The 144,179-nt window shown below is 36.5% G+C and overlaps 10 protein-coding genes and 1 long non-coding RNA gene across 12 annotated transcripts; 6 read left to right on the forward strand and 5 right to left on the reverse strand.

Moving 5' to 3' along the window:
- The first annotated feature begins 26,045 nt into the window (after positions 1–26,045).
- Positions 26,046–31,276, forward strand: LOC130728179 (subtilisin-like protease SBT4.14). The gene is made up of 11 exons (XM_057579545.1): positions 26,046–26,387; positions 26,523–26,614; positions 26,930–27,027; positions 27,119–27,262; positions 27,389–27,494; positions 27,956–28,469; positions 29,099–29,196; positions 29,278–29,502; positions 29,617–29,725; positions 30,111–30,324; positions 30,589–31,276. The coding sequence occupies exons 1-11, from the start codon at positions 26,250–26,252 to the stop codon at positions 31,119–31,121; spliced, it is 2,271 nt and encodes a 756-aa protein (XP_057435528.1). The 5' UTR covers positions 26,046–26,249; the 3' UTR covers positions 31,122–31,276.
- Positions 31,277–40,322: 9,046 nt separating this feature from the next.
- On the reverse strand, positions 40,323–40,859 carry LOC130713872 (uncharacterized). Its single transcript, XM_057563695.1, has 2 exons — positions 40,689–40,859; positions 40,323–40,592 (listed from the first exon to the last, which is right to left on the reverse strand). Exons 1-2 carry the CDS (start codon positions 40,857–40,859, stop codon positions 40,323–40,325), a joined length of 441 nt encoding a protein of 146 aa, XP_057419678.1.
- Positions 40,860–42,827: 1,968 nt separating this feature from the next.
- LOC130713882 (uncharacterized) lies at positions 42,828–46,892 on the reverse strand. Its single transcript, XM_057563704.1, has 5 exons — positions 45,683–46,892; positions 45,112–45,167; positions 45,007–45,042; positions 44,850–44,929; positions 42,828–43,077 (listed from the first exon to the last, which is right to left on the reverse strand). Exons 1-5 carry the CDS (start codon positions 45,801–45,803, stop codon positions 42,828–42,830), a joined length of 543 nt encoding a protein of 180 aa, XP_057419687.1. The 5' UTR covers positions 45,804–46,892.
- Positions 46,893–50,162: 3,270 nt separating this feature from the next.
- On the forward strand, positions 50,163–53,237 carry LOC130728180 (subtilisin-like protease SBT1.1). Of its 2 annotated transcripts, none has more exons than XM_057579546.1 (2): positions 50,163–50,263; positions 50,694–53,237. In XM_057579546.1, exons 1-2 carry the CDS (start codon positions 50,239–50,241, stop codon positions 53,039–53,041), a joined length of 2,373 nt encoding a protein of 790 aa, XP_057435529.1. In that variant the 5' UTR covers positions 50,163–50,238; the 3' UTR covers positions 53,042–53,237. The 2 variants fall into 2 exon arrangements, with proteins under 2 accessions (XP_057435529.1, XP_057435530.1); XM_057579547.1 differs by lacking the exon at positions 50,163–50,263 and adding an exon at positions 50,325–50,516.
- An 864-nt stretch (positions 53,238–54,101) lies between these two features.
- Positions 54,102–74,214, forward strand: LOC130728182 (phospholipase D gamma 1-like). Its single transcript, XM_057579548.1, has 10 exons — positions 54,102–56,284; positions 57,173–57,289; positions 62,425–62,619; positions 63,135–63,383; positions 63,488–63,556; positions 63,675–63,822; positions 66,049–66,197; positions 72,455–72,634; positions 72,832–73,029; positions 73,648–74,214. The coding sequence occupies exons 1-10, from the start codon at positions 54,455–54,457 to the stop codon at positions 73,939–73,941; spliced, it is 3,429 nt and encodes a 1,142-aa protein (XP_057435531.1). The 5' UTR covers positions 54,102–54,454; the 3' UTR covers positions 73,942–74,214.
- A 1,206-nt stretch (positions 74,215–75,420) lies between these two features.
- LOC130713890 (F-box/LRR-repeat protein At3g48880-like) lies at positions 75,421–78,433 on the reverse strand. The gene is made up of 3 exons (XM_057563716.1): positions 78,402–78,433; positions 76,512–76,883; positions 75,421–75,961 (listed from the first exon to the last, which is right to left on the reverse strand). Exons 1-3 carry the CDS (start codon positions 78,431–78,433, stop codon positions 75,421–75,423), a joined length of 945 nt encoding a protein of 314 aa, XP_057419699.1.
- A 16,814-nt stretch (positions 78,434–95,247) lies between these two features.
- Positions 95,248–97,059, reverse strand: LOC130732302 (uncharacterized). Its single transcript, XR_009017004.1, has 2 exons — positions 96,599–97,059; positions 95,248–95,937 (listed from the first exon to the last, which is right to left on the reverse strand). It is a non-coding gene; the product is annotated as an uncharacterized LOC130732302 (long non-coding RNA).
- A 147-nt stretch (positions 97,060–97,206) lies between these two features.
- Positions 97,207–99,612, reverse strand: LOC130713898 (uncharacterized). Its single transcript, XM_057563727.1, is given in 5 exon segments — positions 97,207–97,612; positions 97,614–98,221; positions 98,887–98,950; positions 98,952–99,412; positions 99,603–99,612. Coding segments are annotated over 5 exon segments (1,356 nt in total). The 3' UTR covers positions 97,207–97,399.
- A 28,613-nt stretch (positions 99,613–128,225) lies between these two features.
- Positions 128,226–129,500, forward strand: LOC130713909 (uncharacterized). Its single transcript, XM_057563740.1, has one exon. The coding sequence runs from the start codon at positions 128,226–128,228 to the stop codon at positions 129,498–129,500; it is 1,275 nt and encodes a 424-aa protein (XP_057419723.1).
- Positions 129,501–133,024: 3,524 nt separating this feature from the next.
- Positions 133,025–133,588, forward strand: LOC130713926 (uncharacterized). The gene has a single exon (XM_057563757.1). It carries the CDS (start codon positions 133,025–133,027, stop codon positions 133,586–133,588), a length of 564 nt encoding a protein of 187 aa, XP_057419740.1.
- A 2,588-nt stretch (positions 133,589–136,176) lies between these two features.
- On the forward strand, positions 136,177–137,099 carry LOC130713937 (F-box/LRR-repeat protein At3g48880-like). The gene is made up of 2 exons (XM_057563769.1): positions 136,177–136,544; positions 136,751–137,099. Exons 1-2 carry the CDS (start codon positions 136,177–136,179, stop codon positions 137,097–137,099), a joined length of 717 nt encoding a protein of 238 aa, XP_057419752.1.
- Positions 137,100–144,179: the final 7,080 nt, after the last annotated feature.

Below are 144,179 nucleotides of genomic sequence, written 5' to 3' on the forward strand. Positions count from 1 at the left end.
TGATGAACAAAAATAAACTAGCCGTTGACACATTAGGGCACGCTAATTGCTATGCATCAGAAAGACAAATCCCTAGACTTCCTCTTAATTTTTCAAAAGTGATAGCATCAAGGGGTTTTGTGAAAATATCAGCCAACTGCTTGTCAGTTGTCACATGCTCCAAGTTGACAGTTTTATCCTCCACCAAGTCTCTAATGAAATGATGTCTAATGTCAATATGCTTGGTCCTGCTATGCTGTATGGGATTCTTGGAAATATTGATTGCACTGAGATTGTCGCAGTACAATGTCATGACATCCTGCTCAACATCATACTCTTTCAACATTTGCTTCATCCACATGAGTTGAGTACAACTACTTCCGGCTGCAATATACTCCGCTTCAGCTGTAGACAATGAGACACAGTTCTGCTTCTTGCTAAATCATGAAATCAAATTATTCCCTAGGAAGAAACATCCACCAGATGTGCTCTTTCTATCATCTGCACTACCGGCCCAATCTGCATCACAGAAACCAACTAAAGAAGAATTTGTATCATGAGTATAGAGTATACCATAGTCACTCGTGCCATTGATGTACTTGATAATTCTCTTGACTTGTAGCAGATGACTAGCCTTAGGAGCTGCTTGAAATCTTGCACATACACCAACTGCAAAGGTGATATCTGGTCTGCTAGCAGTGAGATACAACAAGCTTCCAATCATGCTTCTATAGAGACTTTGATCAACATCTTCTCCTTGCTCATCTTTGGACATCTTGATGTGTGTAGCAGCAGGAGTTCTCTTGTGACCAGCCTTTTCAAGACCAAATTTCTTGACTAGGCCTTTAGCATACTTACTCTGAGATATGAACATAGAATCCTCCATTTGTTTGACTTGTAGTCCTAGAAAATAGTTCAATTCACCAACTAGGCTCATCTCAAATTCAGATTTCATTTGTCGGACGAAATGCTCCACCATTGAGTTTGACATTTCTCCAAAGACAATGTCATCCACATAAATCTGTGCTATCATGAGCTTACCTCTGTCATTCTTCACAAACAGAGTTTTATCAATTCCACCCTTGTTGTACCCATTGCTTACAAGAAATTCAGTTAACCTTTCATACCAAGCCCTAGGTGCTTGCTTCAAACCATACAAGGCCTTCCTCAACTTGTACACATGATCTGGATGATGCGGATCTGTAAATCCTTTAGGTTGTTCAACATAGACTTCTTCATTCAAATAACCATTCAGAAAAGCACTCTTCACATCCATCTGATAAAGTCTGAACTTCAAAAGACAAGCAACACCTAACAAGAGTCTTATAGATTCCAGTCTAGCTACTGGAGCAAAGGTCTCATCAAAATCAACTCCTTCTATCTGAGTATATCCTTGAGCAACAAGCCTTGCTTTATTCCTTGTGACTGTTCCAGCTTCATCTGATTTGTTCTTGAAGATCCACTTAGTGCCAATGATGTTTACTTCTTCAGGTCTAGGCACTAACTCCCACACTTCATTTCTTCTGAACTGCTCTAGCTCTTCTTGCATAGCATTTATCCAGTATTCATCAGTGAGAGCTTCATTAACATTCTTGGGTTCTATCTTAGAGATGAAACAACTGTGAGCAATTATACTTCTGGATCTGGTAGTCACCCCTTCTTGAAGATTACCAATAATGTTTTCTTGAGGATGATTCTTCTGAACCCTGATTGATGGAGCTTTGTTTGTTGTGATATCTTTGTCTTCCTTTTCATCAGCACTTGTTTCTGACTCATTGTCGAGGGCGGTTGCTGGAGCATTAGCTGGAACGTCAGCACCATCATCATCTTCATTCAGAACTGCTTCTTCCTTCTTGCTTGGTTCATCATCCACAGTCACATTCACAGATTCCATCATGGTCCTTGTGCGAGAGTTAAAAACTCTATAAGCTTTGCTGTTCATAGAATACCCCATGAAAATTCCTTCATCACTTCTAGGATCAAGCTTCCTCTTAGGATCACGATCTGCAAGAATATAACATTTACTTCCAAATATGTGAAAGTATTTTACAGACGGCTTTCTACCTTTCCATAGCTCATATTGTGTAGAGGATGTCCCTGCCCTGATGGTGACTCTATTATGTATGTAACAAGCAGTACTCATGGCTTCAGCCCAGAATTGGTGTGGAATCTTCTTAGCATGTAGCATTACTCTAGCTGATTCCTGGAGAGTTCTATTTTTCCTTTCAACAATTCCATTCTGCTGTGGAGTGATGGGGGCAGAAAATTCATGGCTAATACCTTCAGTTCCACAGAACTCCAAGAATTTTGAATTCTCAAACTCTCTTCCATGATCACTTCTGATTCTTACAATCACACAGTCCTTCTCATTCTGAAGTCTCAAACATAAATTCTTGCATATTTCAAAAGTCTCTGATTTTTCTCTCATAAATTCAACCCATGTATACCTTGAAAAATCATCTACACAGACAAACACATACCTTTTTCCTCCCAAGCTTTCAACCTGCATGGGACCCATGAGATCCATGTGAAGCAATTCCAGAACCTTCGTCGTGGTCTGATGCTGGAGCATCTTGTGTGGCACCTTGGTTTGCTTACCAATCTGACATTCTCCACATAGCTTTCCTTCTCCCAAGCTCAAATTGGGCAATCCCCTTATTGCTTCATCAGCAATGATCTTTTGCATGCTCCTGTAGTTGAGATGTCCTAGTCTTTGATGCCATACATTCACCTCATCTTCTTTAGTTAACAAACATCTGGAAACATGAGCTTTTTCTTCTGATGTCCACATGTAACAGTTGTCCTTTGATCTGACTCCTCTCATCACAACTCTCTCATCGTCAGTGGTCACAACACATTCTATCTTATTGAACTTCACATCATACCCTTGATCACACAGTTGACTTATGCTGATTAGGTTGGCAGTTAAGCCATTTACAAGTAACACATTGTTCAAGTTAGGAGATTCTGTGCTAACAAGCTTTCCTACTCCCTTGATCTTTCCTTTAGCTCCATCTCCAAAAGTGACATAGTTGGTGGAGTGACTTCTGATATCTTGCAAGAAGCTCTTGTTTCCTGTCATGTGCTTTGAGCAGCCACTATCAAAATACCAATCTTCCTTTGATGATGCTCTGAAGGATGTGTAAGCTACCTGACATCTGACTTCACCCTTGGGCTTCCATTCCTTCCTCTTCTGAACAGGTTTTTTATCGTGCATCTGAGGATAACCATATAACCTGTAACAGTAGGGCTTTATGTGACCATTCTTACCACAGTAGTGACACTTCCAAGGTACAATCTTCTCAAGCTTGAGCTGGGATTTCACATGTTGAGGTACATGTCTGGGCAATGAATCTGACAACTGATAATTTCTAGGCTTCTTGAATTCAGTTTGTTTCGTAGCAGACACAAATTTCTTTGAACCTTTCTGATTTTCTTTGTTTGCAGTTCTATAGTCAAAGCCAATTCCCTTCAAACTCCCTCCTTGCTTGCTAGTTTCCTTCTGAATTTCATCAAGCATATCAGAACCACTGTTCAACATTCTAACAGATTTGTGAGTAGCTTCAAGCTTTCTTGTCAGAGTTGCCACTTCCTCTTGAAGTCCTGCATTAATCAACACTAGATTAGCCTTTTCCATAACATCAGCATTATTAAACTTACTTTGCCATTCCTCCAGATCTTCCTTCAGCTTTGTGCTGAGCTCTTTCAGCCTTTCATTCTGAGAGACAAGTTGTTCTATCTCACTTTGCTTTTCTCTCACAAGTTTACATGCTTCTTCCCACTTGATGTGTAGTAGCTTGTAAGTCTCAGCCAGTTCCTCATCTGTAATGTCCTCATCACTTGTATCAGACTCATAGACAGTTCCAGAGAAAGCATTGACTTTGTTTGCAGATATCTCCTCCTCATCTTCAGTGTCTTCATCTGACCAAGTTACCATCATACCTTTCTTCTGCTTCTTTAGATAAGTGGCGCATTCAGATCTGATGTGACCATATCCTTCACATTCATGACACTGCACTCCTTTATTCTGACAAGATTTTTCGTCTTCTTTGGTCTTCCTCTGTGAATTAGTAAATTTGGGTTTGTTATCGAACTTCATGTCCTGGACATTAGGCCTGGTTCTTTTATCAATTTTTCTCAATGCTCTGTTGAATTTTCTTGCTAGCATGGCCAGAGCCTCAGTCAGATTTTCACCCTCACAATCTTCATCATCACCTTCATCAGTGTTTGACACAAAAGCAATACTCTTATTCTTCTTCTCAGATTTTCCACTCAGTTTCAACTCAAATGTCTGCAAAGAGCCAATAAGTTCATCAACCTTCATGTTCTCAATGTCTTGAGCCTCCTCAATTGCAGTGACTTTCATAGCAAACTTCTGAGGAAGAGATCTCAGGATCTTCCTTACAAGCTTCTCATCTGACATAGGTTCTCCCAAAGCAAATGAAGCATTAGACAAGTCACGGACACGCATGTGGAATTCTGAAATAGTCTCTTCTTCAGTCATCATCAGATTTTCAAATTGAGTAGTAAGCATCTGAAGCCTTGACATCCTCACTCGAGTAGTTCCTTCATGTGCAGTTTTCAGAATTTCCCAAGCATCCTTTGCCACAGTACACGTATTGATCAGCCTAAACATATTCTTGTCAACTCCATTAAAAATAGCATTCAGAGCCTTTGAATTTCCAAGTGCAGCTTCATCTTCAACACTGGTCCATTCTTCTTCAGGTTTTTCAACAACAGTAGTAGAGGTGCCTTCAACCTCAGCCTTAGTGGGGTGCTTCCAACCCTTGACAATAACTTTCCAAGTCTTGTTGTCAATCGATTTGAGAAAGGCTGTCATGCGAACCTTCCAGTAGTCATAGTTAGTACCATCCAGAATGGGTGGCCTATTGACTGATCCTCCCTCCTTGTTATCCATGAGAACTTGAATAAACTCCCTGGAGCTCACCCAACCAGAACAGGGTGCCTGCTCTGATGCCAATTGAAATTCAGGTTCCCTCTGATACGATTGTCCTACACGATGCTGGGACAAGAGGTTCGACAATCGCTTAACAATAAACAAAACTTAACAACAAAACAATAACACTCAGAAGTTGTTAACCCAGTTCAGTGAAAACTTTCACCTACGTCTGGAGGGTTTGCACCCAAAGAAAGGAAATCCACTATCTCAAGATTCAGGAATTACAGACACTCATGAACACCTCAGTTCATAGTTCACTTCCTAATCTACCCAGTGTATTTCTACTTAGAATCTCAACCTAAGTATGAGAGCCCCTCTCACTTTCTCTCAATCACTGCCACAGTGATTGGTAAACACAATGAACAATCAGAGTTTGAATGTAATCAAACAACACAGAACCCTTCTTTGCTTTATAGAATCAGTGAGCAAAGAGGATTCACAAATAACAAAGAACGAAGCACAATAACAAATCCTAAAACTCTTAATCTCTCTTTCAGCTTCGGTCAACTTCACGTTTTAGGTCTTCATCCTTTTATAGACTTCAGCAGCGGTAGCATGGGCTTTAGGGTTAGCACGGGCTGAAGAAACAGATTCCAATAACAGCAATTTGAAAACGCAATCTTGATAGATTCGGTTTCTTATTGCACAAGTAAAGATAGAAATCAATCTTTTAACAAAGATTGTTTCAACAAATAACAACCCAACAACTAAAACCCTTCTGAGATAGTTACTTGCTCCTCAAGTAACTCAAAACATATCTTCAACAAATCTTCAGAAGGCCCATAACAGAAACACAAGCTGAGGACTTATGTCCTAGCCTCACGAGGTCAGATGCCACGACATCTGCTTCGACAATCGGTTGTTTTGACAAAATGCAAGGCAACATGTTCCAACAATAACAGTCCATGCATTGATAATGTTCTGTTAGTAGATGGATTAAATCACAACTTATTGTCAATAAGCCAATTAGCTGACAAGGGTTATGATATTATCTTCAATCAAAAGTCCTGCAGGGCTGTAAGTCAGATCGATGGCTCTGTTCTGTTTAACAGTAAGAGGAGGAACAACACTTATAAGATCAGATTATTTGAGTTGGAAACTCAGAAAGTAAAGTGCCTTCTTTCTGTTAATGAGGAGCAATGGGTATGACATAGACGGTTAGGGCATGCCAGTATGAGAAAGATCTCTTAGCTGTGTAAGCTTGACCTTGTCAGGGGCTTACCCACTCTGAAGTTCTCTTCAGATGCTCTTTGTGAAGCATGCCAGAAAGGAAAATTTACAAAAGTCTCTTTCAAGGCTAAGAATGTTGTTTCCACCTCAAGGCCGTTGGAACTTCTGCATATCGACCTATTTGGACCAGTGAAAACTGAGTCTATAGGTGGCAAGAGATATGGGATGGTCATTGTTGACGACTATAGCCGCTGGACATGGGTAAAATTTATATCCCGCAAGGATGAGTCTCATTCTGTCTTCTCTACCTTTATTGTCCAAGTGCAAAACGAGAATGCTTGTAGGATTATGCGTGTCAGAAGTGATCATGGTGGAGTGTTTGAGAATGACAAGTTTGAGAGTCTGTTTGATTCCTATGGAATTGCATATGATTTCTCTTGTCCTAGAACCCCTCAACAAAATGGAGTTGTTGAGAGGAAGAACAGAACTCTTCAGGAGATGTCTAGAACCATGCTTCAAGAAATTGACATGGCAAAGCACTTTTGGGCAGAGGCAGTAAACACATCATGTTACATTCAGAACAGAATCTCTGTGAGACCAATTCTGAATAAGACTCCTTATGAATTGTGGAAGAAAGTAAAACCCAACATTTCTTATTTTCATCCTTTTGGTTGTGTTTGCTATGCTCTGAATACTAAGGATAGATTACATAAGTTTGATTCTAAATCTTCTAAATGTCTATTACTTGGTTATTCTAAACGATCTAAAGGTTTTAGAATTTATAATACTGATGCTAAAACTATTGAAGAATATATTCATGTTAGATTTGATGATAAGCTTGACTCTGATCAGTCAAAGCTAGTTGAAAAGTTTGTAGATATGAGTATCAATGTTTCTGACAAAGGCAAAGCTCCAGAGGAAGCTGAACCAGAGGAAGACTCTCCAGAGGAAGTTGGTCCCTCTGATCCACAGCCTCAGAAGAAGAGCAGAATTGTTGCCTCTCACCCTAAGGAGTTGATTCTGGGAAACAAAGATGAACCAGTCAGAACCAGATCAGCCTTCAGACCCTCTGAAGAGACTCTACTTAGTCTGAAGGGATTGGTTTCCTTAATTGAACCAAAATCAATTGATGAAGCTCTTCAAGACAAAGACTGGATTTTGGCAATGGAGGAAGAACTGAATCAATTCTCCAAGAATGATGTTTGGAACATTGTCAAGAAACCTCAAGGTGTTCACATCATTGGAACAAAATGGGTATTCAGAAACAAGCTGAATGAAAAAGGAGATGTAGTCAGAAACAAAGCAAGACTAGTTGCTCAAGGCTACAGTCAGCAAGAAGGAATAGATTATACTGAAACGTTTGCTCCAGTAGCAAGACTAGAAGCAATCAGACTGCTGATCTCTTTCTCAGTGAATCACAACATAATCCTTCATCAGATGGATGTCAAGAGTGTCTTTCTGAATGGATACATCTCAGAGGAAGTATATGTGCACCAACCTCCTGGTTTTGAAGATGAGAAGAACCCTGACCATGTTTTCAACTTGAAGAAATCTCTCTACGGTCTAAAGCAAGCTCCCAGAGCATGGTATGAGAGACTCAGATTTCTTCTGGAAAATGAGTTTGTAAGGGGTAAAGTGGATACAACTCTCTTTTGCAAAACTTACAAAGATGATATCTTAATTGTGCAAATTTATGTTGATGATATTATATTTGGATCTGCTAATTCATCTCTTTGCAAAGAATTTTCTGAGATGATGCAGGCTGAATTTGAAATGAGCATGATGGGAGAACTCAAGTACTTTCTGGGTATACAAGTTGATCAGACACCAGAAGCTACTTACATCCATCAGAGCAAGTACACAAAGGAACTTCTGAAGAAGTTCAATATGACAGAATCAATAATTGCTAAGACTCTTATGCATCCTACATGCATTCTGGAGAAAGAAGATGCAAGTGGGAAAGTATGTCAGAAGCTCTATCGTGGAATGATATGTTCATTTCTATACTTAACTGCATCTAGGCCAGATATTCTGTTTAGTGAACACTTATGTGCTCGATTCCAATCAGATCCTAGAGAAACTCACTTAACTGCTGTTAAGAGAATTCTCAGATATCTGAAAGGTACCACTAACCTTGGCTTGATGTATAAGAAAACATCATAGTATAAGCTTTCAGGTTATTGTGATGCTGATTATGCTGGAGATAGAACTGAAAGAAAGAGTACTTCTGGAAATTGTCAATTTCTGGGAAGTAACTTAGTCTCATGGGCAAGCAAGAGGCAATCTACTATAGCACTATCCACTGCAGAGGCAGAATATATCTCAATAGCTATTTGCAGCACTTAGATGCTCTGGATGAAACATCAGCTAGAGGATTATCAAATCCTTGAGAGCAACATTCCAATTTATTGTGATAACACTGCTGCAATCTCACTCAGTAAGAACCCAATCTTACACTCAAGGGCAAAATACATTGAGGTAAAGTATCACTTTATTAGAGATTATGTTCAAAAGGGCGTACTTCTTCTGAAGTTCATTGATACTGACCATCAATTCGGCAGATATCTTTACAAAGCCCTTAGCAGAGGATAGATTTAAATTTATACTGAAAAATCTGAATATGGACTTTTGTCCAGTATGAAGATGGATCAGAACCTCTGACTATGATGCTTCCTCATCAGAAGATGTCTAGTTTAGAAGGTAACTTAGTCAGAAGATAAGTACCCATTGGTGCTTACTCTAAGACGAGACAGTAAGCGTGTGTCAGTTTACTTTGATACATCGTTCCTTGTGCCCGTGCTGACAATCTGTTGTAATGAGTGTAGATGTGTTTTTTCTCCACCGTGTGATCTGTGTGTTAACTAACTATTGATAATGATGTTCCTAATTTTTAACCGTTGATTTTACTTCTGCTTTTACAATCAACAACGGTTACTTTCTAAAACCACTACGCACACACGTTTTCCATCATTCACGTCTTTTGCTTCTCTCTCTCCTATTTGCAAAACCCTCATCTTCTTCGATTCTCTCTCGCTCTCACTCATCTCTCTTCTACCCAAACCTCCTACCTTCAACTATGGCGAGATCTGAAAGGGCTGACTCCGAAGAAAGGGCTGATTCCGCTGACGGAAGAATGTTCCCCCAAATGGTGGTGGGTCTTCCAACGGGTCAAGTGGGCCCTATCCTCCGTTCTAGGTTTACAGATGCTGCTCAAGCACAAGTCCAAGATGTTGAGGATGTTGTTCCCCTATCTCAGAGAAGATGTGCAGTTACATGCGTTTTCCCTCCAGAAGATCTCCAAGTTCTTGCTGAATAGAGATTTGACCTCGACAACATTGTTGATAATGGGGTCGATCTTCGTCTTGAAGTTCAAGCTCAAGGTTGGGAAGGGTATTTCCAAAGACTCCATGGTCCAGTTTATGATAAACTCGTGAAGGAATTCTGGAAGCACGCTAACTACAATGAGCATCAAGTAGTGTCGTTTGTTCTGGGAAAGAGGATCATCATTTCTGAGAAGTCGTTTGTAAGGCTTCTGGGTGCAGAGACAAGCAATGGCTACAGATTCCAGTTGCAGGAATCAAAAGTCAAACCAAGTACCAAGGAGAAGGTCAACATGGCACTTTATTCTACATGGAAGCCAGTGAAAAATGACTGCAAGACCAAGGATCTTCATCCTGATCTGAGAATCTGGCTCAAGATTCTTCTAAACTGCATAAATCAAAGGCCGAAGGGAAGCTCTCCAGATTACATCAACTTCACCCAGAAGGTGTTGCTTTTCTTCATCAAGGAGCACCGCAAAGTCTTCCTGCCCTACTTTCTCTTCTCCTATCTGAAGGAGTGCATCAAGAAGTCAAGAACTACTGCTTCACCCAAGTCTGCAATCAAGTACATACCTTTTGGCAGATTGCTTTCTGATTTCTTCATAGAGAGCAAACTAATAAAGGCTCTGCAAAATTTAGGATGCACTGAAGACTTGACAACAATTGTTGGGGATGTCTTCACTCCAACATCCATGAAGAAAATGGGCTTGATAGAAACAAAGGTTGAAGTTAAAATTGCTGATGCAAGACCAAGAAGAAGAATCCATCTGAAGGACTACCCTCTCTGGTCCAAGGCTGATGATCCAGAGGCTATCAGGATCTATCTTGATGATTTGAAGCAGCAAGACCTTGAGATTGTTGTGGATGAATTCTTCAGAAATCTTCAAGATCCTCCAGACTTTGAGTCTCCCAGGAAGAGGAAGCAAGTTGAAGCCTCTGAGGAGAAGGATCCCTCTGATGGTGATGACGATGATGATGATGAACCACCGCCTCAGAAGAAGGGAAAGAAGGTCAGGATTGCAACTCAAGTCACTCATCTGCAACCAACTCAGGAGCTTGTTAGAACTGCACCTTCTACCAGAATCACAAGATCTGTAGTTAGAGCTTCAAGTAAGTTTGTTGTTCTTTTAGATGATGATTTAAATTTGCTTGATGCAATTTATGATGAAACCAACCCTGAACCTACACCAGTTGATCAACCAACCTCTCACCCTTCACCTCCTAGGGCCTCATTCTTCCAACCTTCCATTGAGGAAGAACCCCTCTGTAAAATGCTTCAAGCTGGCAAACCCTCTGCTTCAACCTCACCCATTATCCTTCCATACAATCCACAAACCTCTGAACCAATAGTTTCTGAGACACAAGCTCAAGAGATACCAAACCCTGAAAAATCCAACTCTGAGCCTCAACCCTCTGATCACTCAAATGAGGAACCCTCTGAAAGAGAAGTTCTCTCTCCTGCTCCCACTGTTTCTTTTCTTACCAATGTTCTTTTTTCTTCTCCTTTCGATAAATCTGAAGCTTCTCGCTAATTCTTTCAACTTGCCAGAGAAAGAGTTTCAGAAATTCTTGAACACTTTCTAACTGTTCTAAGTCCAAACCGCTACTCTGGACCCAGGCCAGAACCTCTGGTTGATCCGGATTTCCTAATCCAAGCGGTCCCTCTGGCTTCTATGCCTCATCCACCTCCTCCTCCTCGTTCTCCTCTTCCAGAGAATAATGCATCAGTCTCAAACCATTCCTCAGACAAATCACAAAACCCTGAGACTGAAACCCCTCATCAAAACCCTAAGACCAATACATCTGCACATCAGACTCTGTAGATTGGTTCTCCCTCGGAGGCTGCTAGTAGCAATCACTTTTCATCACCTGAACCAAACCTCTCTCTTGTTCCCTACACATACTCTGGACCAACCACCCTCCTTGATTGCATCAACTCATTTAATCATGAAGCATCTTTAAGGGTTCGCAATGTGCATGGTCGCACTGACCTCAGTGAGAATCCAGACATGGTTGTTGAGGAATGGGATCATTTGTGTTCTTGGATGGTTGACCAAGTTCCAGTGATGGTGGGGTTTCTAAATGCTGAAAAGAACCAGTGTGTTGAAGCTGCTAGTCACCGATTCAAAAGAAGAGAAGCTTTGAATGAACAGCTGATGAGAGCACAGCTCTATACTATTATTGAAGAAGCCAGAAAGAAGAAAGAACAAGAAGAATAAGCTGCAAGGATTGAAGCAGAACAACGTGAAGCTGCAAGGTAGCAAGCTCTGGAACAAGCAGCTAAATTACAAGCTGAAGCTAAGGCACTAAGAAATCAAGCACTTGGAATCATTCCATTTACTGATGTTGCCTCCACATCTGCTCAAGTTCCTCACTCTGATCAAGCTGAAACGTCTGCTCAACCTCAGTCAGATTCAAGAATTGATCTCATTGAACAAAGACTTGATTCTCATGAAGCTCTTCTTCAGAGTCTGAAAGAGATGTGCACAGAACTTTTGAGGCGGACACCTAAACCTTAGTATTTAGGAACTCTCTTTATTCTGTTTTTCTACTCTATTCCTATGTTTTTCGCGTTTAACTCTGGTTCTTCTATTCAATTATCGTTTTTCTTTTTATGCTTGCATAATTCTTGTTTATCATTACTCAAATTTTCACTCATACACATTAATCAACAAACAAGTTTTTTTTTTATTAATAAGATAATTCATACAATGCATTGATACATTAAGAAGGGAGGATTTTTCCTCAATTCTCTACATTGCCTACGCATCACTGCTTTCTCAAGCTCCAGACAATGCTGCCTATGCTCTAAGAGGACTAAGCTCTGGCGTAGCTCCTGCCTCTCAGGACCCTCTGCCACTATCTCCAGAGCCGCCTCTGTTGCTCTGATCTCCTCATAAAGCTCTAACTCCTTCTGGAAGAACACTTGCATTTCCTCCACGAATCTGAGGAAGCTTCTGAGGATGTTGTCCATTTCTAGACTCAAGCTCACGCCTAATAGCCGGTTTGTCAAACTATAGACGCTTGGTTCCTCTGGATGGCGTACATTGATGAAGAGATATTCATCAAAGGCATTCTTCCTCAATTGCTCGATGCATGCTATGAAGGATGCCATTGCAATATTGTGTTCAAGTGAAAACGAGATGTGAAGACTGATATGGTTTAACCGCTATTTATAAGCTAAGTTCAGTCTACAGAAGTTAATGTTGAAGTAATTGCTCGAGGATTGTTTATTGGTAACAGATGTTTACCTTTAACTCCTTGGCCGGTGGTAAACGTTCAACTCTTTCATTTAATCTTCTGCATATGCATTAATTAAAAACGTTTTTCTTTAATTTCTTATTATTTTCTCCATCTTTTTGCACTTAGACCTTTCCTAAGGGGGAGTACCATGTACTTCAAGCTAAGTTTTTCACACCCCGTGCTTTTTGCTTATGACAAAAAGGGGGAGTATAACCCAGTTTTTGATGTGTAAGCTGTGTTAGTGTGATTTCTTTTTCTTTTGGAGAATTTAAGAGTTCCACCTTTATGACCATAGATGTGTCACTGGGCAAATACAAGGAATACATTTTCACTTCCTCTGAAGTGATATTAGTTGACTCTGATACCTTTACTCTGCTCATGACTCTGAATACTTATGCGCTCGGATTATTTCATTTTATCCATGTCATACATTCTTACTCTGAATTCTTTTATTATTTAGCTCAGAATCTAGATATTACTAATATTTTCATTAAGTCCTAGATTCAGGGGGAGCTAAACTCAGAATCAAGATGTGACTTGGATTCAAAATGAGCAAAATAAACCATTCACCTCAAGATAAGTTTATCACTACTCTCTAAACTCTGAGTGAATTCAGTTTATTGTTTAAGAATTGTTTATCAAAATACTTGGTTTTGTCATCATCAAAAAGGAGGAGATTGTAAGATCAAGTTTTGATCTAGTAGTACAACTCTATGTTTTAATGATTACATGTTAACTATTATGTATGAACAATTATGGTACTCTAACGTTGTTTTCTGAGTGTTCTAATGACAGGCCATGACTCTGGTTTTATTTAACATAATTCTGAAGCACAATATCTAAAGAGTAACCTCTGCAACGCTGTCGCACGTATTATGTTCAATCTGAATAGTAGATCAAGCTTCAGAAGATCTGAAGATTATAAAGCTCTGATATGGATTCAGCTCACTAGAAGCTCTGAAGGATCTGAAGCTCTGAAGGATCAGAAGCTCTGAAGAATCAGAAGATCTGAAGATCCAAAAGCTCTGAAAGTCAGAAGCTGAGTAGTGAAGATTCTGAAGTCCAAGAGTAAGCTGGCTCTGAAGACCAAGTACTTCTCCTCTGAATCCAGAAGCAGAAGTTACAAAGGTCAGAGGATCCAAGCTTCCCTCTGACTCTGATCACCAAGCTTCACAAGTTCCAAGATGAAGCATCACTCTGATCAGAAGTCAACAATGATAAAGGTCATGTCGCTATCCAAAGTACAAAAGCAATTGTACCATTCCTCACGACCTTACCTAACTGATTCAGTCACAGCAGAACCTGGAAAACCCAGATCTGCCCTCCAACGGTAGCATTCCATGCAAACTTCCAAACATAATTCCTTGGATTATATAAAGAGGTTGAAGATGAAAGATGCGTTTTGGAAGAAACTTGTTCACACGCAAGCAATATTCAAATATTCTCTTAGCAATCTTTCTTCAAACCGAACTTAGTGTGTTTACTATCAGCTTTCTAAGAAGCATTTCTTTGTAAACCCAAACCTTCAAACAATTGTTTGATTTTCCTTTAGGAGATCAAGGTTGATCGGATCCTAGAGAAGACTAAGAGAGTGATTCTTAGTGATAGCTAAGTCAGTGTATTGTTAGTCACTTTGCAGGTAGCAAGTGCAGTTGTAACAAACTCTGATTAGTGGATTGCCTTCATTCTAAGAAGGAAGAAATCACCTTAACGGGTGGACTGGATTAGCTTGAGGGATTTATCAAATGAACCAGGATAAAATCATCTGTGTGCTTTCCTTAACTCTTATCTTAGCACTTTTATCTTTGGTGGTTGAAGAGATTTATTTAAATCTCAAGTGGGTCGAGTTTTTAGTTTCAAAAACGCTATTCAAACCCCCCCTTTCTATCGTTTTTCATACCTTCAGCTCTAACGACTATTATCTCTCTCATAGAAGATACTGAAGTATAAAAGAAAGACTTGAAGATTTCTGCAATCAATGACCAGCTCTCCATTGAAACTCATTCCAACGATTTAAGTCAAAAAGCAAGAAATCTACATAAGCCTAAGAGTCAAATCTTTTGACATTGTCTGTTTCGAGAAGAGAGAACCTTACCCTAGAGTTAAATCTTATCATCCTACTCTTTCTAGAATTAGAACATAAAGTATACCCTCAGAGTCAAATCTCATATCAAATACTTTATAGTTCCTAAGCTTGAAAGTCTCTACTACCATTCTTGTAAGAAGAGATCTATGTAGATGAAAATGATTTTGAAAAAGATTGTAGTAGAAATCATGTATAATACTTGTTAGGAGAAGTCCTAGATAATACTTGATAGGAGAAGTCCTTGATAATACTTGTAGGAGAAGTCCTGGAAAATACTTGTTAGGAGAAGTTTTGGATAATTCCTGTAGGAGAAGTCCTTGATACTTTCATAGTGAAATCTTTGTAAAGACAAGGACTTGACTTAACCCCATCATTTAGGGGTGAACTAGGATAAAAAGCCAATGTGTCTATCATTTACTATTTTCTCTTTTATCTGCTGCACTAAACAGTTGTGAAAAAGTTTTTAAAACCAATAATCTTTTGAAAAATCAAAGTTATAGAACAACACAATTCAAACCCCTATTTCTTGTGTTATTTCATTATATTTCCAACTATACGGTTAAGTAGGTATGTGCACTAATGAAACAAAATTGCCTTGATCATATGTCATCAATTCCATACAATTAGCAACAATAAGAGACTCAAACAAATCTAATTGTGCAACAACAATGGAGACTATCTCATGCTTTCAAGTGTTTAGGTATACTCCCTCACACCGGCTTAGGTTCAGAACTTCAATTAATTTCAAAGGATTACAAGGTTATGCCTATGAAACTCATGATAAAAGTGCACATATTCATGCCATGGAACCTAAGAGTGTAACTACAAAGAGTATCAAAGACACATGCTTTCTCCTTTAAAAACAACTCATGCAATCATTGACTTTTCATAAACCATGCTTAAGCAATTGGATCAACTTCAATTCAAAACCAAGGCAAACATGGAGACATCAACTCCAAATCTAAAACAAGTAACAGTCAGAAAGTACTAACATATTATCAAAATACTTTAAAATAACTAACTACTGAAATTATATGACATAAAACTAAAATCAAACAGTGCAATGATGAGCTCTCAGTTTCCATCTCTCATGAGTTCTTCAAATCTAGCTCCATAATGGTGGTTGGTGTCTCCCATGAGTTCTTAGGCCATGGAACTTGTGTAGTAAATTCATTAGAGGTTAGCCAGTCGTAGGCTAGCTCGAGAGAAGTAAGCACCTCGTGCATGCGTATACAATGCAACGATAGCTTCATACGCTGGTCGATGTTGCTGACCCTAGATCCCTTGTGTAGCATGAACATGTGACAAGCTTGTGTCCAACTGTTGGAGTAAAGCTCTATTGTCAGCACGATGTGCTTGAATTTCAACTATCGGTGTTTGCAATTGCTGGATATGGGTCACAAGAATCTCCACTTATGATGGAGGATACTCTTGGGGAGGTGGTGGTTGTTGATTTTGTGCCTCTTATTTCTTCTCCTATAGCTTTTTCAGTATCAATTTCAATTGCTTCTCCTTACAGTTTTGTGCAATATAAGTTGCATCGATTTTTATGATCAGTGCATCATGCCTAGGCGGGACATGATCCTTACGAAACCTACAAAAATAAGTGATAAACTATGGTAATATCGTGTGTGAGGATCCGTTTTGGAAACACTTAGCAATAAAATCCGAGACAACTACAACAATGTCTATTGTGAAGTTTTGGAAGATGGAAAAGAGAAATTTTCATTTATTTATTCGCAGGCCAAAGACATGGGATGTTGGCCAGATGTTGTGAAGGATGGGTACAGTCCAGACTTGAGAGGGCTGAGTCATATGAAATTTAAGATTTGGTCCGACTCTAGTTTGATCAAAGTGTTTCTTTTCTTCAACAAGGTCTTTAACAAACAACTGCCTTCTCATATCCAGTTCAGTATACCCATCTAAATCTGCCAGTCTTTCTCGGGCTACCAACCTGGTGAAACTTGTTCCTCTCATTCGAATATGTTGCTCTTGGTTCCCATGGTCGCTCAAGATATTTTTTGATTTTATCTCGGCCATAACATACTTGAACATTATTCACCCAAGTGATTCTCTATCCTGGAGCTTCCTTTAAATAGTAAGCATTAGCATAAAATAGTTTGACTATTTCAGAATTGAAGCTCATTTTCAGTTTGGCTAGTTTCTTCCACTTTTTGTCAACAATTGTGCACATGAAGTCCGAATGCTCACCTTCTTTCAATCAACTCGCCATTCAGGAAAGAACTTGGTCAACCTCTTGTATTTTTGTGCAGTGACAGTGGATTTGAAAGGAAGACTTGACTCAATGTCTTCTTGGGATTCGTTCATTTCTTGAGAAGGCAATTTGGAAAGAAATTATATGTTCCTTTGTTCTTTGAATTTTATTGCTAACCTTTTTAGCCAGAGAAGAAGAAGTTGCGATGGAGCTCGCGGTGGTTGGTCTCTTCGAAGTGATTCTAGGCACTGGGTCTTCTTCTCCTTGATGAGGAGAAGAGAATGGTGGTGTTGGTTAGTGCTTAAGTAATCAAAGATGATCGAAGAATGTTGTTACATGGAGGAGGGCTCGCTGGAAATTTGTAAAGCTTGACCGAAACTTCAAATCTTCACCATCTTCATGTTTTCCTCTCCTAGAACTTCATGAAAACATCTGAGATTGTCTCCTATACTTCCTAGAACTTCAATGGCATGAAAACCAAGTGAAAATACCAAAGGAAAGGGCAATCACGAGCTACTCATCCACATGACCTAGATGCAAAGGTTTATGGATGATGAGGGCTTATTCATATTGATGAATAGTAACATTGTCAATCAAGCATAGTGACTCGTCTCGTTGGTTGGTCGTGCGTTCAAATCAGCTTTAATTGTGTCTACAGAACTGAACAAAAGTGTCATCATGCTTTATTAATTCGACACAGTGCAAGAAAATGAGAGTGTATTTCATCCCTCAAAGTTCAAAGTCATGTGACATGAGTCGTCAAGGGTCTTAGTCCACTATCTCATCTCGGGTTACGATAACTCTGAGACAATATTTTCTATTGTCATGAGAGTTAATCAGATTATTTTTTCAGAACATTGGAGTTCCTATTTAGTCGTCATGACCAAGCCTTCGGTACTTGTTATTGTTATTGTTCCCCTCGGGGTCACAACCAACTTTACTGCTCGTGAATCAATGTCTATCACACAGACATATATATGTATCACACACATACATACTATATGAAGATGTATATAGATATTCTCTACTATACTAATACTGAGGTAACGAGAGTACAATAGGGAAGCTACCTGTTTGGTGAGAGTGCGAGATGTTACATGAAACATTGATCTTCTTAGGAGATTGGTGTTATGCTTTCTTGAAAAGGAAAAATGATGACATGTACATTGTAGTATGAACACATATCACAAACTATATTATGATGCATATTACACTAGTACACCTATTTAGTGATCATAATGGTATGTATTATTAGTTATGTGGTTATGGGAACATGCACGTTTAAATTGCTTACTTTTCTCTTATAGCTCTAACTAACGGTTCTTATTGATCAGGGCCGGCCCAAGGGTAAAATCACTCAAGCAAAGACTTTAGGCCTCCAAAAAAAAATTTTTACTAAGGAAAAAAGACCTAAAAAAATATTTTTTTGCTAAGTAAAAAAGGCCCCAAAAAACCAAGCATTAATACTAAATAAAAAAGGACTCAAAAAAATACATCACTTTAAATTTGGCTTTAGACCTCATTTAGTGTTGGACCGACCCTGTTATTTGATGACCCGAGGTTTAATCTATGTTTATCGAGTCCTTCTTGTTTCTTTCTTTCCCTTTTTGAGTCATTTATTGAGTTTTAAGTCAAATTGAGTCCCTTTTTAATTCATAATTGCATCTGCATTAGTTTAGTTGTTTTTTTTTAGTCTTTTTATTAGTTTTAGGAAGAGCTAATTCCTATGGTCAGTTTTGAGCTGAAGTCCTTTGAATACATGAGGGTTGATTGCATGTTGGGAGTTTTATTTGATGAATTGAATGGATGGTTGATGAATTATTGTGATTAAATGAGTGTTTCCATGAGTTATATTGGTGGAATGATGGTTTATTGAGATTCTTTGAAGGTTTCAGGTGTTTTTGATGGCTAATGATGTTGATTGAAGACCAAGTAATAAGCCATGATGATAGTTGAAGAAGGAGTTACAAAATTCGGAGAAGAATCTGATGATCCACGCTATGCCACGCACATGCGTGGCGTTTCGGTGCAAAGAAAGCAATGAGGAGCTGAAGGCCACACATGTGCGCCACCTTGGCCACACATATGTGTGGTGGGCTGACCAGGATGAAGATTTGGACAGATTGGCCACGCATGTGCGTGGAGGATGCCACGCACATGCGTAGCGAACCGCTGAGAAGTCTATATATTAGGTTTTTTGTCATTTCATTGGGCATCTTGTAACTTTTTGAACAAAACTTAGAGGTTTAGGTTCTTGGAGCTTGTGGGAGGCTTCTTGGTACTCTTGTTTCAGGTTTTTGTTCTTTTAATTTGCATTATGAATTCCTTAGCCATGCTTGCCTAGTTTACCTTTGTACCTTGGGGATTGTGGATCCTAGTTTAAGTTATGTTATGAACTTCTGAGTTTCTTATATGAATATAGTTTCCTTTCTATGTATCTTTTCTCTATTTCAATACTCTCTTGAATGCATGCAAGTGTTTGGCTTTCTTCTTGCACAACAGTAGTTGGTAAGGATTAAGGGACTTGGGATTAGATTGATTTGTTTGCTATCACTTAGGTATAAGGGTGAGAACTTATTGTGTTGGCCTGAACATACAAGTTTCATTCTTCAATTGAATTGACTAGGTACTAAGGCACTAGGTACTAAGGCATTAGGCTTAGCAACTGAAATTGAATGATTTACTTGATTAAGGTATTAACAAGTAAATGTAAAGGCTACATAACCATAGAAATGTTTCTTAGAGTTCATATATGAATTAGATTGTGAGTAACATAACTCAATTAGGTGAAACTTGACCCAGGGTACTGTTTTCTCATAAGTTTTAATAGATTTGTGTTTATGCTTTTGTTACAATTGCTTTCATCACAAAAAACTTTAAATTATATTTATTTTTCTTTTCGATTGCAAACATTAATCTCCAAGATCAAATCAACAAACAACTATCCCTGTGGTTCGACAATCTTTTGTATTACTTCGATCAATCCGTACACTTGCGGAATTGCTATCAAGTTTTTGGCGCCGTTACCGGGGATAGTTGAGTTTTGTTGATCGATTCTTGAGTTTTATTGTTTGGAGTTTTTATTACAATTGCTTCATTGAATCAGTGCTACTAACTTGTTTGTGAAAGTAATTTTTATAGGGTTCAATGGATGCTTTTGGTTTGAGTGGATTCCATGGATATGACCAACATCAATTCTATGACCAAGGATGGGAAAGACAACCTGATATCTTTTGGGAAGGTGATGACAATTTCAATCCATGGGATCTACCAAGTCATCAGTACTATGGAGAGTATGGACATGAATCTTTTGATCAAGAACAACCCCACAATATCAAGGGAGCGGAAAGAAGAGCTTGGAAGAAATGGTGGCTGATTTGGTACTTACCAATCAGAGTATCATGAATGAAACCAAGACCAGCTTAAGGAATCAAGAAGCTTCCATCAAGAATTTGGAGACTCTAGTGGGTCAATTAGCCCAAATCATAGTTGAAAGGCTTCTAGAAAACTTCTGGCCTCAAGCTTTGGAGGAGGGAGAGCAATCACTTACTATCCATGAAAGTGACATTGTGGAGAAAAGTGAGGAGCCACAGAGTGAAGAAGAATCCCCAAAAGGAGAATTCACCAATGTTCTTGAGACAAAAAGTGATAATACAATGGGTGACCAAATGAAAAATGTGATTGATTGTGATGATGTTCATGATTTATCCATAGAGGATTTTGTCTTTGGAGACAAAATGCATAAAGATGAGGAGGAAACTCCAAGTCTTAGCATCAATCTCAAGGACCTGTGGATCAATGGAAAGCATGACAATGAACAAACAAGATGATGGAATCTTCTCAACACACCATGGAAGCAAATCAGTGAGAATTTTCTTAAACCCTCTACTCTTAATTTGATTTATGTTGCCATGATATATGGAAATGCAGGTAATATAATGATACATTTGTGTCAAAATTTGCATGATCTAAAGGGTCTAATGCAATTTGCTATAAACCCCGGCTAGAACTCTGAGTCCGGGGTAGTCTATCAAAGACTTAAAAATTGAGCTTCTTGGGAGACAACCCAAGGCCAGGTTTGTTTTTATTTTTAATTCGAGTTTGCTTTAATTTTGTGTTCTTTTATAAAAATAAAAATAAATTGTTTTCTTTTTAGGTAGTTAGTACATCAAGTCTTTTCCATGTTTTTCTTTTTACCTTTGAGTTAGTATGAATATCCTTGGGTTTTTTGCTGCAATGCTGAACTTGGTTAAGTGGTTTCACCCTTGATTTAGCTGCTTCTTATTAAAAGTTGTTGATACCATCTCTGTTGCTATCTTGTGGTCTTTGTTGCATGCTACTGTGATTGGAAGTGAGGTCATCTTGAATATGTTTACTTGAGTTCACTTAAGGGTTTCACTTCAATACCCTATTGTTTTGTTGAGTGTTGAGAGTCTCAAGGTTTATTCCTAACATGCTTGCACACAGTTAGCTCTGTTTTGAAATGCATATTGGTTGTTGCTTAGTGCTTGAATTTTTGAAGAGACTTGGTAGGAAATTCTTTCTGGCCTCAGAGTTTTGTTGAAATTGCACTTTTTCCCCTAGTTGCCCAAGTTGAGCCTTATAATTGAATAATTTTTCTTGGTCCCCAAACTATGGTGAATTGTGTTGTTGGTGAGTGTCTTATGGTTTTGTTTGAGCAGGTAAAATTATAAAAGGACTTCCTTCCTAACGAAGAAAAGAAAAAAGAAAAAAGCTAGTTGAATTGTCAAAAGAAGGGCAAGTGCCTTGTCAATTGAAAAAAAAAAAAAAAAAATATGAAAAGAAGGAAGGAGTCCCAAAGTCTTAACATTCTGCTCAGGTTGTATTGAATAAAGAAGTCACTCACCCCAAAATGTCTTGAGAGCCCCTTGTGCTATCCTTTTTCTTGGTTTCCCTACCTTTACCCTAGCCAAAGTTACAACCATTTTCAGTCTCTCTCTGATTCTTGCTACTTTGCAACTAACTTTGATTTGATTGATTACCAGGTTGAAGTTTTGTGCTTGCATGTTAGAGTACCAAAATGGTGAGATGAGTGCTTAAATGGTGAGGAATTGTGATGGACTCTTGTATTTTAATTCTTGTTGATTTTTACTCTCCTTTCATCTTTAGCATGTTTACAACTAACCTTTCTCGGTTTTGAGATGTGTTTGTGCTGAAAAGCTTAAGCAGCTGAAGAAAGGGATGATTTATTCTGTGCTTGAGGACAAGCTACATTGAGTTTACGCTTGAGGACAAGCTGTCGTTGAGTATAGTGTTGTGATGACTCGATGTTTATTCTATGTTTATCGAGTCCTTCTTGTTTATTTCTTTTCCTTTTTGAGTCATTTATTGAGTTTTAAGTCAAGTTGAATCCCTTTTTAATTCATAATTGCATCTGCATTAGTTTAGTTGTTTTTTTTTAGTCTTTTTATTAGTTTTAGTTAGAGGTAATTCCTATTGTCAGTTTTGAGCTGAAGTCCTTTGAATACATGAGGGTTGATTGCATGCTGGGAGTTTTATTTGATGAATTGAATGGATGGTTGCTAAATTATTGTGATTAAATGAGTGTTTCCATGAGTTACATTGGTGGAATGATGGTTTGTTGAAATTCTTTGAAGGTTTCAGGTGTTTTTGATGGCTAATGATATTAATTGAAGACCAAGTAATGAGCCATAATGATAGTTGAAGAAGGAGTTACAAAATTCGAGAAAGAATCTGATGATCCACGCATGTGCGCCGGCTATGCCACGCACATGCGTGGCGTTCGGTGCAAAGAAAGCAATGAGGAGCTGAAGGTCACGCATGTGCGCCACCTTGGCCACGCACATGCGTGGTGGGCTGACCAGGATGAAGATTTGGATAGATTGTCCACGCATGTGCGTGGAGGATGCCACGCACATGCGTAGCGAACCGCTGAGAAGTCTATAAATTAGGTTTTTTGTCATTTCATTGGGCATCTTGTAACTTTTTGAACAAAACTTAGAGGTTTAGGTTCTTGGAGCTTGTGGGAGGCTTCTTGGTACTCTTGTTTCAGGTTTTTGTTCTTTTAATTTGCATTATGAATTCCTTAGCCATGGTTGCCTAGTTTACCTTTGTACCTTGGGGATTGTGGATCATAGTTTAAGTTATGTTATGAACTTCTGAGTTTCTTATATGAATACAGTTTCCTTTCTATGTATCTTTTCTCTATTTCAATACTCTCTTGAATGCATGCAAGTGTTTGGCTTTCTTCTTGCACAACGGTAGTTGGTAAAGATTAAGGGACTTGGGATTAGATTGATTTGTTTGCTATCACTTATGTATAAGGGTGGGAACTTATTGTGTTGGCCTGAACATACAAGTTTCATTCTTCAATTGAATTGACTAGGTACTAAGGCACTAGGCTTAGCAACTGAAATTGAATAATTTACTTGATTAAGGTATTAACAAGTAAAGGTAAAGGCTACATAACCATAGAAATGTTTCTAAGAGTTCATATATGAATTAGATTGTGAGTAACATAACTCAATTAGGTGAAACTTGACCCAGGGTACTGTTTTCTCATAAGTTTTAATAGATTTGTGTTTATGCTTTTGTTACAATTGCTTTCATCACAAAAAACTTTAAATTATATTTATTTTTTCTTTTCGATTCCAAACATTAATCTCCAAGATCAAATCAACAAACAACTATCCATGTGGTTCGACAATCTTTTGTATTACTTCGATCAATCCGTACACTTGCGGAATTGCTATCATTATTGATCGACATTGATCATGTTTCTTTTGTGGTTATGGTCAAGATACGAAAGTGGCCACAATTATTTGGCCAATGAATTTTTAGGGTTTGATTTTATTTTGTTTCATAATCATTGTTGCCTAAGTGGGAGAATGTTTGAGAATTAATTTTCTAGATTTGGATTTATGAAAATTGGTTGAATAATATGTATCATAATGTTTCTTGAAATTTGCAATCTTGTGATCAATGGTTATTGGTAATTACATGGTGGGGATACTTGAATAGTGTAGCCTATGGTTGAATGGAACATTGATGGGTAGGAACCATTTAGACTATTTCAGGGAAGGGTATGGTTTGAGAACATTGTGACTCCTCTTGTAAGGATATATGTAAACCATTGTAACCCTGCATAAAAAGGATGATCCCCTCTCAACTTATTCAATATATTTGTAACTCGAGTCACATGATACAAGATGATGCACTATTATCTTAAATGTCATCAAATTAGAGAAAAAAAAGGGGAGGAAAAATCTATCCTACAAACCCAAAACTCGAGTCACATGATACAAGATGATGTACTATTACGATTTGAGCTCTTGTTTTTTAATTCCTCACATTTAGGGTATTTTTTTTGTCGCGCTAAAAAATTATAACTAAAACACGTTTGTCGATTGAATAACTGGTACTATGCATACATAAACCATTTTCCTTAGATAAAAATGGGTTAGAAGATGCAAAGGGCTTATAACCTCTCCTTCCTCCACCAAATTACAATTTTTTGATTTTCAAAAGTCACAATAATACAGAGTACCAAGTCCTGCATCGTTACATGAGATAGTTCAAAAGGAGGAACTTCAAGTGCCAAGTCTCGGAGAACAAAACTCAAAAACCAAAACTTGTATTAGAGTCTTGAATACCGAAACTTCTAAAGTTAAAATAACCCGTGGGTAAACAATAAAATTAATCTTATTAGATGTCTAGTGTAAGTTAAAACTGACTTTTGTAACATCATATTTTTGAAAAGCCCTTTTGTATGTCTAACTACTCTAGAGAATTAAAAACCAAACACTTATTTTTGAAAAGCCCTTTTGTAGCTTTGTTTTTTAAAAAAAAAAACTACTCTTATATAAACTTATAAGGGCAATTCTTGATAAATTAAAAACCAAACACTTATCTAAATTTAGAAACCCCCGTGACTTGGAAGATAATCACAACTAAGAAAAGCTTGACGATTAAGTAAATAAACATGTTGCAGGTTGGTATAGGAGTAACTAACATTATACCCCATTTCAAATAATAAAACTAACATGATACCCAGGTTCTTAATTATCCCGCATATGTATTCTCTTCTCACATTACTAATGGATAATAAGAAGAATATGTTCAACTTCAAGGACAATACCACATTGTAATCCCATCCCAAGTAAAATAATTCATACCCACCCCAATTCCACGTGCACCTAGATAATTTTAGGAATATAATAGAGATAAGTGAGAGATATTATGAGTGATTTGATAGGAAAAATAAGAAAGAAATATGAAGAAAAATTTGGTGAAAATAATATGGAAGAAAATCTGGGTGTGAATATAGCGAAGTTGTAATCACAACATGTGTTTCATTTGGGTTAAACTTGAACTTTGAAGCTAAGCCCATTATTAATTAAACATAATAAATTACTATTGTACGGCTAAACGCTTGCATTGGAATTCAAGGAATAGAGGTTTCATAATGTCAAGGGCTCTTTGTTTTTAAGCAATATCTCTACTGTACTTGACAGTGACATGTATCTGTGATACTGTAACATTCAAACTTCTAAATTCTGCTTAGAAATTGTGTGCAAAAATCACTCACCTATTGAAGCACAATAAGGGGCAAGAAAATCATGATGCAATTTGGATAATTTTCCTATGTGCACATGTCATCCCTTAGCATATATCTACGCCAATAAAGTTTCCCAATATTAAACCCATCCTACAAAAACGCCTGCATGAAATTCACGAAGAAAATTCAAGTGTGAGTAATAAAGTCCCACGTTGACTTAGAATGAGTTAATTAAAAAGAACATATAAGTATGAAGACCCGCATACTCATTGGCTTAAGATTTTTTGTTAAGATGCGGCATTATATCACTATTCTGATGTTATCCCTTAAGCACATATTCATAGAGTTGTTTAACACTAACAGCTAATAAAACTGTCCAAGTTAAAGAAAAACAACATTACAAAATAACATGTGGGAAATTAATCTTCATGGACCACAAGTTATGAGCTTCTTGTATAATCATGACATCAAATGAGTTTTTAATGACAGAAGATTACAACAAACATAAAGAAAAATGAAAAGAAGTTAAATAAGTTTCACCTGAAGAAGCAATCCTAGGCTCTCTATGTGACACTGACTTCTGCCAAAGGAGAACTCAGAAATTCTTAATCTTCCTTACAAGTTTCCCTTACCAAAACCTTAATTACTTGTATGTTAGAAGCAAACAAGTTGTAGCAGGCTTTGTTTTGCCAAATTTTGAATAGTATATAAGCTTATTCTTAGAGTCTGCTTTTTCCATGTTAGTGTCTCAAAAGCTCAGAATGTCACTGCTAACTATGTTTCAACAGAGACTTAACAAATCCTTTTCTCTTCTTTGGCTTCATTTGTTTCTAATCTTGCTGACAAGTGCTTCAGTTAATGGAGTAGAGAAAAAGGCATTTGATTTCTTTCCCTTTTCCATTCCTTATTTGATATAGCCTCTATTTGTTTTCTTTCATATTTGAGCAAGCTTCTAACATTTCATCTTTTGTTTTCTATATGAACTTGGCCACCATTTGACTTGTCTCTAGAAATTTTACATTGCATTCTTGGGAGCTAATCCTGTGAGCACAGACAATGCAATTGAGACTCATTTGAATGTTCTATCTGCTGTGAAGGGAAGGTAACCCAACTAACTCAAACATTTTCTTATCTTTCTCTCTTCAAGCAGAAAAGAACATAAAAATGAACTACATATATAGCTATAGAACTCATCCAATCAAATTCTCACTTGTTTTTAAATCAAAACCATCCTCTCAAACCATGTGAAATAAATTTCTTCCTTTATCTCACAAAATTTGGTTTCTGATTGAGTGAAATGACATGAGGTGATCCATATAGCCAATCTTACTTAGTGAGATAAGACTTTTTGTTGTTGTTGTTGTCTCGTTTATTCTTTTGGACTAAGCCATTCGGACTTTGATTTGTGTTTACCTAGCCACCTTGAAGCCAAAGAATCTATTGTATATAGCTACACAAAGAGCTTCAATGCATTTGCTGCAAAACTGTCTGAGAAAGAAGCCAAGAAATTATCTTGTATGAATCAATTTACATAGCTCATTCATATTTGTTTAAAGGCCTTGTTTAAATAGCATATGTTATCATTTAACTCTATTTTTATGTGTAGCCATGGATGAAGTACTCTTGGTATTTCAAAATCAGTACCGAAAGCTACACACAACAAGATCATGGAACTTCGTTGGGTTACCTCAGACTGCTAAGAGAAGATTGAAGAAAGAGAGTAATGTAGTTGTTGCTCTTTTAGATACAGGTTCATCTTACCTTTATCCACATTTACATTTTCACTTTGCATATTGCTGTACTTAGTATGACATATTGTGTAAATGGTACTTCATAATTTAATTCGAAAATGTGTTTCTTCATATTGGTGAGGTAGGGATCACACCTGAGTCTAAAAGCTTCAAGGATGATGGATTTGGTCCTCCACCAGCAAAATGGAAAGGAACTTGTGGCCACTATGCAAATTTCTCAGGATGCAATAAGTAAACTCCCTTTCTTTGTTTACATTAGGCCACTCAGTGAGCTAGTTTGTAATCACATAAAGAACATTATCATTTTCAGACATTAAATTTGACATATATGAAGCAGTGATTTTAAACTATATCTAAACTAAACACATAAGTTAGTCTATTATAAACTCACTTGTCTATATCATAAAATTCACAAATTCATGCTGATACAAAATGAAATTGGCCAAAATATCCAAGTGGTACGTGCTAGCTTCCCTTTAAGTAATGTCCTGGTTTCAAGTCTCGTGGATGGATAAAGAACTCCACTAGGAGAGAAAGTACCACCATGATGTGGATGTTCCCGGCTCGAATAGTATTGTCTCGTGTAGATGATACCTGTATTAGACCAAAAATATAGATACTACTGATCTGCAGTTTTATTTTCACATGAGCTAAAACTTATGTTTTTCCTTTGCATGATGGAAAACTTAAAGCAAGATCATTGGAGCCAAATACTTCAAGGCTGATGGAGACATTTTTGAACCAGATATATTATCTCCAATTGATGTTGATGGCCATGGCACTCACACAGCATCAACGGCTGCAGGGACTCTGGTCCCCAATGCAAGTCTCTTTGGGCTGGCCAATGGCACGGCACGCGGCGCTGTGCCATCAGCTAGGTTGGCAATGTACAAGGTCTGCTGGTCACTCACTGGATGTGCAGACATGGACATACTTGCTGCATTTGAAGCTGCTATCCATGATGGTGTGGATGTCATATCCATTTCCATAGGTGGAGGCAATGCAGATTATGATCATGACTCTATTGCAATTGGTGCATTTCATGCCATGAAGAAAGGTATAATCACAGTTGCCTCAGCTGGAAATGATGGTCCAAGTATGGGAACTGTAACAAATACTGCACCATGGATTGTAACAGTAGCAGCTAGTGGCATTGACAGAACTTTCAGGAGCACTGCGCAGTTAGGCAGTGGAAAGAATGTTTCTGTAAGTTTCATTATTTTACCAGTCAGAAATTCTAAAAACCTTGAGCCCTTTTACCATAATTCCCAGAAAGCAATACTCTCCACTAATCAAAATTTCCTTTCCAGGCTTACATATACAAATTATTAGAATTTGAGTTAGATATAAGCATAACTATAACTCTGCCCCTAAAGTTAGCTCTCTACCATTTATAAGAACTTATTTCATGTGGGACCACTAGTCACTGGGGGACCTCAGATAGGCTTTGATACCCTCTTAGAATTCGTACTAGGCCTAACTGTACCCTTTATAAGGACTTATTTAGCTTTTCTTGTCAATGTAAGACCTTAACAAAACTATTAGTTAAACAGAACAATAACATTGGAATTTGAAACTATTGAAATTTCAATCTGGTGTAGGTTATGTCAATAACTTGTGGCATGCATCCAACATGTGGCATGATGGAATGATCAATTCAAGACAAGATTGATAAGGATTTTAAGAAATCCAAGACCAAATAGTTTTAGCAACATAAATTTGCAGCCAATTTGGAAAGTCATGTAGTTCTGTTAACCAATTGACATTCTGTTGCCTGTTGAGAATTTTCCATGATAAATTTATCATATGTGCATCCAACTATGGATGTTATGCAGGGGATAGGAGTGAACTGTTTCAATCCAAAACGAAAAGAGTACTCTCTTATCAATGGGATTGATGCAGCCAAGGACTCAAAGAGTAAGGATGATGCAGGGTAATGTTCCTTTTGTTTGTCATTAACAGCTTATATATTGTTCAACAATAAAAAATAAAAAAACTTTTTATGCATGCACAGTTTCTGCTATGAAGACTCCTTAGAGCCAAATAAGGTGAAGGGAAAGCTTGTTTACTGCAAATTAGGAAATTGGGGCACTGAAGGTGTTGTGAAAAAATTTGGGGGAATTGGTAGTATAATGGAAAGTGACCAATATCCTGATCTTGCTCAAATTTTCATGGCTCCTGCTACCATTCTGAATCATACCATAGGTGAAAGTGTTACCAATTATATAAAATCCACAAGGTTAAACATGCTCTTCTTTCTTCTTTGAATGATTTCTTTGTTCTTTGTCACAAAAGAAATCTTTTGGCCAGATTATCTCATACTTTGAATTTTACATGATTTTTTTTCTATAAGATCGCCCTCAGCAGTGATATACAAGACACATGAGGAAAAATGTCCTGCTCCATTTGTTGCTACATTCTCATCTAGAGGTCCAAATCCAGGATCTCATAATGTTCTCAAGGTACTAATAGTTTTCAACCATTTAAATTTTGTTTCTGTTTTTCCATTTGCTACTAAGTGTGTTTTTGGATCAGTGTTGTCACAAATAATTTTGGATAAAATAGATTATCCCAAAACTGAATATAGTTGAAGTGAGTTGAAAGTGAAGTGATTTAAGTTTGGATATATTTATAATTTTTTTTTATGGTAATGTTGTGAAATTCGGTTGTATAATCTTACAATTGCTTTCCAATATGACTCTTGATCATTTATATTGTAACCCAAAATTGAATTTACTCTATCGAAATTGATTCTGAGATCCCCAACGGGAAACCAAGCACACTAATTGTAACAACAAAGATGTTATCTAAGGAACTGAGAATGTTTTTATGATCTATATGATGCAGCCTGACATTGCAGCTCCTGGCATTGACATCTTGGCATCTTATACTCTTAGAAAGTCAATCACTGGTTCTGAAGGGGATACCCAATTTTCAGAATTTTCTCTATTGTCTGGGACTTCCATGGCATGTCCTCATGTTGCTGGAGTAGCAGCATATGTGAAATCATTTCATCCAAATTGGACTCCTGCTGCAATCAGATCTGCTATTATCACCACAGGTAAGATCAAAGCTTAATTAGTTTGGAAAATTTTCACTTTTGTTAGTAAATTTGTCTTCATCACATGAAAGGCACTTAAGACCAAAGTAAGGAAATTTTATATAAATTTTTGGTCCGGCCTTTATTGACATCTTGCGTACTTTAGTGTTACACACTTATTTATATCTTCTGTACTATATGGTACTGTGTAAAGTTTATTTTTTAGGCTTTACATTCATAAGTCACAACTTTGAGATGGCTGAATTGTTAGCAATCTTTGTCCAGCCAAACCTATGAGCAGAAGAATCAACAATGATGCTGAATTTGCCTTTGGTTCTGGTCAATTGAACCCAACAAGAGCTTTGAACCCTGGTCTGGTCTATGATATGGATGACTTTGCATACATCCAGTTCCTATGCAATGAGGGTTATAATGGTTCAAGTTTATCGGCATTAGTTGGTTCTCCTATAAATTGCTCCTCTTTGATTCCTGGGCTTGGCCATGATGCTATGAACTACCCCAGCATGCAACTTAGCTTGGAAAGCAACAAAGCCACAAAAATGGTAGTTTTCAGAAGAACAGTGACTAATGTGGGTCCTGCTCCAACTATCTACAATGCCACAATTAGATCACCTAAAGGAGTGGAAATCACAGTGAAGCCTAGTACCCTCGTTTTTTCAAAAACCATGAAGAAGAAGAGCTTCAAAGTAGTTGTGAATGTCAAATCTATTGCAAGTATGAAAATGCTATCAGGTTTACTTATATGGAGGAACCCACGTTACATTGTCAGGAGCCCTATAGTTATCTACAGACAATAAGGTTACAGTTTGTAGTAACCGAACCCATGCTTTCAGAATTTGGACTTGTAGCACTTGTTTTGCACAACGTTGACATTTTCATTATCCAATGATTACAGAACTCTCTCTGTATCCAGTGCCAAAATCAAATAAAATTGCTGATCTAATTTTATGGAGTTATTTCAACTTAGACGCAATCAAATTCTACAGATTAAATTTTCCTCAAATACTCACTTAGTGTTTGTTTGGACGAGGCAATCTTTAAATTTATCACATGCTAGGCAATTCAATTGAATAATTTTAAGATTCCCTTGTCTTGTTTGGATAAAATAATTGTATTCCTTCAATTGTAATTTTTTTTTGTTGTATTATGTAATTGAATTTCCTTCCTCAAATTTTAATAAAATAATGATAACTTTGATTACATAAAAATCTCTTTCAAACTTAGTTAATATTATTACAATATTCATAATATAATACTTGACTTGAGGGTGTGTTGGTACCAAGTTAGGCAGGTAAAATGGACGAGTCAGATTTAGGCTTTAAGGCCGATTTTAGAATTTAGGTTGGGGCTAGGGTTAATTTTCGGGTTTAAGGTGTGTCGGCGTTAAGTCAGGAGGGTCAATAAAAAGTTAGAGTAAACAACCGCAAGTTAATTCAAACATCAAAGCTATAAGATTCAAGATTTAAATCCTTTTTACTCAAAATATGTATCATTCTCAGTCTTACAAATAAAATTTTAATGTGTCAAATAAAAACTACTCCCATATAAGTTTACTAGTATATTTACCCTAACGCACGGGGGCATTCATTTTTATTTTCTATTGTGTTTTCTGATGGTTTTTTTTTATGATTTATTCGTATGAAAAGGAGAAAAAATAATAGGGTTAAGCGTCATATTGGTCCCTGTCTTTGTGTCGCCGTCTGAACCAGGTCCCTCCCAGAAAATTTATTGATCTGGGTCCTCATTTCTGAAATGTTTTTGGGGCAGATCCTCGTCGGAGGGCGGAGCTCCGACGAGTGCATGTGTGGCATGCTGACTAGCTTTAATGAAGTGATGTGGAATTAAAAAATAAATAAAAATTCAAAAATAAATTACACCTCAGGTTTTTAAACATAATTAACATAATCCTAATTAAACTCTAACTTGATTAACCAAAACTAATTTCCCCCCAAACTTAACCCAATTCACCTCACTTAACCCAAATTCCCAATTCCCAAATCAATCTGAAGATTCACACCAAAGAAACCCTAATTTTCCTTCTTCCTCTAACGTTCTTCATCGACTTCTCCGTCGCTGGCCGTGTTCGCCGGTTGTCTTCATCGGTCGTTCTTGCCACTCGTTGAAGCGTCTACTGCTGGTGCTTGTTTGAAGTAAGTTTCGTTATTCCTCTACTCTTCAATCTCTTTTTGTTTTGATCTTGTTCTGTCCTTGTTCTTCGATAGTGTTCTTCGATAGTTGTTTGGGGTTTTGGTTTTGGGTTTTGGTTTTGGTTTTGATTTTGGGTTGGATTTGAGTTTTGGGTTGGGGTTTCAGTTTGGGTTTTGGGTATCGTGGTTGCTATATTTGCAGGGTTATGTGGTTGATAAATTTGGGTTTCATGGTTTCTATATTAGCATGCTTCATTTTTTGTTTATGTGGTTGATAAATTTGGTATTTCGCAGGATGGTGTTTACTTTGATTGTGCGACATGGTGGTTGGTTTGGAAGTGCTCCTTACTGGCATTACTTTGGTGGTGGCAAAACTAAGTTCCATGATCTTGACGAGGCTAATTGGTCGTTCTCTAAGACTGTGGAAATTGTCAAAGGACTTGGCTACAAGGAGTTTGATTTACTGTGGTTTACTGCTGAGGATGTTGCCAGACATGTTTTCAGGAATTACAAAACAGATATGGATGTTGTGGAGTTGGCTAAGTATGCAGCTGGAAATGATTGGGGTGAAGTTTACATATTTGTGGACAATCTATCCTCAGACCCCCCCCCCCCCCCGTGCATGCACCAAAGTCCTTATCTGAAGACCCTCCCACTTTACATACTGCAGTAAAGGAAAAGAAGATAGATGCTATGAAGAAAGTTAAACTGGAGAAACTGAAGGTCTGAAAGTCACATCGGTTGCAAGCAATGGTGAGACAGGCAAAATCTCAGGGCCCTCCTGAAGTTGTAGTTTTATCTGATGATGACCAATTTGATAATGAAATTGAAATGCTGGAAAAAGAAGATGACTGGTTGGAAGCTGATCTCCCTGAAACTACTGAATATGTTCTCCCTAAGCCAACTATTCTCCTTGAATCTGTTGTGGTGCCTGAAGTTGTTACTCCTGATGTTGTGGTGCATGAAGTTGTTACTCCTGATGTTCTGGTGCATGAAGTTGTTACCCCTGATGTTGTGGTGCCTGAAATTGTTGTTCCTGAAGTAGTAGATGGGGTGAATGGTGAATTGGCTGCTGATGGTAACCAGGAAGACCAAAATGAGGACTCTGATGTTTCTGTAGAAGTTGATAGGCTCTATGACAGTGATGAAGAAAGGGATTTAGAAAATGGGGAGGTTACAAACCCAGGATTTGCTGAGGCTGAGACCCTACTGAATGAGCACATTGTCCAAATGCTTCAACAAACTGGTGGTAATGAGGATATTGGTGATGGGAGAAATGTTTCAGATTTAGATGGAGGCTATGTGAGTGAGGACCTTGAGAGTGTCCCCACTGATAGTGATCATGAAGACATTCCTAGGAGAAGGTTTGAAAGATTCAGAAAGGATGACATGGGCCCGGATTTCAAATTCAGACTGGGTATGGACTTCATATCACTTACACAATTTAAAGATGCCCTCATTGACTACTCTGTGAACAATAACAGAGAATTTAAATTCCTGAAGAATGACAGTAAGAGATGTAGGGTGGGATGCAGGAGTGATGGCTGTCCATTTCTGATGTTATGCAGCCAGGTTGGAAACAAACAGACTTATAGAATCAAAACATTGAAGGGAGAGCACACATGTGCTAGGGTTTTTGATAATAAGTCTGCGAGTGTTAGATGGGTGAAGAAACAATTGTTGAACAAAATTAGGACTGTAAACAAAATTAGCACAAATGAGATTGTTGATGACTTTAGGGTAAATCTTGGGACTGGAATTACTAGATACAGAGCTTGGAAAGGTAAGCAGTTGGCAACTGAGGAGGTTGATGGAGCTACTGAGATGCAATATACTTTGCTATGGAGATTCAGCAGTGAGTTGAGAAGAAGGGATGCAGGTAACACATGCAAGATGAACTTTGTAACACCAAGAGATAGCTTGCATCCTAGGTTTAGTAGATTTTATATGTGCTTGGAAGGGTGTAAGAGAGGGTTTCTAAGGGGATGTAGGCCATTCATTGGCTTGGATGGATGCCATCTGAAAACTAAACATGGAGGGATCCTTTTGTCAGCTGTTGCTCGTGATGCAAATGAGGAATACTTCCCTCTTGCATTTGTTGTGGTTGAATCTGAAAACAAGGACAGTTGGAGGTGGTTTATGGAGTTGTTGATGAGCGACATTGACCCTACAAGGTCAAGAAGATGGGTCTTTATCTCAGACCAACAAAAGGTAAATGTATATATTCTCATGTTCTTTCTCTTACAATTAAAACATAGCTTTAATGGTGATAATCTAATTGATTGTCTTGTGTTATGTCATCATGGCAGGGTTTGATGGAAGTCTTCAAAGAAGAGTTGCTGCAAGGTTCTGATCACAGGCTGTGTGTGAGGCATTTGTATGCAAATTTAAAGACCAAGTTTGGTGGTGGAGTTCTTTTAAGGGACTTAATGATGGCAGCAACAAAAGCTACATATGAAGAAGCATGGAGGGAGAAAATGCAGCTCATTAAGGAGAAGAATATGCTTTGCCTATGAATGGTTGACTGAGAAACCAACATCTTCCTGGTGCAGGCATGCATTTAGCATTTATCCAAAGTGTGATGTTATAATGAACAATCTCTCAGAGTCATTCAATGCAGCTATTATTTTGGCCAGAGACAAACCTATTCTCACCATGATGGAGTGGATTAGGACATATGTAATGGGGAGGTTTCCAAAACAAATGAAGAAGATGAACAAGTGGACTGGTCAGATTATGCCCAAGACACTCAAAAGAATTTCATTTGAGGTGGGAAAGAGCAAGAATTGGTTTCCTAAGCAAGTGGGAGAAATGAAGTTTGAAGTTCGCCATGCTTATACTTTGGAGAGACATGTTGTAAACTTGAGGGATAGGACATGCTGTTGCAGGTTCTGGGAGATCAATGGCTTTCCTTGTAGGCATGCAGTATGTGGAATTAACTTCAAGGGCTATGATCCAAAGAGCTATGTTGATGACTGTTACAAGAGAGGTGCTTTCACGGCTACTTATGAACATGAAATAACTGCCATACCTGGCCCTAACCAATGGGTTGTGACACCAAATGACCCTGAGTGCATTCTGCCACCACTGTTTAAAAGAGGTGCAGGGAGGCCCAAAAAATTGAGAAGGAGGGACCCATATGATGACCCTAATCCAAACAAATTGAAGAGAGGAGGTGCTTTTGTGAGGTGTAGCAGGTGCAACCAGTATGGACACAATAGGAAAGGCTACAAGAACCCAGTTGAAGAAGACATAAATGAAGCAGAGATTGATGCACAGTTTGATGCAGCACTGGATCAATATATGGAGGCTGATACACAACAGGTCACTACAGCAACTGCAACTCCATTTGATGAAGTCCTGGATTCTCAAGCTGTTGATGGAACAGAGCAACCAACATCTGGACAGAATAAAACAAAGGTATTAACACTAAACCCTATTACATATTGTTAGTTTAAAATGTTGTAGTTGCAGCTTTTAATATGTTGCATCTTGTTTATTGAAACAGAAAAAAGGGGTTAGGAAATGCAGTTTGTGCAAACAATATGGTCACTATAGGACAAGCTGTAAGAAATACCCCAAGGAAACCCAAAATGAAACTTCTCTTCCTGGTGTTGTGATAAGGGAACCAATTACTGCTAGTGTTCATGTCCCTCAGAATACTGGAAAACAGGTATTTCCTTCACCTATGAAAACCATGAAGTTTAAGACTGCAATTCCCAAATCTGTTATTTAATTTTCTCTTACATATCTTTCAGAAAGAAAAGGTACCTTAAATTCCCAGATCTGTTGATGATACCTGCATTAAAAGAAAATACATAGATGCACTGATTGATGAGAATGGAGGTGCAAGCACTTCATGTTCTGTTGTTGAAAATCCTCAAGTTGGCAGCTCAGATGCAGTTCATGTGGCAGATGCAGGACATAACATGGAGATAATAGAGGAGCAAGCTGGAGAGCATATCCCAACACAGTGTAGTGTTGTGCTTGACAACACCCTTGGAGGTTCAAGTTGACTAATCATTGGATGAAGGGATAGCTTTAATGGAGTGGGAATCTTTTTTTTTTCAAAAGCACCAAATGACAACATGGCCACTAGGGTCAATTTTTTTGTAATATTTAGGGAGTGGGGATTTGTGGATACAGTATTATGCCCACTTGCTTTTGTTATTATAAGTGCTTTTATGTTGTTTTGTATGCTGTCTTACTATGGTCCAGTATGTTGTCTTACTATGGTCCTGTAACTCCCCAATTTCTCAACTGAGGAGTCACATTAGTTACCTAACAAAATCTAAGGACTATTTCGTAATCCTAAGAAAACACAATATATATTTTTTTTTCCTTTTCGAAACAGCTGAACATAATTGAATACATAACATAGACTCTATTCAACAACCCGTTCCCGACATAATAATAATAGTGTCTTACATCATCATGAACATTTTTCCAAAATAAGTACGCTCACTTAGACAAGTGGCGAATATAAGGTTTAAACAACAAAGTTTTCAGAAGGAAAAAGAAACTCAGACATAGACCACCAAAAAGGGAGAAGCAACTGCTTCATCCACCTCTACTCGACCGCCCACGATCACGGTCTCCAACTCGAACAGCTAAGCTTCAGCGGAAGGCTCTCCATCGCCTAATAGCGTTAAGCGCCCAAACAACAAATAGCAAATAGAAAGGGTTAACTCCATGCAATTACCATGTATGAAAGAGAAAATCATGTCATTCAAATTTAATTACCTATCATGGTAAACAAACTAGCAACATAACTAAACTCGTATATCAACAACTTAACATATGACCTCAAATCAGATATCAAAAACCTCAACAATATAACATCAATTCAGATATCAACAACCTCAACAATATAATATCAATTCAGATATCGACAACCTCAACAATACAACATCAAAATCAGATATCAACAATATCAATCAAACCATAACGTCTCGCAAGACGGGACAACCAGGCGAACACAATCACCTGACAGCCACTTATACGTCACACAAGACGGGACAACCAGGCGAACACAATCACCTGACAACCACTTATACGTCACACAAGACGGGACAACCAGGCGAACACAATCACCTGACAGCCACTTATACGCCTCACAAGGCGGGACAACCAGGCGAACACAATCACCTGACAGCCACTTATACGCCTCACAAGGCGGGACAACCAGGTGAACACAATCACCTGACAGCCACTTATTGCGCCACACAAGGCGGGACAACCAGGTGAACACAATCACCTGATCGCCTCTTAGGCTTAGGCCCTAAATGCCAAGCCAATCAACAACACTACCCAAACCAATTATTAATTCGGAGTAACCACATGTTATTCCTATCATCAACGAACATAAATCAATTCCATTGCATACCAACTCAGTTCAATAACAGAAACCAGTAAACGGCCGAAGCCTCTCAGAAAACGGAGACACACGTCTCAATAAGTTCACTCGGCCGAAGCCTTCAGAAAACATTTGGCACAGGCCTCAGAAACAGTCAATATAAGCAAGCATACAACATTGCAAGCATAATAATCATAATCCAATGCCAATCAATATAAACATCTTCATCTCAAACACAGGCAGTGCGATAAAAGCATGCAAGACTCAAAGACACTCTAAAACCGAGTTACCCTTACGATAAAAGCAGGCAAGACTCAAAGACACGCTAAAACCGAGTTACCCTTACCTTCGTGAGTAGAAGTTGGGCATGGAAGTTGTGAACCTAGAACAAGGAAACACAATCATCAACACAAGCCCTATTAGAAGTAACACTATCTAATAACGCTAATCGAAACCGGAAAGAAAGCTTTTAAAGCTTCAAAGTTCACATTTGGGCACGAATTGACAACGGAACTTCGTTCGCTAAAACGAGCATAACTCGAGCTATAGAACTCGGAATGACACGAAACCAGCGCCAAAATTTCGACAATCGAAAGAGCTACGCAATGGCTCAGGTCATAGAGACTCAAAAATTATTTTTGGACACGGTACCCTAAGCAATATGTTTCGGCCACTATGTAAAATAGGGTTTCCGAACTTTTTCTTCGATCTAAATCAATTCCTAGGTATTCTTAGGCGATATCTAGGCCAGGGAAACTCTCAGAAAAATTATCGGGTCGAAAACTGTCGCAGGGGTATTTTGGTCAATATTTTTAGCTCGGAAACTCAAAATCAGAATTTCGAAAAAACAAATTAGATGGGGTCGATACCAACGGCGATTATGACGACTAATCTTACTAACGCTAAGCTCAGTCGAGGGTTTTTGATTCAAAAAGCGGAACCTTTGTCAGAAATGGGTATTTTCTACAGAAATGAATTTCGGCAGCATTTCGGCGACATTCGGCAAAATGTAATCCGCTAGAAGTACTCTTGGGTACGAAGAGAATATATTTAGACACTAAAATCAACCTATTTGGACAGTTTTACAAAAAGCTCAAAACTTGAGCACAAAAAGACATAACAAAAAGCGATGGAATTTAAAGATCAGAAGAAAGAAATAACATCAGTACCTCGAGGCCTACGCGTAGCAACGAACAGGCAAGAACCGGAAAAAACTCTTCCTCCTTTCTCCCTCAAGCTCACCCACAACCAACAAGAAAATGAAAAGAAAAAGAAAAGAAAGACAGAACGTGGTCTGCAGAAGGAGAAGAAAGAAAAGGAAGGTGTGATTTTTTTTGAGTTTTTGAAGTCCTATATATAGGAAATTGAAAACGCGAGAAAATGATTATTTCGTGATTCCGATTTTTCCTACTAATTCCAACGTATTTTAGACACGATATTCTTCCCGCTGAATCTTCTAATTCTTCAAAGAAATATCAGTATGATTTTTGGTTTTCGAGGCTTGTTTTTAATGTTTACCGGCTTAAAATGCACTTTATGCACTTTATGATTTTAACCTCGGATGCAGAAACTTCCTTCTAAAGAAAGATTTGGAACGTCGATTAGAGTGGGCATGCGCGTGTGGAATCTTCATTTGAAGCTCTGAATAGAAAAAGTCTTCATCGTCGGTTGATTCTAGGGTTTTGAAATACCAGGGTTTCGGTTTCGGCAAACTTCCGATGGTTGGAATCGGACGTTCGTAGATCCTAGAGTTTCGCCTCGAAACGATTGTGATATATGGAAAAAGAGAAGTTCTAACATTTCTCTGAATTTTTTTTGGAACTTTTCCCATAGTGTTCCAAGGGTGGAACTTTTTGGAAATTTTATTCCTATAGTGTTCCAAGGGTGGAACATAGTTTGATTTCCTAAGGTTCTTGTCCTAGGTTTTAAAACGGATAATAGTCGTGCTATAACTTAAATCGACTTCGATACAATCCTTTGACTTTTCCTGAACTTTCTCCTTCGTAAATTTATTTCATCCGATAAACTCTTGTTCAAGTCTTTCCTTCGCGATACATCAAGCCTAATCGTAAATGGAAATCTCTTCCACTTATTCTAAGCTTAAAAACTTGGGTCTTACAGGTCCAAACAACAAGTTGATGTTTAAGTCATCCTTATGTATTCATGTTGAAGTTATGTTGAAGTTTAACTTCATGGTTTAAGTTCATATTGATGTTTCAGTTCATGTTTAAGTCCTTATGCTATTTTTTCTTTCATGTTAAATGTGTATGGTAAAGGAAGCAGGAATGAGACATAAATGAGACACAACAACTATTCTTGCATTTCATTAACTTCAATTCATGCTACACCAACCCAAGATTCAAAGCAAAGCCACTACTTCAATTCAAGGCCAGAAATACAAACAACCTTCCAAACACTAACACAAACAAGTTGAACAATTCCCTAACACAAAACAACTACCCAAAACAGAATACAATTCAAACCCTTGAAAAATTTCAACCCTTAAAACTCTTGTAATACATAAACACTAGAACTGAGACTATCCAAGAAATCAGAGCAATCAAACGTGCAACATTCTTCTGAAATGTCTCACATTCAAGCTTCTTCTTCAACTTCTTCATCTTCTTCTTCAAATCAAGTTCAGGGACCATAGAGTTGGATGAATTGCCACTCTCAAAATTGGCAGAATCAGCCTCTACATGCCTGGGCTGTCTTTCTTCAACAGGATCATCAATCCAAAAAAAGAAATCACATGTGCCTGGTAACTGCAGCAACCAAGCTAGGTGTTAGGATAATGATTAAAAATTGAATTTCAATTTAAAAATCTCAAAAATCTGGGTTCATTCGAGTACCAAACTTACATGCCAATTTCTGCATCTCAGAAATCTCCTACCTGGGTTGATTCGAGTACCAGCAGTGTAAAGGATGAGAGGAAGGCCACATTCACATTTTGCCCTTGAACCTACAGACCGTGACCCTTGCCTAGAACGAGAGGACGAAGCAGTAGAACCATTCAAATCAGAACCATCCATGCTATGACCTGCAGTGAAGATGTCGAACCAAAACGAGAAGAAGAGCAACCAGATGAGGAAGAACGACCAGAGGAAGAAGAGGAACGATGAAGAACAGAGAGAGGATAGAAGGAGAAGAAGAACCCTAAATCTTCAGATTGATTTGGGAATTGGGAATTTGGGTTAAGTGAGGTGAATTGGGTTAAGTTTGGGGGGGGGGAATTAGTTTTGGTTAATCAAGTTAGGGTTTAATTAGGATTATGTTAATTATGTTTAAAAACCTGAGGTGTAATTTATTTTTGAATTTTTATTTATTTTTTAATTCCACATCACTTCATTAAAGCTAGTCAGCATGCCACACATGCACTCGCCGGAGCTCCGCCCTCCGGCGAGGATCTGCCCCAAAAACATTTCAGAAACGAGGACCCAGATCAATAAATTTTCCGGGGAGGGATTTGGTTAAGACGGCGACACAAAGACAGGGACCAATATGACGCTTAACCCAAAATAATATTACTTGCGATAATTATGTTTTTTTTGTCGAAGTGTTAATTTATGTTTTTAATTTTTTTTTTTTTGTCGTACTTTTTTTTATGAGTGTGTTTGTTTTTTTTGTTTGTGTTGTTTGTCCTTATTTATCTAATATAATTGATGCTTTGGATTATTCTTTTGATAACAATTTTATTGTACGTTACAGATAGAAGTAGTATTTTTTAGAAGTAGTATTTTTCTGCAAGATCTTATTTAATATTAAATCATAATAAAATAATTTAAAATAATTTTGAGGTTAGCAGTAGAAAGCTAGCATAGAATAACATTAATGAATGAAGTTTAAGGGGAGGTCTTTTTTTGCATCACATGTTTTTGATTTTTATTTTAGTATTTATTCTGTATATATTTTTTTTAGTGATATCATATTTAATATTTTTTTTTGGTACAATATCATATTTAATATTAAGTTTACCCTATGACATTCTATAACTCATATGAATTAAATAATAATAAATTCAATTAAAATAATTTTGAGGTTAATAATAGAAAACTATAGACTAATTAATATTAATGGAGGAAGTTCAAAGGGAAATGGATAGTGGAGGTTTTTTATTGAATGGTCTTTAACTTTTAAATTTTATTGTTAATATTAATTATTACTTGATAATGATTCAACAAATTTAAAGTAATAATGTGTGTCATGGAATTATCTAAGTTTTAATGGAAATTTTTTCCTATGAAATTTCATAATTCATATGAATTAAATAACATATGTGCTTAAATACAAAATTTGTTCTTTGTTAATATTAGGTTTTGTTATTCGTTATCATAAAATTAAGTATTGGTAAAAATTATAATTATATTAACGTTGACACATAAACTTGAAAGTAATAAATATGTAAAAAGTAAATAATTCATAGTTTTTTATTTGGTTACAAATAACTCATAGTTTGTTCATACTAAATCTAATATAAAGTAGGATGAAATTAAGTTAAACCCGCCTAGATAAAATTTCCACAATCTTAGTAAATTTGGACCTTCTCACAGGAAAAAATAAGAGAAGTTGTAAGCTATGAATACTTATTTGTGAACATGTACATCTGAAAGTTAGATCAGAAGAAAGCTTTATATATATGCAATATGCATCTTGGAGAAATTGAGTATTAGTGGCTATTGAGGAGAACGATTCAATGTAGAGTAAAGTAATGAAGAATGGAAAAAAAGTAAGAAACAACATAGTATTAGGGCCATTCATTTAAGGAAGCAATGTTAGAGGTTAAGCTCATATGGATTATTGTTATTTAGAAGATGAAATTAGTTTTCATGTGGTATTATATGTCCTTCATTTTATAAAACAAATTAGTACTATAAACTTTGGTTTCTTCAAAGATGATCAATTAAATTGAAAATGATGTTAACTATATTAAATTATACAAAATCAAATTTTGTTGTAGGAGTAGTGTCACTTGTAGCCTCCTCAATTTTTGAGATGCTCATTCAAGTAATCTTGTATTTATGCTTTGTGACTCTATATTTTCTAGCAGATGCTTGAACCATAACATTTTGAATCGCATAAACTTTGTTATGGTAACAATAAATAGTTTGAATTAGGTACCATGAAAGTGGGAAAAACAAAAAAGTGATTACATTTTCAACGATTAAGAGTAGTTCAATACTATTAACAATTTTAGGTTTATTGAAATCTCTTATTTCCCACGCATGGAGCACACGAACTGTTTGAGTCATCCTACACAACAAAAAGTTGAGCAAATCAAAGAGAAATTGAATTTTTAGGTGTTTCAATTTTACATGATGAAATCAAGTTGAAGATCATCATGAAATAAGAAGCATGTTAGAACACATGTAAAAATTCTAGGTCAGTACATCAATAGCTAGCTGTTGGATATATGTACTCGGAAAAATGTCTTGAAGCTTGAGCCTTTGAAGAAATAAAATTAAAGCAAATACTTCAACAAAATTTATGTGAAGTGCACATTTTGAATGAGTATTGACACTTTTTAATTTAAATAGTGGTAGAGAAAAGGGCTAGTGATAGTCTTTTTTTTTTCTTTTGCTATGATCTTATTTAATATTAAGCATACATCTTTGAATTTCATAACTCATGAAATAAATTATAGTAAATTTATTGAAAGTAATTTTCAATTAATATATAGTAGAAGTGTATAGAATGACATTGATGAAAGAAGTTCAAGAGAGTTTTTTTTATTGAGTCACCTTTAACTTTTAAGGTTTATTATTAATATTAATTATTAGTTAATTAATACTTCAACAAACCTAAACTAATAATATGTGTCTTATGGAATTCATAACTATATCACATTTAATATTAATTTTGACCTATAATAAATTTATTTAAAATAATTTTGAGCTTAATAGTAAAAAGTTATATAATAACATCGATGGAGGAAGTTCAAGGGGAATATCGAACGGCTTAGATTAAAAGTCTGTTGACTATCGAACGGTTCTGAAAAATCACATATAAAATAATATGTATAATTACTTAAAAGCTCATAGGTAAAAATAAATATATGAAACATTTTTTATTAATAGACTATTTTACCTTCGAGATTGCTAAACTTCTCTTTTATATTATATATAAATAAATATAAGTATAAATAAATAAAAATACCTTTTTGAATTTCATAACTTATATGAAATAAAAAATAAAAAATTTATTTTCAATAATTTTAAATTAATAGTAGAAGTCTATAAAATGACATTAATGAAGGAAGTTCTAGAGGAAGGATAGATGGGTTTTTTTTATTGAGTAACCTTTAACTTTTAAGGTTTTTGATTAATATTAATTATTAGTTGATTAATACGTTAACATACCTAAACTACTAATATGTGTCTTATAGAATTCATAACTAATATCATATTTAATATAAATTTTGACCTAAGACTCCAAAACTCATATAAATTAAATAATAATAAATTTATTTAAAATAATTTGAGCTTAATAGTTGAAACTTATATACTAACATTGATGGAGGAAGTTCAAGGGGAATATCGAATGACTGAGATTAAAAGTATGTTGAATATCGAACGGGTTATGAAAATTCACATGTGAGATAATATGTATAATTACTTAAAAGCTCATAGGTAAGAAAAAAATATGAAACATTGTTTAATCAATGAAATGTAAAAGGAGGAAAAAAAAGGCTTCAATGTACTGGATTAGAAGAAAATATTATCATTTGGTCAACTTACATTGGTTGAAAATTAAACTGTCAAAGAAATAGAAGCAAACATCATAATTGTGCAAGAAAGATAATGAAACACAATTAGAGAAATAGTCAAGGAGATGACTTTAACCGTTTATGAAGAAAAAATATTTCTGAAACGAAATAGAAGTTACGAACAAATCATAATAATATTGATAATCAATAGCAAAGAACAAAACATGCATAAATTACAAATGTAAAATAAAATATGTAACTTTCATCTATTGAATAAGCGATAACAACATGCATATTGCGAATAAAGACCGAATCTTACAAGAGTGAGAGATGACGAATGAGGAGAATGAATGAGAAAAAATAAGACCGTTTGGGAAGTGCGTAGCATGAGAACAAAATCTGAAGAAGAAATGTTGACGAAATCAGAACAAATAAATCAAAAGGGATAAATAAGGTGAAAAAAGAAGGGCTCTTACCGGATGAAAGATGATGATGAAGAAAAACTTCAATGCCTGAAATGAAAAGTGATGAAGAAGAAGTGATCGATGGAGAAGAAAAGACGCAAAAGAAAATTTTCTAACCTGATGGAAGTTCTTCTTGTGCTGGAATGATGGAGAGTCCAAATCGGAGTGATTTCCTGCACATGAATGGAGATGTTGAAGATCAAAATGAGAGAGATGAAAATAAATTTAAAGGGGAATGGAAAGATGTTTTATATATGGGAAAATAAGGAAGAGACTCTTGGTGATTTTGTAATCATAATCCATAATCAGGAGTTACAAAAGCAACAAATAAAACGACCAAGAATATGAAAAGATTGTATACAAAGGGTTTCATAAGAAAAAGGATCAACGGCTAGGATTAGAAGCAATGAATGGTCAAGATTAATTCCATATTGAATTACTCACAAATTTACGTATATGACCATGGTAAAATATTCATTCATGAGTCATAGTCTATTTCATGACTATTTTACCCTCCTTGTTGCCAAACTTTGCTTTTATATAGATATATAGATAGATATAGATATATAGATATAGATATATAGATAAATATCTCACTCATATCTTTATTACTTTATATAACAACATTTTATTGGAACAACATTTAGTGCCAGAAAATCTTGATCCGCCAGATACCAAGATTCAGTACCTGTGTCTATGTATAATGTCCAATTCAAGCACGATACAACAACTCTCAATCGGTCACCCTCTTTGTCGACGGGATTTCCGATTTCGTCGACTACTCTCAAATTCGTGGTCTCTTCAGCCATATTGGAAGCCTTCTCAATGTGTTTGTGCAGAGACAGAGGCGAATAGGAAGGGCTTTCAGATTCGGGTTTGTGAGGTTTCCGTCGGTGGAGTTGGCCTCTTCAATGGTGCGCTGGTGGGGGGCTCCTTTCTGTCTGTTGCTTTGGCAAGGTTTCCAAGGTCAGGGGGTCTCAATCAATTTGCTGAGGTGGGTTCTCCGCCGTCTTCGCCGAGGCCAGCGAGGAGGATGAAGGAGGTTTGTCGTGAAGTGGGTATGTCTGCTGATGAAGAGAAGATGCTGACAGGTCTCTCTAGGGTTTGTTCTCCTCTTGGTTGTGCGCTAGAGCTCCTTTTCCCGGAGATCCTTGATTCTGGAGGTTCTGTTTGCGTGCTTTTGGGTTCGGAAAGAGAGGGGCAGGGTGCTCCTATCCCTGTCTCTTCGGTTGGTGGTTGTGTGGGGGATTCAGGCTTCCTCTCTTCTCCGGTTTGTGCTTCTGTGGGTGATCTCTTGGAGGGTGCCGAGGAGGTTCCGTTGACTGAGCGTCGGAGGAGGGGTCGTCCAAGGAAAGGCAGTGACTCTCGTAAGCAGGCGGTTGAAGAGGTTGCTGAGATTTTGAGGACTGATGTTTCTCCGGAGAGGGGTCCTTCTTTGATTCTTCCTGAAGCACGTGGGTCTGTTCGTGCGTTGACAAGAGCTCAGAGGATCTTTCTTATTGCCAAACAAGTTGGGGTTGTTCCCATAGGTTCTGAAGAGGATTCCATCCAGAGCTTAGCCGACCATCTCGTTGCAACTCATCCAAGACTCTATGGAGATCCTTAGCGCCTCTTTCGGGTTTTGGTCTTTTTGGTTTTCATTGGTCCTTTTCTTGGGTTATTTTGGGTGTTTGTGAGCTGTATTTTTTTTGGGCTCTTTTGCATGTTTAGAGCGGTCTTTTGTTGGGGTTCTGTTGCTTTAGGCTTTGTGGTTGTTTTTTCTTCTGGCTAGGCCTTTTTTGTACCCTTTGAGGAGGGTTGTGTATCTTGCATATTTCCTCATCTTATATTGAATATTTTTTAACTTTCAAAAAAAACAACCATTTTAATGTTGTGAGAACAGAGTTGTCACCGACCATAAGGTGCATTTATTGGGCTATTCCTCCTTTCAACAAGAAACCGCTTCTTCACAAAAAATTAATTTGACTTTAACTTAGCTATATTTGGGGAGGAGAAAAAACATTATAACTAACCAAGTGCTCATCAATGGAGTAATTTTTTTTTTTTTGACAGTAAGTGCTCATAAATGGAGTCATAATAATGTCTTTCATATTGTCATTCATCAATGTCTATTATACATTTTTTTTATAAATAAGGCTTGTATATTGTTAAATTTTTTTCAAAAGCAAAAAATGTAATCATATAAATATGAGGAGATATACACGATATTCCAAAAAACCCTAAAAAAAACTCGGCAAGCCCACCAATAATAGCAGCCAGACGATCAAAAAAGCCTAGCACACCCGCTAAGTCCTAGCAAAACACGCTAAAGCCCTCACACAACAAAGAACCCCAAGAGAAAACCACCCCATAACAATGAAAGGCCTAGTAGACAAAACAAAAAAACACCTCAAGAGCCTCACTCCTCCCTCAACACAGCCTAACCGTGTCTGCCCGCCAAAATTTGATTAGCTAATAAAGTCTGGACAATCATACATTAAGCGAAGGCGCTTTCCAAAAAAAAATAGCGCTATATAATTCGTGTTCCTCATTGCACGTTTCATGAAAAAGGTGCAGGCTGCAAAGAAATTTTGATTTGTTGGTGTGATCTAGTTGAACTGTGGTGAATCAATGTTCACGGATATTTTGATAGTGAAAATATCTTGTTCCTTCACAGGATAAGAATGCATACATTGGACCTTTCTCATATCCCATAATAATGGAAGTCCTCATTTGCAATACAGAGTAACCACTACAAAATATATTACATTATATTTTTTTACCATTTTGTTTAAATTCAATTAATTATTGGATGTCTATTTTTTTTCTCTTATTGGAAAGTTTGGATAATTTCACATTTATTAAAATTGTGCCAAATTTCACATTTATTAAAATTATGGACTCAGAAAATTCCATACAAACAACATCTAAATAGTATAGACACAGCTCACAATATGCTTAATGTTTCAGATGTTCCCAATGATCAGCTTAAGTGGCAAGAGTTATGACTTATGAGACATGTTGGATGAGAGGGTGAAGAGTCCAGAGTTCAAACCCTTAGCGAGACTAGTTTACTAACATTATTAACAACTAACATTTCTTAAAAAATAAAAAACTTAATGTTTCAGATCCAGAGTGGCTGCAGTTATTTTTTAATAATGTCACTACAGTCACTCAATATAAGTCATTTGATTCAAATCGAATTGTTTATATTTATCTCAGTAAATAAAATATAAATAGATGTCAAAAGCATGACCCATCGGATCTTGCATTTGTGACTCAACGATGCAAATCTCAGTTCCAACTTTTCTCTGTCTATGTCACTCTAAGTGTACCCTAAATTTTCCTATAACTAAATAAGAGAAAGGAAAGATGAGTGCCTTAAATTGGACTCAAAGCGCCAATAGTTGAGATCTCGCAAGTGAGTGTAATCATCAACTAGAAACTATATGCACAAACTCAATGAACTCAAACTCTCAATGAGTGCTGAAAATTCCTGAGATCTATCTATGCCTTGTCCAACACTTGAAGTCTTAAACTGGTGGTCCCTTAAAAACAAAGAGTGTTAATCACAACATGACACGCTCTGCTCAGTTAGAACATATGTAGAAAGCTAAAAAAACATTGGCGACAATATGTACACAAGCTATGAATCCATGACAGAGATGTGAACATGTTAATGAGTAAGACATCAAAAATCTTAAATTCATTATCCTCCAATTCACTAGTCTCCTCTTGAATTCACTTTAGCCACACATCTGAAACACACTCCCATGTGACTCAACTACCTTGGAATAAATGAGAGAGTTTCAATTCTCATATGAAGTTCCTTACCGTCCCATAATGACACAATGAATGTTCATGAATCATGAACATTCATTACCAGCTGCTTAATTTTACTTATTAGCCTATGGCTTAGAAAAACATTCATGAGGATTGTAATTAGTATATGATCAAAGATTTGGCACTACGTAGTAGGTAAGCATGTCACGACTCACGAGTGCAACTTTATTTACTTACGGCTTCTCATAATTGCTTGAAACATTTCAGGACTAAGTGTGTGTTTGGATATACATTTTCACAATTGATTTTGAATAAAAGTGATTTTGGTAAAATTGATTATTGTAAAAGTGAGTTGAATTTGATGTGATTTATGTTTATATACATTTATGAAAAAATGGTTTAAATATAGTTATATTGTAAACTTCAGTTTAAAATTTCAGAACTAATTATGTTCTACATTGAAACGACTTTCTCTAGCTTATTGTAGACTTAATTTTAAGGCAGAAATCAATTCTCTAAAATGACTCCCAAATATTTTTATTGGAGAACTGGTTAATGGCTTGAAAACATCTTTCTACAAATGCAACGAATCAGAGATTCAATCAGTTTAACAATCACAAGATTCTCCCCTTGTGTTACAATTCAAGTTTATTAACCAATCAGAGCCAGGGAAGGCACCAAGACGATATCCAATAACCAATATTAAATTTTTTCTATGAAAATTGATTGAGGTTCTTCAACGAGGAACAAACCACACACCGAGACAATTAATCCAAAAGAGTTGTTGACCCAATAAAGGCTAGATGTAGGATTCAACAGCAGATAACTGTGGAGATAATTAAACACTAAACAGCAAACATTCCAAATAACTTCAAATAAAATAAAGACATGCATAGCAGATGCTTGATTTCACGATTTACACAATTCAAGACGTGTCTACTTAGAAGCTAAGACTTGTACCATCGAACTAGAAGTGATTATAGAACATTTCTCTGTGGGAAAAATTGCTAATAGTGGAGATCAACATTTAAATAAATCTTCTCAGTAGTTAAAATTGAAAACACTCAGAGTTTCACTTGATTATCAGCCAAATGACATTTGTCATAACTCATGATGCAGTCTCTACTTCAACTAATTTTCTTGGTGCACTAAAATCTAAAATATTATGTTAATAATACATTGAAAACTTTCCTGAAATGGAAGCGTGCCAAAAGTAAAACTGAAAACAGATGATTGATATTATTGGGTACAGACTGGAGAAACATATTTCTGCATTTGATAGCCAATGCCTCACACTCACAGTTACACTTGTTTCCCCTTCCACCATGCAGTCTTGAAGTAGAAGAGAAGTAAAGCCAAGGGAAACTCTTTTCATTAAATGCAATGAGTATATGTAAAAAGTTGAAACTTTCACTTTTAGAGCTTATTTAAGATTTGATGTGACGAGTCTACCACCACTCCTTGTCCCCAAAACTTTTCCTCATGGTCTTCTCTAAACCCAGCATAGGTAAGGACAACTATTATCCATCTATAATCTTTACATCCCTGCTTTGCATCGTTTTCATGCATGTTTAGAAATCTTTCTATGACTAATTATGAAGCCATAATTAATTTTGGAGAGAAGCTTTTGCGAGTAGCTTCTGCATTTCAAAGTTGATTTATATGAAACAGAAGCTGATCCACACATGCTACTCATTGTGTTAATTTCATATAACAAGCAAAACCTTTTATCTGTGTTCTAAAGTACATTACAGTTTAAGGTTAGCATTGACTTATAGTTAAGAATTGTTTCTCACAAAGTAAAGAAAAATAGTCTATGGAAGTTTGGAAATGGAATGCTAGTAGTTTCTTGTAATATATGTTAAATCCAAGATTCTAATACATATGTTTAGGATCTTACCAGCATTGAAGTGTTTTCCTCTTCATTTTTTTTGCAGGCATCATGATCTCTAGGATGCTCTTCCTATTCCTTGCTTTTATGGTGACAAATTCAATAGCTTCCATGACCCAGCAGACATACATTGTACACATGGACAAGACCATAATCAGATCCTCAATTCATTCTCAAGACAGCACAAAACCATGGTTTGAATCAATCATTGATTTCATTTCTGAAGCTTCAATGGAGGAATCAGAAGAAAATGAAAATGAAATTTTAGCCCCTGAACTCCTTTATGCCTATGAAACCAACATGTTTGGTTTTGCTGCTCACCTTTCTGAGAAACAGCTCAAATACTTGAACCAAGTGGATGGTTTCCTCTCAGCCATTCCTGATGAACTGTTAACCCTCCACACAACATACACCCCACATTTTCTTGGCCTGAGTAATGGAAAAGGACTTTGGAGTGCTCACAATTTGGCCTCAGATGTGATCATTGGGGTCCTTGATTCAGGAATATGGCCTGAACACATCAGTTTCAAAGACTCAGGTTTTTCCGCGGTACCTCCTCGCTGGAAAGGTGTTTGTGAACAAGGAACCAAGTTCTCTGCCTCAAATTGCAACAAGAAGCTAATCGGCGCAAGAACCTATTTAAAAGGGTATGAAAGATCTATTGGAAAAATCAATGAAACAACCGATTATCGTTCTCCTAGAGACTCCCAAGGCCACGGAACACACACAGCTTCAACTGCAGCCGGTAACGCGGTGAAGAATGCCAACCTTTTTGGCCTGGCTAGAGGCTCGGCAACTGGAATCAGGTACACCTCAAGAATTGCAGCTTACAAAGTATGCTGGCGATCCGGCTGCGCTAACTCTGATGTACTAGCCGGCATGGACCAAGCGGTTTCTGATGGGGTTGATGTGTTGTCACTCTCTTTAGGGAGCATTCCAAAACCTTTTTACAATGACAGCATTGCCATAGCTGCATTTGGCGCAATCCGAAACGGTGTTTTTGTTTCTTGCTCCGCAGGAAACTCAGGCCCCTTTGCATCCACAGTTGCGAATGGTGCCCCATGGATAATGACAGTTGCTGCTAGCTACACTGACAGAAGCTTCCCAACAAGAGTAAAACTAGGGAATGCAAGAGTTTTTGAAGGGACATCTTTGTACCTAGGAAACCAAACAAAACAATTGCCTCTTGTCTATGGCAATTCATCAAGCACAAAGAGGATAGGACAGTTTTGCACCAAAGGCTCACTTGATCCAAAGCTTGTGAAAGGGAAAATAGTTGTTTGTGAGAGAGGAATCAACAGCAGAACTGAAAAGGGTGAGGAAGTGAAAAATTCAGGTGGGGCAGGAATGATTCTACTCAACTCTGAGAGTCAAGGAGAAGAGCTTCTTGCAGATTCTCACATTTTGCCAGCAACTTCCTTAGGTGCTTCAGCAGGTAAGATTATCAGAAGTTACATTAGTTCAACAAAAAAACCAACAGCTTCAATTTCCTTTATAGGGACAAGGTTTGGTGACCCTGCACCAGTAGTTGCAGCATTTTCTTCCAGAGGACCAAGCATTGTAGGGCTAGATGTGATTAAGCCAGATGTAACTGCACCTGGTGTGCACATTCTTGCTGCTTGGCCTTCCAAAACTAGCCCTAGCATGCTCAAGAATGACAAAAGAAGAGTGCTTTTTAACATAATCTCAGGCACTTCTATGTCATGCCCTCATGTTAGTGGTGTCGCAGCGCTGATTAGATCAGTGCACAGAGATTGGTCTCCTGCAGCAGTTAAATCTGCTCTCATGACCACTGCTTACACATTGAACAACAAAGGAGCTCCAATTTCAGACATTGGCGCCTCAAACTCAATCTCAAATTCAAATTCAAATCACTCTGGATTTGCTGTCCCCTTTGCATTTGGTTCAGGCCATGTTAACCCAGAAAGTGCTTCTGATCCTGGGTTAGTGTATGATATCACTCCCAAAGACTACTTGAATTACTTCTGCAGCCTAAACTATACCTCTACCCAGATTGCTATATTGTCAAGAGGTAATAACTTTACATGTTCTAGAAAATCAGTTCTTCAAGTTGGTGACTTGAACTACCCTTCTTTTGCTGTGCTCTTTGGTAAGAGTTCCCTTAATGCTAGTGTGACATACAAGAGGGTTGTTACAAATGTTGGAAAACCCCAAAGTGTTTATGGTGTTAAAGTGGAACAACCAAAAGGGGTTTCAGTTAGTGTTGTACCAAGGAAATTGAAGTTTGAGAAACTAGGTCAGAAATTGAGCTATAAAGTGACATTTTTTGCAATTGGAAAAGCAAGAGCTGCAAGTACCTCATCATTTGGGTCACTGATTTGGGAATCTGGGAAATACAAGGTGAGAAGTCCCATAGCAGTGACCTGGCAATAGTAGAAAACTCTTGCTAAGGGGTAGTGTTTGAGAGAAGAATTGAAGAACTCTATTTGATGATCCATTACATTATTGGCTTAAGTTATATGAATAAGTTACATTGGTGGAATAAGGTGTAATTTACAATTGGTCCTTGCTAATTTATTTCAATGTAGTTTGGAATGATCCATTAATACACTTTTACTTTATCATTTTATGACTTTATTCATGCTTCAATTTATTTCAATGATGTTTGGAATGATCCATTAGTGTATTTCATAAATCTCAAATTTCAAATATCACTAAGGTGTTCATTAATTTTTATTATGTATGAAATGAATTTCCTTGAATGGAAATGAATCCCCTCACAAAATATGACCAAAATAATCTTAGTCTCTTGAGGTTTTATTAGATATTGTAGCACACTCTTGTGATAGGGAGGTTGTTTCTCAACATATAATATATTTTGCTTTTAAAGAATATCTTAGCCATCAAAAGAATTTTTTTCTTTTAATACATTTTTAAATTGACATAGAGTTATGATCATATTTATCATTGAAGTTAAAGTTTACCTAAACACTAGATGCAGCCACTGAGCTGGCAGATTGCTTGACGGGTTATGAAGCTTCTCAGCAGTGTGCTTTTACTTATTTTGATAATCCTCTAGTTCGTACATTGTTGTTTCTCTTTTGTCTCGGGATGTGTTAGCTTTGTAGTTGTGTTTGTTTATTTTTCCCATTCACAAAAAAAAATGAAGAATATGATGATTCTTTAAGATATTTTTTTGCCAATTTGAACTAACATAATTTTTTAGCATTAACGGATTGTTGGTTCAAGTGATACATGTTTGATTTTTTTTTAAAAAAAATCTCAACTTCAAATCTTGTGAAAAGAAAAAATAAAAAAATAAAAAAATAATGAGATGGAATGAAATGACTTTTTCCTTGATAGCCGATTTAATCTAATCTGCCATCACTATCTGCCATGTCTACATATCTACATATTATTTTCTACATATTATTTTCCAAAAACACACTACGAAATACGAATTAATACTCACAATTTCTAACGTGACGTGGCGGACAATGTCCACATCGTCAACTACTGACTCGGTTTCCTTCATCCTCCTTCATCCGAATCTTCTTTGTCTGAAACTACATCCAAATCAAATTTCTCATTCACCTGAATTCTTCATTTCATTGGATTCAACACCCAACATTTTCTACCCCGTGTCAATCTTCCAATTTTTCCTCACACAGTTTGTTAGATCATAATCTCAATCTTCATCATCATCATTCTTCAACCACTGCAAAAATCCACTTCTTCTGCAAAATTCCAATCTGATATGATTTTTCATTACCCTTTTGGATTGAAAATCAAAATTTGAATCTTTTCCCAAAAGGGTGTTGAGAATTTCCATTGTCTTTGTGTTTCATGGATAATTATGGTTCATCTTCTTCTCCATACAGGTATCCAAACCCATATATGTACCCTCCCAACCCTCATCAACCATACCCACCTCCAGGTTCAGCTCCTGATCCATATGCACATCAACATCCAAATGCTCATGCTCATGCTCCTTATCCATACCCTTATTTTGCTTCACAAAATTCCTTCAACTATTCCTACCCTGCACCTCCTAGGTCACATTCACCCCCAACCTCATCATATTCTAGCCCTTTAGAATATCCCTACCCCCCTCCTCCTTCTCAATCACATTCACAATCACCCCCTTCAGCTCCCCCATTGGACTTTCCTCAAACACCTTACACTCATTCCCCCTCTTACCCATACCCTTACCATGCTCCTCCAGGGACTCAAACTCATAGCTCTCCCATGCCTACCCTTTCTCACCATGCTAGTTTACAACATGGGCCACCATCCTCTCATTACTATTATCAACAAAATGAGGCTTATTCTGAACCTCCTGGTGGTGGTGGTGGTGTGAATTTGCATGCCAATAGCTTCTCTGGTCCCTACTGGTCAGAGCCCACAGGAGGTGGTAAAGTATCACATTCACCATTACAATCACAATCACTATCACTATCACAATCACAAACCAGTGATCATGATTTCAGGCCTTCTCAGAGTTCTGTGTATCCACCTTTGGATGATCTCATGAGCAATGTTAAGTTGTCTGAGAATGAGCCTTCTGCTCCTGCATCACCCCCTGCGCCTGCAGGGCAGTCACTGTTTCATTCTGTTTCAGTTCCAAAACCGCAACAGAAGAGAGAGGACTTTTATGGATATTCTAATAACTCATTCTCTGGTTGGGGTTCCTCATACCCGGCCCGGGTGGATTCGTCGAAGCTTTCAGATTATTCTGGTTCGTTTAATGATTCAATGCATAGTCAGAGCTTGCAGATTGTTCCCACACAGAATAAAGGGTCCTTGAAAGTTTTGCTCCTGCATGGGAATTTAGATATGTGGGTTCATGAAGCCAAGAACCTTCCAAATATGGACATGTTTCACAAGACACTGGGGGATATGTTTGGTAAGTTACCTGGTAGTGTGAGTAATAAGATTGAAGGAACTGTGAATAGGAAGATTACCAGTGATCCTTATGTGTCGATTTCGATATCGAACGCGGTTATCGGGAGGACTTTTGTCATTAGCAACTCTGAGAATCCTGTTTGGATGCAGCATTTCTATGTTCCTGTTGCACATCATGCTGCTGAAGTGCACTTTGTTGTTAAAGACAGTGATGTTGTGGGTTCACAGCTCATTGGCATTGTGGCAATTCCAGTGGAACAAATATACTCAGGAGCAAAAGTTGAAGGAACCTACCCTATCCTAAATAGTAATGGGAAGCCTTGTAAACAAGGTGCTGCCCTGAGCTTGTCAATTCAGTACATCCCAATGGAGAAACTGAGCATTTATCATCAAGGAGTTGGAGCAGGGCCTGAATACATCGGTGTTCCGGGCACGTATTTTCCATTGAGGAAATGTGGAGCTGTTACTCTATACCAAGATGCTCATGTTGCAGATGGAAGTCTCCCTAATGTGTTGCTTGACAGTGGGATGTATTATGCGCATGGAAAGTGTTGGCAGGACATCTTTGACGCCATAAGTCAAGCTCGGCGTTTGATTTATATCACAGGATGGTCAGTGTGGCACAAAGTTAGATTGGTAAGGGAAATTCCTGGTTATCCATCAAATTACACCTTGGGTGATCTCCTGAGGACAAAGTCACAGGAAGGAGTAAGAGTGCTTCTCCTTATTTGGGATGATCCTACATCAAGAAGCATTTTGGGTTATAAAACAGTAAGTAATGCAATTTGTTCTGTCACACATCCTTGCATTTTCGTGCTTGTAAGGGCTAGTAGGATACGGTTGGAAATTGTCAGCAATGTACCTTGCTTCATTTTATTATCAATACAATTTCTTAAAACTTGTTCGACCTTGTTCATTGTAACTATTTTTGAACTGTGTTAATCAAAAGAATTAGATTTTTCTTTCTGCTATCAGAAACTTAAGTTGTTCAGGATAGGATGATATACTTGTTTTTTTGGTAAGTGAGCAGCAGAAGGGAGATGGTGGCCTTTAAAAAGTCAAAGCTAAATATCTTCAAAACTTGTTTATGTTTAGACTTGGGACAATTTATACCTGTCTTTTGATATATTAAACATGACAGCTAACTTGTTATTGCCCTTGTTTAGATGCAAATATAAATAAAATAAGTGAGCTAGCAAATCCATTCTTTATCCTGCACTAATACATGTATGACCACGAATTTTTTTCTTATTACAAGTGAGATAACATAGTGTATTTTAGTTTGTTAGAAATATAATTTAAAACCATCATGCGTGCTTTACCCAACACTCTAAGCTTTTGGGATAGTTGGTTCTTAACATGGTATAAAGCCTCTATGACTTAGCGGTCTAGAGTTTGATCCTTGTTGCCCTCATTATTCTAATATAAAATTGAATCTCAGCACATGATAGGTGAGTCTGTGCATTGTTCACGCTTCAAGCCCAAGTGGGCTCTTGCGTGAGGGGGTGTGCTAGAAATATAGTATAAAATCATCATGTGTCATTTACCCAATAGCTTTAAGCTTTTGGGATAATTGGTTCTTGACAAGTTTCTTAATCAATATGAGTATACTATTTATGATTTCCAGCTCAGTTTTAATCATGTGAACTTTACATTTAGGATGGTGTCATGGCAACTCATGATGAGGAAACTAGACGATTTTTTAAGCATTCTTCGGTGCATGTGCTGCTTTGTCCTCGCATCGCTGGAAAAAAACATAGCTGGATCAAGCAAAAGGTTAGGTTCGACAATTAGTTTGCTTACTGATTTTTTTATATCCTCAATTGTCAACATATTGTGCTAAAATGCTGCTTCTTGTTGATTTCATTCACTCATTTTTTTAACTCTGCGTTATTGAGATTTAACCTTGTAGATAATGATATATTTGGTAATTATGTATGCTTTATCAAACATTTACCACCGCTGACAGTGTGATCCCATTTGATAGCTTGCCTATAACCCATAGCATGAGGATACTGGACGTAGATGTTCAATGTCTCCAAAAATAAAAAACCTTTTTTCATAAAATCTATATCTGTCTATTCTGTATACCCTCCCATGAAGTGTACAAATGTCATTAGAAAATTTTCATGCAACTTTGAGCAACAAAAGTCTTAGTGGTTGGCACATAAAAGAAAAGAGTAGGCTAAGGTAAAGTATAATTTGGCTAGGAAGTATAAGAAGTGATGCTCAATATCTTCTTTGTTGGTTGTTGCTCACTAGGAAAATGGTAAGAAAATTCATGTCAGGAATGACGGTTTATTATAAATGTGATATGTTCATCCAGCTTTAGTTGCATAGTTCTTTTGTTGTCTACTTTTCTCTTGATTCATTACAATATATAAAATCTTGAGCTCAAAGCCATAAGGTCATGTGGTTTTCAACATGAGAAAAATTTCCTACAACTAGTCATATCTCATCTTTTCTAAAACGAAATTCATGTTGGATGTTGGTTGGATCCCGGTGACTTTTAGCTAAATATCTTAGTGATGCTTTTAATTATAAACTGACTTCTAGGTATTTTGCATCAACATGAGTGTGTGCTCATGCATGCATGTGTTGCAAGTTAAAAATTGTTCAATATCTGTTAAGATTTAGTTTATTATTAGTCTTATCTCATAGAGATATAGTTAAGATTTGTTTATCTATTTTAGATTAGCATCTATTTAAATAGAGATAGGTTTAGTTTCTTTTTATCTCTGTTAGTCTATATATATTGTAGTCTGGAAAAGTATTATGAATGAAATACACATAAATAATTTTCATCAAATTCAAGTTGGTATCAGAGCAAGTTTCGATCCTACCGCTGTGAGGGGGCTCCTCCCCCGTGAGCCCCCTCATGGTGACTTTCCAAATCTCTTGGATTTATTTTTCGTACATTGCTTCCGCTTGTTAGTTCTAGCCGTTTTCTTACGGCCTCGTTTCTTTCTGATTATGGTCCCCTTTGTCTTGGAACCCTAGTAATGTTCAACCACTATCAAATCAACGTCCTTCCACGTGCTGCCTTCCCAGCCGTCATTCGTGACGCTGCTTCCACAGAAAGGTTCGCCATGTTCTCTTGGTTCTTGCGTTCTTGTCAGCCACAGTCACGGTGATTTGGTCTGTTTCACCGCCGTTTTCGATTTTGCCTAGATTCAGAGTATTGATAGATGTTTTTGGAGCCCCTTGCTCTTTATCGTGTGATTTCAGGTTATCTCTTTTGTTACTTCTGCAAATAAAATTGAAGAAAAAGTTGGAGAAGGAAAATGTTCTAGTTATTCCCTTGATGAAGTTGCCGCAATGATATGCAGCACCATATCACTGTATGGAGTTAAGGTTACTAACGTTTTTCAAGATCTAGAAGAATCAAATTTCCTCCGGCCCTACATGAGTAAAGCCATTGAAGATATATTTAAAGCATGTGTGGCTTTGGAATTGAAAGAAGCTGCGTCTCAGATTTCTGTTTCTGCACTCTGATTACTGCAATCAGAGATTATAAGGATTTATGTTCTTGGAGCCTCTTGCTCTTGTACGTTTGTTCGTCTTGCTTGGTGGTATTTTTCTGCTCTTATTTGAGCCTCTGGTTGTTGTCCTTGTTTGTTGGGTTGGAATGTGTGATTTCAGATGCTGAATTTTCGGTGTGGAAACCACAAAAAGATCCTTACATCTGTGGTGATTTCTCAAAATCAGTTTTTCATAATTCATGTGAAGTATTCACACAGAGTAAGCGGTGAAGGGCAATTTTAAGTCTCTACAATTTCTGATTACCGCATTGCATTGTGTGCTCCGTTTGTGTGTGAATTTCTCTCTCCGGCAGCAGCGATTTCTCGAGTTAATTATATTTGTTACAAGCTATGCATATGATATATATGCTCTAGCTTGAGGGGAAGTGTTGTGTGAATTTCTCTCTCCGGCAGCAGCGGCTTCTCGAGTTAATACTATTTGTTACAAGCTATGCATATGATATATATGATCTAGCTTGAGGGGAAGTGTTAGATATTGTTAAATATCTTAGAGACTACAGTCAGCCACCGCCGCCGGATTCCAAGCCACGCGCCTCCCATCTCTCTGCGTGTGAAGTCCACGCGCTGCTATCTCCGCTGCTTTGTTTTCGCTGGTCCTCTTTGTGTATCAGCCAGGTTGCGCCGCTCTCTCCGCTGCTTTGTTCTTGCTGGTGCCGCTATCTCCACTGCTTTGTTTTCGCTGGTCCTCTTTGTGTATCAGCCAGGTTGCGCCGCTCTCTCCGCTGCTTTGTTCTCGCTGGTCCTCTTTGTGTATCAGCCAGGTTTGGTTTTAAGGATCCTCTGTTTTGACGTGTGTTGTGCCAACTCTCATTGTTGGCCAAGTTTGGTTTGGTTTGGTTTGGTTTAGATTTTTAACTCTGTTTTGACGCTCAGGTTCCACATTGGTTTTTGAGACTTGAGTTGTTGTTTGCGTCTCATTGCTCGAGATGCTCTTATTATATTGATCTTGGCTGACTTTATGCAATTTGGTTTTGAAGGTGATAGTGTCACCTTCGTTTGTTTTGTCTCGATTGTTTGGTTTTCTGGTTTTAGGGCTTCAGCTGCGAGTTGCGCTGACCCACTCTCTAGTTGAGAGTTATTGGTTTTGGTTTCAGGGCTTCAGCTGCGAGTTGCGCTGGCCCATTCTCTAATGTTTGAGAGTTATCTGTGTCAAAGTTGACACCATTGTTTGTCTTAGAAGCCATCAATCGATCGACCTCAAGTATGTTTTATTTCTGTGTGGTTGTTGTTGGTGAGTTGTTGCTTCAGCCTTGTTTTGTTTCGGGCGTATTGTTGCTGGTTTTTCGCCCTTGTTTTCTGGCTCAGCTACCCTACGACACTCCAGAAGAATTGGTTTTTGTCTTGCATCAATTTCAGCCAGATCAAGTATGAGAAGTTGTCTTTTGCCTGCCCATGGATTTAGCAGAAGTTCGAAAGGTTATTCAATTTCAAGTATAAGAAGTTGTCTTTTGCCGCCATGGATTTACTAGAAGTTTGAAAGGTTATTCAATTCAAAGATTCGCCAAGACCGTCATTATTAAGGGATATCTATTAAGATAATTTTCTTCTTGGGTTAGATTTGTTACAAGCTTCAAGCTAAGTAAGCTTTTGCTTGAGGGGGAGTGTTCAAAGTGTTCAATATCTGTTAAGATTTAGTTTATTATTAGTCTTATCTCATAGAGATATAGTTAAGATTTGTTTATCTATTTTAGATTAGCATCTATTTAAATAGAGATAGGTTTAGATAGATTTCGTTTGTTTTAATCTCTTTGTTAGTCTATATATATTGTAGTCTGGAAAAGTATTATGAATGAAATACACATAAATATTTTTCATCAAATTCAAGTAAAATGTTTACATTTCGGTCTAATACTTAAGAGTAAAATTTTCTGAAAGAATCCATGTTCCTTCTTCCTATGGAATGTGCTGCATATAGAAAATATTATTTTTTGCAAATTACTAATGCAAGAACTTAAAACTTCAGCTCAAGAGAGTTTCTTTACTAAAGTTGTTTTGTTACAAAGGCTATCAAGTATCAACTGTTCATATTGTGTTTTTGTAAAACTTATCCTAAATTTTGATGAATAAAGCAAATTAAACTTCAATTTCATATACTTATCTGGTGCCCACTAGGGTGGGGAATTAACATTTTGGTCCACCGGTGCACCAGAGGGATAATTTAGACTTTTCTCCAACCTTTCCTTCTCCCTTCCACTTTACCCTGGTACCCTCCCTCAACAATCCCAGGTTTCTCTACCACCAAGCAAGGGATACGATGAAGATTGTGTTTCAGATCTGGGTTTTTAGGTGTCGGAGATGTCATCGGCGATTAGATATGCCGCGGTGGTTGCTAGTGTTTGCAGATCTGGGATTTTTCCATTGCTGTTCATGAATGTTGACTTCTCGGTTTCTAACTCATGGGCCTTACAAATATGTATTTGCTCCAGAATGATTTTTTGATTTTCTTTCTCACCTGGTTAATTGTTGATCATCTTGTGAAGAAGAGTGATTGAGCTTGCAAATCTGGGATCTTTCCATTGATTTGAGATTTATTTTATTTTCTGCAGTGGCAACCCAAACCCTCTTTTTTCTACATCCGCTCAACCACCACAGTTGGTGTAGCATTCGATCCATTGACTCTTCCATCGTTTTTCAATCTCATTTCTCTGAAATTCCTGATTTCAATTGAATGGCTTCTTCTTCTTCTCTAGCCACCGATTCCGCTTTCTCCGCCTTCCCTTCCCTCAGTTCCACTCCTCCGTCTACCTCCGCCCTCGCTTCCCCAAGAAACTCCGTCAGTTCTCTCCCCCTCCCTCTGTTAATCGCTTGTTTTTCTTTTAAACTATTGCTTTGCATTATCTTTATGTGTTCTCTGATTATTACTATTATGGAATTTGTCGCAATATGAGCGTTTTCTGCTACTAGGATCTGAATTTGTAACTTAAAATCATGAATGCATTGTTCAGAGTTCTGCAATTGCTGGTGTTGTGTGATTGATGTAAGAATTTTTGGAAGTGCATAGTCATAGATCATGATGTATGAACTTGGATGCTCACTGTTTCTCAAACCAGGAAGAAAGTAAAGATGCTTCTGAATGAATGGGTAGAGAAGACACCAGGAACAGGGAACGGAGAAAGAGGAGGGGTTGTCAATTTTCATTTTTGCCCTTTTAATCATCTTCGAATCCTAACCGTTCAATTAAAGAATATTCCAAGATTCTTAGATCTAATGGTGTTTAACCCTGGTGCACCGGTGGACCAAAAAAAAAGGTTGCCCGCCCTAGTGGGCACACCTACTTATCTGCATTATATCTCTCAATATGTCATCACATACTTCTACAAATTTGGTATCAGAGTTCTATGTTGATTTTCTTTGTCTTCTTCTCATCAGGAAGTAGGAACAATATATACACATCATCAGAAAACTGTAATTGTGGATGCTGATGCTGGAAGTAACAGAAGAAAAATTGTAGCATTTGTTGGTGGACTTGATTTATGTGATGGGCGATATGATACTCCTCACCATCCTCTCTTTAGGACATTGCAGACGCTGCATAAGGATGACTATCACAACCCTACTTTCACGGTAATCATCTATTTCAGACTCTACTTTGTTGCTAGATCAAGAGTAACTAGAGTTATCCATCAATCATTTGATAAGAAAAGATGAATGGAAGCATTTGTAAAAATTAACTACAAAATGTATAAATCCAAATTTAATTAGTTCTAGACAAAATGAAAGCATAATCAAGAAATATCTTTGCATTCTTGTATAGGGAAGATCAAACAGATTGGTTTTAGCGTTGTATGTTATTGTGTGGGTTTTCAGTGCAGCATGCATCCAAGTGCAAAATTAGCACTGCCTGTCATATGTTAAGCCTATTATTAAAAAAATTAGTCCTATTCACCAGCCCCTATTGCACATCTAAAATCTTCCTGAAAATAATTTATGAAAATGTTCGGGTATATAATTATTAGGCTTAAAAGTCAAACAATTCAAATCATGATGGAACCTGTAGCTAAAAACCAATACGCTGCCACTTCTAAATATTGTTGTTTTAAAAAGCAGATCAATTTATTTGTGATGTTATATCATGGCAGGGTAATGTCGGTGGTTGTCCACGGGAGCCATGGCATGACTTGCATTCTAGAATTGATGGCCCAGCAGCTTATGATGTTTTAACTAACTTCGAGGAGCGCTGGTTAAAAGCTTCAAAACCGCATGGGATTAAAAAATTGAAAATTTCCTATGATGATGCTTTGCTCAGGCTGGAAAGAATTCCAGATGTTATTGGCATAAATGATACTCCTAGTGCTGGTGATGATGATCTTGAAGCTTGGCATATTCAGGTAATTAGTTATATAATACAAAATAGATATTTTGATTGTCTCGGCAATGATTTCGTCATTTACTCAAAAATGAAATTATTGATTCTGTTTACTCTGGAGTGTAGATATTCCGGTCAATTGATTCAAATTCTGTGAAGGGGTTTCCAAAAGATCCCAGAGACGCATCTGGCAAGGTGAACAAAACTGTATTTTGATTTTTCTTTTTCATGCTTGATTTCAATTTATCTAAACTGCAAACTACTTGTGTTACATGTACTATGCGAAAGTAAAATGCTATTTATATATTGACAGAACCTAGTATGCGGGAAGAATGTGCTGATTGACATGAGCATACATACAGCATATGTGAAGGCCATTCGTGCCGCACAACATTACATTTATATAGAGAATCAATATTTCATCGGGTCTTCTTACAATTGGAGTCAACATAAAGATCTTGGTATAGCACTCCTCTTTATTTATAAAACTATTGCTTATGCTTCAATGACTGCAATTAATGCTATCCTGAAGATTTTGTAGAACATAAAATTAGCATAGTATTTCAGCTTTGGTATGGATAAGTAATCACAATCTAGAGTCCAGCATGGAGAATTAGTCTTTCATTAATTTAATTAAGTAAGCTATAAATACATATGGAAAAACAATCTTCAGATGTGTGTTATGCTTTCTTGGTGGGATTATATACATCAAAGGCTCTCGGGAAACTTTCCCAATTCCTCTCCGCTCGGGTTTCATCAACCAGATCCCACGGTGGCGGCTGCGGCCTTCAGGGCCCATGCCCCGCCGTCTGCGTTTTCTATCTGATGTCTCTCGTCTTCTCCAGCGTGTGGCTGGCAAGGCGTTGGTAGTCGCAGGTTTCAGTCGTGGAGGCCGTCCTGCTGGGCTTTTCCAGGCCTCTGGTGGAGTCGATGCGAGTAAAGGTGACCCAGTGGGTGAAGAGATCGATTCTCTGCAAGGTTCCAGAGGTGCGGGCAGATCTCTCTCCAACACCCTTTTCGTTGATGGCATTGCTGATTCTGTGGGATACCATCAGGTAAGGAAGCTTTTTGCATCTTATGGAAGGCTGTTGAAAGTCTTTGTTCAAAGGTTCAAGAAGGTTGGGACTTGGGAGGAGATTTCGGTTTGGGTTTGTTCATTTTTCACTCTGGAATCATGCGTCGGCGGCCATCAATGCCCTGGACGGTGTTCTGATTGAAAGTGCGTCACTTTCTGTCAATGTCAACCTAGCTCGCTTCCCCGGTAAGTTTGGTTTCGGCTCTGCTGCTGGGAACCATGGTGGGAAGGCCTCGGCTTTGAAGGACTTCCGTTCTTTTGATGCTGGTGAGGGTGTTCTTCTGGGGAATGGTAAGGATCCTCTCTCGGCTCCCTTCTCATAAGATGAGGTGAGGATGGTCTGTGCTTCTTCTTCAGCCTCGGTTTCGGTGCCTGGGGATCCTGCTGCGGTTCTATTCCCGGAAATTTGGTCCTTGGGCTGTGACTTGGGGATTTTGTGGAAGTTGATGGCTTTGGTTTGCAGGTCCCTTTCTCTTCTCCAGCTAGCGGCATGGACAGGGTTTGCTCGGTTGATGGCGGGAACTCCTCCTTGCACCCCCTTTCTGTGTCTAGGGGGTGCCAAAGGTGTTGGGGATTTTGGGGCCTAGGCCACCCCCTCTCCCTGCGAAGTTCCCGGTGGGATGGTCATTTTGCACCTGAATCCTCTCTTTCAGTAGACGTTAGCTGACTCGGAGTGTTCTTTGGATCCTCTTGATGGTGAGGGTGTGGAGGTAGGACCATCGGGTGTTCTTGAGGGGATGGTGCACAGTAGGAGAGGTCGACGAAAGAAAATCAACATAAGAGGAAGGAAGAAGGAGGTTGGAGCTGTGGTACCTGCAAAGGATTTGTCGCTGATACTTCCTGAGGCTGTTGGATCAATTGGAGTCATGACAAGAGCTTGAAGGGATATATTGCTCGGCAAACGGCTTGGAGTCATTTTCAACAGGACCGATGAGGAAGCACTTCAGAGTTATGGGGGTTCTTGATGTGTCTGCTGCTTTTCTTTATGGTTGGCTGTTGATTGTGAGCTTTTGGTGTTTTAGCTTGTTCCCCTATGGTTTTTCTTTTAGGCTTTGCTCCTTGATCTTTTTTCTTTGTATAGGGTGGGTTTTTGCTTTAGGGTTTGTCTGGTTGTTTTCCTTTGGCTCTTGGGGGTCTTTCTTTCTCTCTTTGGTGGTTTGCTCTTTTTTGTTGTAGTAGATCAGGCGCGCTTCTTGTCTTCCTTGAGAGTCTTGCTCTCATCCTTTTGCTAATATAATCTTTTGCTTTCTAAAAAAAATAAAATAATCAATAGATCATGTTGTTTCATGTTTTCCTGAAAATGCTCATTGAGAAATAAATCATAGGGATGTCCGTGTATGAAGAATTGCATCATTCCATATCTTCTGATAACTTACACAGCAGTATATATAATACAACTAATAAGTATCTAACTGTGCCAGCAAAGCTAACCTATTCTTACCACTCCATAACTGACTAAAGATAATAATCACGTACATAATACAAGTGTATGATACATGCGTATATCAATAGATCTCTATCATTTACTGGATGATAAAGGCATTGCGAATGAGGTGCCACATCAATTTATTTTGATGACCAACTTTTAATGTTAAACTTCATGTTTTGGCAGGTGCTAATAATTTAATCCCAATGGAAATTGCTCTAAAGATTGCTGAAAAGATAAAAGCAAATGAGAGGTTCGCAGTATATATTGTTATACCAATGTGGCCAGAGGGTGTTCCTACAGGGGCTGCCACACAAAGGATTCTATTTTGGCAAGTATGTATCATTCGAATTCAATTCCATGAAAGTACAAAAAAAATCTTGGAAAGTATTTGATTGAACTTTTGAATTGGTTGGCATTTGAAATTGTTCACTCTGGGTTGTGTTTAGGCATGCCAAAATTACCCACACCCGTGGATACCCGCGGATAAAAACCCGCTATGGGTAAAATTACCCATGCCCACGGGTATCCACGGATTTATTTCATGGATATTTTCACTATCCATTTATTAATGGGGCGGGTACGGATATTGATGTATCCATACCCACGGATACCCACCCGATATATAAAATACTAAAATATCTTTTATATGTATATACATAGATGTATATTAAATATCTAATGAATTTATGTTTGAGTTATAGTTCTCTTTCAAGTAAACTTATACAATGGTAATGGTAAAAAGAAGCCCTTAGACCCAAAAAAGAGTAGAAAAGAAGTATTTTCCCTTACACATTGATTGACTGTAAAGTCCAATGTTAAATTTTATATTTAACATAATTTTCTTTTGAACAAATATATGTGAATTCATTTATGTTCATGGGTGTCGGGTGCCCATGGATATCCACGGATAGTTTAAAATCCGGTTAAAACCCACTAAATGGATATCCATGTGGGTATGGAGCGGGTATGGATATAAATTTTTACATGTGGAGCGGGTGGTGGGTATATACTATCCATGTCTGATGGAAACCCAAAACATAAAATAGAACTGAAAGCAATGAAACAGTAATCAGGATTGTTTATTGATGAATTGGAAATCGTTACAGAGAAGGAAAAGCCTTTCCTAGACTGACCAGAGCCAAGCTCCTATAGGAAGCTATTGCTTCCTACCCATTACTACACGCTCAATGATTCCAGAATCCCCTCTCTACCTCTCACTACCTTCCTTATATTATGGAATGGATTACAATCCTACCTCCCCTCTCTCTCACCAGCTCACCAGCTGTGTTGTTAGTTAGTTACTACTCCCTTTGTCCCTTTTGCCCCTTCTAGAGTATACCTTCCACTCTTTGGGCTTCGACCCCACATGGACTAATGACTCACTTGGGCCAGCTGCTGGATCATAGTTCCTAACAATGCCGCCGTCTGAACTCACAACCTTGTCCCCAAGGTTGAAGTTTGGGTATAAACTCATGATGGTGAGGGCATCCTCCCAGGTAGCCTCCTCAGCAGTTTTGCCTTGCCATTTAATTAGTAGCTGCTGAATGGTGTCACCCTGCAACTTCACCATGCGAGTGGCTAAAACAGTGTCGGGTGTGTCCTTGTCATCACACTCTCCCTCCAATTGATCTGGCAAATCTGCTTCTGCAGAGTAGTCCCCAATCGCCTTCTTGAGCAATGACACATGAAACACAGGATGAACTCGCGATCCTTCTGGTAAACGTAACCTGTAAGCCACCGCACCCACACGAGCCACGATAGGATAAGGCCCATAGTATCGGGCTGCCAGCTTTGCATGAACCCGGGTTACTACAGATTGTTGACGATGTGCGCGAAGCTTCACAAAGACCCATTCCCCGACAGTAAATGATTTTTCAACCCGCTTAGTGTCAGCTTGTGACTTCATTCGACCCTGGGCTCGCAAGAGTTGTGCCTTCAACTGGCGCAGAACCTCATCTCGATCAACCAATTCACGTTGCACTGCGTCAACCCTGGTCTCCCCGAGTCCCCAGCGTGTGATTGCTGGGGGTTTGCGTCCATAAACAACCTCGAACGGGGTCATATGTGTGGCTGAGTGGTAAGATGTATTGAACCAATACTCAGCCCAATGGATCCAAGTTGCCCACGTTTTAGGTTGATCAGCCGAAAAACAACGCAAATACGTTTCCAAACAGCGATTTACGACTTCCGTTTGTCCATCTGATTCGGGGTGGTACGCGGAACTCATATTCAACTGTGTGCCCTGCAACCGGAAAAGCTCTTTCCAGAAATGACTCATAAATACTGGGTCCCGGTCGCTCACAATGGATGAGGGAACTCCATGCAAACGTATGACTTCCTTGGCAAACAATTCAGCGATGCTCTTCGCAGAATAGGGGTGCTTCAGCGGAATGAAGTGACAGAACTTGGATAGGCGATCCACGACCACTAGCACTGCCTCGTATCCCCTGGATTTAGGTAGGCCAGTTATGAAATCAATCGAGAGATCTTCCCACACCTGATTTGGGATGGGTAGAGGCTGCAGCAAGCCTGCGGGCGATGAGGCCATGTACTTTTGTCTTTGGCATGTATCACAGCTACGAACAAACTCTTGCACCGTGTTCTTCATGCCTACCCAATAGATGTTGGCCGCGAGCCGCCGATAGGTGCGGAGAAATCCGGAGTGCCCGCCATGTGGGGTGGTATGAAATTCCTTTAACATCTGTGGAATTAGAGAGGAAGTGTGTGACAAAACCAGCCTCCCTTTGTACAACAGAATTCCCTGCTGTAGACTGAATTCCGGATGAGTTGATGGGTCATTTTGTAACTCCATGATCACATGCTTAAGTTTTGCATCCTGCTGAATCTCTGTTGCTATCAACTGGTGATCTTCCCAGCGCGGGTACGTGCACACGGTCCTGATCTCACCATATTCCCCAACGCGCGATAGCGCATCTGCTCCCTTATTTAACTTCCCAGGTTTATAAACGATATCAAATTCATACCCCAATAGCTTCGCGGCCCAATTCTGTTGTTCCCCAGTAATAATCTTTTGATGGAGCAATTCTTTAAGACTCTTCTGATCAGTAGACACAAGAAATTTCCGTCCCAATAAGTAAGGACGCCAGTGCTGTATCGCCAAAGCTACTGCCATAAGCTCTTTCTCATAGGCGGACTTAGCGAGATTCCGTGGTCCTAAGGCCTTGCTATAGTATGCTATGGGTTTCTTGTCTTGCATCAAAATCGCCCCGAGGCCACACCCTGACGCATCACACTCAATTAGGAATTCTTTCTCAAAATCTGGAAGTGCCAACACAGGGGCCGTTGTGAGCTTCCCTTTTAGAGTTTCAAATGCATTTTGTGCTGCAGCTCCCCACTGAAAAGCATCTTTCTTTGTCAAGTCTGTGAGTGGCCTTGCTATTTTCCCATAATCCCGAATAAATTTCCTGTAGTAACCGGTTAATCCAAGAAAACCTCTCACCCCTTTTACATTCTTGGGCACGGGCCAACTCTTGACACTCGCTACCTTGCTCGGATCAACTGCCACTCCCTGTGCTGAAATCAGGTGCCCCAAGTATTCAACTGAGTCTTGCGCAAACTGACATTTCTTCTTGTTTGCTGTCAAGTGTTGCTGTTGGAGGAGTTGTAAGACCTTCTCAAGATGCAATAGGTGCGTTTCCCAGTCGCTGCTATACACTAGAATATCATCAAAAAATACAAGCACTCCCTTCCGGAGCATGGGACGAAAAACTGCGTTCATCAAACTCTGAAACGTCGATGGTGCGTTCATGAGACCGAACGGCATTACGAGGAATTCGTAGTGCCCTTCATGGGTACGAAATGCCGTTTTATGCACATCCTCTGCCCTTACGCGAACCTGATGATACCCTGACTTGAGATCAAGCTTTGAGAAAAATTTAGCACCATTCAACTCATCGAGCAGCTCTTCAATTACGGGAATGGGAAACTTGTCAGGGACTGTTACCTTATTGAGTGCGCGGTAATCCACGCACATACGCCATGACTGGTCCTTCTTCTTGACCAAGAGCACTGGACTGGAGTAAGCGCTTGAGCTATGTCGTATGATGCCGGCTGACAACATCTCCTGAACCTGCTTTTCAATTTCATTTTTATGGGTATGGGGATAACGATATGGCCTGACGTTGACTGGTCCCTGCCCTTCCTTTATGTTGATACAATGCTCTTTGCCTCGACTCGGGGGTAGCCCCTCCTGAGCTTCAAACACACTGTCATATTCTTGCAACAACTTCTGCAAGCTTTCCTGTTGCGCTGCCTCTAGATGCTGACCTTTGGGAACCTCATGCCGGTGCTCCAAGAGTCCAAACGCTAGCTTGCTGTCAAGGTCAGACCTTCTCAGGATGCTCTGCAACGCCCCCATGGAACTTCCGCCAGCACTAAGACCCTGTAGCCTGACCCACTGTGTGCCGTGCCAGAAACTCATAGTATGCTTTCCCCAATTAGCAATTGTATCTCCCAACGTCTTGAGCCATTCAATTCCCAGCACAATATCAGGGCCTCCCAGATCAAACAAATGGGGTGTGCACGAGAACTTGTAATCCCCAATCTCCAGGTCAAGCTCCTTACACTTACCTCTGGTGTGAGTCTGGAAACCATCGCCCAACTTGATGGACATCCGTGGAGTGTCTTCCACTTCCCAGCTCATTCGTTGCACAACCTTGTGGTCAACGAAATTATGAGTGGCTCCGCTGTCGACTAACACGAGCACGGGCACCCCTCGCACTTTTCCTTGTAGCCTCATGGTTTGTGGCGGCTCACCATGGTCGACGAGATTGCACAAACTCATTATGCTTAGCTCACCATCGACCTCGTCTTCCATCTCGTTCATCTCTACGGCGAGAATGTTCCCATCACCGGCGTCATCGTCGCCGTCTTCGACGAGCAGCACTCGGAGTTGACGATCGGGGCACTTGTGCATTGGGTGGAAAGGGCCTCCACATTTGAAGCACTGACCCTTTTGTTTCCGCTCCAATAGTTCATGATAAGTGAGATGGGAGAAACCCCTGTCACGTGGACCGGCCCTCCTAGCTTCTGTTGTTGCCCTGGGGTCTCCTTTTGGGCCACCAAAAACTGGTTTAGTAGTAGTCGCGGGCCCATTATCCTTAGTGCCTTTGACCCAGACCCAATCGGTGCTTCCCGGGCGACCCGGCCCCGTTGGGCCAGTCCGAAAACCCGCTCCACCAATCCTCGAACTACGGTTATAACCCGACCCGGCTTCACCCCTTACTTCCTTCTCCACCGCATGAGCGATCAAGAGCAATCTTGAGCGGTTCACTCCGCCCATCGCCACCAAGCTCCTCACCTTTCCCCGTATCTCTTCTTTCAGACCATGCAAGAAGTATCCCTGGTATTGCTTCTCAGGTAATTTTGGGATTTGGGCCGTCAAATATTCGAACTCGGTAATGTACTCCTCCACCGTACCTTTCTGACGCAACTCAGTCAATTGCTCGTACACGTCACCGTCGCCGTGACCGCCATAACGCTCCAGAAGAGCTTGACGCAACTTCTCCCACGTCAGGGGAGCTTCTGATTCGAGCAAAGAGTTGTAAAAATGGATGGTGGGTCCATCCATGCTGAGCTGAGCGAGGCTCACCTTGACCTCCGGTGAAGTCTCTTGCACACGGAAATACACCTCCGCGCGTGAGATCCAGCCCGCCGGGTCTCTCCCGTCGAAGATCGGCAACTCTACCTTCTTTACTGACTGGCGAAACTCCGCCAACGCATCGCCGTGTAGAGGTTGCGTTCGTGGTCCTCCTCCGTTCGCTTCAGGTTGCTCAGGAACCTCAGCGCTTGAGCTTTCTCCCTTGTCTCGGTTTGCACTTGCATCTTCCCTGTGTGACATTTTTCCTAACGATCGTTCCATCATCGCAATCAACGATGCAGGAAGATCCTTCATCGCCGTCGTAACAGCTACCAGCGACGTTCGCATCTCAGCGAGCTCGCCTTCAAGAGCATCAAGCTTTGCTTCCATCGAGTTTGTCGTGTGTTTGGATTTTCTGGGTGGCATTCACTGGTTCCGGCGAATCAATCCGGTAGGTCGGACCAATTTGATGGAAACCCAAAACATAAAATAGAACTGAAAGCAATGAAACAGTAATCAGGATTGTTTATTGATGAATTGGAAATCGTTACAGAGAAGGAAAAGCCTTTCCTAGACTGACCAGAGCCAAGCTCCTATAGGAAGCTATTGCTTCCTACCCATTACTACACGCTCAATGATTCCAGAATCCCCTCTCTACCTCTCACTACCTTCCTTATATTATGGAATGGATTACAATCCTACCTCCCCTCTCTCTCACCAGCTCACCAGCTGTGTTGTTAGTTAGTTACTACTCCCTTTGTCCCTTTTGCCCCTTCTAGAGTATACCTTCCACTCTTTGGGCTTCGACCCCACATGGACTAATGACTCACTTGGGCCAGCTGCTGGATCATAGTTCCTAACAATGTCCACCCGTACCCAATTGACATCCCTAGTTGTGTTCTTTATCTTTTCCATTTACATATAATTGCTTCGTCATTCCAAACTACTGTGAGGTTATTGATCTGGATTTATTTTATTAAACTTTTGCAGAATAAAACAATGCAAATGATGTATGAGACAATTTACAAGGCTTTGGTTGAGATGGGGCTTGAAGCAGCATTCTCTCCTCAAGACTATTTGAACTTTTTCTGTCTTGGCAATCGAGAGGCCATTGATATGTATGAAAATGTCAGCGTGTCAGGAAATCCTCCCCCAGCAAATAGTCCACAAGTATGTTACTAACACCCTCTTTCCCGTGTTTGATAGGTATTCTTATGAAAAACTGATCTAAAAAACAGTTCCTATTTAGTTTTCATTTCAAATCTATAACTGTTCTGAAAGCCATATCTGTGGTGGTTGTTGTAAACACCATGATAATGATTTTTATGGTATGCAATCTTAATGAAAGAATGCAATTTTCTTTCTAGGCAGCTAGCCGAAATAGCCGACGCTTCATGATTTATGTTCATTCAAAAGGCATGATAGTTGATGATGAATATGTGATATTGGGGTCTGCAAACATCAACCAACGCTCTATGGAAGGAACAAGGGACAGTGAGATTGCAATGGGAGCCTACCAACCTCATCATACCTGGGCAAGAAAGCATTCTTGTCCACATGGACAAGTAAGCCCTTCTCTCACATTACTGGTGGCTACTGATATTTGCTTACTAAGCTATTGTTCATATAACCAGTTTCATGTTTTACTTATGACACTAAGAAGAAAGGATGAAGCTGCAAAACATCATTATTTAAATATCTAGCTGTCGTGTGAAAATGATTGAATTCCCCTTCATTAAATTCTAATCAAGAGACAACTATCCAAGGAGGATAGATAACTCACTGCCATCAAAATTCAAAACCTATGCTTACAATGCACAGGATAACTTGCTATCATCAGAAATAAAACACTAATCAAAATTATATTTGAGTTCTTGAATGAGATTTTGAATGCATGCAATGGTTAATTACTTTCATTTATTCAAAGCCTCATCCTACTAAGTTGGGTCAGCTCTATGGACTAGTGATCCATATTAAAAATAGCGTTCAGTTTTGCGTTAGCTGTCGAGGACCTGATACAACCTACCTCCTTTATCCGGGTTTAAGACCGGCTATGCAAGCATAGGCATAGTAAAATGAATGTAGTTTGATATTCATTTTTCTGCACACATGTCTTAAAATTTGAATCCATCAAATATGTATTGTAATCTGACACCAATTCTTTATGAAACTATACTATGTAGATCCATGGATACAGGATGTCACTTTGGGCAGAACATACAGGAACAATTGATGACTGCTTCTTGCAACCAGAGAGCCTTGAATGTGTTCGAAAGATTAGAGGAATGGGTGAAATGAACTGGAAACAATTTGCAGCAAATGAAGCAACAGAGATGAGAGGGCATCTACTAAAATACCCGGTTGAAGTCGATCGAAAAGGAAAAGTCAGATCCCTTCCCAGCCATGAAGAGTTCCCTGATGTGGGAGGAAAAATAGTTGGATCTTTTCTGGCCATGAAGGAGAATCTTACCATTTGATGAATTGATTACTTTTGAGTCTTCCTTATTCTCCTAGCCATTAGGATGATATGTATGTATATTAGAAAGTAGAAGCTACACAATTTTGAAATGCATGATAGTTAAAGAAAACGCATACAATGTATAGTCATAAACACTTCAAAGGTTATTCTTTTTGCTTTCTTAGGAATAACACACAAACTTACCTCCAACATTCTTGATTCTTGTCAGACAAGCATAAGTCTGGTTTTTGTGTATATATACTTTATGTGCAATGATATTTCTTTTGTAATTTATAGTGCTGTTACTTTTTCTTCCCTATCACAAGTATTAGCAGGAATTTCACTGGTGGTCTGTTTGTTTGGGTTCAAATAGGTGATAACATAAGTAATGGAGCTTTTCTATGTGAAAGAACATGCATTGAAATATAGTAGTTGTAACTATAGTAGTTGTGCAATTCTGTTTTTTGAATTTAACAAATAAGGTACTCTCTATAATCCATAAATTCTTTCCTATCACAGAAGATGTGTAAAAGTTGAATTATTTATCCTTCTACAACCATCTTAAATAAAATAATGAAACGCAAAAGAAAAGTGAGAAATCTTACATGACCAAAATTGATTGGTTATTGAAATGTCTCATTTTTTTTTGTCTTTTTACATGTCCTTCAAATTCAAATAAACAACTCCACAATTCATTTTTATAAATATCGTATTTTTTGTTATCAGTTTTCATGTCTTTCAAATTAAAACAGACAACTCTATAAATGGTTTTAATAGTTGGGAGTAAATATGACAATGTTAATTGAGAGAATTTTAACTAAGGAAATGGATGAAACTACTACTTTTTTCGACGTAATTGTTTTGCTATTGAGAGACAATAAAATGCATAAGAAAATGGGATATGTAATTTGGACCCTTTTAAAAAAAAATTAGCATCTCATTATTCCTAATCTTAACTCTTGTACGTCATGTATTTATTCATTTTTATTTAAGTGCAATACACCTAAATTTTCATAGGAATAAAAAAAATTCTAATATAAATATTCTTTATTTTTTTTTACAGCAAACATTAACTTGCATTAACTAGACCTCCGCAAAATATCCGAAGCAATAAAAGATTGAATATAAGCCGGTGAACTACCCAACCAAACACCATCTCTAGCACCCAAGCGTACTGAGCTAAATGATGAGCTGCATTATTTGCATCTCTAAGAACATGAGAAAAAGAAATATCAGAAAAACAAGGAATTAAAGCCTGTAAAAAGAAATACGTACAGGCCTGTGTTGCATGTAATATAAATATTCTTTATTCCTTACTCAAATCACCAATAACATTAATAAAATCTTTAACCCATTAAATGGTACGGTACATGCAAGCCGAAATCATCCATAATTTAAAGCCAATAAATGTTTATGACGCTTATTCAGTAAACAAAAACGAGAATTAAGTAATTTGAACAAGACAAAGGTTCTTCAATCTATGAAGCCTTCCATAAAACTAATCAATTGCAAAACACCTTACTTCATCATTATGCCAAATATCCTCAAGATGCCTTCTTGGATCATAGTTATGCCTCTGACATCTGCAACACTCGTTTACTTGACAAGAGATAAGCTTTTCTAGACAGGAGATGCTCAAATGCTTCCTCAAACTTTTAATATCATAAAGCTCAATGGAGTAATCTGATAGATCGTAAATGGTACTGTGACATATATTTACCAACACCAAACGTTCCATACTTTTGAGTACATGGCACAAAGCTTTCATATCCACTGATACGTACCGGATACTCAAGACCATCAAATTTGGGATGTGCTCAACCAAGGCATCAGCATGATGTTGTTCAAAGTCGAAAGTCAATTTCAATTCAGAGAGATTCTTGCAATATTTGCCAATTGCTGAAAACATGTGAGGACGGTTGACAATGGAGGTAATAGTTATTGACACAAGACCTCTCCATGATCTCATTGCATTGTAGATTCCATCTTTTGATAGGTGGCCTGAATCTGGAAAGACTAGTCGTTGGAGATTTGGAGTCCTACAAATAAAATAGGACACAATTTAAAATACCATAGTAAAGTAAGTGGGTATGTGGTGTTTGGTCATAAGGTTACGTAACATTGATTAAAATCACTTATTTATATATGGCTTATATAAAAAAAACTTATATATATATATATATATATATATAATGTTCAAGTGGATGTCACATTATAATAACATAACAAATTTTCATGTACTTAAATGTGTCTCAAATACCTGTTCCACCAATAAAATTTTGATATATCAATAAAAAGATAATTATATTGTGTAAGTTTATAACCTCTTCACTCACATTTTTAACTAACATATATGTCAATAATTCAATAGAAGGATAGACAAATGGTACATGAGATACTCATTATTCAATAGTGATATAACACTTACAAAAATAAATTATTAATAGAGAGAATAAAGAAAACTTTTTTTTAATACATTATACTTCAATTGATGAAGGGACAAAGAAATGTTCATGGAAATAATTAAGTAAGGTTATTTCAGTACTATACAACATAACAGTATACAAAAGGATAAGATAAATATGTTACCTTTCAGCTGCAGTGATTAACTGGAAGTCACTGAAGTAAGTATAATAATTGAATATTAAGCATCTTATGTTTCCATTGCCTAGCCTTACACCCAACTTCAAGAGTAAATTCAATTTTCTTTGTGAAAATATGTCATTCCAAGTATTTCGTATCTTTTGTACGTTGAAAATGCTAGAGTTGAGTGCAGTAAGATCAAGCTTATTCCAAAGTAAATGATTACGACTAGCTTGCATCCAAGATTTGCAAACTGTGGAGGCAACAAGTAGCTCTGCAGTATTGAGGGCCATAAAAATTCTCACCAGAATGTCATAGTTCAAATGATCATTTGAATACCTAGAGGATGAGCCGGAATTCTTCATTACTTCTGGTTTCCTACATGAATTATTATTTAGACACGTTAATGTTTTACATGAATATTTTAGTTCTCATGAACCTAGAAATGTAAATATTGAAAAATGCCACATCATAATTCAAATATCATGTATACGACACCTAATAATAAGAAAATAAAATAAAAATAATGATCAATTGGTCTATACATTATTTGATCTTTGTCTACATATATATCCTAATTAACATGATTATAGTTTTAGCAAGAAAAATGATTTTATTACTTTCTTATTCTTAGATTGGAAAGCATGAGACATATATAATATTAAGTGTTAAAATATGATACAAATCTTCAAAATTATTTAAAAAAGATGATACGAACATTCTAGAGAAATTCATGTGAAGTATCTTGAATAATCTAGTAATATTGGAGCAAGAGCTAAAATATATAGTTTTTGATGACTCAATTGTAATCATCAAGAAAAAAAAGAACATCACGGATATAGAAATATAGTGTGAAAATATAGATCATGTAGAGAAAAATTGTTGGTATCGTTTCAAGTCATAATGTTTTTTTTTTTAAGGTAAGTCATAACTTTATTATTGCAATAAATTTGAAAAATTGGAGAAGAATTATCTAAATACAATAAACATTTGGAGAATTTCATTAAAGAGCAAGATCGAGAGAGAGAATGAATATGATAAAACCTATGTAAAGGATGAGTAAATTTAACAAAGATGGGAAATGAATACAACTGGATTGTGTAAGGAGCCTCCTATGAGAGGGAGTTTCCCCTCTTGATGAGAAAGATTAGAACACTCAATTACAATGTCTTTTTTTCTAAAGGTGAAATGATATATATATAGGTAAGGAGAAATCTTGAAAAGATTGTAAAATGCAAAGACCCAACAAGATAAAATCAACAATGCACATTGACCAAAAAAACCCCAACAATGAATGATAAAACGCCAAAAGAACAAAAAAACCATAAAAAAACCCATGGATCAACAAACCCAAAATCGCTACTCAAAACCAAACAACTGCAAACTCGATAAAATCATCAGCCTAACAATCCAAAAGAAAAAACCCTAAAAACGGCCCGTAGATCCAGATCAGGCACCAATCAACCACTGATAGAAGCAATGACGAGAACCAATGATAAAAACAAGCCACACAAACTCAACAAAGAACATCCCCATCCTGACATTGAGAGGCACGAGAAGCAAAGAGCAGCAAAACCCAACGACCCACAAATCAAAGAGAAGCTTCTGATAGCACCCAAAGCTAAAAGATGCAGAGAGGAACATTAGTGAATCAGAAACAACAAGAGACACGCTGAACAAGAGGTCAACGGTTCAAAGCCACAAGAGAACTAAAACCCCAATGATCTAGTCTCAACAACAACTCATATCTAACTCAGCGACGACTACAGAACCTTGCCTCACCACCAGTGAAAGCGCCTAAAACCACCACAGACAACACCCACAGAAAACCCGAAACAAGGGAAACTACATAACAACGAAACCCAACGAACCTAACTAAGTCACAACAACGGATACCTGATCTCACCTATTGTCCACAAACCAGCCATTAAGAGAATAAACCTACAATACCCATTCTTTGACACCTTAGATATAAATAGAGAAGGCAGGAAAGGCGTCAGATCCAAGTTGGGGAAGGAGAAAATGGAGCAGCAACGCAAATATCTTCAAAAGCAAAAAAGCGACTGAGAAAGGGGGAAAGAACAAGGAAAGGAGGTGAGAAGACTAAAGAAGATAGAACAAGAGGAATGAGGTAGCCGTTCGCAAGGAGGCGGTGTAGAGGCCACCCAAACAAGATCTGCGTCAAGAGAGTTAAGAGAGAGAAAATTGATAGAGAGAAGGCTACTCATTTGACTGAATGTCAATTTTACCTTACATGCATATTCAAAAATATATCAATTCTAGTTTTTAGAACTTGAACCTCCTAGTTGCACTAATTTGGACTCAATTATGGATAGGCTAGAACATGAAACCGTAGAGAGGAGAATCCTTTTAAAAAAAGTTCACTTAAATCTTCTCTTACAGAAAAGGCACCAAATATTTTGGAAATTTTGATGTAAAACTCTGATGTAAAACTCTCATTTTACGCTCATAAATTGAGTTATTTTCTGGAGAATCCACCTCATGCTATCGATATATAAATTCAAGAATACAAACACATGTAAAGAGGGTCAAAAGCTGCAAAGCACAGAGAAAAGGGAACGAGAGAGGGAAAAAAACGTGTATTTAGTCAAAAGCGATAAGGCATACCTCTTACACAGCTCGTATCGAAGTTAACTGGTTGCCTTATGTCACTATATAAGATATACGCTGAGGAGAGTAAAGATTGAAATATATAAGGGCCAAAGACCTAAAAATGACCAAAAAAAACTCATCTCATGTGTAACGACGTGCACATAGTCAAATTATTTATTATCCTTATAAGGATAGGATATTAAAATATTTATAACATGTAATTAATATTTATTATTACACCTACTATCTTATATTTAAAACATATAAACTTTAATAATAATAGTAATGTCTTGAATAAATTCTAATAAATTTTAATACTAAATTATAAATGACATTGATAAAAGTAACTGCTTAAAAATATTATTCCAATTAATTTAAAATTATTTAATCTTTAAATATAATAAAGTAACAAATCATTTCTAAGAATACTTAACATGTAATATTTATTGCTTTGAACATTCAAATATTTTAGTTAATATACCATATTGACCAATATGACATTCACTTTTATATATATATATATATATATATATATATATATATATAAAAGATTTATATGATAAAATTGAGGGTATGAAGATGTGATCATTAATTTTTTATATGTAGGAAGTTTAATATACTTGACCCATTCTATTGTAGTTTTCAAATCATTGGGTGGATTGATTAGTTTTACACAAGAATGAGAAATGAATCCACCTAAGGGTGCATGGAGGAGTCTTCTATTAGAGAGAAGAGATAGGTTAGAACACTCAGTGTCTGTGTTAACCCCCACCCAGAACCAATAATCCACATAAAAAACCCATGGATCAACAAACCCAAACTCAGAACCCAAATGCAAACTTGCAAAACCCATAACAATCAAAAAACAAATACCCCCAGAACCCAGAGACCCAGATCAGCACTAATCAGGGACTGAGATGTAGTTCGAGATCCAAGTATCAAAACAAACCACACAAAGCCAACAAAGCAGAGTCCCATCCCGACATTGAGAGGCAGAGATCATCAAAATTCGAAGACCCAAAAACAAGAGAGCAGCTTCAAATAGCACCCAAAGGTGAAAGATGCAGAGAGGAACATCGTGACTCAAATACTACAAGAGACACATCGAATAAGAGGTAATCGATTGAAAGTCCCAAGAGAACAAAACCCCAATGATCTAGTCTTTGCAACAACTCAGATCTGACTCGGCGACTATCACGGAGCCATGCATCACCACAAGTGAAAGCCCCTAAAACCATCACTATCAACACCCACTGAAAACCTGAAACAAGAGCACCTCCATAACAGTGAAACCCAAAAAACATGACTCAACCACAACCACGGAACCCCGATCTCACCCATGGTCCACAAACCAGCCACCTTAGAGAAGAAACCTACAACACCCATTCTTGGACGCCTTATATTTGAATAGAGAAGGGAGGAAAGACGTCAGATTTGAGTTGGGAAGGAGAAAATAGAGTAGCGACGCAAAGATCTCCAAAAGAGAAAAAGCGACAAAGAAAGGGGGGAAGGAACAAGGAAAGGTGGAGGGATGACTAAAGGAGATAGAACGAGAGGGATGGGGTAGCCGTCGCGCAAGGAGACGGTGGAGAGGGAACCTAAACCAAATTTGCGTCAAGAGACTTTAGAGAGAGAAAAATTGAAAGATAGAAAGCTAATCGCTTGAATAAATGTAGTGTTATCTTACACACAAATTCAAAAATACATAATTCTAGATTTTGAACTTGAACCTTGCCCAATTGCACTGATCTGGACTCAATTATGGGATTGGACTGGAACTTGAAACCCTAGACAGGAGAATCCTCTAGCAAAAACATGTCACTTAAATCTTCTCTTCCAGAAAAGACACGAAATATTTTGATGAGAAACTCTCATTTTACACTCATAAATTGAATCATTTTCTAGAGAATTTACGTCATGCTATCGATATATAAATTCAAGAACACAAACACATGTAAAGAGGATCAAAAGATGCAGCACACTAAGAAAAGGGAAAGGGAGAGGAAAAAACATGTATTTAGTCAAAAGCGAAATAAGGCATACCTCTTACGCGGCTCGTATTGAAGTTACTTTGTTGCCTTTTGTCACTATATAAGATATACCCCAAGAGAGTAAATAATGAAATATATAAAGACCTCGAAATGAAAATAAAACACCTCTCATGCGTAACAACGTGGATATAGTCAAATTATCTAATGTCCTTCTAAGGATAGGATATTAAAATTGTGACATGTAATTAATATTTATTATTACACCATCTATCTTATATTTCACAAATATTAAATTTAATAATAATTACAATGTTTGAATCAATTCTAAAAAAATTTATATTATTTTATAAATGACATTGATAACATTATTGTCTGCTTAAAAAAATTGTTCTAATTAATTTTAATTTATAAATATTTAGACTTGAAATTTAATAAAGTAAAAAATCTTTTTTGAGAATATTTAACAGGTTATATTTATTACTTAGAAAATTTAAATATTTTAGTGAATATACCATATATTAACCAATATGACATTTACATATATTTACATAAGATAATCTATCTATATATCTATCTATCTTCTATAAACTATATAAAGGAAGAGTTTTTGCAACTTTGAGGGTAAGATAGTAATTCAATAAATCAATGCACATGAGTGAATATTTTTTCATGGGCATATATGTAAATTTGTGAATAATTAATTATAAAATCAATCTTGACCGTTGATTGTTTCTAATCCTAACCGTACATCATTTTCTTACAAAACCCTTTGAGAAACCTTTTGACATTCTTGGTTGTTTTCTTTATTGCTTTTGTAACTCTTGAATGTGGTTACAAAAATAGCAAGAGTCTCTTCCTTTTTCTCTCATATATGAAACACATTTCCATTCCACTTTCAGATTCCTTTCATCTTTCCCATCTTGATCTCCAGAACCTTTATTCCTATGGAAGAAATCTCTCTCATTTGAGTTCTCTAAAAGCATCATCCCCTGCATAAGAAGATATTCCGTCAGGTTAGAAAATTTTCTACTTCATCTATTCTTTTTTATCAGTCACTTCTTCTTCTTCATGAGTTTTCATTCTTTAGGCATTGGTGTTCTTCTCCATCATCATCGTCCATCCGGTAAGAGTTCTCTATGGATTAATAAAATTACTATGATATTTTCTTGACTTCTATTATGTTTTCTTCTTTATCATTTCTCTTATTGTGTTTCTTTTTTTTCATGCACAATTTTAATTATGATGTTATTTCCATTTCTTTGACAGTTCAATCTTTAGTTAATGTAAGTTTCCTGCTTTTCTTTTCATTTTCACTATCAACTAAATCAACTAAGTGATTTTCTTTTCTTCTAATCTAATAAAATCAAGTCTTTGTTCTTATTTTACATTTAATTGATTTCATTTCAATTTTTTCTTCTTTCAGGTTTTACTGCTATTGTTACCGTTCTTCCAATATACTATCTTGAAAATATGTAAGTTTCTTGCATCTTTTGTACTTTTTAATTGTTTGATTGTCAACTTGGTCTACTGAATGAAAGTCATCTTTATTTTATTTCACTTTATACAGTGTTGTCATCTTCATCGTCCTTCTTCTCTTTGAATACATTAGGTTGAATTTATTTTTGTCATTTTTAGGTGTCACTTACACTACGAATGCACTAATTTTACATTATTTTTTAATTTTTGGTTTTGTACTGCCTTCTTATTTCTTTTATCTATCAACTCTATTGGTTTTTTTTTTGTTGATAAATATCAACTCTATTGGTTGAGTGTACTTCATTTTTTTTGTTCATTTTCCTATTGAAATGAAATCCTTATTTTTTTGATTGAAATTGAAGGACCAATGACATTCAAGTTAAATTTTTTGAATCTTAATTTTTTATGTTATAACTCAACCATAATATAAATATATTAAATTTTATTTAAATACTAACTTTCGATTTCAATTTGAATTCATTTCTTCGTCTTTATAGTTTTAACCGCTTGAGAGTAGGAATTCTATGAGACACATATTATTAGTTTATATTTATTGAAACATTAATCAACTAATAATTAATATTAATAATAAAACTTAAATAACATCTTACCAAAATAATACTCTCGCTAACCCTTCTCTCTACAAGTATATAAATAAGTGTCAATACTCATTCAACATGTGTTATTCTCATAATCTTTGTTTATGTATTTGCTTTTGTTTTTTCAAAGGCTCAAGGTTCAAGTTATTTTCTCAGGTACATATATTCAAGGGGTAACTATTGATGTACTAGCCTAGAATGTTTATATGTGTTCTAACATTTTTTTTTCATGATGATTTTCAACTTGATTTCATCATGTAAAATCGAAACACCTAACAAAATATTTTCTTTTTGATGGCCCAAATTTTGCATAAGGTATCCGATATTTCAGAGTTCGTGTGCTTCATGTGTGGGAAATAAGAGATTTCAAAAAACCTCAAGTTGTTAATAGTATTAAGTTGCTCTTAATCGATGAACATGTATTCTGTTTTAATAGTTTTTTCCACTCTCATGGTACCTAATCAAACTATTTACTTTTACCATACAAAACCATGAATTTTTCTAATTGGAAATTTTTATTTTGAAAATAAAACGGCGCTCGAAGATCCATGCAACCTTTGGCCGGAGTCAAATAGCACAGTTTAGTGACACATTGTGTGAAGGACAAGTTTATATGATTCATAATTTTATGGTTCAAACATCTGCTAAGAAATGTAGAGTCAGAATGTATAAATACAAGATTACTTTAATGGGCATCTCTAAAGTTAAAGAGACTACAAGTGACACAATTTATGGAGCAAAATATGATTTTATACCACTTCCTAAAATTCAGACAACCGCTAATGACTAATACTTTTTTTGAAAGTCAAAATGTATTGAAATAAAGATGAGGAGATATACATGATATTCACCCTCCTCGAAGGGGATCCAAAAAGCAAAACCAGTCAAAAAATACCCTCTAAGATTCCGCAGACCTAACCAAAACCTAGCCAAACAGTTAAAAAAATCTAGCAAAACGGGTTTTGCTAATGACTAATACTTGCTAGGTTACTTCTCATACAACAGCAGCATTGCATGCTCCACATTGTAGTTTATTATTAATCTTTATATTTTTGTATGTTAGATGTTAATGAGCATTTAGTTGAAAAAAAGTGGATTAATAGAAAGTGAAAGGGATGGGAAGACAAATATGCATATAGATGTTGCGCTACACGATTCAACGTGAGTCTTTTTCATACATTGATTGATTATATTAAATTATTTAGACTCTCCTAAATCATTAGGTTTATTTTGTTAAAATTATAATGAAAATTGCAGAGGCAATCAACTGGTGTGTACACTTTGAGACTTATACGCAGACCAGGTGGTGGTGTACTTAAGCCAAGAAAATAACGAAGAAATTTTAGTTGTGATAGTCCATCCGTGTAAGACCAAAAACTTGCGATGCTGATGATGAAGTTCGAGGTTTGGTACACAGTTGAAAGGAACCATGTTTGGTGGAAGCATATTAGGAATTGAGCGTTAAGTAGCTTTAGTGTAAGTTCTGAAGACCTTGCAAATTCAAGGTGCAATGATGAAAATACCAAATGCAAAATTATTTTGGGATTTAGTCAGTCAAGGGCGCCAATTTGTTCTAGGTAAGTTCTTCTTTTCTATGTGAGATTCATATACATACTCCATAGTAAAGTTATTTGGATATCTAAGTAAAAACATTTTCTTGGCTTAAAAAAAACGCAAAACAAATCCGCCAAAACTCCAAGATGCATAAACTTCCAAGAACATCCACTAAACTCATCGACTTCAGGCATGACAGCACCGGTTTGAAGCGGATTCAACAATTTTTATATTTAAAAAGAATTGTATTGTTTTAATTCATGATTCTTATTTTAGTAAATCTATAAAAATAACTAAGAATATGAAAAAATACACATTATAAACAAAAATGAATATCTCCATGTATTTTACGGGTCACAATACTAGGACTTGGATTAAAACTTCCCGAGTCAAAACCTATTTATATTTTCCATTTTTTTTAATGTTTTTGTGCTCAATCAACAATTATTCTATATTAAAACTATTGTTACCTCCAAACAAAAAAATGAAAATTACTTTCTTCTTGGGTAAGACGTCTTTCTTTGAAGGAAATCATGTTCGAGTCGAGAACATCCATATCATTGTGAGGTTATCTCTCTTAGGGAAAAGTTACTTTCATACTACATGAAACAAAAAATAAAAATCTATATGAAAATTACCTAAATGCACATCAAATTTGCCTAGCTTAAAACACTTATGTATTTTCATTTTCTCTTTCTTTTTTTTACTCCTTTTTTTTTTCTAAAATTTCTTTTTATATGTTTATTGATTAACATAAATAAGGATGAATATATATATATATATATATAATAATAATAATAATAATAATAATTTCTTTTTTGCAAGACAAAAATCAACACATTTATCATGAAAAAATATTTACAAATTAATAAGTTCTTATATCTAAAATTAAACTATATCATTTATTAATTTGTAAATTATCTTTGGACATTGTTAAAAATACTACACACATTCTTATTAATACCAACAACCCTAATGTGTAGCGGTAGTGAAAATGTAACACACTTTAAATTGTGATACACATTGGGGATGATAATGATAGGCGTGGGTGATATTAATATCAATGTCCATTATCTTTTAATACATATAACAAAAATAACAAATATTTTAAAATTTTACGTCATAAAAAAAATGAATATCCCCGTGCATCGCACGGGTAAAAAATACTAGTAAACTATATAAAGGGAGAGTTTTTGTAGCCTTGGGGGTAAATCCGCCAATCAACAAATAATTTCAAAGACTATGAAGCTTGACCATGGATATTTTGGTAAAGATGTCTTTTATTTCACTTGGATTGAATCTCAGCTGTCCATTTCATAGCAATCCCATTGTCTTTCTGCATGCATTCACTAAACTTAATTGTAAAAATCAATGCATTCATTCATATGGGGTCCTAAAAACCTTTGAAGAAACCTTCAATATCCTTCAGTTTTTTAACCCTTTCATCTTCTTCAAAGCTTAAACTACATGTATAAATAGCCCTTTGCTCCATACTTTTTTTTGCCACTTTCTTACCTTTATCTTTGCTTTTTATTTGGTTTATAGTAGATTCGGTCATTGGCACTTCAAGCTTGATCAAACTCCCAAATGGTGAATGACTTTTCATTGTACTTTTTGTTTTTTCCTTCTATTATATCATTTCTTTGTCTTTTGCCAATCTTTTAAAAAGTGAGTGTGTCTATCAACGTTTGAGCTTCTAATTTAGAATATCATAATTTGGGTTTTGTTCATTTCAGGTTCAAACTGTGCGAGTGGAGAAGATGATAGATTAGATTGTTATGAGGGGAACAAATAAAGTAAAACACACGTGTAAAGAAATCATGATTTAAAAGTTATCTAATAAGTTTGTATTTCTTTCCTTTAAACTTTCATGCTTGAATTTAGGAATTGTTATTTTATTGGGTGAAGACTCAACTTGCATCATTTTTTGACATGGCTTTGAAACACAAAAATAAGAATTTGTGTTTGGAATTTGGTTTAAATAATCAAGATGAAGGAACTCTTGCTTCCATAGTTGAACAACTTGGAAGATAAACTGAATTGCCTAGGAAAATGCACGCTATGAAGGGTAGTTGCTGCAATAGTTACGATACGAGTGATGAGGATGACCAAGCTTCTAATTCATGATTTTTATATTTACATGATGTGGTATCTATTCCTTTACTCTTCTTATACTTTTTTTATCCTTAAAAAATTAATATCATTGTCTCTCATCCATATATCGTTCTAATTAATATGGGCAAGACTTTGTGTTAAGTATTTCAAGTGATTTGTTCTATTGGTAGCGAAAAAGAATGAGAGATATCTAACTGCAACAGAGACACATACATCTTTAGAAGTGTGGATTAAAGAAGAATGAAATAGACGGCGGCCGAAGACCCCAACACTATTCATAAAGGTTTTATAAGTTTGTGGAAGAAGATTGAAAACTTTGGTGGCTCATAAAGTCTGCATAGTGCAAAGCATGTTATGAAAACCATAAAAGTATGGTAGACAATGAAACAAAATTGGATGGGTAATAATGTAGAGAAATGTTAAAGCAACAAGTGCATCGATTTGAATTACTCCAAACAAATGTTAAATCAAGAAATTTTACTTAAATCTGATAGAAGAATGTTCAAGTTCATTGGTATATTGTTTCTTTTTATTTATATTATTAGTAATTATAATAGTAAAAGTTGTAAATATTAATATGTATTCATTAACATAATAGAAATTTAACTCTAAAATTGAAACACAATGAGTTGAAGAATATTATAGAGAAGTTGATTGAAACTAATGGGTTATTCATGTCCTTAAGTAATGAAGCATATGTGAATTTGTAGGTGTTCTTTGTAAATTGAAGTTTAGTTTTGTCTTTGAACCTCTTTGCATAAAAGAATTGAATATTTTGTCTTAAAGAAGTTTAAAATTTATTATGATATGGTGTTGATACATTAAGGGACTAGATTATATATGTTTTGGGGGCTGCTATCTGTTGCTATACATTTTTCTCTTCGAACAAAGAAACTTAAATTGTTTAATATTTTTATTTGATTTAAGGAAATAATTTAGCAGTTAATGTTTTTTTATCTACATTTGGTGATTGTTAGTGGACAATGTTTATTTGTTTTTTCGATCTATTTTGTCGAGAGTCCAACGACCATGTGCATTGTACCACTACATTAGATTGATTGACTGCTCATGGGCTAAATAGAGTGAACTCTATGCCGTTCCAGTTTTAAGGAAAATATATTAAAACACATATTTTGTTTCAAATAGATAAAATAAATAAATAAATTGTTCTATTTTACTATTGCAAAAAATAATAACAGACCAAGACATATAAATATAAATAATATTTTTAAATCTAATCATAAATTGATAAATTTATATGAATCATAGAACATGAAACAATGTCATTTACATGGAATTTGGGTGAAGCTTGCAAGGGGATTGTAAAGGGGCATAAGTTATAAAATTGAAGTGCATTCAATAAATTTATAGTGAAGCTTGCAAGTGGAATGCAAACTTTTCAAGTTCCATTCTATATTAATAATTATAATAATTGATGTCATAGTTTAAATCTTAATATATGCTACTTACTTTATTTTATTGTAGTGGTAGAATGGAATAAATAATATAAATGAGATATGCGAAAATGTTGGAAATTTTTTAAATTATAAGAATAATATATGAAACTTGATTATAAATAATTTAAAAATATTTAAGGAATAAATTTCAGAGATATAGATATGAGATATGTATCAAACCAATGTATATGTTCAAATTGAAATAAATACAAACGTTATATTTTAAAAGAAAAATTGCCTTTAATTTTAATTTTAAGTATCCAATATTACAGTTTTAAATTAAAACCAATACAAAATTTAATTTAATTTTAATTCATATTTTATTGATTTAAAATTCAATTACATTGAAATAAATGATTTAAATAACATTTACTCATAAAGCTAATGTAATTTATTGTCATTAACAATTAGAAATTTAATTAATTTGAAACTAAAAGAAATCATTTAAATACCATTTAATCTATTTATATTTTGATTGTGTAATTGAATGAATATTTAAGGTTTATATAACAATACTTGAGTTTAAAAATCCCTTTCTTTTACCAAAAAATACTATCCCTTTAAAATGTCTAATCATCACAAAAAACAAAATTCATGAGGCAAAAAAATTTTCACATTCATAACTCCATATAACATGTGTAATATTTACATATATTTAATATCAAAAACAGGGGTTTCATATTATGCATTCATAACATTTAGTAATCATAGACCAAATAAAAAAAATTATAACTTTATGAGTGTAAACTAAAAAAAAATAAAAATGATCTTATAAAAATAAACAATGTCATTTTAAAATTAAAAAAAAAGGTTCTTAGAATGATGCTTTATTTTGCAAGACAAAGACTTCTTAAGTAACGTAGAGGTGAATGCATTTAAAACAAAGATTATATAAAACACCACTATCCCCGAGGGTTAGCTCAAATAGTAAGAGTTAGGGGACATAAGGGTTGGGTAAGATGAATGGCGAAGTTTTCAAGGTTCGAATCCTAAGGAGGGACTAATTTCCTAACATTACTAACAATTAACATTTGTCTATCAAAAAATAAAAACACCACTATTTAAAATAAAAATTATAATGCAATAATTTTCTTATACTACTACTTATATTGTTGTAGATTTAAAACTTACTCAGGAGCAAATAAAATTTTTCGCATTTGAAAAAATAATCACTTTATTGCAAAGCAGCAGTAGGTCATTAGTCGGCTTCCCCAAAATGACTCAAATTGATAGGTCCTCAATACCAACTTCTCAAAATAAGCTTAATTTGGACGAATTATATTATGATGGACAAGATCTAACAACATAGTATGTACATCTTCTATCTAACATGACACCAGAATAAAAAAGTGTTTATGAGACGATCATGTCAACAATTAATTAAGATAAATGAGTGTTGTTTTTTTCTATGGTTATGGAGGAATAGAGAAAACTTTCATTTGAAGAGCATAAACAACAGCTATAAGATGAAAGACGAAGAACTCAATATTCGCAAGCATTATTTTTGAAGTTATAGACTGAACACTTAAAGATATTATAATATTTACTAATAAGCTCAATTTCAACTAACTTTTTGGAAGAGAAGTTGTTGTTGTGGAATGACAATAACAACAGGAAGTTTCAACTTCATGAACATATTATATCACAATTTTCAAAAAAATAATAATAATTCAAAACAAAAAGTCAAAACTAGCTGAAATAAATGATGAAACAAAAGCATCAAAATTGACATTCACCACATCTGGAAGAGGTCGAACCCAGGCCGGAGGAAGCTCCTTAGAGGTTGGACGCATATGAGGTATTTGTTGTCACCAAAGATGGATGCGATGCAGCAGCACATCACAACGAAAAAAACCCAACGAAGCGAGAAGCTGGTGACGGAACATGCATTTCAATCCCCTTGAATGGAGTAACATCAAGCAAGGTAAAAATAAATCACAGATAAAGTCCTGCATATAGATAATACAACCCACTATATTGCCAAGGCAACACGCAAACAACAAGAGTTGTAAAACAAGACAAGTTAAAAGAATGTGGTGTGTCGTCTCAGGGGAGACATGACACCGCAGACACACTAAATCCATCACAACGCCACGACCAAACAAAAAAACACATTTATAAAAAAACCTTAAAATTTTTTTATACAAAATAATATATCAATACAAAAATATCTTTAAGAAAATAACGCAAAAATAATAAAAACACACAAAATAAATAAAAGTAAAAATCTCCCGTGCATCGCACGGGTCAAAAATACTAGTATATGATAAAATAGAGGGTATGATGAAGTTATCATTAAATTTTTATATGTGTGGAGTTTAATAGAGTTGACCAATTCTATGATAATTAACTTTTAAATCATTTGGAGGATTGATTAGTTTTACTAGGATGAGAAATGAAATTAAACCAATCTGAGTGTGCACGGAGCCTTCTATTAGAGGGAGTTTTCCTCCTGAAGAGATAAGTTAGAACACTCAGTGTATGTGTTAACTTACACACAACTTTTTATTCTAATGTGTAAAGTTCATATTAATATCTAGGCTTAAATATGTTTTTGGTCCCTCAAAAATTAAGGTCTTTTAGTTTAAGCCCCTCTAAATATTTTTTTTTGGTATACACCTCTTAATGCAAAATAATATGGAGGGATAAGCCCATGCCGTTACCTTTACCTAACGGACGCTGACGTAACATATTTTAGAGGACCTAAATCAATGAACCATGATGTTAGAGGGACCTAAACCAAGGAACTATGATTTTAGAGGGACCTTGGTTTAGGTCCCTCTAAACGACGTAAGGTGACGACAGGAGCTGAAACCTCAGTACACCCTCCGGTCACATATATAAGTAAAAAACATTTTTTAGGTTCATTCATTTAATGAATGTATCTAGTTGTTTTAATGACTAGATACATTCATTAAATGAATGAACCTAAAAAGTGTTTTTTGCTTATATATGTGATCGGAGGGTGTATTATTTTGCATCTAGGGGTGTATAACAACAAAAAAAATATTTAGAGGGGTCAAAAGCAAAAGATTCTAATATTAGAGGAACCAAAAACATATTTAAGCCTATTAAGAATGTAATAATTGTGAGAAAATATACTTTCATGTCAACCAAACTAACAAATCACAATAAAGAGTTTTAGATTGAGAACATAAACCTCTTTCCTAAATATCATAATTCAGTAAAAATAAAATTCTTGGATTCACAAGCTTTTAAAATATAATAATTTTCTTAAACGGTGAAAATATGGATAATTTTCTAGAGTCATATCCAAAGTAAGCTGAAATTAAACTCGAACTATATAAAATGTTGAATATTTTAATTTTTTTTTTTGACTTTGGTTCAATAGGAATTTAGCTATGAAAAATCATTACTGGAAAATTAATAGATGAATTTTTATAATAATAAAATTATAAATTATTAATAGAAGTAGCTAGGAGAACTTTGACACACATAGGGAGAGAGAATGAATATGATTTATAGAGGTTGAGTCAACCTAACAAAGATGGGAAATGAATCCAGCTGGAGTCCGTAGAGAGCCCCTAATGCGAAGGAGTTTCCCATCTTGATAAGGAAGGTTAGAACACTCAGTTGCAGTTTTTGTTTTTTCCAAAGGTGAAATGATATATATAGATAAGGAAAAATCTTTAAAAAGATTGTAAAGTATAACGACCCAACAAGATAAAATCCACAATAAAGATTGAACAAAACTCCTAACCACAACCAAAAATCCACGAAAAAAATCCAAGGATCAACAAACCAAAACTCGCAAGAGGCAACCTAAACCAGATCAGAGTCAAGAGAGTTTAGAGAGAGAAAAGTTGAAAGAGAGAAGGCTACTCGTTTGACTAAATGTTAGTGTTATCTTACACACATATATAAAATACATTAATTCTAGTTTTTAGAACTTGAACCTTGCTCAATTGCAATGATCTAAACTCTATTATTGGACATGGCTTGAAATTGAAACCTTAGAGAGGAGAATCTACCTCATGCTATCAATATAATTTCAAAAATACAAATACATGTAAATGAAGTTGATGAAAAGTAGCACAAGAAAGGGGGATTTGAATTGTGTCATCCAAAAACTTGGATTTCCAAACGATTAAGAACGTTGCTGCTTGAGTTGGTGTCGTTTGGTGTAGCGGAATTGTGAGAGCAGAGAAGGAGTCAATGAACACCATCATTTTTATCCTGATTCACCCCTTGAACGATCGGGATACATTCAGTCCTTGGCTATACCAATGTTTCACTAATTAAGTATCAAGGACTTCTCCATACAAGTATTCTTGTTCATGCCTCTTTAGGAATTGTTGAGTATTCTTTGACCATTGCCTCTCCAGGAAAATCAAGTATTTATTTTTCACTGCCTCTTCAGGCATAACAAGTATTCTTAGAACTTCTCCTTACTAAGTATTATTAGGACTCCTCCTTATAAAGTATCTATGACTTCTCCTTAAATAATCTTTCTCAAGATTATTCCCTTCTACATAGTTCTCTTCTTCTAAGAGTGATGGTAAAAACTATTCAGTCCATAAATCATAAAGTATTAGAGAAAAGATGTGACTCTAGGTGTATATTTTTATATTCTGTTACATGAGAGATAAAAAAAAGATTTGACCTTTAGGAAAATCTTCTCATCGTGTTGAAGCAGACAATGGAGAAGATCGTTTCTAAGTTTTGAGTCGAAGACTTCTATCTTGTGAGCTCAAAAGATAAATCTCCTAGTCTTCAGATCTTCCCTTTATACTTCTAAATCTTATGTGAGAGAAAGATAACCGTTGGAGCGTGTTCTTCACAGAGCTTCTAGCCGTTGGATCAAACGGTGCTTTTGTGTACTTGATATATGTTGCATTTAATGCATGACACTGTTTGATGAAGACCTTTTGCTGAAAGGATGTAATCTGTCAGCTTGTAGGTAGCATAGGTTTGAGCTTCTATCCGTTGGTGTATAGATATGGTAATTTAATAATGACACCATTTCACTTTTCACTTTGCATTGTACTTTGTCAGAACATGTGATCTTGACTTTGCGAGGCTTCTTCATGAAGCTATTCTGAGCTCTTTTCCAATTTCATTGCAACAGTCATTTTTCAGACTCTGCAACTTTCATCCTATGATAGACTTGGTTTCATTCAGACGATTTGCTTTCATTGCTCTTCTGCTTCAGTCGTCTTTCCTGTGTTCAGACGATCATTCTGCTTCACTCATTCTTCTTTCCTTCTTACTATTGGTGATTTCGAACTTGGACGATAACCTTTGACCCATAACCTATAACTTCTTCTCAGGAGATGAATTGTTTTGATAGTGTTGCCTGAATAAGATAGACAATAGTTGGCATCGATTTTACTCCGTTTCTTGTGTGAGAGAGGAGGAAACTTGAGCTTGTTGTCATTGTGCTTGTTTCCTTTATCAATGTGCTTCATAGTGTATCACTTGATTTCTTGCACTTGACTTTCTCTTCTAGCTTGTCAGAGATATATTTCAAATTTAGTTGGTGTTCATTCTCTAGACATTGCTTCCATTTGTCAGTCTTTGAGATAGACGATGAATGTAGACGTTGATGAGTGTAGTCTTCTCAAACGATCTGATTTCTTTGATTGATCTTGCGTGGGTTGTCTTGAAGCTTTGACTCTTCTTGTAAAGACGTCTTGATGCTTTGACTTTTACTTGCGTAGACTGTCTTGTAGCTTTGATCATTCTTCTCTTTGTAGGGCTGTCTTCAGTCATCGTTGTGTACTCCATTATTGGACGATAAGGCATGGTGGGCATAAGTGTTATTTCCTGAAATGTAATTCATATGAAAAATTGTTATCATTCACAATATGATAAAGGATGTATTCAACGTTTGAACTTAACAGTAAAGATGATCAAAAGATGCAAAGCACTAAGAAAAGGGAACGGGAGAGGAAAAATGCATATTTAGTCAAAAGGAAAATAAGGCATACCTCTTACGGAGCTCATATCAAAGTTACCTGGTTGCCTTATCTCACTATCAGGGACCAAGATGAAGTGACGAGATCCAAGGATCAAAACATGCCACACAAAGGCAACAAAGTAGAGCCTGATCCCGAAATTTTGAGGCCCTTAGGGCAGAGCCAAGCAACAGCGAAAGATCCACAAACTAGAGAGCAGATTCAGATTGCTCCCCAAATGTTATTCTTTTTCATTTCATGGGAATAACATACAAACTTACCTACAACGTTATTGATTATCGTACAAGCATAAATTTGGTTGTTGTGTGTGTGTATATATATATATACTTTATATGTAAGTTATCTATTTTCCCTCCCCACCTAGGTTGCTTGGTACATTGTCACAAGTATTATCACAAAGAGCAATACAAAAGAAAAGGCATTTTGCGGCGCTTCTGGAAGCATTTTGCGGCGGTTAAAACCGCCGCAAAATGTATAATGAGGCGTTTCCTTGAGCACCGCAGTTACGAGCGTCGGAGGTCGCTCTGCGGCGCTTATATCCAAGCGTTGGAATAACCGCCGCAGTATTTTGCGGCGGTTATAAACCGCCGCAGAGTTCTACAGTTATTTTAAAAATAATTTCTATTTAATTACATTGAATTGCTGAAAAAAGTTTTAAATTTTTTTTTAAAAGTCAAATTATATATTCAATCAATAAATAAAATGAAGCTTATAATCTTGTGGTATGCAGAAAAACTAGCAGATTCACCTAACTTAAGAAATACAGTGAAGGAATCTAGTAAAAATACCAATCTCTCAACCATCAAAGTACGCAATGTACAGCCAGAAGCAAACACCCCATTACCTCTTGAACGTCAAATTTAGTTTAAAATTCAGTTGCACAACTTTTTTCAGGCAGTTCAGTAATGACTGTTCAGTTTCATTACATTCACGTAGAACCCTTATCAAAAGCCATTGTTAGGAGTTGGTTCCTAACAGTGAGACAAACACAAGGAAAATAGATGCAAACAGAGAAGATTGTTTATTAATGGTACTGGCAAATACACAGAAAGGGAATGGCACCCAAATCTGACAAGAGCTAGGCTCCTAATAGGAAGCTCAGTGCTTCCTATCCATCTCTCAAATTAGCTAAAGATTTTGGTAACCTCTCAACCTCACTATTGCCTTCTTTATACTAGATTCCTACCATCTTCCACCTCACCCTCTCTCTCTCTCCATTCTGTTATAGAGTCAGTTACACAGATATTCCCTTAGTCCCCCCTCCAATTTCCACCTTGCCCCTTCTAGAATAAACTTTCCACTGCCTACGCCCACCTTGATCTTGCACGAGTGGCCCCTCATCATTTTCAGCTCTAACAGCCATAATGATAAAAAAAAATGCAGATCAAGGTTATAATATAATTACCCTTATGCCAAATAATATAGTTGCTTGTGATGTTCAACACCTCAGCATAAGTGTATTGCCACTTCTTTGATGCTACAGTTGTTCCTCCTTTGTTGGGCTTATTCATCTCCTTATCTAAGTTCAAAAAGAAATATTGAGATTAAAACAACATAGCCCTTAACATTGAAAAGCTAATCAATGTCTGGATAATATCTGCTTCCTTCTTTTTGGTGTCTATCTGGTTTTTAAAATGAAACCATTTAGGAGGAAACACTGTCTTGTTCGCACCAAAAGCCTCCTGGACCTGAAATGAAACACCAAAAACAACAATAAATAAATAAATATGAATTTGACTGGATTGGATTATTGGAGCTTCTTCCCAAAATTGATTTTGGCTTTAGAATCAATGGCAAAAGAATTTCAGTTGCTTTGGATAATATCAAAACAAAATTCAGCATGTATGATTCTAGAACGGCTTAAGCATGATTTCTTAAGGTATCCATGATAAGATTAAGACTAGTAAGCATGATTTCTCAAGGTATCCAAGACTTAAATTAAGACCAGTAAGCATGATTTGTCAAGGTATCCATGACTTAAATTAAGACCAGTAAAGCATGATTTCTCAAGGTATCCATGAAACTTTTCAAGCATATACTCAGTCTTTCCATGTTCAGAGGATACGAAAGCTCATGTGCATATACAAAATCAACTGGATAGTAAAAAAAGCAAAAGACACAGTTCAGAAACCACTCATGATACACAGTTCCAACTGATACTAAAATGACTTTGCTCACTAAGCACAATCACACTGTTTTGGGTTATCATACGTTTGTCTAAAGTGATTCAGAAGAAATTGATGAATATTTCTGATTCTGATTAACCACATAACTCAATATTGAAAGCAAAATGGCTAAATCAAGCATGTAACACGTAAAAGAAGAGATGCAGAACCCTAAATCTCTTACCTGATTCGATTTTCACTGGAAGATTTGCACACAGAAAGCAATGAAAAGGGAATCGCGATCCAAATCTGGTGGAGAAGAAAAGGGAATCGCGATCCAAATCTGGCTGAAGAAACAATGAAGGAGGTTCCATCCATGCCTCTTCCTTTCAATCCATGACAAATCGCAATCCAAATCTGGCTGAGAAGCAATGAAGGAGGTTCAACGTGAAGTGAGAAAGGACGTGGGTGAAATCGCGATCTGAGATAAGAAACATGGAAAGGGAAAAAAGAGGTGAGGTGGGTTTAACGTAACTTAGGGTTTTGAGTTTTAATCATTCTGCGGCGCTTCCCCCAACCGCCTCTGGTTAAACCGCCACAAAATACTTAGTAACCGCTAGAAATTGAAAGTAGACCGCCGCTAATTGACTCAAACTGCGGCGCTTGACTAAACCGTCTCCATAACTGCCGCGTTACACTTTGCGGCGGTTTTCTTGGAACCGCCGCAGATAGCCGCCGCAAAGTACCCGTTTTCTTGTAGAGGAGGGAGTGCTACCAATACACTCTTTCATGACATTGATAATTTTCTATTCTAAATATGATTTTTCTTCTGAGCATCCTTTAAAAGTAGAAACTGCATCTTCAATTTGAAAAGAAAAAAGAAAAAGAAAAATCTCAACGAAAAACCAGCCCAAATAAAGAAATCATACTAGAAAACACTAGTTAAGATGTGAGGATACAGTCATGTTAAAATAGTTTTGAACTTTAAAAAAACTAAGAACAGAACCGAATCAGCTTCCACTGGAATACCGAGTGCAGCATTCTCTCAGGAAAGTATTATCTTCATCAGTAACACACAGTTGCTCTTCCCTGGCTCGTATTCAGAAACCACCATTTGATTCTCCTCATTGCCCTCCAACATGTTCCTCACAGACCATATGCCCCATTCTCTCAGGAAAGGATTATCCTCATCAATAACACACTGCTGCAAGAGCAGTAGAATTCCATTCCTATGCCGAATTTCATCTTGAGCATGCTTAATTCCTTCTATATACACAATTTCCAATAAGTGTGACTATGTCTCGCCTAAAGCCCTTGTAAGGGCATGGTTTTGAGGAACAACTAGGACCTTCTTGGCTCTCAAATTGCTTGATTCCTTTCCTAATTATTGCTGGAGGTTCAAGGTCCCCAAGCCAAGATAAAAGCATGTCTATGAGGCCATATGACAATAGCACATCAACAACATCATTAGCATCCTCCTTATTACACCTCACACTATCTTGAGCACAAATGTCCCTCAATATAGTAAGAGTGTAGCAAAGAACATCAACATCAGTAGAGCCACTAAGAAGACCAGATTTGCCTCTCATGGCATGCTCAAGAACCCTAGTAGACTTCTTGAATATTTCAAAAACAAACAACGCAACATCCTCTGGAAGCGCAACATCTCTGTTTCGCACATACAATATTTCTGCTAGGATTTGCAGAAGAAATGCTTGTTCAGATGAAAACTCATCATATTTTGACTCGGTATCTTCACCCTTAGGAAGATCCACAAACCGTAACTTAGAAAACAACACAGGCCATTGAGATTCTTCAAGGCAGATTCTTGAAAGAAGCAACATTATCCAATCCTCATCAAAGCTGGCTGGTTCAACAGAAGCCAATAAATTAAAAGAAGAGCCAAAAAGCAAAGAATAGGTCGTTTCTACAACTAAAAAAGCATCACAATCCTAATGACACTCATGATAGCATATAAAATCAGTGAAGTTTAATTACAAGCAACAATGCCGCGGCTGCAACAACATTATTATTACAGTTTTGATACATCCACCCCTCACTTTCTCTTCCTCTCTCTCTCTCTCTCTCTCTCTTATGTTTTTCTATCATGTAACTCATCATATCTATATATCATTTCTCTCTTTTCTATTGATACATCTCCCTCTTGGCGTGGCCATATTTGTGGTATCAACCAATTCTTTTCCATATTACTATCCCACTAGACTAGGTTGACTACATATCATTCAATGCCATAAGAAATAAGTGAAGTTTCCAAGCAACATGCAGCAGCAGCAACACAAAATAAAAAATTATCACACTAGATTAGGTTAGCTACATATCAACCAATGCCATAGCATTTTGCCAAATACTAAATTTAAGAAGACATTCAAATCAAGCACAAAAAATTACTAGTAAAAATTACTAACTCAATTAAACAAACAAATAAGTAAATAAATAAAATCAGGGCTAAAAACATAGAGAAAACAGATAAGTACACAATCAATTATCATATACATAAAACTATTAACTAACCAAAAGAAGCAGTTCTCACAATTTGTGCAATTACAGACAAACCATCATCACTGGAAATTAAGCTTTCCAAACCATTGAAGGTTTTCATCACAACATGTATAAATCTCCTTCATTCCAAGCCTTGCAAGAGAAAAAAACCCAACAGGGTAAAACTCTTCCCAAACAGCACGTTGATGTTCCCTCCCAGCCAATGAAACATTCGCCAGAACCTGCACACCCCAGCGAACCAACCCATGATCAGGGCATGAAGACGCAGCTTGTGACTTCAAAATGCTGGACACAACAACCACACCACCATGCTCAAGAAACGAGTTCTGGTTCGCAGTTTCACCGGCGCAGAGGTTTCTGAGAAGCTTGAAGCATAAAGAGAGAAGATGATGATGATTGGGTGATTGAACTATACTGAGCAATGCAGGGAGAACCCTTTTGGAAGCAAGGTCTGAACTCCCAGAATCGGATTCGGAATTGCGAATGAGAAGAGATATTGAAGGGTGTTGTCGTCTGCCATTGCTTCGAAAATTTGGATCTTGATGAACAAGTAACACAACACCACAATTAGGTGCTGTTTATATTTTAAGGGTTTTATTTTACCACCCAAAATACTACAAAGCAAACAAACTCAAAACCAGTACAAGAGACAAAGAACAAGATCAGCGTGCGACAAAAATGTCTCCTCCTTTGAATAAGGAAATGTGAACCATCTCGTCTAGCCTCACCTGTGCGCATGTATTTGGGTCGTTGTTTGGTTCAAAGTGAAATCAATTATACAAGCATACACAATGCCCAAATATTTCCACATTAAAAGGGAACTCCTCCTCCTAGTTAGAATACCATGTGACTCAAATTAACTCCCTTGGCAAAAGAATCACCTAAATCCATTTGTTTGCTTTCACAATTGTCATGCCCTTTGCTAAATCAAAACCACCGAAAACCCCAATTAGTTCATTTTTCTTCCTACCTCTGTGCTCAATTTTCCTGGGGGCCTCCGCCTAGGCCTCAGGGTTGAGAAGCAGATGGAACGACACATCACAAGGGGGGACTCGAATGAAGCTAATTTCTCTTTCTCTAAGATACAACCACGATCACGAGAAACATCCCTAGAGACGAATTTAGACCACCATAGAGTCCTCCAATATGCAATATAGTCCATCTCTTTCCCTGACAAGTTTGCTCGGGTCTCGATCAATCTACCAGTATAGGACATCCTCCGGGAAGGGTGGTCGAACCTCTATGTCGTCAGCTCCTTCTCTTCAAACAGGAGATAAGTGATCGTCCCAGCAAAAGGAACGATCACTTATCTCTTGCTTGAAGAGTACAGTTCCACATATGAAGCTTGGTTCATACAAACTTGAGAGTTGCTTACAAATTCAGTAAGGAAAATTTCACCTCTAGTTGTATAGAATAGAGTTGATGACATCAAAGTGCTCTCAATCCTTTACCTCCATGACTTGACCAATTGGCAAGGTAGACGTTGTAGACTTATGATAAAGATCACTCACCATATTTTCTCTCTAAGGCTTACAAGTTACAACTTGTACATTTTCATTAAATCATTTTTCTTTTCTCTTCACTCTTGCTTTTCTAAGCACGAGCATAGATGATGTATTGAATTCAGTTTAGCCTTGCTTCTCTTTTTCTTCTCCTCTTGCTCTATCTCTTGAGGTCTTCTAAATACATAAACTTGTGTAAAAAGAACCTCTACTTTAAAGAGCCACTTCCACTTGCTACATGCTTGGTATGTTGATGAACAATTTTAGCATGTGTGAACTCATATAGATAATGCACTTCATGAATCATTGAGTAAGCTCCCCCTCAATTTGTGCTCGGGGTTTCTTTCACTTCTTTCTCTTCATCTTCTTTTCTCCACTCTACTTCAAATATGATCTTTCTCAAGTTCTCACAATCTCAATTTCTTCTTCTGATCATCTTCTATTTTTCTTTATCACTTTGTCTTTTCTTTTTGCACTAATGCTTTTTAAACTTTCATCTCATTTTCTCTTCTTTTATTCTTTTCTATATTTTCCTCTCTCACACTCTTATCATCTTTTTTTCGTCAATTATTCTTTTTCTTCTTCTCATTCCATTTATAGTTAGTCTTGTGTATATGACTGTTGCAAGGTATGAGACTTGCTGAGTAAGTTGCAGTGGACGTTAGCAAGCATTAAATAGACGTTCTAACCACACGTACTATGATCTGATTTGTGTCAGATGGATGAAGACTTAGTGGTGTAGAGAAATATGCTTTCAGCATGCCTTCATCGTCCATGATAACTATGAATTGTTCTTTGGTTCTTCTTTTCAAATGTGAATATTCAGACGTGTAATGACCTTAGAGAACTTCTTGACCATTGAAGCTGGGTGCCAGATAAGACTTTTCTTCTTTTGGCATATAGGCACGCTTCACAGCTTTGTACTTTTGATTTTGAGCATTGTACTCTTGTCAGGTTGGGTAGGTCAAGTGTGAACACATTTTTATTCCTTTGTTTCACTTTCTTCAGAGGACGATCCATCTAACTTTTGCTTAGTTCAATTTTCATAACTGTAGTTTACCTGTCATAGAAACTCTTTGCATAGGTGTTCAGGTCAAACGATAACATTCTTGGATCATTATAGCTGGAAGAGGATAATGCTTCTAGACAATCCAAACTATAAGCAAAGCCTTGTGCGCTTCCATTGTATGACTAGAAGAATCAAACTATGGTAGTGGACGGTGCCTGATGATAACACTTGATGGATTGGTCTTGTGTGCTTCAATTAACTTTTCTTCGAGTTTTGACACTTTTTGCTTTGCAATGGTCCTTCTTATTTGTCATGAAGATCTTCAATATAAACTTTTTGTGACTTTTCCAACCTTGTGACACTCTTAAAACACTCAAAAATAAAGTTTTTAACCTTTTCCACCCATTTTTCCTTGCTTGCTCTCAGCCTCACCCTAAAAAACATAGTCCAAAATTTTCTTTAAAATCTTCTAACAACATCATCAATTGTAAACCCACTTAAACATCATTTTAAGAAAATTTTCAACGTGAAATCCTTCTCATTACCTTGCACATAGGCTCGACCACACTTAATTAGTCAATTATCTTGATGGATTTTTCTTCAAAAACTAATTATCATACAAGGTTCAAATGAGTAAATCTATGGTGGAAATAACTTTAAAGTTAAGAAACAAAACTTTTATCATTAAGAACTTTCACAAGACTAAAACCTTAAGGCGGGAAACAACATAGAGGTTCAGCATACTCATTGACCCAACAACAACATTAACAAAACAATTTAGTACAAAATTCAAGTTCAAGAAATTTTCCAAGCATCAACACTCATCTTTTTCAAAAACTACTTTCACATATCTATAGAGCTATTCAATAGGACCAACTTTAACAAAGGCATTTTAAAAAATTCCATGCTCGATTTTTTTGAGGTGCTCAAACTAAGGTTTTTCAAAATGAAAACCATCAACATACTTATTATGACATAGGCTTCAACATTCATGAAGAGACTTTAGGTAATATATACTCTTCTCAAAAGAAATTTAAAATCAAAACTTAAGCTTTTTCAAAAACAAATTTCATGGTGTACAAGATCATTAGCATAACATGAACATTAACAAAGGAAGATGGAAACAAAACCAACTCAAAGAATATCAAACATTAAAACACAATTTTTGTTCAACAAATTACATGAGCATAAAGCTTTTGTTCATGACTTCATCTTTAATGAAAGCTAAATAGAGTTTTAACCAAGTGAAAAAACCAAAGGCTCAACCTTTATCTAAAACAATACCATCACAACCAAGCTTATGAGATTCCCTTCCTCTTTAATGACGAAGAGAAGAGCACAATATGAAGTGTAGCTAGGTGGTGATTGGCTGCGGTTTAGGGGCGGTTGGGAGGTGAAGGTTGAAGAAGAACTTAAATCTTTTATCTCACTTTCTCTTTCTTTTCACTAGTTCTCTCTCTCTCTCTCTTTAACACTTAACAAAACAACACAAATGAATACAATCGGAGAGAGTGAGGTTCGGCTGAACCAATAAAGAGAAAAACCAAGTGAAACTTATCTCCTAACTAGCTCAATGCACTACAAGAAATTTGCCATATACCAACGGCAGCAAACTGTCACTAAAGAGTTAAAAACCGTAGGTATAGACCCAAAAACTTTTACCAACGGTCAATTCATTCCGTAGACTTTGAGTCGCTATACCTACGGGTAAAATTCCGTCGGTATATCTTTTAGCTACGGTTAAGCATCTGTAGGTACATACTTTAAGATATACCTACGCTTTTTTTTACCATCGGTATAAGTATTAGCAGGGACCCACAAATTCTCAATACCAACAGTTTAACTGCTAATGTTATAGGCTTTAGTGACAGACTGACAGTTCTATTTTCATTACAATAGAACTTTAAGATATACCAACGGACACTAACTGTCAGTATAAGGTATACTAGAAATACATAATTTTCTACACCCACGGTTTCAGTGCCGTTACTACAGAGTTTAGTAACAGTTTTGAAATTAAGATATACCAACGGAAACTAACTGTCAGTATAAAGTATACTACATATACATAATTTTTCTATACTCACGGTTTTTTTTATATATTTTAATAACTCATTTTAAATTGCAATAATCACAATTATAGCTTTATTATTATGGGATTCAGTGGCCCTGTTGTTTTCAGAAGATAAAAACACCAATACAATTGCATCTCACATTAAAAATTGGAAGATCATAATATGAAGTGAGACATTAAAATGGTTGTTCTATACACAACCATATCACATAAAAATTATCATTGTCTTGGAAACATCACAATACAACATAATGGATCATCACCACCAAAAAGTACCATAGTAATATAAAGTACGCACATAAGTAGCTTTTCAATCAAAACAATTCAGAAGACGAAATCTCAACTTAATTATAAATCCTAAAGGTTCCACAAAATTATATGCATGTTTAATCTCCAAGGACAAAGTAGCCGCTTCCTAATAATCTTCATCTGCAAGTATAAAAAAGAACATATCATTAACAAAATATAACTTTTTTTCTAAAATATAAACACAAAGCTTTACATTAAAATATAAAATGATCACATAAAAAATAAGCACCAACAAAAGTAAACTGCCAAATAACTAAATGTATGTGAAAGCTTGATCAATAAAGTGTGCTCCAACCCAATGCAAGGATAAAAACAGAACAAGAAAAACATAATAACAATTTCAAAGCTCCTATTACAACAAAGAATAGTAGAAGATGTTGATTTAAATTAGTAACAAGTTAGTACATGCTAAGAAGATATATACCATATTCACTATCTTCATTGGAGCTTGAACTTGGAGAATTCAAATGGTCACGAGCACGCGAAGTATCTGCAACCTATTAAAAGTAAAAGAATACAACTTACGGATTGTAATCTGCGTAAACTAAAGAAGAAGATCTAAACACCTTATGAGAACATGAGAACAAAGTACTTAGCTTCAAAGAAAATAACCAAGGCTCATCATGTATTAAAATATCATGCTAGAGAGGCGTGTTCAATATCAAAGCAAATATGAAAAGATGTACTTCAAAGATGCATCTGCCTCTTTTGTACATTAGCACATCGTGGACCCATATCAAGTGCAAGAACATGGAGATAACAAGTTATAGCTAAGACATACAAACTTTCAGTTAGTTTTACCATTCTAACTTTAGCTACAATCATATCAATTATAGGAAACAAAAACTCATGTGGCAGCAATAAACTCATGAAGAAAACCTCCAGTTACAGATGCATTCAGCTACCCTAACTTGTAAAATACAAACATTCAGAGCGTTAACATGGATGGGGGTTGTCACTTTGTACGTATCTAAATTTATTTTGTAAACTTATATTATTAGTGTAGAAAAAAGAGCATTGAAGTGGGAAAAGTCACCTGTCTTGCAATATCATTAAACTCTTCTCCAGGTAAACGATTTTGAACCGCAGACACAAAACTTGTCAACAAGTTTTCCAAATAATTCACTCGATGACTTAGCTCTTCATGTTTAGATAAAGAATCTTTTGATGGATCACGAATCCACTCTCTAGACTCTATCTAAAAATATTAACCAGGACAAAAATAACTTCTTAGACGAATACAAATTGAATGAATTCATAGCAGTCAAATTTTATATTGACATTTTACTTAGAAAGGATTCTAAGTAAAATGTCAATCATAGAAGATACTGAATTTTGCTTCCTAGTTCAAAACTGCTTGGCTGCTATCAGTTCTAAAATCACCAACCTAATAAAAAAAATCTGCAATTCTATAAATTATTTCATAATCACCACATAATTAACTAATCAGAAGCGTTTTCTCAACATTGTCTAGCAAAAACATACATACATTTGATTAAAGGAATGAAATCCAAAACAGAAACTGAAGAGTACAAGATAATGGCATCCAGACTCATTAGACAATAACGAAACACAAAATCCAAAACATTGAATCAAATTTAGAAGAAAAGAGGAAGGACATGCACTCAAGTGTTTGAAAAGTGACAACCATTCATATACAAATTCAATGAATTCATAGCAGTCTCATTTTATATTGACACTTTACTTAGAAAGGATTCTAAGTAACCTCATGGATGCTGCACAAAAAGCCCAACAAAACAAAACAAAGAACATTAAAATAACCATAATGTAGAGACATTACCCGTTGTAGTTGTGCTGCTGCTGGAAGAATAAAGGTTGATTTAAAGTCGTTTGTGTTCTTCTCCTTGCTTGGGTGATGTCTTTGTGTTGGTGTTCTTCTCCTTGGCTTGATTTCGCAATCAGAAGTTGAAGGTGTAAAAAACGACTAGAAGGGGGGGTTGAATAGCGTTTTCAATATAAAAACTTTCCCCTTAAGATTTAAAGTAAATCTTTTCGGTTTCTCTAAGATAGATGGTGCAGCGGATAAAGATAGAGAGAAGAGAGAAGCACACAAGTATTTTATCCTGGTTCACTTGATAAATCCCTCAAGCTAATCCAGTCCACCCGTTAAGGTGATTTCTTCCTTCTTAGAATGAAGGCAATCCACTAATCAGATAATTGTTACAACTGCACTTGAAACCTACAAGTGACTAACAATACACTGACTTAGCTCACACTAAGATTCACTCTCTTAGTCTTCTCTAGGATCCGATCAACCTTGATCTCCTAAAGGAATCACCACTAAGATTCACTCTCTTAGTCTTCTTAAGGATACTGACCTACCCGGTCCCTTAAGGAAAATCAAACAACTGTTTGAGGTTGGTGTTTACAAAGGTTTGCTTCTAAATAAGCTGAGTGTAAACTAAATAAGAACAGATGAAGAAAGTAGAAGCTTGAATCTTTTCTTGTATTGCAGCTCTTTATCTCTCTCTCTTAGCTTTCTTCTTTTCTTCAGCCTTTTATAGTCCAAGGTGCAAAGGATATTTCTGTTGAGAGAATATGACCGTTGGAGGGCATTTCTGGAACTTCCAGAACCTGCTGTGGCTGAACCTTGGTAGGTAGGCTTTTCAGAATAGTACACTGCTCTTGTACTTCTTGATAGAGACATTTGCCTTTAACCATTGACTTCTGATCAGAGGAATGCTTCGTGTTGGAACTTGTGAAGCTTGGTGATCAGAGTCAGAGGGATGCTTGGATCCTCTGACCTTCGTAACTTCTGCTTCTGGACCTTCAGAGCTTCTAGACCTTCAGAGCCTTCTGGTCCTTCAGAGCTTCTGGTCTTCAGATCTTCTGATCCTCAGATCTTCTGATCCTCTGATCTTCAGATCTTCAGATCCTCTGATCCTCAGATCCTCTGATCCTCAGATCTTCTGATCTTCTGATCTTCAGATCCTCTGATCTTCAGATCCTCTGATCCTCAGATCCTCTGATCTTCAGATCCTCTGATCCTCTGATCGTCTGATCTTCTGATCTTCAGAACTTCTGACGAATATATCTTCTGGTGTCAGAATCAGAACCTGTTTGTCAAAATACTCAAGACAAACATTAGAGTATCATAATTGTTCATCCACAAATAAATACTTGTTATCATCAAAACATAGAGTTGTACCACATGACCAAATCTTGATCTTACAATCTCCCCCTTTTTGATGATGACAAAACCATGTATTTTGATGAACAACTCTAAACAAATAAACTGAATACACTCAGAGTATAAGGTATCAGAGTTAAAACTTATCCTGATGTGTATAGTTTATCTTGCTCCTTCTGAATCCAAGACTCGTGCTTGATTCTGAGCTAAGCTCCCCCTGAATCTAGTACTTAATATCAACGTTAGTAATATCTAGATTCTGAGCTAAATAATATAGGAGTTGTCAAGATACTATAAGTTCTCCCCCTTTTTGTCATAAGCAAAAAGAATGAAGGTGGAAAAAAAAATAGTAAGAGCATAAGACGAAATACTCCCCCTCAGAAGGAATACCAAGGGATACTTGGCTGCTGATTAGTGTATCTTCTGATGAGAGCAGAAGTGTGGTTCTGGTGACATCTCCGTTCTGGACAAAATTTCATCTTCAGATACTTCAGAATGAGAAGCTAGGAACCTACTCTTCTTCTGATGACGCAAGTCAGAAGTTGTAGTAGCATCTTCTGATGTTGTTGCTTCTGGTTCGTCAAGTTCTGAGTCTTTGTTTCTATCTGAAACAGTCATGCTCATCTCTACAAGCTTTTTCAGCTAGCTTTGACTTGTCAGAGTCAAGCTTATCATTAATTCTAACATGAATAGCGTTCAGACTATCAACAGAGGGGTTCTTATCAAAAACCAATGATTCCTTGACCAAATCTTACTGTACTGATGCCTCCAAGATCAACTTCACCTTCAGGTTCAAGTTTTGGATCTTGGGACATATGCCTTTCTCCCGTCATGTGTTGCCTGCATCCACTGTCCAGGTTCCATGGTTGGAGTTTCGATGGACCTATTGAAGATATCTGCAACATATATAATCTTATCCCTAGGTACCCACTTTCTGGGTCCTTTCTTGTTAGTTAGCCCAGAAGTTCTGACAACTTTGGGTCTTTCAACAGGATAATATAAAGGAATTTGAGCATGATATTTTGACATAGAGAAAGTTCCTTTCTTAAGAGATGATGCAGCAACTTCAGAAGGTTTAGAATAGAAAATGCCATATATTCCATTTCTGCTTACGCCATAGATCATTGAAGCCATTAAGCCTCTGTCTACGCTTTTAGCCAGGAATCTTTGAAAAGACTTTTCATACTTAGATTCATTTCTACAATCAGAGGCATCACAGGCAACAATTTCTTCTAACTTAGCAATCTGGTTCTTAAGCACAGAGTTAGAATTGATCAAGGCATGATTATCATTTTTCAAATCAGAAATAATTTTCTCATGTTCGGAAGGAGTCTTGGAAACAACAGATAAGTCATTTTTCAGCTTCTTATGCTTAGACAATAAGGAGTTATACTTATCCATGATATCAGACAATGCATGTTTCAGTTCAGAGGTAGAGAAAGAAGCGAATACCTCATTTTCATCGTCTGAGGTAGGATCTCCTTCTGATGCTGAGTCAGAGTCAACAGCATCCTTTGACTCTGCTCCTTTGTCTTTGATAATAGCCATGAGTCCTTGAACTTCACCATCAGAGTCAACATCCTCTGACTCTGATTCATCAAAAGTCACCATCAGACTCTTCTTGGTCTTGAAATGCTTCTTTGACTTTTTGTCCTTTGATGAGCCTTTGAATTTGCTCTGCCTGTGCTTCCAGATGCAGTTGAGCTTTCTGGATATCAGAGTCAGCTCATCTTCATCAGAATCTTCAGAGGCTTCTTCAGATTCTTCTGCTTCTGCTTGGAGAGCCTTAGCCTTTTCAGATTTGGATTTCAAGGCTATAGACTTCTTCTTCTGATCCTGATGTACAGCACGCTTTAGTTCATGACACTTCAGTATGCTTATGAGTTCTTCCAAACTCATCTGCTCAACATCTCTAGTTAACTCCAAGGAAGTTATCAAAGGCATCCAGCTTTCAGGAAGACCTCTAAGGATCCTCATGACATGATCCGCAGTGGTGTAGCTATTGCTGAGGGGTCTTATTCCAGCAATAATCAACTGGAATCTGGAAAACATATCCTCAATGGATTCGTCAGGTTCCATTTGGAAGGATTCATATTTCTAGATCAAAGACAGTGCCTTTGATTCTTTCACTTTCTTGTTTCCTTCATGAGACATCTTCAAGGATTCAAAGATGCCCTTGGCGGAATCACGATCAGTAATTTTCTCATATTCTTCATATGAAATGGCACTTTGCAGAATAGCTCTTGATCGGTGATGATCTCTGAACTCCTTCTTTTGATCTTCACTCATCTTCTTCCTTGGGATCTTTACACCATGTACATCAACAGGAGGGGTGTAGCCATCAACAACAAAATCCCAAAGATCAGGATCAAAGCCAAGAAAGAAGCTTTTGATTCTGTCTTTCCAGAAATCAAATCTCTGACCATCAAAGATACGTGGTCTTGCACTGTATTGATATTTGCTTGTAGTAGTGGTGGCATCCATGAGTTTTTCACACTGGCCCGGATCTACTGAACACTGTTAAGTGTGGTAATCAGAACTTGCGCTCTGATACCAATTGAAGGTGTGAAAAACGACTAGAAGGGGGGGTTGAATAGCGTTTTCAATATAAAAACTTTCCCCTTAAGATTTAAAGTAAATCTTTTCGGTTTCTCTAAGATAGATGGTGCAGCGGATAAAGATAGAGAGAAGAGAGAAGCACACAAGTATTTTATCCTGGTTCACTTGATAAATCCCTCAAGCTAATCCAGTCCACCCGTTAAGGTGATTTCTTCCTTCTTAGAATGAAGGCAATCCACTAATCAGATAATTGTTACAACTGCACTTGAAACCTACAAGTGACTAACAATACACTGACTTAGCTCACACTAAGATTCACTCTCTTAGTCTTCTCTAGGATCCGATCAACCTTGATCTCCTAAAGGAATCACCACTAAGATTCACTCTCTTAGTCTTCTTAAGGATACTGACCTACCCGGTCCCTTAAGAAAAATCAAACAACTGTTTGAGGTTGGTGTTTACAAAGGTTTGCTTCTAAATAAGCTGAGTGTAAACTAAATAAGAACAGATGAAGAAAGTAGAAGCTTGAATCTTTTCTTGTATTGCAGCTCTTTATCTCTCTCTCTTAGCTTTCTTCTTTTCTTCAGCCTTTTATAGTCCAAGGTGCAAAGGATATTTCTGTTGAGAGAATATGACCGTTGGAGGGCATTTCTGGAACTTCCAGAACCTGCTGTGGCTGAACCTTGGTAGGTAGGCTTTTCAGAATAGTACACTGCTCTTGTACTTCTTGATAGAGACATTTGCCTTTAACCATTGACTTCTGATCAGAGGAATGCTTCGTGTTGGAACTTGTGAAGCTTGGTGATCAGAGTCAGAGGGATGCTTGGATCCTCTGACCTTCGTAACTTCTGCTTCTGGACCTTCAGAGCTTCTAGACCTTCAGAGCCTTCTGGTCCTTCAGAGCTTCTGGTCTTCAGATCTTCTGATCCTCAGATCTTCTGATCCTCTGATCTTTAGATCTTCAGATCCTCTGATCCTCAGATCCTCTGATCCTCAGATCTTCTGATCTTCTGATCTTCAGATCCTCTGATCTTCAGATCCTCTGATCCTCAGATCCTCTGATCTTCAGATCCTCTGATCCTCTGATCGTCTGATCTTCTGATCTTCAGAACTTCTGACGAATATATCTTCTGGTGTCAGAATCAGAACCTGTTTGTCAAAATACTCAAGACAAACATTAGAGTATCATAATTGTTCATCCACAAATAAATACTTGTTATCATCAAAACATAGAGTTGTACCACATGACCAAATCTTGATCTTACAATCTCCCCCTTTTTGATGATGACAAAACCATGTATTTTGATGAACAACTCTAAACAAATAAACTGAATACACTCAGAGTATAAGGTATCAGAGTTAAAACTTATCCTGATGTGTATAGTTTATCTTGCTCCTTCTGAATCCAAGACTCGTGCTTGATTCTGAGCTAAGCTCCCCCTGAATCTAGTACTTAATATCAACGTTAGTAATATCTAGATTCTGAGCTAAATAATATAGGAGTTGTCAAGATACTATAAGTTCTCCCCCTTTTTGTCATAAGCAAAAAGAATGAAGGTGGAAAAAAAAATAGTAAGAGCATAAGACGAAATACTCCCCCTCAGAAGGAATACCAAGGGATACTTGGCTGCTGATTAGTGTATCTTCTGATGAGAGCAGAAGTGTGGTTCTGGTGACATCTCCGTTCTGGACAAAATTTCATCTTCAGATACTTCAGAATGAGAAGCTAGGAACCTACTCTTCTTCTGATGACGCAAGTCAGAAGTTGTAGTAGCATCTTCTGATGTTGTTGCTTCTGGTTCGTCAAGTTCTGAGTCTTTGTTTCTATCTGAAACAGTCATGCTCATCTCTACAAGCTTTTTCAGCTAGCTTTGACTTGTCAGAGTCAAGCTTATCATTAATTCTAACATGAATAGCGTTCAGACTATCAACAGAGGGGTTCTTATCAAAAACCAATGATTCCTTGACCAAATCTTACTGTACTGATGCCTCCAAGATCAACTTCACCTTCAGGTTCAAGTTTTGGATCTTGGGACATATGCCTTTCTCCCGTCATGTGTTGCCTGCATCCACTGTCCAGGTTCCATGGTTGGAGTTTCGATGGACCTATTGAAGATATCTGCAACATATATAATCTTATCCCTAGGTACCCACTTTCTGGGTCCTTTCTTGTTAGTTAGCCCAGAAGTTCTGACAACTTTGGGTCTTTCAACAGGATAATATAAAGGAATTTGAGCATGATATTTTGACATAGAGAAAGTTCCTTTCTTAAGAGATGATGCAGCAACTTCAGAAGGTTTAGAATAGAAAATGCCATATATTCCATTTGGTCTCGATTGATGAGTGGTTAATTTCTATGATTATACAAGGTGTTCACTAAAGCTTAGTGAAAGTGTCTCTTCCCTGTAGAAGTAGCATTAAAACAGCAAAATCCAAAACAAAGAATGGGCATATGCATGTGTATCCCATCAACAAGAAAATGACAAAATTAATGTATGTTTATTCTGGGATTCACGTGTAGCAAGACATTGACCATAATTGGACAATGAATGTAATGGACTTAGTTATGTTATAACTGGTGATGATGTCACATTTAGCAAGGCATACAGAGGAAACATTCGTGTATATCAATTGATTCTGAAATCTGGCCAATATAGTCTCAACTCTCAAATAAAAGAGGCAACTGAAGGAAGAGAGAAGTTGCGATCAGAGAAGGAAGGGAAGAGAAGATTTGTGTACCTAAAGTAAAGAGAAAGCAGAGAGAAGCCTTGCAGAGGTCGCCGGTGAGAGAGAAGCGGCACAGAGGTCGCCGATGAGAGAGAAGCTGCGCTACTCGTTGTGGTGCAGACAAGAAGGGCCGTGAGAGGAATCCATAGCTGCTTAGAAGAACGGTGATTGGAACGTGTTTGGTAAATTAAGGGTTTTACTTTGGTACAAAGAGAAAAGGGTTAACATTAGTTATTATTAATTATAATTATTTTTAAGTGTTTTTTGAAAAATAAAATTTTGGCAGGAAAAAAAGGCGCATAGAGGTGAAAATTTTGGCGGGCAAAGTTTATACCATCTTTTTGTTTATATATCACAAAATAGTATACTAATGAAATAAATAATTTGTAGGTATATGTAATATATACCCACAAATTTAAATCTATCCCTAAAACAAATAGTCACGAATTAAAATATTGGTTAGTATAAAATAATGTTTATAGCCATGGTTTCAATTTCGTCAATCTATACTTTAGTTAGGTATGTCATATCTATAGTCACGGTCAATATTAAGACTCACACTTTTTATCGTACAAGCGGTGATGGTTGTCACAAAGAAGAAGGGTCGCGCGCACAGAGGTGAAGGAGTCGCACGGTCACATAGATTTAGAAGAAGGAACACTGCACGCACAAAGTGGAGGAGAAGAAGGACACCCACGCGCGAGGTTGAGGAGGCGAGGGACAACACATGCGAGGTAGAGAAAGTGTGGACTACCCCATTGATCGAGCTTTGCGTTTTGGAAAGAAGTTTTGTGTTTCAAATAGGTTTTGTGTTGTTGACCGTGATTCGCCGAAACTTGGCTCTCAATGAGGGATTCATAGTGTTCGGGTTGTGCGATTCACCGCGGAGGGGCCTCGTGCTCGGTCGAGGGACGGTGGTCGTTGTTGCGCTGAACGGGGGTCAAGGCTTAGTGGTGGTCGTTGGTGGTGAAGTACTAAGTCAGGTGATGGATGAGTCGAGTGCTAGGCTTTGCGTTTCAGCAGAGAGATAGTAAAGGGTTTTTTTTTCCTATGTACATTTTATAATTTTTTAATGAAATATTAACCTTTGCCAAAATAAAAAGACGGCCAATTGTCTGCGCTGAAGGGGATCGAGGCTTAGTGGTGGTCGTTGGTGATTATGTACCTAGTTGGGTGATGGATGAATCGAGTGCTATAGGTTTGGCGTTTCAGCAGAGAGATAGTAAAGGGTTTTTTTTCCCTCGTACATTTCATAAGTTTTTGATGAAAATTAACCTTTGTCAAGATAAAATGCGCTCAATTGTATGCGTTGAAGGGGGGGGGGTCGAGGCTTAGTGGTGGTCGTTGGTAGTGAAGTACCTGGTTTGGTAATGGATATGAATCGAGTACTAAGTTTTGCGTTTCAGAAGAGAGATAATAAAGGTATTTTTTCCTTTGTACATTTTATAATTTTTTAATGAAAAATTAACCTTTGCCAAAATAAAAGGCGGTGAATTGTCTGCGCTAAAGGGGATTTAGGCTTAGTGGTGGTCGTTGGTGGTGGAGTATCTGGTTTGGTGATGGATCAATCGAGTGCTAGGCTCAGCGTTTCAGCAAAGAGATAGTAAAGATTTTTTTTTTCCTTTGAGCATTTTATAATTTTTTAATGAAAAATTAGCCTTTGCCAAAATAAAAGATGCTCAATTGTATGCGTTGAAGGGGGGGTCGAGGCTTAGTTGGTGGTGATGTACCTGGTTTGGTGATGGATGAATCAAGTGATAGGTTTTGCGTTTCAGCATAGAGATAATAAATGGTTTTTTTCCTTTGTACATTTTATAAGTTTTTAATGAAAACAAAACCTTAATAAAAGGCTCTAAATTGTGAAAATTTTGGCGGCCATGATTTAGCGACGACACAAGAATTTGTCAGCATATGAAACCTATAGCCATGGTAAACAACTTTCTATTGATATATAATGTCAATACCCACATACTTTATATCTATGACTATATAATATAGTAACGAAACCTATATCTGTAGGTATAGGTAATATATACCCACAACTTTTAAATTTGTCGCTAAAAGATATAGTGACAAAATAAGATGTCTGTTGGTATATAATGTCTTTACCCATAGTTTATGTTTCGTCACTAATGGCTTTGGCTACAGTAATATCCATCTGTAGGTATATAATACCTATAGCCATGGTTACAAATTTTTCCGTCGGTAAAAAAAATTTCTATACCCACATGCTATATATCCATGACTATATAATATAGTGACGAAACCTACATATGTAGGTATAGGTAATATATACCCACAACTTTTAAATTTGTCGCTAAAAGATATAGTGACAAAATAAGATGTTTGTTGGTATATAATGCCTTTACCTATAGTTTATGTTTTGTCACTAATGAGTTTAGTTACAGTAATATCAATTCGTAGGTATATAATACATATAGCCACGGTTACAAATGTTTCTGTCAGTAAAAAATGTTTATACCCACGGTTTGCTTTAGTGTCACTAAAAATATCCGTTGGTATATGCCAAATTTCTTGTAGTGATGTGTGGTACGGAAACCTAGTTATTACCATAAGTAGTAAAAGTAAGTACGTCATGAGTAAAAAATTAAAACGACAACACTATTCACCTTTCAAATTTAATTCATAGTTGAAAAGGCCTCTAGTAGGTGTTCTTATACCCCCAATTCGTCTAGTCCATCAATCCCGGGCGCAACGCCGAAAATTCATCTCCTTTACGAGCAAATAATACTTCGCCGACTTGAAAATATTTTTTATTATAGAAATGGAATTTGGATTAGGAGGGATCTGCCCATGATAGGACCCGCCCAGAGTTAGAGCTTGGCGTGACTATAGGACGGTTAGGCGATGCCTCCTCAGGACGACCAACTCTCTAGGCCAAGGATTTATGAGGCCCAAGAACCCAATTAAGCTAGCATTAGGGTTTTGGACCACCCCACTATAAAAGGGGAGGTCAATTATTGTAAATGAGATCCATTCATTATTACATGATATTATTATATCTCCTTTCTAGGTATGCTAGGGTTTGGTATCAAGGTTTCTATTCCATGTCTTTCCCAGATCTAGAACAAAATCCTTATGATATCTAATACATTAAAACTCTGTGTATTTCTAAAAATGTTTCACTTAGCCCTTTTCCTTACGTCGAGGTTTTACTATGAAACCTTCGCGACACGTAAATTTTTTGCCTGGGCTCCAAAAATGAACCCTAGCAATATTACAATTAAAATTCTTATAATTAAACACAAAGCATAAAAAAGATAAGGAAAATTCCAATTTCCCCCTCGAATAATATTCAGGGAATAATTAGTTCTTTTACAATGGCGTGCTGTTTTCGACTGTTTCAAAACATAACTGAAATTCTTTAGTGATGTCAAAAATTTACAAGTCGAGTTATAATTTCATTTTAAAGAGTCATGAATATTATTTTATTTGTTTTTAATTCATTCACTTCTTACGCACATTGTTAAGTGAATACAAAAACATAAAAGCGATAAGCTAAGTAAGTTTATTTTCCGGAATAAATTCCAAGTCTTACATAAAGAGTATAAAAAATGTTAATATAATTTATTTGACCATATTAAAAGCTTATTAATTGATTTAAAATATTTCAGATTCATATAATGATATATTATATTATCAAATTAATAAAATTTTAAAATTAGTTTTTTTAAAGTAAAATTAGTTCAATGCTAATTATTTTTGCCGAAAGCAAAATGAAATATATGATATGATAGTCAAGAATACACAAACCAATAGTAGAAGGGACACATCAGCTAACAAAATTATTAAATATTAATTATTAACTTTGAGTATATATTAACTATTTACACACAAAGCTCCTATAATATTTATTGAAATGTCTCTACAATTTTTTTTTATTTTATAATTCAAAGTTATTTAATATTTATTCATTATTTATTTTATATATTATAATTTGTATATAATGTTAAAAAAAATTAATGTAAATAAACTCGTGCAACGAACATGTATTATATCTAGCCTGATAGTAATATGATTTAGTAGAGAGTTTAATGGTAATAACGCTGCATTCATTTGATAGTAATATGATTTGGAGACAACTTAATGGTTGAAGCAGACAAAAGAACATATCTTTCGACCAAAAAGTAAACTTTTTGTGGATATAGTTTGTGGCGGTCTACAACCTCCAGAAATTTCTTGGCATAAACCAGGAGTTGGGTAAAAACGACCACAAATGCGTTTGTGACACATGCGAAGATAGAGAGCATGGCGACTTGCACGGAAACGTTTAGTGATGGTTGAAGTGTTGAGAATTCTAGTGTGAGTGAAGTCCTACATTGGTTAAGAATTGATGAAATAAAGACTTTATAAGAGATATGACTCATAAACTCAATGCCTTGAGGTTTTGGGTTAAGATATGGTGTCAAGTTGTCTTGGTGTCTTGTTTCCTTGGCTCATGGGCTCCCCCTGTCTCCCCAACAAGCGGTATCAGAAACGATGGTTTGTGTAGCATGGTGACGGCTTCTTGTGTCTAAAGTCTTTCTAGCAGTGTGACTAGGTTGCGTGTCTCATTTACGCGGTTGAGAGAACGACGGTGTAAGTGTGGATGGCTTCCGCAGAGGGAGAGCATGGTAGTGTGGTGGTGACTCACACTTGAGAGAGAGAATGTTGAGAATTCAAGTGTGAGTTGGAGTCTCACATTTGTCAAGAATGAGTAAAGTGAAGACTTTATAAGAGATGTGACTCACAAACCAAATGCCTTAAAATTTATGATTAAAATGTGGTGTCGGGTTCTCTTGGGGTCTTGTTTCCTTAGCTATGGCCTCCACTGGCTCCCCAACATGAAGACGGCAACAAATTGTGAAAAGAACCGCAACTAAAAATGTTTTTTTGTGTGTTATCTTTGAAATAGTTTATGCTTTAATTTTTCTTATGTATCTCTTTAATTTTTATTTCTTTATGTATCGTATTGATATGATTTTTTTCTAAATAACGTTAACTTTTTCGAGGGTCCTTCCGAAACATAATTTTATTTGAAATATGAAATAGAAATAACTTATATCCAAATAATTTCTAATTAACCATTAGAAATATTTCAGATAATAGCTTTGAATTTTAATATAACTCACTAAAATATTATTTATTAATGTGATTAAGTAATAAATAATATTTAGTAATTCTATTCAAAGTTAATTTAATATTTTATTAACTCGATTCATTAGTCATGTATTGACTTTGACCTATTTATGAAATAATTTTTAAAACTATAAATGTTATATATTTTTCATATACGTATTAATTATGAAAATAAACTTCCAATTTTAATTAATATCAATTAATTCAATGATTTTTCTACAATTTATATAAAATGATTCATTAATGCTAATAATGCATTGCAATTTTAATAATTTATTGAAATTTTGAAAATATAAAACATAATTAAAATTGAATTTAAATGATATTAAATTTAATTTAGGTCAAACCTTACTAAATTATTATTTAGTTAAAAATCTTAAGTATAGCACTTTATGTCCATTGGGGGACATAGCTATTATTAAATTAAATGCATTCTTTGGGTGAGTATTAACTGCATTAAAACTGTTTTGTAGAGTCAATTTTCTTAATAGAGAGTATTAAATGCATTCTTATCTTTACTTTCTTCTTATCTCTTCGGTGGTCTACACTCATTAAAAGTACACGTCATTCTTGCCCTATATATATATTTCTATCTTTCTTATGTTTATCACATATTGAGCCGCCCACCCCCAATCGAGAAGCTGAGTAAGAGGTATGTACCTCTTTATTTGCTTTTGTATTCTTGTGGATTGATTAGGATGAGTTTCATAAAAATCATATGGATTTTGTTAGTCATCCTAATTAACCCTGGATTTTGGTGCTGCATTCACATGGTATTCTGAATCGAGTTTTCTTCAACATTTGTATTTTCGTGTACTTCATAATGTTTAATTGACTATGCAGAATATTAATGTCTTAATATCAATTGATGCAGGAGAAATCAAGCAATGAAGAAAAGTAACTTAGCTTCAAGCTACTCGAATGATCATTTACCTTATGATGTTTTGGTGAAAATTTTCATGGTCCTCAATGTTGTAGACCTTGGAATTGTCTCATTAGTTTGCAAATCTTGGAAGAGTGCTAGTAGTGACCGTGCACTTTGGCATAAGGTTGATCTCTCTAGACTCAGCTCTAGATTTTTCTACATACCTAGCAAATTAAGTTCTTGGAGTGCTTGCGATAAGCATTCAACAAGCACAAAAATGGCTCAATTCTTAAAGCATGCTTTGAATTTGAGCGGTGGAAACATAAGTTGCTTAATATTTAATTTTTATATACCCTTAACTGACATCCAGTTCATCACAGCTGCTCAAAGGTAACAATTTTAACTTATACTTCTTTATCCCTCTAATGAAAATCTATAGCACATTAGTATAAATTAATAATTATGTGTGTGCGGTCAGTGTACATGATGTTTTCGTTGGAGTGATTTCTATCAATGTTACATATAGTCTCTTATTTTACTATGGTATTTTGAAAAAAAAAATTCTTCTTTTATATGTAGGACTCCAAATCTCAAACGACTAGTTTTACCATTCAAAGGAGACTTGACAAATAATGGAATCCATACAGCAATGGCATCATGGAGGGGTCTTGAGTCTATGACTATTACCTCCATGATCAACTGTCATCACCTTTTTTCCGCAATTCACAAATGGTGCAAGAACATAGTTGAATTGAAATTCACTTGCGACTTTAATCAATACCATGCTGATGCTTTGATTAAATGTACCCCAAATTTGAAGAGCTTGAGTGTTCGGACCATAATGGTGGAAAAGAGAGCTTTGGAGGATGTACTCGATGGTTTGAAACATTTGAAGGTAGTAAATATATGCCATAGTTTCATTTGGGGTAGAATAGGAGATAACAATCAAATCGGGTTTTTTAGTATGAGTCATCTGAAGAAAAATACGAACGGGCTTATCATGATTTGTTTACTTAAAGCGTGGTGCCTTAGGTGCAAAAGGCTCAAGAACGGGCGTGACAAAAATCCAAGTAGATCAACATATGGATTCTTCTTAGAGGAACTTTGGCGTGAGGATGAGATAGATTCTCTTGCACATTAAATCATGAAACTAATTAATATGTGAATGGTGCATGAACCTTTGTGTATTTTGAACTCCTAATTAAATCAGTTTTCCTTTTTCTTATGAAATATATGTTGTCATATGCATTTTACTCATTTCTTGCCATCTTAGAATGAATTGTGTGTTTATGTTAATGAACAACAAAACAAACTTGAATTTATAGAGTCAAAGTCCTCTGCAAGTGAGACGGAAGCCCCTTTAATAGGGCGTACATGCAGATAAGTGGCCCTTGACGGTGTTGCCATGACTTGTTGATCCCGGTCCTCTTGTGGTGGCAGACACTGCTGGGCGAGGAGGTCCTTACCAGGCCATTCTCCGCCCCGCCTTATGACAAATGCTTTGATTGTATTATGTAGTTAATAGTTGAATGCGTTGTCCTACATTTTAGTCTTTACATGTTGTCAAATGATTAATTATCTAATTTCATATTTATATTCCTATGTACTAAGGTGGAAACTATTGAGTTACTATTCACTTTTTTTTTTGTAGAAAACATAAAATAAGATGTTCATTTTAATGTAATTATAATAATTTGGTTTGATGTTGATCTGGTTGTATCGTAATGTAATTTTTTTTTCCAGCACTTATGGTTGCCCATTTGGTGAAGGCTGACACTTCTTGCATTATGTTCCTAGTGGTTATAACGTTGTTGCCCAGATGCTGAATCCAAATTATTATAATTACATTAAAATGAACGTCTTATTTTCGGTTTTCTATTGAAAAAGTAAATAGTAACTAAATAGTTTCCACCTTAAAGTTAGTACATAGGAATGTAAATATGGAATTAGATAATTATTTGACAACATGTAAAGACTAAAACGTAGGACAATACATTCAACTGTTATCTACATAATACATTCAGTTGCATTTATGAATCACCCCCAAAGTCTTTGAAAAAGGAGAAATATAAAAGTGGGATAGAGAATAAAGTGCTCTCGATTAGGCATAGGCGACCCCCAAACGAGAGGGTTTTTTGACGCCATTTGGTTAAGCTCTTCCACAACTTATCAATGACGGGATTCCAAAACTCCATCCTTCTACGATTGGCCCCCACTTGAATTCCTTAGTAAATGAACGAGATTCTCATCGTTTAACAATTTACGAGGTTTGCCAGCATATAAGTTTCTCTGTATTCAGTAGAAATTCCCACTAGTTTACTCTTGTGAAAATTCACTTTTAAACCCGATGAAAATTCGAAACACCTTAGGATGCTTTTAAAAGGAAAACATGTTTTGTCTAGAAGCCTTTCCAAAGAATAGAGTTTCAGAAGCTAATTGTAACATTAATACCTCAACCTCCGCTGAATCCCTAAACCCATAGCCCACCAATTTGTTTAAGCGAACAGCCTGCCGAATGAGTTTGTTGAATCCTTCCGCCACCACAAGGAAAAGGAAAGGGGCATTGGGATTCCCTTGGTGAATGTCTTTTTCCATTTTAAACTCGTCGCTTGGACTTCCGCTTACAAGGATCGATACATATGCAGATTCAAGGCACCATCTGGCTCATGTGATGCACTTTTCACTAAAATTCAGTCTTCTTAGCATGTAATAGAGAAATTCTCAACAGATCGAGTCGTATGCTTTCTCAAAGTCGACCTTGAATAAAATGGTTTTCTTCTTCCTAGCCTTAACATCATGAACTAGCTCGTTTGCGATCACTACGTTGTCGAGCATCCTCCTTCCTTCCAAAAATGCAAATCAATTCTCATCAATCTAAATGCTAAGAGCCAGTTTTATTTTGTTTGCAACAATCTTTGCTACGATCTTATATACACAACCAATAAGGGCAATGGGCCTATAATCATTCAACCTAGGAGGGGAATCAGGTATGTGGATTAGGGCTGTAAAAGAAGAGTTATACCCTTTGGGCCATTTATTAGATTTGTGAAAGTCGTTCAGGACTCGACGAATGTCAATAGCAACAGGTGCCAAAACTTTTTAATGAATTTTTTGAAATTGTATCCATCAAGACCTGGGCACTTTTCAACCCCACTCTTCCATACAACATCTTTTATTTATTTTGTTCCAAACTATTCATCCAATCGCAGCTTTTCAGTCTCAGAAATTTGGCTAAAAGGAACGTTGTCAAGAGTAACAGGTAGTCCATTTTCATTCTTGAATCTTGATTCCAATAACTCTTTAATCACCTTTTTTACTATGGTAGGATCATCTCAAAACAGACATTAACCTTCATTTCTACCAAGTGTTTAGTTCTGCTCCTCCAATTGACAATTGAATGGAATAAATTTGTGTTAGAATCCCCTTCTTGTAACCATTTGCATCATAACTTATGGCATAAGATGGACTCCTTAAATCTGGATACCTTATAATATTCTGATAGCCTGTCCCGCCTCAAGGTCTAATGTTTTTCACTCAAGCCCACATATTCTAATTTCAGGTCCAGTTCTATTATCTTCCCACTATCTCCTTGCCTTTACACATAATAGGATAAAAAAGAATCAATCTAAAAGTTCAAAAGAGGCTCATGCAAAGCTTAAGAGGAAAATCATAACCTTATTGTGAAGGGGAGGCCGTTAAGGGGGGTTGCGGCGTAGGAAAGATGAGGCATGTAAAAAAACCTAGAGCCGAGTCTAGTGAGATGAAAGTTATGCCAAAAGTGCATGATCACAACTAAAATAGCTCCAAGATTTTCAAACCAATGAGACTACTACAACAGGTGTGATCGTAAACCACGAAACGTGTCTGGACACCCACTTTTGTGGCGGTTTAAGACTGCCACAAAGTGGAAAATGAGAAAGAAAGAAAAAAACGCATTTTACGACGGTTTGAAACCGCCACAAAAGTAGGTGTTTGGGGTGTCCCCAATGTAGAGTGGTCCACCAATCATTTTTGCTACTGCAATGTCTATGACATTGAGGACCATAAAAATTCTTACCTAAATACCATAGTGTAAATGTTCATTCGAGTAGCTTGAAGCTGAGTTACTTTTCTCTTTTTCTTAAGTCTTCGCATCAATTGGTATATTAATGTTCTGTATAATGATTTAAACTTTCTTACAAAATTGCATATACAAATGTTGAAGAAAACCCTACAATCTTGATTCAAAATATCATATGCATGCAACTACAAAATTCGGGGTTAGGATGACTAAAAAGTTCACATAATTATTATCAAACTCATCATAATTGAGCAGATCACTCGGAGAATTTACCTCTTGCTTTTGGCATATGAACATATAATCGAAGAGGATAACGGGATTGAAATTTAATTTAGCACAAAGGAAATGGAATGATAGAAGAAAGAAAATGCCATACCTCTTATTCAACATTTTTTTTTTGTAAAAGGCCAAAGATTTGTATATAAGATTGCACAAAGGGGCGCTAAACCCAAATACAAAGTACAAGATAAAACATACAAGCAAGGTTGACAAAATCGTGATCATACGTAGAATCAGAGAGGGGATGAAAAATCGTAAATCGTATAAACGTAACTCGCTCGTTACGATTCTACAATTTGTATATGTGTGTGAAATTCTTACACTCGAGAGCAATTCTTAATTTGGATGAAGGGTAGGTCTTGGCAAAGATGCTTTATTCCAGTGACTCCTATAGCGACGGTGAAGGATTCTCTTGCTCAGGGGCGGCAGAATTTTCCGAGAGGCTCTTCTTCATCGTGTCATTCCTAGAATGACGTGGTAAAGGGATTTTCTGTGGAGGACTGAAAATCAATCGTTGCTAGACTCCGAGGTTATGCTTATGGGCGTAGGTGGTTGTTGTTCTTGCTCGAATCGGATCTCTGGTGATTATCTCTTCCCTGAATTTGATGTTGCGGGGAGGCGTGGGGTTGATGGTGTGCAACGCGATTTTAACGACTTGCTGTTCCCAGAGGTGGCTGCTTGGTCTGGTCTGGATTCGGGTTAGGCTTTGGTTTTCTGTGCCGCTGGTTCTGCTGAAGTCGGAGGGACGCTGACGGTGGAATATGGAAAGGTGCACGCGGTGGAAAGTGAAGAGGTGAAATCTGTAGCAGGGGAGAGGGACCTTAATTTTTTCTCCATTATTGGCTAATAATGATAATTTAATAGATTTTAATGGTCTGGTCTCACCAAGGATTGAATTTAGGGACGGTTTGGCTTCTCTTGAAATTGGGTTTTTGAATTACAAATTATACTATCTCCTCCCCTTGAAACTAGGAGTAATTTTTGGCCTTGGTTTAGTGATTATTTGGTGCCCATTTTCATTCCTTCCTCTGCGGCTCCTGTGGGTTGCACTCTCTCCTCTGTTTTGGCAGCTCCTCGGCAGTTGAATGGTCTTGGCTCTCTCGCAGCAAGGGAGGTTGTTGGGGACTCAACCTATGATGTAGGTGTGTCGAGTTGTGAGGGGCTTGCCCTTGGTCGTCCATCACACTCTCGCTATGAGGCTGGCGCTTGCTCTGCTGTCGGTTCAGTGTCCTTGGAAGCTTGTAATCACTTTGCGAGGGTGGAGGATACTCTTAGGGTGGATAATGTTGCTTTTGTCGATGATCTCGTTCTTGAGTTTACCCCTCAAAGGCCTCGTCCTCACGGTCGACCTAAGCGGATTAAAGAGGCGAAGTGCGGTTTGGAGGGCTCTTGTCGGCCTCGTAAATCGGGGAGCGTGGATCTTGCTGCTGTGCCGCAGTCGTCTAGTCCCCTCTCTCCTTCCGGCTCGTATTTCACGTGTGCAACGAAGGCTTGGTTTCTAGCAAAGTTCGCAAACATGACTTTTTTGGGTGGCATTGGAGATGCCATTTAAGGGTTGGCCGGGGAACTGAAAGAAAATTTCCCTTCTATTTGTTAGGATCATTGCGCTTCTTCTCTTGGGTGTTTGTTTTTTGTCTTTGGGTGGCTTTGTGATTTTGCTCTATCAATTCCCATTGGGTTGAACCTTCTTTTGATTTTTAATGAATAATCTCTTTTGTGCTCTAAAAAAAAGGTTTACCTTAAGGCCTGACATCATTTCAAAATACCTCAAAAAAAAATTCACCACTATGATTTCAGCTATTGTTGCCGATTAGCAGCGTTGAGGTTCTGAGTTTCTGTTCATAGTTTATCTGCTTAATTTGATCATTTGATTGTGTTTAGAATGCATTTGAAGATGGCCCATGTTTCATGGAAAAAAAATAACTCGTTGGTAAGTTCCATATATTTAAAGAAATAGTAAGCAAAAAATTGATTTTGACTTCCAATTTTAATATAAAAAGTAAGAATATTTCAAAATGAAAATTTGCTTTCGGTTTTGATATAATATAGGATATATAGGATATAGGGTTTTAATTTTAATTATAATATACAAAAAAGACTATGAAAAGTAAAAGAAAAAAAACCAGCGTTAAAAAAAATGAGTATGAAAAGTAGTAAAAAAAAACCCATATTTTAATATAATATAAGATATAAGATTTTAATTTTAATTTTAATATTACAAAAAGTATGAAAAGTAAAAGAAAAAAAAATCAGCGTTAAGAAGAAATGAGTATGAAAAGTAGTCAAAATCTACATCATTATCCTTTTATTTGCGGGGTTTAACAGCAGGTGGAGTAGACCCATTGGCACTAGTGGTGGTGGTGTAACAAAGTTTCTAGATGATCGGGGTGGTGCTACAATAGATTTTGGATTTAGCATATGGGCAACAACGTTATAACCACGAGGAACATAATGCAAGAAGTGGAAACCTTCACCAAATGGGCAACCAGAAGTGCTGCAAAAATACATTGCGACACAATCAGATGAACATCAAACCAAATTGTTATAATTAAATGAAAATGAACGTCTTATTTTCTGTTTTCTACAGAAAAAGTGAATAGTTACTGAATATTTTCCACCTTGAAATTAGTGCTTAGGAATGTAAATATGGAATTAGATAATTAATTATTTGACAACTTGTAAATATTAAAACGTAGGACAATACATTCAACTATTAACCGCATAATACATTCAACTGCATCTACAGATCACCCCCATAGCGGCTTTGAAAAAGGAGAAATAGAAAAGTGGGATAGAGTATAAAGTGCTCCCGATTAGGCATAGGAGACCCCCGGACGAGAGGGTTTTTTACGCCATTTGGTTAAGCTCCTCCACAACTTATCAATGACTGGATTCCAGAACTTCAACCTTCTATGATTCCCCCCCCCCCCACTTGAATTCCCAAGTAAACTAACGAGATTCTCATCATTTTACGATTTAAGAGGTTTTCCAGCATATGAGCTTCTCGGCATTCAGTAGAAATTTCCACAAGTTTACTCCTATGAAAATTTACTTTTAAACTCGATGCTAATTTGAAACACCTTAGAATGTTTTTTAAAGGAAAATGTTATGTCTAGAAGTCTCTTCCTAGAACAAAGTGTCGTCAGTGAATTGTAACATTAATACCTCAACCTCTGTTGAATCCCCAAACTTATAGCCCATGAATTTTTTTAAGCAAACAGAATGCCTCAAGAGTTCGTTGAGTCCTTGCGCCACCGCAAGGAAAAGTAAAGGGGCATTGGGATCCCCTTGGCGGACGCATTTTCCATTTTAAACTCGTCGTTTGGACTTCCGTTTACAAGGATCGATACATATGCAAATTGAAGGCACCCTTTCACCCATGTGATGCATTTTTCACTAAAATTCAGTCTTCTTAGCATGTAATAGAGAAATTCCCTACAGATCGAGTCGTATGTTTTCTCATAGTCGACCTTGAATGACATGGTTTTCTTCTTCCTAGCCTTAGCTTCATGAACTAGCTCGTTTGCTATCACTATGCTGTCAAGCATCCACCTTCCTTCAAAAAATACAAATTGGTTCTCATCAATCACACTGCTAAGAGCTCGTTTTGTTTTTTTACAACAATCTTTGCCACAGTCATATATACACAGCCAATAAGGGAAATGGGCCTATAATCATTCAAGCCCAGAGGGGAGTTAGATATGGGGATTAAGGCTTTAAAAGAAGAGTTATACCCTTTGGACCATATACCAGATTTGTGAAAGTCGTCCAGGACTCGACGAATGTCATTAGCAATAGGTACCAAAACTCTTTAATGAATTTGAAATTTTATCCGTCAGGACCTGGGCACTTGTCACCCCCACACTCCCATACAACATCTTTTATTTCTTAGGTTCCAAAATGTTCATCAAATCGCAGTTTTTCAGTCTTTGAAATTTGGCTAAAAGGAACGTTGTCAAGAGTAACAGGTAGTCCATTTTCACTCTTGAATCTTGATTCCAAGAACTCTTTAATCACCTTTTTTACTACGGTAGGATCCGTCTCAAAACAACCATTAAGCTCCATTCCTACCAAGTGATTAGTTCTCGTCCTCCAATTGACATTTGAATGGAAAAAAATTGTGTTAGAATCTCATTCTTGTAACCATTTGCATCATAACTTTTGGTATAATATGGACTCCTTAAATCTGGATACCTTATAATATTCTGACATTAAGTCCCGCCTCAAGGTCTGGTCCTCTTCACTCAAGCCCACAAATTCTAATTTTAGGTCCAGTTTTGTCATCTTCCCCACTATCTCCTTGTCTTTACTGTTCACATATAAGTTTGGAGCTGGACAATAAAACCAGTTAGCTTTTTGTCAGGGACCTTCAAAGTGCTTTATTTGACCTGTTTCCATAAACAAATAGTACTACAAAGAACTGTTTATAAAGGGAAGGAGAATAGAAATTTGTGAAGTTTGTTTGATGCAATTTTTATATAATTATTTTTTCTATTGTTTTGATGGTAGTTGCTTCATTATTAGTGAAAGTATCAAGAAATTAGGCTTGTTGGTTGATGTCCTATCATGTTTTGTTTCCCCTCCAAAAGCGGGATGTACTTTGTTTTTGCTGGAATAAGGGGCTTTCACTGCTTCTCGATTTCCGACAGTTGCTCCTTCTCATTTTGTTCATTTGATGCTTGTTCCAAGGAAAAGCTTGATCGATATTACTTGGGGTTTATCCTGCAATTTGTGCAGGTGTTTATATGGTGTTGTGTCTCAATAGTTTTACATGTGGGTGCACCAAAGCAATTTGACCTTAGGCTTGCTTATGTATTTTTGGAGAGGATTATGCTCACTTTGTTGAGTGTCGTTTGTAATATCAACCATTCATCTAATATAATTTTCTGCTTTCAAAAAAGAAAGTATCAAGAAATTGGAAGGCCTTTTCCAAAAATCAGCCACAATTTTAGAAAAAAATCATCAAGGAAAATTATGGCGGTCTAAACCCCAATTTTCGATATACTTTCTTTTCTTAGAAAGATAGAATATATATATATATATATATATATATATATATATATAAAAGATAAAAGCTTGAAACTGTCAAGCATAGAGTGCAAAACACCAAGACAAGAATTTTATATGTACTGTAAATGCATATTATGGAGGTCCAAACCGTCATTTTATACAACAGTGAAATTATGAATTACAAACAAGACTTTGTGGCGATTGAAACTGTTTATTCAATTAGTAAGTTATGGTGGGTGCAACAACGGTTTCTTAAAACCGCGATTTTGGAGTAAATGGCGAACGGAATTACGACATAAACAAAAAACCACCATTGTTACGTATAGTAGCTGTTTAAATAGAAACAACTTGTAAAAAAATGCCGCAATTTGCATCTTTTGTAGTGGAAGATGGCGGGCATGGTGACTGCCATGAAAACATCTAGTGACGGTTGTAGATCACCACAAAATTTAAGAAGAATGCCACACAAAAAATGCTTGTTTAGTGCTATTTTTGAAATAGGTTATGCTTGAAGTCTCCCCCTTCTCTCTCTGCTAGGGTTTTGACCTCAGGGTTCTGACCTGGCAGACAGTCGGTTGTGGAGTATTTTCTTCTCCAATCCCGGTATTGGTTCTCGTCTCCCCGGTGGGTGGAGCTGCTTGTGTCCGTGCCTTGGTGACGGGAAGAGATGGATTCGTGGAAGAGACTTGAGTTTTCAGCAGAGGAAAACGAAGTGCTGGACCTGGGGAGTGAAACAGAGACAAATGACCCCCTCCAAAACACAGTGGTAGGGAAGATGTGGACGACAGAATCATACAACGTGAAGGCTTTCAAAGCCACTATGCTGAACATCTGGAAGACAAGAGGCGCAATGGAGATAGTAGATCTGGAAAAAAACCTCTTCTCTTTCAAGTTTGAAACACAGAGAGACAGGGATCTCATCCTCAAAGGACAACCCTGGACCTTTGATGGGCATGTACTAGCCTTGCAACAGATCTCAGGAGGTGAACAACCATCCGAAATCTGCCCCCATTCTTGCCCCATATGGGTCAGAATCTATGACTTACCCCTAAATCTACGCAATGAGTCATCAATCAGGAAGATAGGAGGAAGCTTGGGAGAAGTTCTGGAGTATGATAAGTCAGAGGAGTGCCTGAGGGGAAAGTATGCCAGAGTAAGGGTCAAGGTAGATCTGTTGAAACCCCTCAAAAGAGGGTCCCCCATTCAGATAGCAACAAACAAGAAAGGAAGAATCTTTTTCAAGTATGAAAGACTCCCTGATTTCTGCTTTGTGTGTGGAGTGCTCGGCCACACCTTAAGATCCTGCCCAGAAAAAGAGGAGGATATAGAAGGAGAGGAGCTCAAAGACCTGCCCTATGGAGCTTGGATGAGAGCCTCCCCCAAAAAGGTCACCTTGATGCGGAAAGATGGCTACGCAGAAAGAAACAAAACCATCAAAAAGTCCCTTTTTGGCCAGGAACAAAACATTGCCGATGAGCACAGTGAAGGGTCCCCACAACCAAAAGAAAATTCCCCCAACAAGGAGACAACCCAAGGGGATGACTCTCAAACCACAAAGGTAAACCCACATACAGTTACTCAAAGCCTTGACAAAGTTGCTGAGGTGTTCCAACTTTTCAACATCACACAAGAGTCCACAGAAACAGAGCAAGAAGTGAATAATGAGGATCCAAAAGAAAAGGAACCAGAGCCAACTCCCTCAGATCCTGTATCAAATGAAACTAGTACAGGGAAAGGTCTGAAATCCTGGAAAAGAGCAGCAAGAACACCCAGAGAAGAACCCTCTAACCAACACGAAAACATCACCGGAGGAAAGAGGACGGAGATGGAGATCGATGGGGAAGAAGGGAACCAACAGGGTACTGAAAAAAGAAATAAATCAGACATGATCATTGATGAGATATCGGCAGTGCTGGAGGACCAGCACGGCCGAGAGCCATGAAAATATTAAGCTGGAATTGCAGGGGGCTTGGGAACCTCCGAGCAGACCGAGCTTTGCAAAGGCTCACCACCACAGAAGATCCCAAAATTGTCTTCTTAATGGAGACACGCAGAAAGACTAGTGAATTGAAGAAAACAAAAACAAAGCTGGGTTACAAGAACATGATTGCTGTTGATTGTATAGGTGAAGGCAGAGCACGAGGAGGTGGTCTTGCTATGCTATGGAGCGAAGATACCAACCTTGACATTGTCTCTTACTCTCTTAATCACATACTGGCCAAACATACTGATGTGGAGAATAATACCACATTTATTACTGGCTTTTATGGGTTTCCGGAAGAGCACAACAAACCTCGTTCTTGGGATCTCCTTAACCGCATTAAATTGGAAGTTGCTGGACATTGGATTTTCTTCGGTGACTTTAATGCCATAACCTCCAACTCAGAGAAAAGAGGGGGAAATGAAAAATCAGTGGAGCAACTCGACAACTTTATTCAGTGCCTTAATCAATGTGGGCTAATTGACCTGGGTTACTTTGGACAAACCTACACGTGGTGCAACGGAAGGGAAGGTGCAGCAAACATCCAAGAAAGGCTAGACAGGTGTGTTGCTTCTCAACCATTCATTGACGCGTGGCCAACAACAAGCGTCCAACACATGCACAGGTTTGAATCTGACCACTCTCCTCTCCTTATTAATGTCACAAACCAACCCTTTGAAGAACACAGGAAAAAGAATAGAATCTTCAGGTTTGAAGCACACCTGACCCGTGAGCATGACATTGCCTACTACTTGAAAGAAGCTTGGTCAAAAGGAGGTGAGGATTTTGAAAGCAAGCTGGACACAGCAAAAGAAACAATGACTGCTCTCAAAACTGAAGCTGGGAACTTAAGGAGAAACATAGCAACGGTGGAACAAAAGCTTAAGCGTGCACAGGATTGGCCACCCACTGCTGAGAACTTGGCAGATAGAAAAGATCTGGAACTAGAGCTAGCAGAGCTTCTGGAAAGAGATGAAATCTATTGGAGGCAAAGATCTAGAGCCTTATGGTTGAAAGAGGGAGACAAAAACACAGGTTTCTTCCACGGAAAAGCCAATCAGATAAACAAAAGAAACAAAATTGCTAGAATAAAAGATCAAAATGGCATTTGGGTCTACAAGAGGGACCTGGTAACCGAAGCCTTCAAGCAATATTTTGAAGGAATCTTCACAAGCATGAACCCCACAAACATTGATACTGCTTGCCAGAAGATAAAAGAAAGGCTGAACCACGACCAAATAGAATAATTAGAAGCTCCTTTCACCACCGAAGAGGTTCAAGACGCTCTACACCAAATGCACCCTCTCAAAGCCCCAGGCCCTGACGGTTTCCCAGCCTTATTCTATCAAAAATATTGGAACATAGTAGGAGAGGAAGTCACTAAGAAAGTTTTGAATATCCTAAACAGAGAAGAGGACCCCTCAAGCATCAACAAAACTTTCATTTGCTTGATCCCAAAGACAAAAGCACCTGAATTTCCAAACGAATTCAGACCTATTAGTCTATGCAATGTCATCATGAAGTTGGTGACAAAGTGTATCACTAACAGGTTAAAAGAATTCCTAGGAGATATCATTGGGGAGGAGCAAAGTGCCTTCGTACCGGGAAGGCAAATTACCGACAACGCCTTGACTGGGTTTGAAGTCTTCCATTACATGAAGAAGAAGAGAAAAGGAAAGAAAGGATATCTAGCCATGAAGCTAGACATGTCAAAAGCATATGACAGGATAGAGTGGCCTTTCTTGGAGCAAGTACTAACAACAATGGGGTTTCCACCCCGGTTCAAGGAACTAATTCTCAGGTGCGTAACTTCTGTCTCCTACTCTATCCTTCTAAATGGTGAACCTGCCCCTCTTTTTGTACCAGGCAGGGGTCTCCGTCAAGGAGACCCTCTATCACCATACCTTTTCATCCTATGCGTAGAAGCTTTCTCGGGCCTTATCTCTGATCAAACACAAAAGAAGAAGCTTCATGGAATCCAAGTGGCTCGTGGTGCTCCTCACATAAGCCATTTATTCTTCGCGGATGATAGTCTGATTTTCAGCAGAGCCACAAAGGAGGAAGCAGATTGTCTAATGAATGCCATAAGAGACTATGAAAGGGCCTCAGGGCAACTTGTGAACCTGGACAAGTCAGAAATATCCTTCAGCCGAAATGTACCACAAAACACGATGGAAATGATCCGTGAAAGGATGGGTGTAAAGGCTGTGACTATCCACGACAAGTACTTGGGCCTTCCAACTGTTATTGGCAGCTCAAAAAAGGCTATCTTTGGGAAAATCCAGGAGAGAGTTTGGCGAAAGTTACAAGGATGGAAGGAGAAAACACTCTCAAGAGCAGGCAAGGAGATCCTGATCAAGTCCGTGGCACAATCCATCCCTAACTACATCATGAGTTGCTTTAAAATCCCAAGTGGCATATGCTCAAAAATTGAAAGTAATCTTGCAAACTTCTGGTGGGGTCAAAGAGACAAAGAAAGAAAGATTCATTGGGCTGCCTGGAAGCACCTTTGCAAACCAAAATATAGAGGTGGTTTGGGTTTCCGTGACCTAGAGGATTTTAACAAAGCCTTACTGACAAAACAAGCATGGAGATTATTAAGTGCTCCAAACTCTTTGCTGTACAAAACTTGGAAAGCCAAGTATTTCCCCAGAAAACACCTCCTTGAAGCTACAATTGGCCATCAACCCAGCTACGCTTGGAGAAGCATTTGGGGAACTCTTAGCCTCGTCAATGAAGGAATCAAGTGGCAAGTTGGAAACGGGAACAAAATAGAAATCTGGAGTGACCCTTGGCTTCCGGGACCAGGTAAAGGAAACATTATCTCCCCCCCAACTGATGACTCTACATGCCACAAAGTAGCTGATCTCATAGCTGAAAGTGGAGGCCGCTGGAATGTACAAAAAATCAACAATTACTTCAACCCAGCAGAAGCCAAAGCCATCCAGGCAATTCCCCTCAGCTGGAGAGCACCCGAGGACAAAATGATATGGAGATGGAGCAAAAATGGCCTGTTCTCAGTAAAATCCGCATATCATCAATGCCAAGTTTCCAGACTTAATGCCACAGCAAGCGGATCAAGCTCCTCAAACTTCCCTTGGACAAAGATGTGGAAAATCAAAGTCCCCACAAAAGTAAAACATTTCATTTACAGAGCTGTCAACAACATCACTCCTTGCGGGGCAAACTTAGCAAGACGAGGCATTCAAATCCAAGAGCATTGCACCTTGTGCGGAGAAGAGACTACTGAATCCCAAACCCACCTTTTCATCCAATGCCAATGGGCCAGAGCAGCATGGTTCAACCATCCCCTGGGGGTTCGAATAAACCCAGCCCACCAAACTATTGCAGAGTGGTTGATTGAGGTCTGTGCAAATCATGATCAAGAGGTGGTGGCATAAATCTTCCAAGGAGCTTGGGTAATCTGGAAAGCACGAAACAATGCAATTTTCAACAACCTCAAACCAGATCCAGGTGAAGTAATGATGACTGCTTTAAACCAACTAGTAGAATGGATCGAAGCACAAGAGAAGAGGGGCGAAACAAACCGAACTGAGCACCAAGTTGCCTGGAAAGCACCACCAGAAGGAAAGATAAAAATCAATGTTGATGCAGGCTGGACGGGAACCAATTCAACTGGCTTTGGCTTTGTGGCCAGATCACACACTGGTGCACTTCTAGCCGCAGGCACTCTGTTCCAAGAACACAGATTAGAGCCTCTCACAGCAGAAGCCTTAGCACTACGATGGAGCATGCAACAAGCATCTGAACTAGGAATGGATAGTGTGCTCTTTGAATCAGATTCTCTTTCTGTCATCAAATCCCTGAGAGCTGAATCAAATTATTGGACTATCCAAGACATCACCCTAGACTGCCTTCACCTAGCTGATAATTTCCTTTCCTGTTCTTTTTCTCATGTAACCCGCAAGGCAAATGTACCCGCTCATATTTTAGCCTCTCTGGCTTGTAAGTATCAAAATCGGCTTTGGTGGGATGCCCCCCCAGCTGAAATTGATCACTCCCTGTTTGCAGACGCTGCTTTTTCTTAATTGAAATACGTACTGAAGTTCAAAAAAAAAAGAAATAGGTTATGCTTGAATAATTCTTATATATCCCACTTGTTTTTATTTCTTTATGTATCATATTGATATAATTTTGTTTCCTAATAACGTTAACTTTTGAGTGTCCTTCTTAAAAAAAATTAATTCGGAACTTGAAAGAGAAATAATTTATATTTAAATAATTTTGAACTAAACATTAGAAATTAATATTCTAAATAATAACTTTGAATTTGAATAGAACTCATTAAAATATTACATATTAATATTATTACGTAATAAAATAATATTCTATTAATTCTATTCAAAGTCAAAGTCAATTTAATATTTTATTAATTTGATTCAGGAGTCATGTATTGACTTTTACTTTTTTATGAAATAATTTTAAAATTATAAATGTTATATATTTTTACATATTAATTATGAAAATAAACTTCCAATATAAATTTTCTCTTTTTAGAAAAGAGAAACTCAATGATAAGGAAAAAGTCTTGAGAACAAATAATATCAATTAATTCAATGATTTTTCAAGAATTTAGCATTAACATACTCTTGTCACAGTTCGTCTCGTGCCAGATAGCAGCACTCTTTCACAAACGATAATGCTTAAAGGCTCGAAGGATTATAAAACGAAATTCACGAATGTTGAACTGGCTGCATCTAATACCATTGATAGTCGTCTCTCTCCATTTTCAAATATACCTCTGATTTCCATAAAAACAAAATCAGCGTAAACCTCGTCAAAGTTCGTCTTGTGCCAGATAACAACACTCTTTCACATACGATAATGCTTAATGGCTTAAAGGATTATAAAACGAAATTCACGAATGCTGAACTGGATGCATCTAATACCATTGATAGTCATCTCTCTCCATTTTCAAATATACCTCTGATTTCCGTAAAACAAAATTAGCCTAAACATTCTCTCGTCTAAGTTCGTCTCGTGCGAGATAGCAACACTCTTTCAGATATTAATCATGAAAATAATCTTCCAATATTAATTAATATCAAAAAATGATTCATTAATTATAATCATGCATTGTAATTTTAATAATTCATTGAAATTTTAAAATTATAAAAAATAATTTAAATGATACTAATTAAATACAAAGTAAAAGTGTTTGAAAAATGATACCATAACATAATAATAATTTTAAATTTTATCTTTCAATATCTTTCACGACTTAAATATTTGCATATAAACCTACCATCGATGATACATCAATGGTATAAGATTGTTCGAATTTAAGTAGAGAATTTAAGTTTGAGTTCCTGTAAATACAACTGGTGGTAGTGAGAGGCACTATAGAATCAAGTTTGACGTGGTTTGTTCATCAAATAGCAAAATTACTATTTAGTTTAAAAAGTTAAGTTTAGAACTTTATGTCAATTGGGGGACTTTTTCATAGCTACAATTTTCGTTCCTTATTAATTGTCCACTTTGAAGAAATTTTTTGCTCCTATATATCTGTCCACTTATAATTTCAAGAGAGCATTAATTTATGTTTTTTCAAGTTATGTCATTGTAGGAACAATAAATGAAGAAAGATGAAATACATTCTAAAGGGTAAGGTATGGAAGATTGGTAAATCGTGCGGCTTGGTTTTCCCAGGCACTGATGAGGAGGCTATTGAGGCTTGTATTTCTCATCTTGAGGAGACTCTTGCGGAGATATATGGTGGTGGATAGGGTCTTTTCTGCTAGTCGAGGATTGGCTTTGTTTTGGGGGCTCGCTCTCTTTTTTTGGGTGTCCGTTGTTGTTTTTCTTTCCGTGTTCTCGTTGTATCGCCCATTGTCGAGATGGCTTGTTTCTCAACTTTGATTTTTAATCATATCTTTTTCTCTCAAAAAAAAGGAAAACAAATAATACTTTTATGCAAAATAACAAAATTAATTGCATTCCTTAATATGTGTGTTTCTTCTCTTTCTGGTCAGTGAAATAGGAACAAAGGTAGTATTATTAAATTAAATGCATTCTTTTGGAGGGTATTAATTGCATTAAAACTTTTTTGTAGAGTCAATTTGCTTGGTAAAGAATATTAAATGCATTCTTATCTCTTTAGTTTTGTTTTATAGGCAAACATTCTTATCTCTTTAGTGGTCTACACTAGCTCGTTGAATGTACACGTCGTTTTTAGGTCTTGCACTCTATATATATTTATATCTTCAGTATATTTACCACATATTAAGAAGCCTTCCCCCCAATAAGCTGAGTAAGAGGTATGTCCCTTTGTATATACTTTCGTGCTCTTGTGGATTTGTTAAGATGAGTTTGATATGTAGATTTTGGTTGTTGCAATTACATGGTATTCTGAATAGGGTTTTCTTCAACATTTGTATTTGCAAGTACTTCAGAATGTTTAATTTTTTTATAGGCAAATGTTAGTTGTTAGTAATGTTAGTAAATTAGTCTTCCTCAGGGTTTGAACCCTGGACCCTTCACCATTCATCCCACCCAACCTTTATGTCACAAACTATTACCACTTGTTAGTAGTGTTCTTGTAACTAAGTCAGAATGTTTAATTGATTATGCAGAATATTAATGTCTTAATACCAATTGATGCAGGAGAAATCAAGCAATGAAGAAAAGTAAGTCAGCTTCAAGATACTCGAATGATCATTTACCTTATGATATTTTGGTGAAAATTTTCATGGTCCTCAATGTTGTAGACCTTGGAATTGTCTCGTTGGTTTGCAAATCTTGGAAGAGTGCTAGTAGTGACCGTGCACTTTGGCATAAGGTTGATCTTTCTAGACTCAGCTCTAGATTTTTCGACATACCTAGCGACATAATATTTTGGACTGCTAGCGATAAGCGTTCAACAAGCACAAAAATGGCTCAATTCTTAAAGCATGCTTTGAGTTTGAGCGGTGAAAACATAAGTTGCTTAATATTTAATTTTTATATACCCTTAACTGACATCCAGTTAATCACAGCTGCTCAAAGGTAACAATTTTAACTTCTTATTTATCACTCTAATGAAAAAAAAAAATATATATATATATATATCACATGCATTAGTAAATTATTAATTCTGTGTGTGCGAGCGTGCGTATGTGATGTTTTTGTTGCGATGGTTTCTATCAATGTTACATATAACCTCTTAATTATTTTACGATGGTATTTTGAAATTTGTCTTCTTTTAATTTTAGGACTCCAAATCTCAAACGATTAGTTTTACCATACAAAGGCTCCTTGACAAAACGTGCAATCCACACAGCAATGGCATCATGGAGGGGTCTTGAGTCTATGACTATTACCTCCATGATCAACTGTCGTTACCTTTTCTCCGCGATTAGCAAATGGTGCAAGAACATAGTTGAACTGAAATTCACTGACGACTTTAACCAAAACCATGCTGATGCTTTGATTAAATACACCCCAAATTTGAAGGTCTTGAGTCTTCGGACCACAATGGTGGAAAAGAAAGCTTTGGAGGATGCACTCGATGGTTTGAAACATCTGAAGGTGGCAAATATGTGCCATGCTAGTTTCACTTAGCGGGATAGAATAGGAAATAACAATCAATTGGGTATTAAGGGTGAAGCTTAATTATGATTTGTTTATGTGAAAGGTGGTATGAAGGGTGGTGCCTTAAGTGCACAAGGCATAAGAATGGGCTTAATAAAATTCCATTTACATATGGATACTTAGAGGATATTTGGTGTGAGGATGAGATAGATTCTCTTGCACATTGATTCATGAAACTAATTAATATGCTGAAGTTGAATGGTGCATGAACCGTTTATTTTGAACTCTAATTAAATCAGCTTTTCTTTTTCTTATGAAATATATGTCATCTACATTTTACTCATTTTTTTCCTTCTTAAAATGAATTACCTGTTTACATTAATGAACGATAAAAAAAACTTGTATTTATAGTGCCAAAGTACTGCAAGTGTGAGGGAAGTGTCTTTAATAGAGTGTATGAGTGGACAAGTGGCTTGAGCGTCTTGTCATGACTTGTTGATCTCGGTCCTCTTGTGGCCAAGCGGACACTGCTTGTCCAGTAGGTCCTTACTAGGCCATTCTTGCAACACCTCACGAACGAAGCTATTTATTTTTTATCCTTATTAACATAATCGCATGAAGTAGAAATATAAGACAGTCTGAATGCATATATTTTCCCTAAAAGAATCTATTGACTTAGAGCATCTCCAATGGTAGTATCTAACGTTAAATATATACTCATATGAGTATATATTACCATTGGAGTACATATTCAATTCCAACATGACAAAGATGAGTATGTGAGAATAGATATTCTACACTAGACTTTAAAAGTGAGCTTGTATTTATTACAAGCACTTACAATTAATTAAAATGGAGATAAATTATAAAATATACAAAGGTGATGTTGATGGTGAGATCCACTATAGAAACTTTTAAGAGTTGTTGGGTTGGAGTTAAAAGTTAGTAAAGTAGTGTAGATGATGTGACATTATGAAGAATTCTAAAAAATGAAGTGTAGATATTTTAGTGAGTATGATGGATGTAGATGCTCTTATACTATATGACTCCATTAATGTCACTCTCCCTCACAGCTTCAACTTTCTTCTCCTCAATGTCACTCAAATTCATGCTACTTTCTATAACTCAGTAATGGTTCTCTCTTTCTCAAGCAACTAAAACTCAATAAGGTACAAGAAGTGTATTTACATGTATCCCATCTACATTGGTAGTGTTTTCCAGAATCTCCCTGTGAATATTCATGTTCAAATTTCAAACTATAAGTTAATAGTTTGGTATAGTAACCAAATAAAAATCTTCACAATATTTTATTTTAAATTATTTTTATCTAATTTAATAACCATTTTATTATATTATTCGAACTCATTACATTGATCATCTCATGTTGCTGGAAATCATAGGTTAGAGCCTTTTTTTTTTTGAGAAATATATTGTCAAGTGCCAAAGTTAGTGACCTTGATTTCCAAAAAAAAAAAGTTAGTGACCTCTCCCTATAATGGCAACTTAGTTAGCTAAAGTTTGCACAAAGTTACAATAATTCAAAGGAATATCAAACATAAGTCTTAAAGTACTAACCCAGAGACCACAAAACTTAGCTAGCATAAAAATTAAACATCAAGCTAAGAAATTTTTCAAATTAAAATCATGAGGATCCTCCATTAGATTCTCATCTACAGTCTTATCAACTTAATCATCCACTGATCCAAGTTCTCCTCATCATAATCACCACCACCACCATGTTCTTCTCCAACTTGTTCTTCAACAACCAAGTTATCATATGTTTCCTCTTCTCTAACTTAGCCTTGATCCAAGTTTTCATCCAAACCTTCAATATTTTGATCTTCATTTGCTTGCAATCCACTCATCAATGGACGGAAAATCTTCAAGATCGAGCACACGAGTTGTCCTAGCTTTGCTTCTTTTTGCCTAATTTTGAATTAGCCATCACAAAAACACCATCATTCATCTCCTGTTGCTTTAAAGCGGTTCTCTTCTTGGTGGGGAACTGAATATTTAAAAATAATGATATCAACATATGAAATAAGCTAGTAGCAGGTAATATTATTTATAAAGTGGAGTTCATATAGTAATTTACCATCTCATCAAAGGCACTCCAATTAAGGTCATATCTTGAAGAACTGCATGTCAAGCTTAGCACAAAGATAGAAAACTTTTGCAACTCTGGAATTTCATCCCCGAAAAACTCTCACCATTCTACTGGATACCTCTTGTTTATTGTTCTAAGAGCTAGATCAGATCTAAAAATACCACTTTTGTTATGGAAGAATTTATCTTGAACGGAAATCTTCTCTCGTTCATCATAATCAGGCACCATCTTGTACAAACAGTCAATTAGTCCCTTTTTAACTTCAGCATCTACCTTAAAACCGAGACCATAATGCAATTAAGGATTTAGATAATAGCTTGTAGCATGTAAAGGCCTGTGGAGCTGTTTGTTCCATCTTGCATCAATGATATTCCACAATGGAAAATAACTAAAATATATACATATTTGAATTAGCTTTCAAACAAGAAGTTAAAGACCACAAAATTGAATTAGAGAAAGTCAAATTAAATTACCTCTTATGAACACCTAGGAATTCCTTGTTTTATTTTCTCTTTAGCTTCATCCATTGCCTCATGCATGAATGAAACCCATGGCTGGCATCTCATCGGAATCGACCAAACGAAGAACTTTGATTCGAGAGAATACACCCTTCAAGCAAATTAGAACATTCTTCCAAAATATGTTGGCCATAACTAGTTCTTCTATATTTCCTCCATCTGTGCTAGAAAACTTGGTATCCTTCCGTTCTTGGCTAGTAAACATTCTCATCAACGCTGCCTTGTTCTCATAAAGGCATCCTAAATTTACATAAGAAGTGGCAAATCGAGCCATGTCCTGTACTCACCAAATCTCTCCTGTTAGTGTAATTTTGCAACAATGAAATAAGAGAGGTTCTTGAATAGACATAGGTTGTGATCTTTCTCTATTTTAGAATTGTATCCGTATTAAGGACACCTTTTTCTCAAAGTCTTCTAACATGAGGTCAATACAATGGGCTGCACAAGGCATCCAATACAATTTCCTTTTCCCCATATCAACATCTCCCCAGCAGTTTTGTGGTTAGCTGCAATGTCTGTCACAACTTGAACAACATTCTTCTCACCAATCTCTTCCACAACTTCATCAAGCATTTTAAAGATAGAATCTGTTGTCTTGGATATGCGGGATGCATCAATGGACTTCAAGAACATTGTCCCCTTAGGACTATTCACCAAGAAATTCAGCATTGTTCCCATCCTCTTATCAGTCCACTGATCCATCATTGAATTAAGTGCAACCGACTTTCCTTCAAACATTTGTATGTGCTTCAATAGCCTCCATTGTAAACTTCACCTTTTGCTTCAAATACTTGAACCTTATATTATGATAGATGGGGCTTTGAATCCCTAGCCATGTTGGGCAATTAATTCACACATGATAGGAAACTCTTCACTTCTTGCGACATTGAAATTGAATGGTATGGCATTGTTATAAAACCTAGCAATAGTTTGACATGCACCACCCTCTCTTTATATCCTTATTGAACATGGTATTCTTTTCAGATTGTGTAACCCTTTCCTTTTCAGTTTTCACTATCATCAACCTCAACATTAACCACCTCAAAGCCTCCCTTTCCTCCAAATCCCATCTCATTTTGAACTGATTTTTTCCTCTGTTGTACAGATAAAACTGCTTTCATCTCCTGCTGTACATCTCACCAGGAACATTTTTACATGCCTCAAATATTTAGTTTTGTTTTTGCCAAGTGATGTTTCAGAGATTCCCTACTTCCATGCCTCACACAAGTCCAGCCCCACCTTAACCAGACCCTCCAACACCTCCATCAGTACTAGTAGCCATTTCAATGGAAAATAGAGAGGAAGAACAAAGGACCTTCAGGCTTCACACGGAGAACCGAAAGAGAGAAAGAAATAGAGTGAGTGTTCTTGAAAACTAATTTAGTTCAAAACTCACAAAGACTTCTTATATTACGATTCAGCTCTAACTTCAAATTTTAGTTCCAACTAAAAACTAATTTAGTGTAGTTTCAAAAAAAAAAAAAAACTAATTTAGTGCGATTTACAATTTACTGAATTTAGGGAGCGATTAAATTAATCAGGGACCTTAAATCGTGATTTATCCCAATTTAGAAATTAAAATTTGGTAATATATATTTGGTAAAAATGCAAGTTTGAATTAATTTTATATAGCGGGGCTTGCCCCTCTCTTGTAACCAAAAAAAAATTAATCTTGTATATTAAAATTTCAAAATCAATGTTTATTAAGAAATATTTTATTAGTTTCCGAATATAAAAAATAATAAAATATGTATTAAAATATTTTTTACCTATAATAATTTAAAATTAGAAATTTTAACAATTAAAAATATTTTTTATTAATATTAAGAAAGCAGAATAATTTAATATTTTATGGTATCATTTTTATGAAACTTTTTATTTAGCCTTACATTTACTCAATGGTAATTATTTTTATGATTAAAATTTTAATGAATCATTGAAATTACAAATACATTCTTATAATTTATGAATCACTAGTACTTTTGACCCGTGCGTTGCACGGGGACGTTCATTTTTGTTTATAACATAATTTTTTTAAAATATATATGTTATTTTTGTGCATTTACTTAAAGAAAGTTTATGAATTTAAAGAATAAAATTAATTTTAGATATAAAAAATATTAAATTGGAATTTTTTTTGCGAAGAACGTCCTTGATTTCGTTTGTAAGACAGTAGTAATTATATATATTTTTTGAAATTGTAATTATATTTACTATGTTTTCTAACTCACTTATCCCCAATGTTGATTGGATGATGGGTTATTTAACTCAAACTTTCTCATGGGTCATTTAGACAACCCATTATTTTGTTTGTTAATCTAAATGTTGCATTATTTAATTTAGTTTTTATATAATAATTTAAAATTTTATTGTAGAGAGAAGTAACACATATGAGCTAATAAAATACACCGAGTATATCCTCATAAATATTTTTTGCAAGTGAAATAATTACATTGACAACATAACTGAGAATTATAATTGCCATTATGAATTTCTTGAAATAAAATAAAAATAAATAGGAAAAGGTCATAATTAGTTTCATTGGCTAAATTTTAATACAATAATTATATGGAGAATAATACTTACAATTGTAATTACCATAACACATTTCCTTCAAAAAACATTGAAGAACACGTAGGAGTATAATTTGATTAAATTGATTCATATGTTATTTTTATTTGTATATATAGATCCAAAGAACTTAATGATTAAACTTAATTCTTAATCTTGTCTCTTTTTTTTTCAAACCTATCTATTCTTACTATCACTCTCATGTGTAACTCTCATGTGTACTGATTTATTGAAATATTTTTTCACCCTCAATACTGTCAAAACAACTTCTTTATATATAAATTCGGATATTTATAAAAAATTATAAAAATAACTAAAATTATATTAAAGTGTATTTTTCTTCTAACAATTCAATTATTAACTTTCTTTTAAATAAAATCTTCATTCTCGCATGTTAAGTTTTTAACTCATAAATTTTATATTAAATAAATTATACATATATCAATCATGTTCAATTATTAACTTACTCACCGTCAAAAAAAAACCTTATTCTAAAATAAAGTGTATTTTGTTAGCTATTTTTCAAAAAAAAAAAATTGTTAGCTATCTTCTGATTAAAACATTGAGTTTGTGATTAATGTTTCTTATAGTGTGTCATAGAGCAAGTTGCAGTAGTAAAATCAATGATTCCTGCGCTCAATGTTAAATGAATCATATATAAATTTTTTAATTAACAACTAAAGAGTTTTAAACATACTCATTAATTTCTCAGTTACTCAATAAGAACATAAATTGGTATTTAAATATTTAACTTCAGTTTCAATATATCTTAATCTTCCCAATAACAGTTTCTAAAGCATTAAACCTCTTTTTTACTATGCTAATATGCTTTGATTGTAAAATAGCCGTTTGAAGCACAAATTAAAATACCGAAGGATCAAACGAAAAACTGAGTTTTTTTTAAAAGCGAAAAACTGAAATTGAAATCAATAGATATTGAAAGATTCAAATTATGACCATTAAAGAAAAATAAAATTATGTTAAAGTGTAATTCTTCTTAAAATAATTTAAGGTGGACATAATAGTAAGTTCACTTCATCTCTTAACCATTATGAGATTGGGAGTTCGATCCTCGCTCGTGGAAATAAAGTGTATATTATGATCAACTATTTACCACCACGGCAAAGGGATAGTCATTATAGTCAACGGTAGATATTCTTGACTCACCAAAAAAACATATACTCCTAAGTAAAATATTTATTCTCTTTATTAAGTTTCAACTTTTATAATTTATATTATAAAAAATATTTGTAAATATGAATGTGTTTTTTATCCCCATATGTCATATTTTCACTATTAGCTCGGTTATTAATCATATTTATAATAAACTATAATAATGTGCAAGTGTGTTTTTTCTTCTAATAATTAAAAATTAAAAAATTAAAATATCTATCTACTCTTAAATAAAATGTTCATCGTCTGGCATTAAGTTTTACTTTATAAATTTTATATTAAAAAATCATATATAAATTATTAATGTGTTTTCATCATAATACTCGATGATCCCATTACTGGACCAACTCCCAGGCCCCATGAGATAATGCCAATCTACAAACACAAAACATGTGGAGCTACCAAACTCATCCACCTCATACTATGAAAACCAACATAATGTAGGACAATGCTTATCATGACAGATTTAATTAACGAAAAATTGGAGTCTTGACATATGATTAAGATATTTTTCATTCATTCAAACAATGCAGCTCTTGTAATCAACAGCATCTGAAAGACATTCTCCATCTTAACTTTTGATCGGTTCTCTCCAACATCAACCCAAAGTGAAAATGAAAAAATGTGACCTGATCTATGCAGAAGCACTACACATTAATCGGGCTGCCCTGATCCTTTGAATTTCCTCCTCTTTCCTCGAAAGATCGTTTTACAATCTCTTAGGATTCAATCCCCAAATAA

Source organism: Lotus japonicus, chromosome 1, assembly GCF_012489685.1.
Source record: "Lotus japonicus ecotype B-129 chromosome 1, LjGifu_v1.2".
In the NCBI taxonomy this organism is placed as follows: Eukaryota; Viridiplantae; Streptophyta; class Magnoliopsida; order Fabales; family Fabaceae; genus Lotus; species Lotus japonicus.

Bases quoted from the DNA above. Each gene is read 5' to 3' on its own strand.
- LOC130713872 (XM_057563695.1), bottom strand. From the start codon at position 40,859: ATGGATGGTTCTGATTTGAATGGTTCTACTGCTTCGTCCTCTCGTTCT. The intron at 40,593-40,688 runs GTAAGTTTGGTA...TGGTTGCTGCAG, and splicing joins TGAGATGCAGAAATTGGCAT to TTACCAGGCACATGTGATTT.
- LOC130713937 (XM_057563769.1), top strand. From the start codon at position 136,177: ATGAAGAAAAGTAAGTCAGCTTCAAGATACTCGAATGATCATTTACCT. The intron at 136,545-136,750 runs GTAACAATTTTA...TTTTAATTTTAG, and splicing joins TTAATCACAGCTGCTCAAAG to GACTCCAAATCTCAAACGAT.
- LOC130728180 (XM_057579546.1), top strand. From the start codon at position 50,239: ATGGTCTTCTCTAAACCCAGCATAG. The intron at 50,264-50,693 runs GTAAGGACAACT...TTTTTTTTGCAG, and splicing joins CTTCTCTAAACCCAGCATAG to GCATCATGATCTCTAGGATG.
- LOC130728179 (XM_057579545.1), top strand. From the start codon at position 26,250: ATGTTAGTGTCTCAAAAGCTCAGAATGTCACTGCTAACTATGTTTCAA. The intron at 26,615-26,929 runs GTAACCCAACTA...GTGTTTACCTAG, and splicing joins CTATCTGCTGTGAAGGGAAG to CCACCTTGAAGCCAAAGAAT. The intron at 29,197-29,277 runs GTAATGTTCCTT...ATGCATGCACAG, and splicing joins AAGAGTAAGGATGATGCAGG to TTTCTGCTATGAAGACTCCT.
- LOC130728182 (XM_057579548.1), top strand. From the start codon at position 54,455: ATGGATAATTATGGTTCATCTTCTTCTCCATACAGGTATCCAAACCCA. The intron at 56,285-57,172 runs GTAAGTAATGCA...CTTTACATTTAG, and splicing joins GCATTTTGGGTTATAAAACA to GATGGTGTCATGGCAACTCA. The intron at 66,198-72,454 runs GTATGTATCATT...AAACTTTTGCAG, and splicing joins AAAGGATTCTATTTTGGCAA to AATAAAACAATGCAAATGAT.
- LOC130713890 (XM_057563716.1), bottom strand. From the start codon at position 78,433: ATGGCTGGTTTGTGGACAATAGGTGAGATCAG. The intron at 76,884-78,401 runs GTATCCGTTGTT...TAATTCATGTAG, and splicing joins TGGACAATAGGTGAGATCAG to GAAACCAGAAGTAATGAAGA. The intron at 75,962-76,511 runs GTAACATATTTA...TTTTATTTGTAG, and splicing joins TTAATCACTGCAGCTGAAAG to GACTCCAAATCTCCAACGAC.
- LOC130713909 (XM_057563740.1), top strand. From the start codon at position 128,226: ATGGATTCGTGGAAGAGACTTGAGTTTTCAGCAGAGGAAAACGAAGTG.
- LOC130713882 (XM_057563704.1), bottom strand. From the start codon at position 45,803: ATGGCTGAAGAGACCACGAATTTGAGAGTAGTCGACGAAATCGGAAAT. The intron at 44,930-45,006 runs GTAAGAGCCCTT...TTTCTTCTTCAG, and splicing joins TCATCATCATCTTTCATCCG to ATTTTGTTCTCATGCTACGC. The intron at 43,078-44,849 runs GTAAGATTCGGT...TTTGTTGTGTAG, and splicing joins ATTCGTCATCTCTCACTCTT to GATGACTCAAACAGTTCGTG.
- LOC130713926 (XM_057563757.1), top strand. From the start codon at position 133,025: ATGACTGCTTTAAACCAACTAGTAGAATGGATCGAAGCACAAGAGAAG.